The sequence below is a fragment of the Lissotriton vulgaris genome, chromosome 5 (genome assembly GCF_964263255.1).
Source record: "Lissotriton vulgaris chromosome 5, aLisVul1.2, whole genome shotgun sequence".
Lineage (NCBI taxonomy): Eukaryota > Metazoa > Chordata > Amphibia > Caudata > Salamandridae > Lissotriton > Lissotriton vulgaris.
In genome coordinates this window covers 1,159,021,010-1,159,165,188 of record NC_141693.1, presented here as the reverse complement: position 1 = coordinate 1,159,165,188, position 144,179 = coordinate 1,159,021,010, and positions in this window count along the sequence as shown.

The window sequence follows — 144,179 nt, the reverse complement described above, 5'->3', positions numbered from 1 at the left end:
CCTCTGCCACCAAACCTCGGGCAGATTTACAAGCCCCTTGCAACACTTTTGCGTCGCCGTTGCATCACTTTTGTGACACAGTGGTGGCGTAACAAATACGCTCAATTTACAACGTGACGGATCTACGGAGATGCGTTACGTTGTAAAGCCCTGCATCACATTATACCTCTGGTATAATGTGATGCAGGGTGGGCGATCCCATGCAGGAAAGCCTCGTAAAAGTGACGCAGTGAAATCTACAAGATTTCACTGCGTCACTTCTAGGACACCACTGCGTCAAAACCTTACGCTTGCTTGAAGCAGGTGTTTGGAGGGCCGCAGTATAGTGGGAATAGGCCTGAAAATGCATTACTGGAGTTGCTTCGTGATTGCGACATGAGTACAGCAATGCGTGACTTTTGCCCCAACAGATGCGTCAGAATTTCTGACGCATGTGTCAATCCTTGCACCATGGTGTGCCGTATTGGAAATGCGGTACGTTCATGGTAGAGCAATGGTTTCTCAGGGTGGCGCAGGGAAAGTGACGCATTTCTACAGATGCATCACTTTCTTGTAAATCTGCCCCCTAGTTTATTATTAGCAGCCATTAGTAAATTTAGGTAGATACATTTAAATTTGAGTTTTATTAACAGGTGCTTTCGGCCATAAAAGCCTTTTGCACTGAAATATCAGCAAACAAAATGAGAGAGAAAATCTTGCTAACATTGAAGAGAAGAAAGAGAATAGAGAGAAAACAGATCAGAGAGAGGGCGAGAAAAAGGAACAAAAAAGAAAAGTCATTCATATTTCGTTAAGGGCTGTTTTTCAATAAATTATTACATGTGATGTTCATAGTACCGGTTTTGTGCTTTCTCTTATGTTGCAGATTCTCAATATGTGTCCACCCGAGCGTCTTGTGGTGGCCTCAGAGATGTCACTAAGTACATAGAAGGAGTCAAGTTAAAAGAAAGCACTCTCGATGTGGATGAACCACCGCCGCCCACTAGCATGCACACACCGCTAACAGCACACTATACTGACACAGACACGCTGCACACCATACACACACAAAGGCATCATACCCACTACCCGTCTACAGTCACACTGTCACACCATGCTCCCTGCTGTTACAGAAGCCACTGCTAACCATACACCTGCATAGGCATACTTCTTACTGCCTATTCACACCAGGGCATGCTCACAGTACACTCATACAGGCAAACCTTTCACCCTGCAATGACAGACTTCACTCACACCCCTCACACCCTCCACTCATGCAAGCATTCTCCTCAAACCCGGCATTCTTACTGATACTCCCTCACTCTGCACTCATACATAATGAAACCATGCGTTCACACTTGAACACATCTCGATTTGCACTTGCCAAGGCAAAACGTACATTACATCCATGCAGACTCCCCCCACACTCACACAAGCACTTCCATAAGCACTCCCCTAACTTGCACTCACACGGGAACACTGATGCACTGATACAGACACTGTCCTCATGCTGCTTTCATAATACACACTGAAACTCTGCATTCCTCACCCTACATTCACACAGGCACAATATTCATCCTCACTTACACAAGCACTGCTCACTCTGCAATCACACATGCACAACTCACACTACACTAAGAGACTCACATCCCCTTGCTCTCACACAGGCAGCCCCCTCACCCTTCACTGACAATAATCACAGTGGCATAGGAAGGGAGGTGTGTGGGTGCGGGCCACCCCAGGTTTCATTACTGAGGGGGTGACAACATGGAATAATATGTGTTTTTAAAAACATATTTTTGCCATTTTTTCAAGCTGGGGGTGACAAGTGTCATTACTGAGGGGGTGACAAAATGGAAAAATATGTGTTTCAAACACATATTTTTGCCATTTTGTCAAGCCGAGGGTGACAAGAAATTTTCCGCACCCGGTACCACCTGACCTTGCTACGCCACTGAATACACAGCACTCACAGTGCACTCAGACAAATTGCTGACCCTACACTCATACAGATTACCACTCCCTGTAAATTCACTGAGACTTCTCACCCAGCACTCACTGCGGTACACCTGCACTCATACAAGTACAACTCTCTCCCTGCACTCACAATACACACCACTCACTGTGCACACATTGCTGATCTTACACTCGTGCAGCACAAAACTCCCTGTAAATTCATTCATACTTCTCGCCCAGCACTCATTAGGGTACACTACTCACCCTCAACTCACAATACACTCAGATACTCGCCTCCCCGGCACTCACACAGACCCCCCACTCAGAACATACACTGAAACCTTGCACCCTCACAGCCACTCTCCCATGGGTGTAGAGAACAAGTGGCATAGCAAGGTCAGGTGGTACCCGGTGTGGAACATTTCTTGTCACCCCCGCCGTATTATGTTGACTTGTTGAGGTTAATTATTTGTCAGATGGAGTTATTAAGCTTGTTTTAAATAATATTATTTTTCCCAAAAAAGCGTTGTGAGCACCGAAATTTTTATTTTATTTTAAAAACACATATTTTTGCAATGTTGTCAATCCCCTCAGTGATGACACACAGGGCGGCCCAGACCCACCACACCCCCCTTCCTACGCCGCTGTAGAGAACCTCCCACTATAACAGTATGAGTGAAATGACACTGGACAGATAAAAAAAAATTATGTTTCGGTGGCACTTGTCACGTCGCGCCTCTTCGCCAGTTGTTACGTCGCTGACCCTCATAGACCACGCAGGAGACGGTAGGGTTATGGCAGGCAGTTCCTTTATTACAATAACAGCATATTGGTGTAGCATGCTCTGTGCCCTGACCTCTTGCTCCGAGGTCCTGATCCCGACTGCCCTCATCCCCTCCCCTGACCGGATGTGGTGTCCGGTGTCCCTGTCCCCAAGCCCTGAGTCCCCAGGGTCCTAGTGCCATCGTGTGGGCATGACAGCACTTAGGGTACGTCGGCCATTTGGGGGTTGTAGAGTGCAGTCCGTGCCAAGGGATCAAAGCATGGCCCGGTTGCATGGCAGGCTCTATGAGTTGGGCATCCGAGACGTGAGCGCTCTGGGACGAGGAGGCCTCCCATGTGTGGCTTTAGGATCCACTAGTGAGGTCAGAGGAGAAGCCTCTTTTAAGAGATGCTCAGGAAAGTTACACATAATGAGTAGATCCTGGAAAGGACAGGGTTGTCCCGGGGACGAGTCAACCATGAGTTCACTGAAAACGAATTCTAGGCTGTAGAGGGGCTAGGTGACCCGATGAATAGCTCACTCTGTTAAACACTTGACTGAATGTAAAGTCATGTAAAATGTTTGAAATTGTGCTGTAGGTGTTTCTGGGCTACTGATTGTTTTTTAATAGTTTATTAATAAATACGGCCTGAGATGTTAAAAATCTCTAACCAAAGAAAAAAGAAAAAACCAGTGAGGTGTCAGGGTGGGTTATTTGGTGGGGGGGGGGGGGGGGGGGGGGCGCAGGTTCGGGGTGTAGGGTGCTGCACTTGGACTCACCAGTTTTGGCGGGAGGGACGCGACATGCCCACTCAATGCATTGATTCACTTTACTTTGAAATGTGGCTTCCAGGTCACAACACAGAAACAGAACTTAATAAATACAATTCAATAAAGAAGTTAAAGGACGGATCTATGTGTTGGGGAACACGGGTTGGCAAATGAGTTACATAGACAAACAGAAATTATGAAAACCCTAAAGAAAATGTAAGTGAGAGGCAAATGGAGTGAGAGCCCAAAGGAACAGAGGAAAGAATGCAAAGAAAGAAAGATGGAAGAAAAAAAGAAAGCAGGAGACTTAGAAGATGGTAAGAGCCAAAAGAAATATGGAAAAACTGAAAGAAAACTGGAAAGTTGAAATGAGACGGTAAGGACGAAAGAAAGAAGGAGAAATATGTTGTGGGAACAATTCCTGTGGACCATCCATAAAGGGTCCGGTTGGCATGCTTTGCTCGCTCACTCAGTGGCACCCAAGTAGTGCAAAGTGGGTGGGAATTTATTTCTCTGCCTACTCCCTTGCGCTCTCCTCATGCCTTGCACTCTTATAGACACTTCTCTCCCACCCTGCATTGTCACAGACATTATGCTCTCTCCCTGTGATGTACAGACATTGCCCTACTCCCTCCACTCATAGCTACTCCCCTCACAGCGTCTCTTCAGACCGTCTGAAACCATATAATCTGACACGTTGCTCATCCTCCATTCACACAAGCACACTGCTCGTAATCACTCACACAGGTGTATGCCTCACTATTCAGTAACACAGGCACACCACTCACCCAGCAGTCATGAAGGCACTTACGTCACACTCGTACAAGGTCTCCCAACATAATTCACTCACAATATACTCTGAAGCCCTGCTCTCAGGTACAATACCTGCCCTCTACCAATACAGACAATGTACTTACACCTTTCACTTGCACTGTCGAGACACTGCCCTTATACAGACAATCCACCTGACTCTGCACTCACATACACGCTGAAACCATGCACATCACTCAACCTACACTCAGGCTTCTTGTCCATATTCATAGAGACACACCAATTCCCCTGCACTCACACAGGCATAACTCACAGTGCACGTGTACAAATACACACCTCCTCCTTCACTCACATAGACACTACTTTCAGCTGGCACTCATACTTTGCCTCCCCTCACTTTGCACTCAGTCACCGCGTACTGGCCACATAATATGCACCAAAATGATGCCTTTTGGTGTATTGTGTATTGGGGGTACCTCAGCATTCACGAATACATAAAGTTCAACCTCACTCACCCACACACTGCCTCATGTCTTCATACGAACACTAGACACTCCCCTCCCCCTCCACTCACACAGGCACACTCCATATCTTGCACTCAAAAAGGGACAATTCACTGCACACAAATACAGACACACCTGTGCACCTGCACCCCGTAACATATCTACTGTGATTAGAGAACACATGGTGTGATTTTTGGTAACACCCAACGATGCGCACTATCCCCACCGCTGGCACTCACACGCTACTGTATATGGCCTTCAGCCCTGCCCTGAACCTTAAGTCACTGGGCAGAGAATTTATATGTGCCCATGGGGGTTCTGAGAATAGGCTGTGACATTTGCACAGTTGGTACAGGTATTCAGTGAGTTGGTACAGTAAATGGCCAAGGTCGCCAACAATGGTTTCTGTGTTGTGGCATATCAATAATTCCATATGGGAATTTCACTCAAAAATGGACCTTCTTTGACTCCTCATAATCAACTCCTGTGTTAACAACCCATTTTCCTTGCCTGTTCTAGGGCCTCCGGGACCCTTGGTACACCACTGTTCCCATGTCATGGGTAGCGGCGCCTGAGAGGAGAAGTTCAGCAATTTAGAACTCTCATGTTTTCCATATCTATGTCTGAATAGATTGTCTAGTCCAGGATTTTTTCTTTTCATTCTGGGATGTGAAGTTCTTATTATCCCATTAGAAAATTGGATTTATGAGTCCCAGAATAAAAAGAAAATCCTGAACTGAAAGAACTACTTATGCATGGACCTGGGGATCTTGTCAGGATTGTTTGGAACAGCAAGGCCCAAATCCAGTGCTCTCAAGTTTTCTAGGTCCATGCAAAAGTAGCTCATCCAGTCTAGGTTTTTCTTTGTGTTCTGTGATTTGTAGTCTTGATTTTATAATGGAGATGAACAAGACAACAAATTCCAAAATGCAAAGCAAAAACTTCGTCTGGAGAAGTGACTCACACATGGATGTGGGAGCTTGCTCCGAAAACAACTTCCCACACAGCGGCATAGCAATCAGTGGTACAATGGCACTGGGGTCCAGGTGCGGAGTGGCCCTTTGAACCATGATTATTGCTGTTTATTGCAACCCAGCTAGAGGTCGAGAGCATGAAACCCTCCCTATGCCGCTGGTCCAATGCTGCACAGGTGGGGACGAATGGGTCCACCAATGAATGTTGATGTGGGAGTAGCTCATCCTATCCAGGATATTGTTAGAATTACGGGAATTGTTGTCTTTTTATCACATTAATAAATTAGTACTACAAGTCCCAGAATTCAAGAAAAATCTTGAACCGGATGGTATACTCACTCTCTTGAAATTTGAGAGCTCTGCCAGTGAGGCATCAAAGTTCTTGATTTATGGGGAGTAGTGGTAGTGTGGCGTGGGTCTTCAAATGCCAAACAAGCCCCAAGACCAACATGAGGGTAAAGGATGGATGGAGCTCAAGCCAAAAATGCCTCAGCAAGCTTCCCAGTCCTCACCTTATCCAGGAGAAATGCAGGACAAGGACAAAAATCCTATGATTTGAAAGATTCACCCATCGATGAGCAATCTCAGGGGCCTACGTCTTTGCCTACTCCCCAGTCCAGAATCAGAGAGGCCCAGGTACCTATCCGTCACCAAAATAGAAAACACTCATGCTGTGGTGTGTCTCCAGCCTTCTACTCTTAGTGAAGTAGCAAGGAAGAGGCAAGAACTAATGTGTTGATCAATGTTATTGGCCCTACATAATGCTTCAGTCACACCTTCCTCCAAAAATGAGCCTCCTGATACTAACCTAGCAATGTAAAAATGTCATAATACGTGAATGTTGGGCACTTTTTATAGGAGTGCACGAACCTAATGTTGGCCCCAATCCGAGCCTGTTTATTCGACACCTGGTAAAAAATGCGCGACCAACACTGGAAAAAATACTGCCGTTTTTTTGCTTATTCCCCACTATGCAGTGAGGTGTGAGGAGTTAAGCGGCACAGCATGGGTATTTACAGGCGCTATGGCAACACTGGAGGAGCGCAGAGGCTGACATTACCTGCATTGTCCCCCGCCTGCGTGTGCTTGCTAATGACAGGCGAGAACCGCTTCCAGGGCTGCCTTTACATCTCTTGCCAGGGCCCTGAAGTACCACTCAAGGACATGAAACAGCCTCTACCTCTTTGTTTCCAGATCGCTTAAGCGGCCACATTACCACCTTTGCAGCAATAACTGTCTGGGTGTTTTTGTTGTTGAAAGTGGCATGAACGTACACTGGGCCTTTGTTTGTGCTCGCACTTTGCCAAGGATTCACAGGTAATCTGGACCGGGATTGTCGCTTGCAGCACTGCTGGAATCAGAGAGCGTTGCATCAATGCAGAGGAATTCTAGCTAAGCAAAATGTGCTTTAATGATGAGGAAGTGCATTGAATGAAAATGCCTACTGCAAGAGATGCTGAGTGCCAAACATTTTTGGGCTGTCCAGTTGTAACTTAGTTAATCAAAATTTTGATGCACCATCCTAAATCCCTACACATTCGGGATTTGCATATTTTTCTAACCATACATTTTGCTAATGACTTGGGAAACTGAAAAAAACGTTGTCACGTTTTCTGCGATTCCTAATTAGGGGTGGGTGTATGGAGGGGAAGGCAGTGAACACACACAATGGTGATTTTCAGCTATTCATAAACCTTCTGAATGTTTTTACACCAAATTTCCACACTCGTTATGGCATAATTGAATTGAAAGTGCGAACGAAGAATCCTACAAAATGTCAGATTCTCAGCAGCATTGACTCCTTAATTATAGCCTCCTGTGTGGCTTATATACTACAAGAGAAGTTCCACTGAGGCTGAGAGTTGACATCACCAGACGTGGTAGCATATCAATTGTCCATTACAGTAAAGTTTCTCACCATGCCTGATAGAGTTAGCTCTGTGAATGACTGCCCTAGGAAATAGCGGTGGACTGTCAAGGAAAGGTAAGAAATGTACTCTTGAAAAAAAGCTCAGAATGTTCGGGAGATCATCTATGGGGGAATTAGCAAAACTCCCTCCCTTTTGTAGGACCTCACTTTCAGTGACCAGTGACCACATCTGATAGTGGGCATACCACCAACAGTGATGTACACCAGCATGTTTTCCACTAGACATTTTCTTTCGGAAGATTCTGACCCCAACATGGGTTTAGTCACTTTTTTGCTGAAACCTCCTCATTTTATCATGGTGGATTCTCCACTGTCACCCTAGGGGAAGTGATAATTACCCCAGAGACTGGACAGAATAGTCCAACCCAACACTCAAGTTCTTGGTGCCAAACGTGAACATTCTTTTTCTTCCATGAGAATTTAGAGAAAGTTATTTAAAAATATTTTAGAAGCAGAGAAAAAAGAGAATTTTTTTACAGTGCCTACGCACCCTAGCAAACCTGACCACAAGCCAATATATTTTCAATGGATGAAATAATTGCAATTTACAGTCAGGTGTACACACAGATACCTAAATGTTCATAGATATATGTTCATTGGATATTTTTGTTATTCCTTAATAAAGAGAAACGTAACATAAATGAAAGTTTTATGGCAGTTACGTCTAAAGCTAACAATCAGACTCAAAGTAACTTAACAACTCGTAGGTTTATACTTAAAACTTCAATAAATTTGCGATTTTCTCATGATCCACGCACCTACAACGTCTGAAATTGTAGTTTTCTCAGCATACATCAATGCCTGATCGGCAGATGATTTCCCTGCAGAAAATAACCGGTTTACCTTTTGGGTTAAGATGCAAAAAAAGCCTTATATTATTCAGCTTTTTTTCAACCAGGATTATCCATATTCCGCTGTAATATATGGAAATGGCCCAAGCCAATTTGTAAGAGCTTTATGTGCTAAATAGTATTGTGTAGTTACAAAGCATGAGAATCCGAAAATTTTAACATTTAAAGTGGTAAAACTCAACTTTGCAATGTATCAGAACGCACATTGCAAGTTGCTAATTTCTTTGCGACTAGCAATGTATGTTTTGGAACTAATTAGGAATCATTTGGAAAAGGAGGCGTGAAATGGACATTCCATTTTCCTAGTAATGTCTAATGTGATTTATCAGTGGTTTGAGACTTAAATTGCTGTTGAAATCTAATGATGAGGATTGTCTCTTTTCACAAAGTAGAAACTAGGAGGCATATTTATGAGTGCTTTGCCTCCTGCTTGCATCATGCAATGTAGTGCATGCACGACGCAAACCTCTCAGTCGTATTTATGATGCCACGCAAAGCCACTTTGTGTAGCTTCGAATGGCTTCACAAATATGGAGTAATGCAATGCAGCACAAATCGCTGAGTTGCCTTATTCTGCTTAAGGGAGGTGCTCATGAGTGTTATGGTGGGTGTTCCCAAGCAACTCCCACTGCAGCATCTGGCACAGATCAGGGTGGGGGGGAACCGGGAGGGGGGTAAAGGATGAAAAAAACTCACCTCCTCGACACGTCTTGCTGCTCACTCCATCGTCGTCTCTGGAACAGAGCACCCAGGAAGCACCCAGGCTCCCCTGAGTCAATCATAATGCTGCAATTCATCGTTGTTATTGGTAAGCACCCAGGTTCCCCAGAGCCAATCACAGCGCTGCAATGTAGCATTGTGATTGGTCTGAGTGTCGTAGTTCGGTGCTCAGCCAGGGAATGGGGGCCTGGGCATGTTATCCATCCAGGCTGTAATGAAGCCTGGGTGGATAACATGCAAAGTGCGCATAAATGTCTGTCTGGCCCAGAAGGCAGTTTGGGGTTTGCAAACCACTCCTCCTCTCCCTTGCTCTTTCAGCAGAGCAGACCGCCCTGTCCCGCCCGCAAAGCTGCCGCAACAAGGAAAAAATAAAATGATAATAACTTAGAGTTATTATAATTTTATTTTTCCTTTAGTGGGACTGGTTAAAAGAAGTCGGGTGACGCTCCTCTGCCTTAGCGGAGGAGCTGCCACTGAACTCCCATGGTTTTTAAGGCATTCCCAGATTTACAAGGACTTGTAAACCTGGTAATGCGTAGAAATCTTATGCCTCCTCTGAGGAGAAATATCTTTATTTCTCCTAGTTTTTCCTCTTTCTATATAGGATCGTAGCTTAGCAAATATTGTTAGGGGGTGGTGATTCTAAGATTTCTGAACAAGCACTATGGCATACCCAACTCAGAAGAACAGGGAGTGCACATGTGACTAGAAGCAGTGTTGGCTCACTGGTTAGAGGCGGCAGACCCGAGAGCAGAGGACGGCCCGGGACCAGGGTTCGATTCCCGGCGCGGCAGGTTTCTGGACCAGGGTCAGCGGACTCGAGAATTCTCTCGCCTCGGTGCCCACTCTGATCAGCGATCACACTCGGCAACTCTGGGCATTAGCTTGCCTCATCTTCCCTAACGGCCCACCAGACTGCCGGGGATGCCTGGTCCCACCCTGGAGATACCCATTAAGGGACCATCTCTCAGGGAAGCCAGGAAGGGTTTCGCAGCGGTCGAAGCGCCTTGGGACCCTCCGGGTAAGTAGTGCGCTATATAAATGCCTATACATTACATTACATGACATTGGAGAAGAGTAGAGGCCGTCCTGGTTCTATTCGTCAAGGGTGTTCCTGGGCTGACAGCAAGTCTTAGAGGTGGAACTGAGAGTCCAACTGGATTCTCACAATTTCTCAAGGCAGGGCAAAAACACACTGTGTCAAGTCATACATTGCAAGAGACAAATAGATCTGAACCTTTTTTTTTTCAACATAGCACACCTGTTCGCATTTCCGGTTGCTATAAATCAGAGTTGTCATTATTATCCTGTTGATGAACTAACAAATGCACAAGATATTAGATAACAGTAAACCAGACTCAATCAATCAGGTTACTTTTAAATAGCGACTATTCACCCGTACGGGTCTCAAGGCTCTGGTGGGGGCGGGGGGGGGGGGGGGGCAGCTGGTCTGCTGAAGGCACTGTGGTTCAGTCGAAGAGCCATGTTTAAGGTCCTTCCTGAATTGAGGCAGTGACGGTGATTGCCTGAGGTGGAGAGGCAGGGTGTTCCCGGTCTTTGCTGCAAGGTAGGAGAAGGGTCTGCATCCGACCGTTGTCTTGCAGATACGTGGGATGGTAGCCAGGGCCAGTTGGGCAGAGAGGAAAGGAGGTCTCTGGTGGGTGTGTGAAATGCGAGGCGATGGTTAAGGTACACAGGTCCCACGGTGTGAAGAGCTTTGTAGGTGTGCGTGAAGAGCTTGAATTTGAGTCTTTTGTTGACTGGGAGCCAGTGGAGGCCTCTTACATGGCTGGTGATGTGGCTGCGGTGGGGGATGTTGATCATGAGTATGGCGGAGGTATTCTAAATGTTCTGCAGTTTCTTGAGGAGTTTCTGGGTGATGCCAGCGCTGAATGCATTGCCGTAGTCGATTCTTCTGATGAGTGCGTGGGACCTTAGAAGGATGGAATGTCTTTGCAATTGTGACCTGCACTGTATGTTTCTTGAGCAAATGTTCAGCTGGTCGAACCAAGGCACCAGCTTACAAACTGTAATGATGTAATACCACCCAACAGAACAAATTATAACAACCTTATAATCACAAAACATTACGTTATCTTGAATATTACATGTAGTTGTTTGAAGATAGTGTAAATCACCCAGAGCCGCTTTACAACCTTTGTAACTTGTCCCCTGTAGATTCTCTGTAACAATCACATCAATCCACTGAACTTTTATACCTACTATAAATCTGTGATCTGCATGTTGAATGCAAAACTCTGCAGTAGACACAATAACCATATTTATTCTGTGTACACATAGATCTCACTATTAAGTGCATCAAGCACTTGAGTTATCTTAACACTATTATAGGCTGAAACATCTTGCTACATATAGGAATTTGCAATAGGATCTTTAACCCACTAAGGTATCTTAAAATTTAATGTGTTATTCATTGAGCAAAGCAAAACAGTTTAACTATCACATTTGCCTTCTCTATTTGTTTCAGGGCAGAGTGTGTGCAATTAATGCACATTTCCTGAAAGGCCATCGCATGCCACTGATTCAGCTACTCGTGGTGCACCCCCTCATGACTCCACTCGCCTGACACCAACCCTCGTTCACCAGGTTTGTTAGTTTTTCCATTTCCAATACTGATAGGATGCCTCGATTTGATATTAATAAGAGCATGTGTTTGAGGGTGATAATGATAGGAAGCGTAAATGATAATGAACTGAGGCGAGAAGAAGAGTTTGAATCAAGAACCCCACACCCTGGGCAGGACAGGACAAGGGGTCCCAAGCTAGACTGAAAAACAGGAGTCTGCTGACCAGAGACACATTTCTGCCCTCCTGCTGCTGAGCCAAGCTCGAGCAGAGGAAGGCAGCACAGTAGGCATCCTGTCACAGGGAGGTGTGACTACCTCCCAGACAGGATTTAGTGTATTGGGGCTGGGTGGGTGCACTTCCAAAGTGCCTGAAAGTCTGCACTCGGGGCACATTTGGTGTCCCTGTGCATTGTCCAGCTCAAACCAGTTCTGAGAGCCTTTGGCTCCTGCTCTGGCACAAAACTGAACAAAGGGCATGGGAGTACGCTCCCCTTTGTCCTGACCCTCCCCTAGGAGGGTCCGCTGAATCTGTCCAACCCTCTCCCATGAATACATAAGTGCTTACCTGGCTGTAAGACTTTAGATATTACGTGGACAAGATTCTGCTACAAGAAACCACTGACCTTCGACCGTCTGGACACTCTGGACTTTGCTGGACTGCGACTGGGACCAACTTCGTCTCCCTCTCCGTCCAAATCTTTGTCTGTGCCCTTGCACCATACAGGCCCATGCAGGACCTGTGGAGCACTAAGGACAACTGAAGAATCTCCCTTGTGGTGAATGAGTCACTCCCCTGCATTTGCAGGCACCGTACGCAACTGACGGGTCTGCTGATCCTGTGCTCCTGCAGACTCCGAAGGCTCCAGCAACACAGGAGCTGGGTTCCAAAGTTTCTTGAGGTTGAAGGAAGTAACCGGGTTAGGACCATCCAGGTCACTCGCAACCTCCTCTAGCCTTCCAACAATGAAGAGTCGATGACACAGTAGAGAATACTAGCAACCTATTTTATTTATCTATTACACTGCAGTGGAGTCCAAACTAACCAGCCGCTTATGAGGGCTGAAGAGGGACTGAACTTTACAAGCATAAAGTTACATTATGAACGTTGCAAAGTTCACAAAGACCCGCCCATCATGGAAAAGCACTGGCAGATGTCGTAATACAATGGGAGTACAGAACATAAGTTTTGATTGTGCAGCCTGGTACTAACTATCTATACCTAGATAGGTGGGAGAAAGCCTTGATTTCAGGGAAAAGCTATGCGCTAACGAGCTAACATGAACATCAAAGAAACAAAACTTACCATGGACCATTTCTCGTAAATGCACGAAATACAGTTTCGAGTAGGCCAGCAACAGTTTTGACTGTGTCAGAACATGGCGCCCTTCTAACTAAAATGGCAGCACAGATATCAATCTAAGTAACATAACTTTATGTTACTTCTTACACTACATCAATGTATTAGTCATATAAATACTAACATATCAAAGATATATAAAACACACATTACGTCAAATTACGTCTTTATTCTATCAAGGACGAGCTACTGAGTTTGAGGCCAGTTTCTCTCGTGGAGACCTCATAACTCGAACCCCTGTGCACTGCGTAGTTTTGCAAGTGCATATGCTTGTAGGCGATTCCCGAGCTTGTGCATTGGACTCCATGTAGTCCTGACCCTGAGCAGTATTTCCACCAAAGAACTCTAGCCTCCTCGCAACAAGTGTTCCGTGGGCTGGTACTTTGTGATCTTACTTGGGGTCCCCTCGCAACTCCTGGTCATTCGGCTGACTCCCCATTTCTGGGTGAGTCCCCTGGACCTTGCTGGTCCCCACCGTAACCTGCTTGACCTTCCTGCGTGGGTTGCTGTTGCCAAGGATTGTTGGTGCTCTAGCCGGACACCGACCCTTCAGCACTCGGCATCCTTCGTGGGAGAGCTCGCATCTGACTCCTGGTCGACGTCTCCTGGCCCTTGTGGCTGCAAAGTCAAGCACCCCTTCTTCGCACCTGAAGCACCTGACATCGGTGAGCATTCGTTAACTGAGACCCTGGTCACTCTAAAGTGACCCAGACTCTGTCCCTCTGCTTTCAGGTTCCATCCATCACAAATCCAGCCTTGGATTCCAATGGACACTTTCTTCCTTCCCTGCAGCAGCTCTTCTTTGCAACCCTTCATTGAAAACAACGGTGGTTTTCAACACCACACCAGACCTATGCACCCAGCTCCCCTGGGGTAGGTAACTGGGGTACTATGGTATCCACCGGTGGGGTGGCTCTCCAATCTCCTAAGTTCCAAAGGGTTTCCTTGAAGTCCACTGAGAATGGTCCTTAAACTTTATATTGGTAACCGTGCCTTCCCCATAGAATGGGATGGAGCCCACGGTCGTGTTAACACACTGCACCCATCCTCTGTGAGGTCCCTTTCTACTTACCTTGGGTGGTTCCTTGGGGTCCCAGCGATTATACATGTTCTAGACGCTGTCTCAACTACAGTCGTGGTTTTTATACCACTATTTTAGTATATGGTCTGGTCTCCCCCTGGAGCCCACTGTGTATTGTGCTACTTACAACTGTTTCTTTGATAAGGTAATGTGTGCTTTGTGTTGTATCCTCATGTAGAGGATACTAGAGAGTGTTATGTAAATAAATACATATTTTTATAACTACTGTGTGGTTCTCCTTTCATTTACTTAATACTAAACGTGATATTCTGGTAAAAACAGGCTGCTTTACATTCTTTCAAGATTAAGCCTGAAGGCTGCTCTCCACAGCTACCACTAGGATAGCTTTCTAAAGGTTATCCTTGACCTCATACATCATAAGGGTCGTTTGGACCGGTGCAAGGTGCCCACTTTAATTAGTGGACACTATATACCAGGCCAACTTCTCACAACATGCTTACGTGTTTATACACTAATAATTGCCTTTTATATCGCACAATACAAACAGACTTTTTGGCACTTATGCCCTTAATTTGAGTTCCTCGTATTTTGTTGCCGCACACTGGGAGCTGGAATCATCAACTCTGTCCAGTATCCTGCATTAAAATGCAGGATTATGCGTTATTTTTCCCAGAATTAGGAATGATGCATAAACCCAAGAGTATCTATTCTGTGTGTGTTGTCCCCATTCCACAGAAAATAAGGAGCCCACATCGGCATCCATTTAACACCAGTTTTAAGCAGGTGATAAATAGGTGCAGGGTTTGTTTTGCCTCATGGTGGAGGCAGCAGATAGTATGGGACAGAGGGAAGATCATGAGTAGAAGTATTAGTTGGGAAGCATTATGTGCTCCCTCTTGCGGCAGTAAGAGGGCAGGGTGTTGCAGTTGCCCGCAGCCTCAATAACCCCTCTATTAGGTTGGGTCCAGTTTGTAGGGGCTTGAGATTACTGGGTCCATTATTTGCTGATAAAATTTCAGTCTGAGACATGAAAAATGATGTAATTGCCCACAGTGGTAGCTCCCTGAGATACTGCTATGGAAAACTTGTATAAAGTGCCTGAACGGTGTTTATTGCTACTCAACTGAACCAAGTCAGTAAAAACCTGCGAGGAGTTCAAACTTCTGTCTTGCATGTTACATGCAGCTGCTTGAAGAGAGTGCATAACTCACTGAGCTATTTTAACTGGACTCTAACTTGTTGCCTTCAAGCAATCAGTCAGCAACAAAAGCAGTAACCAACCAAGAATACAAATGTCTGACCGAACTTTATATGCTATACACGTGCACTGGTAACAGGCATGTTAAGCAACTGAGATATGGTAAGCATGAGAAATCTCCATTATCTACAGATCTTCAAAATGTCACTACTCCATGAGGCACTACTATCTAAATTAATTATTCATAGAATAGATTTAGGATTGTCAAATAACTTTCCCTCGATAGGGTGAAAGTGATTTATGGAATGGGGTGTGCTGAGCCCCTGTCTCACCTCACCTACAGGAAGGACAAATGAGACAACGTGCTACATAAAAGCCTGAAAACCCAGAGCAGAGGTGCTTTGTGACTCACTGACTATGTCCTGACTTGAGGTGCCACCAATGCTCACTGGCATGTAGACACAGTGGTTGTGGGAGAAACCAAAGCAGTTACAGGGGGCACCAAGTGAAATCAGATCCTATTTCACAGGTTGTTTCTGCGCAGACATGTGGGCGGAAATCAGAGCATGGCACACCGCTCATACACTGCCATTAGCACTTGTGCATCAGGTCACACTGAAGGCCTCCACAAAGAGCAAGTTGCAAGCAGTGGTATGGGGTGCAGGCACACAATTAAAAAGCAAAAACATGCCTATCCTTGACTCTGAAACCTGCATGCAGTCATACCCTGGTTATATGACAACTGCTCACCCTCCCAAAGCTTGCTTTCGGCAGTTAAGTGATGGTAAGGAAAGTAACCTGACTCTGAAAAATGATTTGTGGGGGGGGGGGGGGGGGGGTGTTCCATCCCAAACAACCCGCTGAACATGCCTGTCACATCACAAAAGGACAAAACGTTAAAATAAAAAAGAACACTTTAAAAAGGGCGATTCTCTCTTGTTTTTTAATTGTATTTTGTCAATGCAACTTATTTCCCCAGTGACCTCCTTCTCCACAATTTTCCTCACTACAACCATCCAGCATTGTCCTTCATCTCTCCATAGCCCCTTTCACAAATGAATTTGATATTTTTATAGCATTATTCATACCCGTGTAGGGTGTCTGAGCACTTACATCACACAAAAACTATGCTGAGACATTGAATCATACATGTATAAATCAGTCTGTAGGAAGTGTTACATAAGACAAGATGTAGACATCACATATCATCCATATTAGTAGGCAGTACATTTTAAGAGTGATTGGTCTTAAGAAACATACCGTTGGAGTTGACTATACTAATGAGACTGCATTTTTATCCAAACCAAACCTTTTTTAGCAATAGCAGGCTAATGAAAGCCTGGGGAAAATCATAACATTCTAACGTATACCATGCAGTTTGCATGCAGCTGTTTGATGACAGTTCATAGGTCATCGTGCTATTTTACATAGGATTATAATTTATGAACAGCAAGTAACAAAAAGATCTTAGTAACAGAAATCCTCTGAGCTATCCATACTGTTCTGTGTTCTGCATGGTACTCGTTCTTTGCAGAAGGCACATAAACCCTCTGCACTACATTCAAAGCTGCCACTGGACAAAAGTCAGATCTCTCACCAGCAGGAACATAATGTTTAATCACCAGCAATATCTGAACATTTTCATTGTTGCCTGAATCCTGCTGAAACACCCAAGAAACTCTGCTGCAGCAGGCGCTTTTATACCAAGTTATTTTCTACCGCAGTGTCCACCAAATTCAGTGCAAGGTGCTCACCACCCTAAACGAAGGCCCTGTCCGATGCCCAGCTGTTGGTCACCTAAAACAACATTAGCACGTAAACTTCAAATGCACATTCCCAGAATCATTAAGAATTGAGTTTTTATTGTCTGACTTTCTTACAGTGCTGCTGAGAGCTGACAGCTGCTTCGAAGCACTTGTTGGCAGGACAATACCTACATACATGAAACTCATACATCAGAGTTTCTGAACAAGTCGAATACATATACATGGCAGGTGCACGCATGCGGCCAGTGGTGGACAAAAATGTGAACAATACACACCTGAACAGTGTCAGTCTCCCCTACCCCCCTGGTCCACCTATCTTCTCATGAGTGTGCACATCACTCCCAATTGTAGATAAAATCACTGGCATGCAGGGACAGCTTATGTTACGATGCTGCTCAAGCACTGGCCCTTGAATGTGGTCACCACACCCTGACAAAGAAGCGAAGGAATGAGTTATAGTTAAGTCACTGAGGAGTCACACCAGCACCAGCAGTAGAGTGGAGTGAGTGACAGGCAGAGAGAGGCCCATTGCTCTGGCGCCATTGTGCCAATTTTATTGGGATGTGTGCTTTGAGCTCAGGGCCCTGCCTGTGCACTTGCTCCTCCTGAGCCTAGTAACCTTAATAAAATAAACACGATAACCAGCAGCAGAACTGATTATGCTGCCTCGTAACTGTCAGAGCAATTATTTGAGGAAGGTGTTCCACCCCATACACTCCCCCTGATGCTGCTCCCCTGTTTCTATGTGCGCTGCATTCTGCAGTGTCAGTCCCTCAGCCTCATTGGCACTGACAGAGCAGGCATCTGTGAATACTAGAGAACCATCATCTCCACACTGTGATGGGTTCAGGCATTCATCGCACTGCAAAAATATTCTTGGATACTAACTACTTTGCTACCCAAAAATGGTACATCACGCCCTTACTCCGGCATTCCTTTGGCATTTAGTGTAGGCATGCAAACTGGGTGTTTAGCTCTTGTCTCACATGTTAAGATTAGCTCGTCAGGACAAGCCACAAGCAGATCAATGATGGGGAAATACTGGCACCTTCCCAGGAACAAATGAATGAAACTCACCAGACATAGCAGGTTTGCTCAGAAACAGAGTGAAATGTATTTATTGGTACCAAAAGCATGCATCATTGCAAATTAGCAAGGAAGAAGTCAGGTCTCCTGCCTTAGGGGCCCTCAGACCGCTTCTTCCCAGAGTGGCTGGTTTCTGGGGGCTATATAGTTTAGTAATGTTACGTCAGCAGAACTAGAATAAGGCACCCAGCCAAATACGGCTAACATGGATGTGCAATGTCTGCACCATGCAAATTATACACAGCCAGATATGGACATACCAGAAAGGCTGGCTCGGCACTGTGTAGGCAACTTGCACAACTAGATTAATGTATATCATGTAGTCAGGACAGGCAAAGTGACCTCCAAGGGGGTATAGAATAGCTTGTTGAAGCTTGTCCAGTCATGGTCAGATAGGAAGCCCTTTGGAGCTCCAAGCCTCATGTTAATGTGATATATCTAAGCATGATATCTTTTGAAGTGCCTACACATGCATTTGTATGAATATTCATATATATTTTGAAACAATCCTCCCGTTTGGATAGACCTTTCCAACATTAGTGTTAAATCAAAAAAAATATATATACATATATATATATATATATATGTATACATGAAGGAAACATTAGTTACATATCTTTGGATGGCATTACACAGTGTTTGCATAAAATGCACATATTGTCACATTGATACATCCTGATGAGATCATTATTATATCAGCAGGCTGTTGTGATACCAGCAGCATTGACATAATTAGGTGTCCAACAAATATCGTTTGCTCTACGCAATGCATCAGGCTACATTGTCACTTAGTCACTCAGCTCCCGGGCACTTTCTGCAAGTGTCAGTAATTTAAAGGCACACAGTGAGCGGTCATCTGCTTCTCCTCCTAGTCCGCAGATGTCTTGTGGGGCGGTTTCACGGACCTGCCCTGCGATGTCCTCTTCAGTCTATTTTTCTGCAGGTGCAGAACCATCACATTTCTTCGAGACTGCGTCGTGTACTTCACTCAACAGCATTAGTTGATGTTGAGTCCCTCTGATACTTTATGATGGGCCCCCATGGATCGTAGAAATGGTCTGATCTGTCCCCTTCTTGACTGCTGTGTTGCTTAGGTCCTCTGGTGACAGATGGTCATCAAGTTCTTGTACCGTGCTCTCAGGCGTTGGGTTGCTGCTCTGCATCTTGTCTCCTCAATCCATTCATGGCGTTGCTTCACTGTCTGTGGTCCAGTCCATCTAGAAGTAAAAGAAGCAGCTTTTATTTTTCTCACCATGACCATGTCTCCATAATCACTTTAGAAGTCTTTGCACCATTGCAGGCAGCACTAAAGTCAGAGCATCAGGCCATTTCAGGCCTGTTCCATCAGTTGCCTTTACTAATAATCTGTTTTTTGTTTATTTTTATTTTGGAGTTCATTTACTCCTCCTGGCCTCACGCTGGAGGGTGGTATGGGGTATGCATGTTATACTTTATTTAAAAAAACAACCTCTTTACCATAAATGTAGTCACTAAGTGATCTCCTTCTATCGCTATTTATGCCCTGGTGGGTCCCTAGCCTTGGAGAGATGGCTTTCCTGAAGTACTGCGCCCCAGTTGCTGCATTATTCTTCCCTGTTGGATACACCTCCATTCATTTCGAAAACATATCCACCCACACCAGCAAATATTTAAATCCATTCACTGGAAAGCAAGGTGCATCTGCGCATTCATCCTCCCTTGTGCAATATCAGAGGGTCCCTGCTCCAGTCTTGTAAGGGAAAGGAATATGCTGCGTGGGGACACAGGCATCTCATCCTGTTAGGTCCATACTCTCTTCATTATCCAGCTCACATCCGTCATCAATCCACTCTCTATGTTCATCTGGTATTGCAGACCACTGTGCTTCCTTTACATTAGCTTGCAACAATTGTCTTTGAATGAGCTGTATTTTTTTTGGGAATGCTTTGTTCATTAGTCCTATCCGCACTGGCTGTAATATGCTTTTCTTTAATGCTGTTTCAACGATGGCATCACCTTTGGCTAACTTAGTATTAGCTCCTGTGCAGGCATCACATTTTATTACCACTATCCTGGAGTATAATAGTATTGCTTTTAACAAGATCCTTAATAAAGGACCATTTTTAATAAGGCGCCCTTCTTCCGTTATGAATCCGTAATACCTCCACAGCTGGCCATAAATAAGAACTGCAAAGCATAATGTGAGTTAGTGTAAATGTTAACAGTTTTACCCTTGACTAGTATTCATGCTTTTCTTACATCATACAGCTCATCTTATTGGGTAGATGTTCCAAGTGGCAGAGCTGCACTTCAGCTGTTGCTATAGCATACCCTGCTCTGTAATCAGTGTCTATCAGTCTGCTGGAGGAACCATCAGTGTGCCACTGATATAGTCTGCCTTTTCTAATAGTGTTTAATCTTGGCTTGATGCCGATTTCTACAATCACAACACCAACTTCCTTAGAGGTCTTATCTGTTTCTAAGAGAATGGATCTCATCAGAATAACCTATCGCAGGTAATAATTTTGCCAAATTACCAGGTGGGCCTCTTATTATGACATTACAATTAGACAACATGGTGCCATTATAACCTGTATCCCTGTTAGCAGACAAATGTTGTGTTGATCCAGACAACAACAACAACCATACCAAATGTGGCACCTAGACAATACAGGTATAGTCCAATACAATGCGAGCCATCCTCTCCACCATCACAGCTGCTGACCCCTAATCACTGCAGAAAGCGAAGTCCCAAAGTTGTGTCCCACATGCTTTTCTTTTCCAGCTGTGTCAGCACACCATTGACAGCACCACTTCATTTGCAATGTTTTTTGCTCTGAAACAGAGATGGAAAGGCAGTTTGTAGTCAGGCAGTCCCCATGATGGTGCAGTACACGATGTCTCTTTCAATTTGTTGAAACAGTTTGCAAGTTCATTAGTCATAGCATCTGCATTCATGGACCCATTGACGACAGCAGTTCATTATCCCCAGGAAGGACATCATTCCCTGAAACATCGTTATCCTGTCAGGTGATATGCGGTGTGTACCTTTGGATACCACATAACCGAGGTAAGTCTCCTCTTTTTGGCAGCACTGGAATTTTGATAATGAAGCTTTGTGTCCTCTCTCCTGGAGGTGATTCAGCAGCTCTACAGTGTCTTTTTCACAGACTTTCACAGGCCTCAAGTGATGGAGATGTCACAGGTAGGTCATCAGCCTACTGCAAGAAGATGCTACCACCTTCCAGGCATAGGTGATCCAAGTCTCTCTTTACTCTCTTCACTGTGAGTCCCAATAAACATTGGGACTCACAGTGAATGAAGTGTACTGGGTATCCCAGCACAACCGCAAAGAGGCTTTCACTCTTTAGAAGGACTTTAATGCTGAAACCCACAGAGGAGAGAAACATACTCTGCCTCTACATGTATAAATAATAATATAGTACTGGTGTCAGGCACAACAGGCTCTAAGGGAACCACAAGTTCATAAGGTAATCACTTTATGGGGACAGCATGTTTTTACCACCCTCTCATTTTTAATTTTTTTATTTATTTTAAATATCACTTTATGGTGAGGTCATTTTTCCAAACCTCTCTTTTCCCTAGATCTATAACCTTATTGTTAGTTATGTGAACATCCATCCATTTCCTTTTCATGTGTAACAAACTTCAGTCTAACAGCATCATTCATCATCTCTCAACACATCCACACGTACTCTACAGGGGGTGCATACAACAGAGAATCCTTACTGAAGCTGCAAGCAGTAAGTGTCCTGTTCTAACCTATCCTTAGATATTTGTGGGTAAGTCCATTTACTAAATAAATATATATATATATATATATATATATGTATATATATATATATATATATATATATATATATATAAATATATATATATATATATGTATATATATATATATATATATATATATATATATATATATATATATATATATATATATATATATATATATATATGTTAGACGGGGACCCGGAGGGTCGGCCGAGTAAAGGGGGAGAGGCCTCCTGGCGAGGGCCTTCTCCGGTAATCGTACAGACAAGTAACTTCCCCCCCACAGATAGACACCACACAGAGATGAGTTCTGCACACTTTTATATATACCTTTAGGCAAGGAAATGGACGGTACAGCAGGACCAGGATACGAGGATCCTGTCAATTCTAGTCTCTTTGGGGAAACGGGGTAGCGGGACAGTCTCAGTACCGGGCAGGTACGGGGTAGCGGGTGTGGAGCTCACAATCCTCGAGCTGGTGGGTTCGCAAGTAGGGGCCGCGGCAGCGCCAGCAGGCCTTCAAGATGGTTCACGAAAGGAGGAGCCGTGGCAGCGCCAGCAGGCCTTCAAGATGGTTCACGACGAGGATGAGCCGCGGCAGCGCCAGCAGGCCTTCAAGATGGTTTATGGTGAGGATGAGCCGCGGCAGCGCCAGCAGGCCTTCAAAGGTAGTTCACGAAGAGGAGCCGCGGCAGCGCCAGCAGGCCTCCAAGGATGAGTTTGTCTCGGTGTCTCTCGACTCCAGGATACAACTGCCTTCCTGCTCTGGAGCGGCCCCAGTTATAGGTCTGGCGCCCTTTGATGTCCGGACCCTCTCACTTGGAGGTCGGGAGGTTCGGGATGAGGGAGGGATCGGGCCTTCCACGAGGCCTGTCCAACAATATATATATATATATATATATATTTATATATATATATATATATATATATATATATATATATATATATATATATATATATATATATATATATATATATATATATATATATATATATATATATATATTTATATTGCGCTCGAAACTCTTCTTAGCTTTTCAAGAAAGAGGCAGCACTCGTAGACTGAGAGGTATCACGGTGAAATTTAATCGGGAAACAAAAAGCACAGACGCGTTTCGGCGTAAGCCTTCGTCAGTGTGTCTATATATATATACACACACTGCTGCAAAAAATTATATTTATTCATATTAAAATTGTGAAATGTATCCCTTTATCTCCCACGTTAGTGGAAACATTTTCCACCTTAGTGGAAACATATAATTCTCCCTGGGCATGTCTGATATCTTCATCCTGAAACACTGTGCAACAATAAAACTGATACCATACTCTTATCTACTTTCTGGTATCTACGCTGCACCCCTTGATAATGTTATGCAGTGGGATAAACCCCACCCTGCATATCTCCTACAAAGGTATTATTTCTTAAGAACACAGTGATATCCCCATCTGCTCCTAACAGCATATGCAATATTTAATGTTACCTAAAACAGATCTGTGGTGTCCAATCTTGTTTCAGGAAGGCTTATTCCAGGCCATAATTTCATTGTAACAACTATGTAAATCCTTCCAATTCTTAAATGTAGTTAGATTACTAATGATGATATCCTGAATATTATTAACATGAATTGAGAATTAATTTGATCCTAATTTTCCTAGGCACATGATAGCCTCAGACATCATCAGAGCTAAGTTTATTTTAACATTCTCATAAATGAGCAATTTTTAAATGTTATGATCTTATTTGTAAATGAGCTGTAGTATTTGATCCTACAATGTTAGACTCAGGAAATGTAATTAATACAAAGGAATTTAGTTGTTAAAGTACTCTTCAACATTACAAGCAGGTATTATATATCTATATTTTTCCTATTTAGAACAAGTAGCACTGGAGTGTGCGTTTGCTTAACCCCTTGCATGCTGATGACGGCCCCCAGCCATCATGCACTACAGTGCTCATGTGCTGATGATGGCTGGGGGGCGTCATGACCGCAACCGCGGTCGGAATGTGCCTCACAGGCGCAGAATCGCGGCAGCATGCAAGGGGTTAACACGTGTTATTTGCTTTAGACCAAAAATAGAAGCAAATCTGATGAAAAGGAATATCTTCGTTGTTCGATCAAATATAGCCCTGTTTATTTATTTATTTATATTATTACTACAAGGGCTATAGACTAAATGTTCAACTTGCATTTACACAATTTCATATGTACATGTATACATCAGGAAATACTGTGATGCTGTTATAGTCTAATGTAGGCCCCTAAAAGTGGAAATCACACGCAGTCAGTGGCTAACCTCAGATAAAATAAATGCTCAAAAACTTCCTGCGTGGACCTTTTGCTTTTGCAGGGCTAGTTAGGGCTAAACAGAACATGGCCTCTGATCCTTAAACCTGTTGCCCCTTGTCTGAGCAAAGCTATCCCCATGTGGCCTTCACATTTGAAAGTATCTCTTGAGAAGCATGACTGAGGGGCGTCTGTCCTGATATTTGAATGGTAGGATCTAACTTCTGCTGTTTTTTTATACTTACTTTTATTCGTGTGCAGTGTGCAGTGTGCTTACTTTTGTGCATTAAGGTGTGCAATGTAATTCACATGGACAGTAATATTGGCGTTGTTAGGTAAACTAGTATTTGCCCTTTTTCTTTAGTACATGACGTATTTATCCATTTTGACATTGCTAAAAGTTATATTTTTTCACAGTAGGATTATTAGACAATTAAAAGATCATAAGAATGCAAAAAACATTTTAGTGCAATGACTTTAAATAATTTTTACATTTAGTCATTTTTTGAATAATAATCACTAACCCTTTTGTTGTTTCTACATATGAAAAGCAAGCCGCATTCCTTTCATTTTGTCTTTAAAAGCAGTTATTTATAACACTTACAAAAGTTCTTTTAAAGCTAAGCACAGAAGCTTTAATGAAACATAGAAAGTTTGTTTCACCCTTTAGAGAAAATGTATTTCACCCTTTAAAAATAAGTAATTATTTACCATCAGACCCACTAATGCGCTTCTTAGGAAAGAAAGTCTTTCAAGACTATTTATCTTTAAGGCACAGGCTTGTATGTGCTATTTGATACTAATTTTAAACCTGGTTGCCACTGTCTTTACTTGGTCTATCCTGTCTTATTTACATAGCTGTGTTTTATGACCTGCCCGTAACCCCGGGTGTAGTTCGCGTAGTAGCGCTACGCGTAGCTATGCGTAGCTATGCGTAGCGCGTAGTGCACTATGCAAAATGCTGTTTGCACTGATTGCACAGTGCCGGATGCTTGTCCGCACTGTGCAATCAGTGCAAACCGCATCTTGCACAGTGCAAGCGGTCGTTTTCAGCAGCTTGAGTAGATTTCTACTTGAGCGGAAGCTTTCTCAACGCGGACTGGCAGTTTCTGATCGCGAGCGGTCGCGAGCATAAGCGACCACTCTCAATGAGAAACCTGACCTCCCCGCGTTGAGAATTTGTCCGGGAGGTTTATTTTCCACGCTCTCGATCGGCAACTTGATGTTGCTGATCGCGAATGAGGAAAAAGTCTCACTGGGTTGTCATTTTGCTCGCTCGCGGTCGCAAACTTGACGTTGGGGACTGCGAGCAAGCAAAAAATGACCGCTGCACTACGCTACGCATGTTTGCACTGTGCTACGTGCAATTCGCGTAGTGCGAAGTAGCGCAAACTTCGCAAACTATGCAAGCGCAGCGTTTTACTTCGCCCAGGGTTGCCGGCAGGTGTCAGCTTCTACACTTGTCAGGAGAGAAAGCAGCAGCTGGTGCTGGGAGTCAGCTCTGTTCATTCTATTAAAACCCAGGCATTCCAAGCCAGTCAGAATCTATCGCTTTTATTTTAGCATTTTACCCATACAGCAGCCATGAATAACTCACACAATGTGAATGCTTTTAATAGTTAATAGGGGTGGGCGTAGCTACGCGAAGTGCACTTCGCACTACGCGAACTTCACGTAGCACTACGCGAGCTGTGTAGTAGCATGTTCGCACTGTGCAAGATGCGTTTTCAATGATTGCACAGTGCGGACAAGCATCCGGCACTGTGCAATCATTGAAAACGGCATCTTGCACAGTGCAAGCTGTAGTTTTCTGCTGCTCGAGTAGAATATTACTCGAGCTGCAGCTTTCTAAACGAGAACTGGTAGTTTCTCATTGAGAGCGGTCGCGAGCATGCGCAACCACTCACAATGAGAAACCTTACAACCCCGCGTTGAGAATCTCGCCGGGATGTCATTTTGCTTGCTCGCGGTCGCGAACATGACGTTCAGGACCGCGAACAAGCAAAAAATTAGCGCTGCACTACGCTTTGCTGCACCTGCGTGTTCGCACTGTGCTACGTGCAGCTTGCGTAGTGCGAAGTTGCGCAAACTTCGCAAACTCCGTGAGCGTAGCGTAGTGCTTCGCCCAGGGTTAGTTAATATCATGTATCTAAGGAGAGTGATATAACATTTTGCACAGGAGCACTTTTGAAAATCTAGGCCTGTGTGCATATTTCACTGCTTTTTTGAAAAAAAAAATTTTCTTTCTTTGAGGCCTACTCTTTTCCTATTTAGTGCCCTTTCCTAGGAAAAGTTAGTTTTAACATTACCATGATACAATTATTATTTTTAATTTTATTTAGGTCTAGCTATACTTGAAGGTTTCAGAGCGCTTTATTTGCTATGAGATAACATTTACAAGTGGTACATAAAACATGAGCAATCCTTAATACATCAATTATGTACAGAAACAAACACAAAATTTCTTCTATGAAATATAGGACAATGTATGCAAAGTCCATTCTCTTTTTATATGGAATGCTAGGCAATTCTGCCTCGATTTTTTATACTAATTTTTACCATTGTGGTAATATAATAAATTAATGTTCACACATCTATACTTTGTTACTGCTTCACTTTCCATAGTAGCGCACAGTTACTTAACATATTTTATATAATTCATGTTCTTACCTTTATCTGCAGGGCTATCTAGTGATGATTTGTTTTGAACCTTTTTTCCTCCTGCCAGTTATTAAACAATTTTCCAGTAGGCTTACCATGATTTTCTTCTGAGATCCCCTCTCATGAGATGTGTTCTGTTTACTCATAATGTGCACTTACCCTGAAAGATAAATATAAAAGGTCTCCTACAAAGGAAAAGTTGTTAGGTAGTGGATAGAATGTGTTAAAAAAGAAGAAAATCAACAGTTATGGACCAGCCAGATACATCACATGAACCCATTTGCTTTTCTAATGTACTAATCCACACCATTTTTATATAAATCAAAGAGACATGTCAAGGAAACATAGAGGTCCAGTACTGACGATCAAGGAATCCTAACTTTACTACTACTAAATCTCTTTTGTGAATACCGAAAGTCGTAAAGTTAGGAGTTTGTCTCGGTTTAGTGTCAGTAAAGTTAAGAATCCTAACTTTACTACTACTAAAGTGCTTAAAGTGCTGTGTGGAGGTCTGTAGTAGAACGTTACTTTCATCTACATCAGTTTGTTCCACGTGTTGGAAATTCACTACATACACTAAGCAAACAGCCATGCTAAATTAGGTGAACAAATAAAAGGCTGTGCTAATGTCATGAAGGCAAACAAGGACATCAAAGGCGTTAAAAGGACAAATGTATGTGTAAGTGACAGACATGTTGGCACTGTCACAACCTACATAGGGCTGAATATATGCCAGAGAATGTGATCATAAGTTTGTAACTTTGCACATTTAGGGCCTGATTACGAGTTTGGTGGTGTTGGAGCGGGACTGCCATTTTGCCACACACTCCCGCACCGCCAAACCCATTTGCGCACTGCATGCCAATTTACAACCTTTTTGTCGCTGGCGGGCGGTTCTTTGGCACTCGGTGGTGCCTACGAAATAGGCACCCCAATTGGAACATCAAAAACAGTCCCTGCACGGCCTGGACTGATGCAGTCCATGCCATGCAGGTGCTGGGGTGTATCACAGATGCCCCCTGGATGCACACGATTGCCCTGAGGCAACAGAGGGCCCTGTAGGGCCTCCTCTTTCCGCCACAGTTTCTATGGAGTAGAAACTGCCATGAAAACCAAAACAGTGAGGAAACTCGTAATATACTTAGTGGGACTGCGGCAAACCCGCCAAGCATATTATGGCCTCAAAAACACTGCACCACCGCCAGGGATCTCTGATCCCTGGTGGTTGCAGAAGGAGCAATTGCGGTCCAACCACCCTAGTTGTATTATGGTGGTTAGACTGCTGGTGCGGCGGTGGCTGGACCGCCACTGCGTGCACCACAGTGAGTCTGGGAGTCCGTGGACCGCCAGCCTCCTAAACAGGCCCATAGTAAGTACAAATAACATAGAGATGTTAAGAACATTTCAAAATACTTATAGTAATCTACTGCCTAAGCATGACAGTCAGCATGTAGAAGTGTTTTATGTGTCAGGACATGGACAACATTTGAAATGACACATAGAACCTGAAGATACTTGTACCACCCAATGGTCAACAGTATCTAACACATATCTAGCACAATAAAGGTACAACACACAGGAGAGTAGATACTTTTATTCACCTCATCACTCACAACTGTCGTGAACCAGACAGTCTCCCTCCTGGTGGAGGACAGCGGAGCCCGGTGAACTGGACACTCAGGTGTTAAGACCCGATGATGTTGCTATCCACCTAAGCACACTAACGGAGAATCAAGATATACCACACAATGTGCTAGTGAGGGTGAGGGTCTCCCTCAAAATCTTTTATTTTGAGACTGTGGAGAAACGACTGATGTGATTCATTCTCATTGATTCAACTTCTACGCTCCCAAATCAACTTCTACGCTCCCAAACGCCACCTCCGATCAGCCAACCACGCCCTCGCCGCCGTCCCCCGCATCCGAAGAGCGACTACAGGAGGAAGGTCCTTCTCCCACCTGGCCGCCAAGACCTGGAACTCCCTCCCGACCGACCTGCGCCTGACCCAAGACCACCTCTCCTTCAGGAAGAAGCTGAAGACCTGGCTGTTCGAGCAGTAGCGGCTCCCCCCCCCCCAGCGCCTTGAGACCCCACGGGTATGTAGCGCGCTTTATAAGTGTCACTGATTGATTGGTTGATTGATTGATTGATTATAAACATCAGAAGGATTCTGTCTTGATGAACGCAGCTAAGAGGAAGGAAGGTGAGTGAGTCTAATATTGCCAGCTGCATGGCTGCTATCTGCACGTAGGTGTCAAAGGCATCGTCTAGGCGCAACCGGGATACATCAGCCTCTTATTACATTCCATCTCTTTTCCCTACACTTTGTGAAATACAATATAAGCAAGTTACATAAAATTAGCAGAACCTCCATAGTATATGATTGGTCACAATCGGACCCACTCCTGGTGAGTATGAACGAGTCATCATTGTCAAAAAGAACATAATAAGTTGTACAACAAGAAAATGAGACGAACTCTATACTAGATGTGTGGAAATGACAACTTTTAATGCCAGGAAATGTCTTCTCCAGTATGATTTCCAACATTAGCTGAGGTATTCTCTAGGCTATTACTGGCCTCTCCAACCATAGCACATGATCTGTATAAAGCAGCCACCACACTAACTGAATTGCCTGTTCATGAGTACATTGTATTATTTTGTTGAGCTTAGTTGGACAAAGCGCTTTGTCAAACTTTTCACCTGGAACATGACACTCAGACTTCTCTTGCATGGCGTCAAACACACAGCACACACTTACTGGTCCTGATCAACTCCCTTTTTGAACTGATTATTTCAGAATACACTCGCCCCAGGTGAGGTTGTGTTGACCATGTGGACATTAGACTGGCCCTGCATGAAACTAGGTGTACATCTACTTTAAGTTTGAGGATAACAATGATTCATCCCTCAGAGGTTTATGCCATTTGAGGAGGTCCACGAATGAAACTCCTGTGACATGGAGAGCAGCCATCATGCAATATTGAAGTCAGTGCCATAAGTGAGATGAGAGGCCCATGGTTGTTGATATGTGCAGGTGCTGCTAATTACCGAATGATGATGCTTCTGTTTCAGGCACCTGCTAACTAAGGAGCCTCATTAGGCGGAGGTGAGACATGAACGCTTGACTTCCTGTTTACTGCATTATGTATGCAGCGATAATGGAGTGGGGACTTGACTGATTCGAAGCCAAGCTTGACATATTTTACATACAGCCGACAAACAATTAACATGAGCTGAACCTCGCCTGACGCCGTAAGTCAAACAACAACAACACGAGCGTCGTGCTTTCCCCTGTTTATGAACCTGCGCTGCATGCCGGGATAGTACGTTGCATCTATAGCAATCCTGGAAAGACTCGTGCACTGTGACAAGCATCTGTTAGAAGCCACAATGCGGGTCTTGGTTCATGAAAGCTGGGTGCTGATCAATAACTCTTGCTTCCCAAAGGAGCACCATGCCGCCAGTGAGTCTCTTCATTGCTCTTGATAAGCTATTTCAATTTTACAGCCTGGTTTGGAAGGGGGGGGGGGGGGGGGGGTTTATTTAGAGAAAAAGATTACAGCATGTAGGTAAAGAATACAGGGGATGAGGAAGATAGGGGATGCCATTCCGGGTGATATAGAGACTCCTTGGATAGAGATTCAATGGAAGCGATGTTGATGATTGCCTATAAAATACAGCTTTTGATCATGGAGGAAATCACTTTTACCCATAGATGCAGACTTTTGCAAGCTGGCAGCAGAGGTATTCTAGATTCCTTCAAGGATAGCTCTTCACGCAGCCGGTAACAGAGAGCGACTTCGCACCAGGTTGGTATAGGTAGAGACTGAGGGTAAAGGGACCACAGAACAGTGTGTCCAAAATGTTATGTTATGTTATGTTACGTGTTCTTCTATAGCGCTCGGCTGCCCCAGCTAAGGGGCGTCCCAGCGCTTTTTCAAACAGCAAGAAGGGGGCTACCGCATAGTCCGGCACGCCTTAGCACAACAATAACTGTGGATCTAATTCAAGGAAAAGAGGTGGGTCTTAATGGCCTTCCTGAATGGCAGAAGGTTGTTTAGTCCACGCAGTTGCGACGGTAAAGAATTCCACAATTTCGCCGCCAAATAGCCAAAGGAACGGCCTCCCAGGCGTGAGCGCTTCCCCTTAGGGACCACTGCCAAGTCTTGGCCCTCCGACCGCAAAGAACGATGGAGGACATATGGAGTCAGCAAAAAACAGAGCATGGGCGGGGTTGCTAGCTTCAGGATCTTGAAAGCAAGGCACAAGACCTTGAATTGGATCCGCTTGGCCACCGGGAGCCAATGGGGCCTGGTCAGGGTATCCGTTACTGGATGAAAGCGGGGGAGACCTATCACGGCTCTTGCAGCTGCGTTTTGGACCCGCTGCAATCTTTTAACCTCCGCCTGGTTAGCCTCCAAGAGTAGGGAGCTTGCGTAATCCAGACGCGAGAGGATGGTTGCCTGCACAATAAGCTGGCGGGTGGATGAATCGAAGAATTTTAGGATGGGTTAAAGGTTGCGTAAAGTACCAAAACAGGTAGCTGCCACTTTTTTGGTGTGAGTGGTGAAGTTAAGAGAAGAGTCAATCCAGACTCCGAGATTTTTTACTTCTGATTTATGCTCGGGAACATTCCCCATCATCTCTGGCCACCATTTCTCTCCCCATTACACAGTAATGTGTTGGGATGTATTCATACAAGGACAACAGGCATCAGTCTGTTTGCAACGAAGATGAGGGCATCAATGGTGAAGTAGTATTGATGAAAAGAGGCAGGAAGACAATAAAAACCCTTCTTAACAAGCATTTGCAAAGCCAAATACTTTTAATTTTGTGTCTCAAAGCTCGTAAACTCAGGCTTTCAAATATGCTTTTTATATGCATTGCATGCACAAATGCTGTTTAATTATATTAAATCTGGTCCTATTCAATTTGCATGTGCTGGAAAACAGTAGCAAATAATATTGCTTTTTTGTTTAGACTGCCTGCAGTAGATAATAATTGAATGTGTCAATGCGATAATTGATGAGTTATTTTTTTGTTGCAAAATAGTCTCTCTTTCATGACACTGGAAGAACTTCCTGGAAGGTGGAAAGATACAAAAATAGCCAATAGCACAGCGTGCAAGAGTGATACTCTGATGAGCGGAAACAAAAACCCAACCTGTGTATATTTTATTCAAATAATTGGTAATACTACGTCTCGTAGACAGATGCTCGGTCAAGCCAGACCTACAATGCCTCAGTGGTACTCAGAAGAGGTTGTAGAAGAGCTAAGTGTAAAAGTGTCACAGGGACAGAGAACTACGTGTGAGGACATCATCCTGATGTCGGCATAAGTATGGGAGGAGGAAACACAGAAGCTGGATTTTGAGATTATGGGTGATTGGGATGCAATGCAGAAGTCAAAGACGAGCAAACTGTGGATTCAAAATTGTTCCCAGAGCTCTGAGAAGAAGACATCAATGAGGGTCTTTAGAAGAGGAGCTGGATCAGCATGGACAGGCGGTGGATGCTAGTCCATCAACACAAGAGAGTGAACAGCTAGGGCTTGACAAACCTTACGGGCAAGGGACAGAGCAGTGAGGAGTGTCCCATCCTTATTGGATGACCTGGAGGTCACCCAAGGCAGGTGGCAAGTGAAGCAGGGTACCACATAATACATCAAAATAAAACAATGAAAGTGTAAAAATATGTGGTATTGCTGAACACATTGTTCCATTAGGGCACCATTTTCTGGCTGCGAGTTTCGACAGCTCCTTAGTAGAGCGAGTTGTTATAAAGCACAAAATATTAAAGGAAGTTTGAGAGGCTACTACTAAACTGAGAAAAATCCTAATTTTAAGACTTTCGGTATTCACAGAAGGCATTTAGGAGTCCTAAAGTTAGGAGTCCTAACTTTACTACTAGTAAACTGAGAAAAATCCTAATTTTAAGACGTTCGGTATTCACAGAAGGCATTTAGGAGTCCTAAAGTTAGGAGTCTTAACTTTACTACTCATAAACTGAGAAAAATCCTAATTTTAAGACTTTCGGTATTCACAGAAGGCATTTAGGAGTCCTAAAGTTAGGACTCATAACTTCTGTGAATACCGAAATGAGTAAGTGCCTTCTGTGAATACCAAAATGAGTAAGTGCCTTCTGTGAATACCAAAATGGTAGTAAGTTTAGGATTTTGTCTTAAGTTAGTTCTGTGAATCGGGCCCGGTGAGATTTACTATTCTAACTTCAGTGTCACAAACATTGGCAAAAGTACATAAAGGATTGGAAGGTGAAGACGACCAAGGATCCCTGTCTTAACTGTTAACATTGTATTAGGATAGCTGATACTCAAATGCCTTAATGCCTCAAAATGTGGAAGCTTATTCTATATAAAGAACATTTGGTGTCTTTCTCTAAGACCAGGAGATCAGGTTCAGTCCTGAACCTATTATGATAAGCCTGAATCTAGTGATGGCAAGGAAAATCCCATCTTCTATATCATTGTGTGAAATCTCAATTCAACAAATTTCCACATTTTTCACTCTTCTGGAGAGTCGTTCAAATGCAGATGACAGTATCTCACTGCTTATGTGCTAACATTTAGAGGTCGATTCCGATTCGGGAAACGAATCCGTACGACGATTCGTATTCGTAGCCGTTTCCGTACCAATCGTACAAATCTGTCCGAATCACGTAGTACGATCTGTTGGAGGAAAATACGTCTGAATCATTGCGAACTGTATGAAAATGAAGGGTAGATTCGTACGACATCGACCCGCACAGTGAACCGTATGATTCGTAAAAATGTCGTACGACCCGCCAAGTACGATCCGTACCGGGGAATGAGTATGCGATTCGTACAGTAAACGTCGCATATGAGCAATTCGTACCGAGGGCAACACTATCACATACACACCGTACCCCTAAAAACACCGGTGTCGATACGATTCGTACTTGCTGGGTCAGAAAATGCAGCTTTGATCCGTACGGACATCACGTACTGCGCGTTCCGAATGCGATTCCTACGGATTAGTGAGTTGTACGGTCTTCGGTACGATTCGTACGGAGAACTGCTTTGGGTACACATCGTACTACATCGTACGTACCGGTACGGTTCTGCATACGATTCGTACGGGAAAAAAGCTCCGTACGGCTATTTGGAGGGCATTTTTCCGAATCGGAATCGGCCCCTTAGTCTCCTTCGAAATACAAATCAGCCTGCTATAAACCCTGCATTTACCACAACAATGTGACCAGCAGCTTCTAGGCATTTGTGAGGAGACAGCGAGGAAGAAAAACAAAGTGCTGGAGGCCCTCTTCCTGAGCCCTCCCCTGTACTGTAGGTTGCCACAATTTAAGTGGAGCGACTGTAACACCACTGTGATGAACCCTGTCTTGAACAGGGGCAGCATGTGGTGTCCTCCAAGGACCACAAGTACTCACACTGCGAAACCGCAACATTATGCACATGTGTAATCTCATACAACTGTTGATTTGCCCACATCTGCCTTTCTGTCTGTCATTAATTCATTCTTCACAAATACCTTGGCACATGGCATTTTCTCTGGGTCCTCGGACAGTTGGTGAACATTTGGTAGCATCATTGGTGGGTACTGTTATTCTACTCTAGTGTTCCATGGTCCTGGTACTATAGAACACCAATTAGATGACGAAGTTACTGACTTTGCATACGAGATCCTTCATTTGTAGCAATAACAAGCAGCCAAAGATAACTTTAGGAGGTGGCAGAGCAGTGGTTTCCAAACATTTCGACTCCTGAGGACCCCCACTGAGTCACTACTGGAAGCCGGGGACCTCCAATTTGTACTATTTCAATTTCAAACATTAAAACAGTAATTTGCAAAAAATACTCAAACAACTGCGCCCCAAACAAATACTTGATTTACTGAAGATCTTATTACTTTATATTGAAAGAATTTGCTACATTTTTTACATTTTAATGGGAAGGTTGGTGCTGCATCTCGTTAACTAACTTTTCAATTTATTTTATAGCACCTCTCATACCAGTGCAGGGTGTCAGAGCACTCTACATCACACACATATAACCCTAGGCGGAGTTCGCAGAGTTGCACTGCGCAATACTCTGCAAAGTGCAAAGAAAACTCTGCTGCACTAAGCGGAGCTCCACAAACAGCATTTTTCTATTGGACTCCATGCGGCGGAGTCCGATAGAAAAATGCTGTTTGTGGTGATTGCACAGTGCCAGATGCTTGTCCGTACTGTGCAATCATCGCAAACGGCACCATGCACAGCGCAAGCGGTCCCTGCTTTCCTTTTCTGCCGCTCGCGTATATTTTTACTTGTGCGGCAGTTTTCTCAATGCGAACGGGCTGTTTCTGAATGCGAGCGGTCGCGAGCATAAGCGACCACGCGCAATTAGAAACCTGACATCCCCGGGCTGAGAAATCTCACCGGGAGGTTGATTTTCCATGCTCGCGCTCATCAACTTGATGTTGGCGAGCGCAAACTAGGAAAAATCTCGCTGGGAGGTTGATTTTCCTCGCTCACGAGTTTTTCAGAACTCTGCGAGCTCCGCATAACGTGGAGTGTGGAAAACTCTGCAAACTCTGCGAGCGGAGCAAGGTTCGCCACCCAGGGTTACACGTACAGAGACAATGAATCATACAGCGGTGGCTCTTCCGCTATGGTAGAAGAGCATCATCCTGCCTGCTGCGAGTGCCACAGGCACACACTTTAATAAAATTATAATAAATACCAATTTATTTTGGTTACAGGCTTGTGCTGATACAGCACTAGGGCAGGAGTTGGGGCTGATTTGTGCAATTACACTATTATTGCAGCCCCTGCAAGTGCGCATGTCAGATTGGGCATCTGACATACGCACTTCAGCCTGCACAATTCCATGGCTGAGAAATCTAGGAAGCTGGCTCTGTATATACTATACCAAAATGAGGTATAGTGTGCACAGAGTCCAGTGGAACCCCATAGGTAGATAGCACCTTACTTTCTATTTGTGGTAGTGTGGGCCAGCAGAAAGGCTTTACCAGGGCAAATGATGTCACACACTCAAAGACTGAACTCAGACAAATTTTGTTTGTATAAAAGAATATTATTCAGTTCTTTTATTTCTAGAACCAAGCCCGGCCTGGTGCAGGCAAGTGAAATAAATGCTTTGCAAAATCGTATGCAATGTTTTACAATTGAGTGCAGGTTCAAATGCAGTTGATTGAAATACAGGTAAGTCAAAATGTGGAAATTACTTTTTAGTTACTTTAAAGATTACTTTGCACGTTACTTTACAGATTACTTTTCAAGTTACTTTTCTACTCAGTGTGATATGCCTAGATATCACACTGGGACATTTCCTAGAGAAAATGTAAGTACATCAGTTTTTGTACAGTTGCAGTTTTTCAGGTTTTCATATAAATCAACTCCACACTAAGAACATTTTTCAAGGAAAGCCTGTCAATGTACTCCTATGGAGCGAAATGAAGTTATCAGTAAACAGATAAGTACTTTGTTGTGGGAGTTGGTATTCTGGGGTTAGAACCAGGGTTCCCCCAGGGTCAAGGATGCACTCTTGAAACACCTTCAGCAGCACTAGGGCGGCCGGGTGCAAAGTGCTTAGGCCCAATGTTATCCAAAGGGGGATTGGGAGCGTCCAGTTGCTGGCTGCTCACGAGCAGGCCACAGGTTTGTGGGAGCAAAGCTCCAGGTGTTAGGCACAGGGCAAAGGGAGATCCGAGTTAGCACCCAAAGTACACCCGCAGCGGCTGGGTGCAGATTGCTGTTTTGGCGTTGGGTGCCCTGTTGTTTTCACTGTGGATTGACAGTTTTTTATTTTAGCTGCAGGCTCGGTCAGGAAAACTTCTGGGAGGAACCGACAGCTGGGCAGGTTGGAGGGCTCGGGGGCATAGGTGCACCTTGAATTCTCTTCTCCAGGGCGCAGGGCAGCTGGATGCAGGGGTGTCTTTTGAGGTCAGATTTCAACTTACTAGGCCGCTCGCGGTTAGTTTGGTCTCCGTGCAGAGGCTGCAGGCGATGTCGGGGTGTCCTGGAGTTGTCAACCCACAGTGGACTCAGACTAGAATGCTGGGGGACCTCCATGGGAATGGTGGGCCACTCGCACTCAGGCTGTAGGCGATGGGTGCAGTGGTGGTTCCAGGCGTTTGGTTTCATTGTCCTCAGCAGGCTCAGAGTCTGACATGGGAGTTTTCTTTTGAACAGAGCTGCTGTTCACACGAGATCCGGTCTTTGTTGAAGGCAGTCAGGGGCATATTACCAAGCAATAGCGATAATTATCGCTATCGCTTGGTTAGAGACAAAAATTTACAGCTGAGCTGCGGCGATTTTTACCGCAAATAAACCTTGGTATTACCAAGGTTTATCGCGAATGCGATAAAAATCGCCGCAATGCATGAATATCGCTGAAAAGTCAGCGATATTCATGCATTACTGAGCTAATGCTCTTAGCCATGTTATCCACCTCCCATTGGATAACATGGCTAAGAACTGCTCAGGGCAGGTGTTAGCTTTTGGAGATATTCGCGCTTAGCGCGAATATCTCCAAAAGTTGATAATAGGAGATAGCGATGTTAGCGACTGTTTTCAGTCGCTAACATCTTGGCACGCCCACTTTGCATGTCATTAGTGATAAATATCACTGACATGCAAAGTGGGGCCCAAGATGGTCGCTATCTCCTACTAGCTGTCGCTAACTGGTGTTAGCGACAGCTAGGTAATAGGGAGATAATTTTATCTCCGCTTTCTTGGCTTTTAAAGCCAAAAAAGCTGAAATAAACCCCCTTGATAATATGCCCCTATGTCCTTCCAGGAGTCTTGGAGGTCACTGGCTGCAGGAGAGTTAGACTTATGTTGCAGGATTCTCTGGAAATTGCAAACGGGCAGGTAGGGCTGGGTCCAAGTCTTCCCTGCTAGGCGCATTCTTTTGTCCTTCTTCTTCTTTGGTTGAAGGAATCTGCCTTCTTGGTTCAGGGCTGTCCCCAAAAGACTGTATTTAGGGGCATTTTAGGGGTCTTGAGGTCAGTAGCCAATGGGCTACTGACCTTAGGGTGACTACACCCTTGGTGTGCTCAATCCACTTGGGAGAGTGGGCACAATTTCTAATCCTAATTGAGTAGTGCCTGCCATCTGCAAGATGGTGGGCACTGAGGAGAGGGCCTCATCTCATCTCCACCACCTGAGGGGTGGGGTTGGTAGAGGTAGGCACACCTTCTGGGCGGGCTTATTTATCCCGCCTGTCTTCCCATCAAAAAGGGTGGGAGACAGGAAGGGGGCCACACCTGATAGCAGAAGAGGCTGGGGTTGCATTATAAAGGCGGCAAGGCCTTGAAGCTCACCTGCCACAGATAGCTCTTCCTGGCCTGGGGGAGGTGTGAACACCTCTGCCCAGGAAAGGCTTTGTTTCTGGACTCAGGGAGCGAAGGCTCCAACCCCAGGGGTCCAGAAACATGCCTTGTGATAGCAGGCTGGTGTGTACCAGTCAGGGAACCCAACAGAGGTTGGTCGTTCTTCAGGGGGCATCTCTAAGATGCCCTTTGAGTGCATTTTTTATTAAATCCCACACTGGCATCAGTGTGGGTTTAATGTGCTGAGACGTTTGATACCAAACTTCCCAGTTTTCAGTAAAGCCATTAGGGTGCTGTGGAGTTCGTAATAACAAACTCCCAGCACCATATACTCTTAATGGCATTACTGTGCTTACAATGTCTAAGAATTGGCTTATACAATGTAGGGATACAGGGCTCATGCATCTGTGCCCTCACCACTGGTATTGTGCACCCAGATAGAGGGGTGGCTGACATATGCCAGGGCAGTGAGTTGTAGGCATGGCACACAGGGATGTGTGCCATGTCGACTCTTCGCTTTGTTCTGCACCAAAACACGTAGACTGCAATGGCAGTGTGTGTATGTAAAGGTAAAGGGCCTCTAAAGGTGGCACAATAAGAGCTGCATCGCTTACAGGCCATCCCTGGCCACAGTTCCCCGGGTACCCATGGTGTGTTTTACAGGGGACTGAGATGTGACCAAAGAGGTGCCAATTGGGGGTACAAGGTACAGTTTTGGAAAGAACACAAGTCCTGGGAATCTGATTGGCAGGGACCCAGGGCACATCAAGTCAAAGTGCATCAGTAGTCTGGCAAAAGGTGGGGGGTTACTGCAACAGAAACCCAGCTTCCTACAAGAAACAGCTGAGGGGATTGCAGCTACAGGCCCCCTTCACAAGCTGGGTTAGCCTGCTCCAACAAATCTCTGCAGCTCCAGGATTGGTTGGAATCACATTGCACAAGAAAGGAAGTCCTTTCCTGCTGCCTGCTGGAGCCACTGCCAAGGAGAGAGGCACCAGATGGGGCTCCGTGCAACATATATAGTGAGTTTTTTGGGCATTGTGCCTCACCATCTTTTTAATGTTGCCAGTCGCCACTGGAATCATACGTGTGTAAATCAGTATATAGAAATTGTTACATAAGGCAAAGGGGATGACATGGTGCATGATTCACATGTCATCCATACTGGTAGCCATTTTTTAAAAGTGTTTGGTCTGGAGAAGCAAAACCTAAGGATTTAGACCATAACAAAGTGGTTAGCATTGGCTTTTAAAGAAACAATACATTTTGAGCTTTTTGTAGCGCGAACTAGACCCGAGACATCAGGTTTCAAAGCGCTTTACAGGATCACCAGTTTTGTTACAGATGGACACATTCGTTTTTTTTGGTAGATACAGGGAGATTAAGTGATTTGCCCAGAATCACAGGATGTTAAGCGTTGTTGGCAGGACTCGAACCTGGTTCCCCAGCTTCAAGGTCGACCTCTCTAGCCGGATGGCTACATCCTCTGCTCTTTAATAATAAGAATTTATTTCTACCCACACAAACCTGTTTTAGCAGCATCAGCATAGTAAAAGAATGGGCAAAAACATAATTTACTAACTTGTGCAGTTTGCATGCAGTTCTTTGATGACAGTTTATAGCTCACTGTGCTAGTCACAATTGTAATTTATGAACTGCACAGTAACAACAGAATCTCTGTGACATAAGTAGTAACCCACTGAGTTGTGCTACCTTAGATGAGTCAATGCTACCATTGGACCAACCTCCCATCTAACGCCAGCAGGTGCATTAATCTTGACACTTTTATTGTTGTCTGAAAACTTTTGATGCAAGGAACTTTGCAGTGCTATTAAAACTGTTGTTGCGGACCCCAGGGGGTCTGCAGACCACTGTTAGGGACCCACTGGGATAGTGGATTCAAGGTCTGCTTGACACAAGTAATTACATACAGTAAACGCAATGACTTATCTTTTAAATATAGTGAGTCTTTTGTAGGACAATTAAAATTGTATGTGAAAATTACGTGGTCAATTTTCCACACCCTAAACAAGCTTAACACATACGTAAGCATGCACATTTTACTTGTATTAACGTTTTTAAATCTGGCCTATTGTGATAAGGTTTTGTTAATAGAAATGTATATAGTGATTTATTTCTATTACAAGGACCTCACATCAATATCGGGGTTTGATACCACCTTGCGGATCTCGCTACACAATCATAAGTGCATGGGGCAACGCCACCAGAGATTGCACCTATTTCTGTGCACGTGTAAAGAGAAGGAGTACCTGAGACACCCCATTACACTTTTTTGCAGAGACAGTGTGAAGGATTCTGCTATTGCAAGTACAGTAAGTGAAAATGAACATACACTCAAGACATATCTTAGTAGTGATTTATTATATTTTCTTTCTGCTATTGCATTATTCCTAAAAAGGACACTGGAAATATGCTGCTGGGGTAACACTAAACCAAATTATGTGACAGGATTTTGTGGCAAAAATTAAAAAAATACTCGGTGTAATGTGGCACGTTTTGTGATGGTACAACTTCATTATTTTTATATTTTTACATGTTAACACTGTCTGGAAAAGGTTACATATTGTTGGTACCACTTTAACACCCAAGTACAGCAATAGGCTACTGAAAGGTGACCCGCCGACCTTTATGAAGGGCCTTCCAAGTTGCTGCGTTTTTAGTAACTTTCGATTTCTTTGAGCTAGAAACAACATTTTATTTTATTAAAATCTGCAAATTAAGCAACAGTTGATGATTATGTGACACATTTGGCAAATACATAATTATGCAGAATACGCTGCAGCCACATAATCACATAATTCCAGTGGCCCTAATTATGGCACTATATTAAGCAAAAAACACTGATAATGGCAACGTTTTGTCTCTTCTTAATGGAAAAGACTTGTTAAGTTTCACTAATACCACGCAGATGCAGAACGGGAAGGAGCAGTGCATGTGCCTGTTATACAAAGGAAAGCACTGGCATCATTGCTGCCACTGTCCTGGCCACTCTCGGTCCCCTGGGTGCTCGCAGAAGGAGGAGGTTGATAACAAATTAGAAGGAATTTAAAGAACAGACACCCAACTTTGGGGCACCAGTGACTGTGCATTAATGCTCGCCCAACACATTCTCTAATTTTGTCACATGAATAGACAGAAATCGATTATAGTCAGAGCACTGGAATTATGCAACTCTGCAGCTCTAGCTTTTTGTATACAATTATGGATTTCTAACATTTGAGACATAATCCATCATTCATATGCTGTATAATCTGCTGCGTAATCTGCGCATTTAAAAAAGTGCCATTTCAAACAAATCAAAAGTTGCATTAATATAAAAATTCTGAGCTGTATAAACAACACACTTATTTAAGCTTCAAATAAATGTGATTTTTCTGGTGCATTTTGAAAGGTAGAGTGCATAACTCACCGATAACACTAACAATATTAACTAAAGATGAAATCACAGCCGTGGAAGAGATGGTGTTGTTTCATCGGAAGCCCTGAAAAACCCAAAGCCACCTTCAGAACTGTGGATCCAATGGATAACCAACAAAGATTCTAGAATCATGACAAGAGTAAGAGGGGATGAGGTACAGAAATGAGAGATGGGGGTTGATAAAGAGAGTGTGAGGGTAGAAAAGATGAGTAAGAAAAAAGAAATGGAAGGATAAGATAAAAGAATGGTAAGGAAACTGGTGGATGAAACATGAGTAAAGAAGTGATTAAAAGGGAAGAGAAGAAAGGGCAAGAATTGATTAGTGAAACATAGGGGGATGAGCATCATAAAATAGAGAAGGTAAGGATGGTGTAGGAGGTGGAGGAAGAAGGATGAAAAAGCGGTCTGAGTAAGTAGAATGAGCAGGGTATTGATGAGCAGAATGAGCGATACGAGTAGGGGGAAGTTAAGCATGTACTGAGATGGGGGCCATAAAAGGTGAACAGAGGGAGGGCAATACAAAAGGGTGAAGGTGAAGGATGACGCTTGTGAAGGATGGTGAGGATAAGAAAGTAAGGTGATCACTTAGGAGGGTTATGAGCAAATAGGAGAGATTGGAGGACAGGGAGGGTGATGGGTAAAGAAGTGGTGATGGAAATCAGAGAGACTGGTGAAGGAGAATGAGAAAGAAGATGAAGCATGGCAGTCACTGTTTAGGAGAGAAAGTTCAACTTTGAGGCACTCACAAGAGCATTACACTTCCCCTTCGTTCCCCTTAGGATACAGTCTGCTTCAACGGCTGACAACAAAATAGTAGTTGAGAAACTAGCCATCACATTTCATGTCCAGTCATCAACCTTGGAAGATGTATTCATGGCACGGTGGGGCAGAGAAGGGTAGGCCCACATTTGATGTTTGCTTTTGTTTTGTTGCTCAGGTTGCCACATTTGATTGCTCTTCCAATTGTTACTGTGCTTATTTAGTTACAATATGCATAACCTCAGGTCTTTCCTGACCTCATGCGTACTCATGGAAATGCACTATATAGTGTATGTCTTAGGACTGACACTGATTATAATGTGGAGAGCTACCAGAGAAGAAAAGATGCAGAGAAGTTCCAGTCCTGATTAAGCACACCCATACACCAACACAAGCTTATGCACACCCCTCATTTGTTGGCATTTGGCATACACAAAATAATTACTCACACAGGCAGCAGCAGTGACGGCGAGGCTAACAGAAGAAAGGGGTGTGGAGTGTAAAGTGTGATGTGAAGCAAAAGAACAGTGAGGTGAAGAAGGGGAGTGAAGAAGTGCGACAGGAAGATAATAGTAGGCAGACTGAGGTACAAGGGGGATAGTGAAAAAATAAGGGGAAGGATGGTGAAGGGGAAAAGGTGAGTCAGGAAGACAAATGAGAGCAAGCAAGATTGAGATGAGGATGAGAAAGAGGTAGAGGGAGAAGGGTGAAGAAGAGAGACGAGCGAGGAAAAGAGAGAAGGGCGAGAAAAAGAGAGAAAGATGAGGAGGAGAGAAGGGTGTAGTGAAAGTGGAAAGATTAAGTGGAGTAAAACTAAGTTGATGCATAGTGAGAGGAGAGAGTAAAAGTATGAAAAGGCCGAATGAGAGGAGGGTGAGGTGAGAGAAATATAAGGGTGAAGAGGAGAAAAAGAAGGGCACATCAGGGAAACAGGTGGATAAGGTGGAAAGGAGGAGGTAGGAGGAGAAAAGAGTGTAGTGGAAGGAGTAGAGGATGAGGTTAGGGGGACAGCAAGATGAAGCAGAGAGAAAGGAGGGTGAAGTCAAGAGAGGGGAGGGACAGACATAGCAAAAGAAGGGGGAGGTAGAGAGATCTTCTAGTTTTAAACCTCTAGTAATACACAGTTAAAATGAGTAGACAAAGGTATGGTATGGAACTATCATCCATACAAGGTCATCTGGTATACCCAAACCCAGCTCTCAGATACCTGGAAGACTCTGGACATACCCACTTATCTTTATGGCCCACACATGCATCGCCATGGATCTCCCATATCCCAAGTCCTGGACCCAGCTGATTTGGAGTCCATGTTTCCTTTGATGAATAGACTCAAAATGTAAAATCAATTTGCCTCTTTTTTTGCCTACTGCAAATATATACATCATATGCCTGTCAGAAAAATCTACTAGCCTTAGTCCTTGAGTTGCAAACAGAAACATGTTTCTAAAGTGCTTTTGATTTGTTTATAGGCTGAGCCTAGGCAGTACTTGCGCTGTTTCTTTGCCACATGTTGTATATACTTTGTGGGCTTAAAGCCTGCCCACTGCTTTTCATTTGTTTATTTCAGTGTCCTTTAAAAAATCCTTGCTTCCAAGTGGTTAATCTTTCCTATGTGTCCATTCTTTTCTTTGGTTGTTCACTCCCATGGAGCAACTTCCCATTACTTGTAGCCTTCCACTTGTGTTCATTTAGGATTGTTTCTGAGCACAATTTTCTCCTTTGTTTCTGCTGGTGTTTCAGGAAGGTATGTTTTCTTTCTCTGTTGTGGTGTAGCAAGGTGTCTCCAATGGCATGCAAAGGTTCTCAGTTCGCATAGCTGCTCCACCTGCCTTTCGGTTTTGAGCATACAAATGATTGAAAACAGGCCTTTTAAATCCTGTTCTTATCTCTCTTTTATTTGTATTAGCTAGCTAGCACTCCATCTGCATGCCGTCCGTCTTCTTTCCTCACCGGCGCTTGGGATGTATGCTGCTTAGTTTAAATTCCTCGAGCAGCCCGAAAATCTGCTTTCTACATTCCTCCCCCCAATGAGTGCTGACATTGCCTAATTAGACATGTTGCAGCAGCTGCATGTTTGTTTAGTTGGGAGTGGGACGGACTTTTCTGGCATTTTTCGCTTGGAGTGGCTAAAGGTACTGCTTTCGATGAAGGCCTCACAAGTCAGACATGCTTGTGAGACAAAACCAAATGTAAGAGCTCACAGAAAATGATTTTCAGAGCTGTCATTTCAAGATTTAAACATGACAATCAGTCAGAATTTCAGAATTCCAGGTGGAATAAACCTGCGATTGAGTGAGTTGCACGTAATGAACATTTGTGCACAGTCTTGGAGTTTTTAGTTTCTTTGAAGTATTTTTGTTTTTTACTATTTTCTGTGCACTGATAAACCATAACTATAGTGTTCACTATAATAAGGAAGCCCAATGGGAGACAGCGGAGAAAATGGCTCTCATCACATAAGTGTAAATTAAATGCAGGAAAAAAGCCCAACCTACATCCGCTGCTGTGAGTTTGCTGTATGTGAAGAAAATGACAGATGAATATCCTGTACTGCACAAGGCTACACAGTATCTTCAGAGAAACAAGGACACAGGATCACAATGTTGAGCCTCAAATGAAATGTCTTAACTGTTTCAGTGCCTGCACCCCAACCTGGATTTTTTTTTTTGCTAGGTGGGGGATACCAGTTTGGGTGGTGGTAGGAAGGACTCAGACTGCTCATTCATAAGGGCGCTTTTGCTTTGAATCATCAAGTGTAACAACACATCTGCTGCTTTCCAATACAAACTAAATCTCATTTTTACCTACGAGAGGCGCACAAAACAGAAAAAGCTATTGATCAATATTTTAAACAAAAAAGCAACCTTTTAAAAAAAATCAGTGAATGTAAAGATGAAAAAGTATTTTGTGCCATTAAAAATATCAGATATTTACCCTGATCTGTTTATCAGTAGCTGTTTTGAATCAATCGATTTTAAGTGTACATGTATATGTTACTTTATATTTCCTGTAATTATGTAATTTTTTCTGTATGCAAAAGGCATTCTTGTGCTCACAGCAATAAAAACTCATTCATCGTTCTTTTTGCAGCCCATTGTTGCGCTGCCCGTTATGGCGCTTATCAGCAATTCATAGGGTGGTCTGTGTGGCCGATATAGTTATTCATAAGCTTCCCTCAGATGCTTACAGTTTGGGGGGAGAGAATGCCTCCTTTACATCCTGATTCAGAAAAGGGGGTGGTGATGAACAGAGTGTCTGAATTAAGCAGACCACTCTTACCCAGTCCAAAGATCAGGGCTTGATCCATCACCGTTTTTTAGCTCACTGCACCATCCCAGCTCAGAACCTGGCTATATGCAAATGAGTCTGTCCATGGCCCAGTGCATCATGGGAACAGGGCAGACCTGACTACCAAGCAAATTCTTATACTGGGAAGGAAACAAGCTTCCGGGGACCGGTTTCTGGCATTTCAGCCGTCGTCGGCCCGGCTTGCTTGAATCCTGATGGTGCAATGAGCAAGGGACTCACATCTGAGTATACCCTTCCACGCTTATGGTGGACAAAATGATTCAGAAAAGGGGGTGGTGATGAACAGAGTGTCTGAATTAAGCAGACCACTCTTACCCAGTCCAAAGATCAGGGCTTGATCCATCACCGTTTTTTTGCTCACTGCACCATCCCAGCTCAGAACCTGGCTATATGTAAATTAGTCTGTCCCTGGCCTAGTGCATCATGGGAACAGGGCAGACCAGACTACCAAGCCAATTCTTATACTGGGAAGGAAACAAGCTTCCGGGGACCGGTTTCTGGCATTTCAGCCGTCGTCGGCCCGGCTTGCTTGAATCTTGATGGGGCAATGAGCAAGGGACTCACATCTGAGTATACCCTTCCACGCTTATGGTGGACAAAATGATTCAGAAAAGGGGGTGGTGATGAACAGAGTGTCTGAATTAAGCAGACCACTCTTACCCAGTCCAAAGATCAGGGCTTGATCCATCACCACCCCCTTTTCTGAATCGTTTTTGGCCACTATAGGTGTGGCAGGGTATACTCAGACATGAGTCCCTTTCTCACTGCACCATCAGGATTCAAGCAAGCCGGGCCGACGACGGCTGAAATGCCAGAAACCGGTCCCCGGTAGCTTGTCTCCTTTCTGGTGAAGAATTGGCTTGGTAGTTTAGTCTGCCCTGTTCCCATGATGCACTGGGCCAGGGACAGACTGATTTGTATATAGCCAGGTTCTGAACTGGGATGGTGCAGTGAGATAAATAACGGTGATGGATCAAGCCCTGATCTTTGGACTGGGTAAGAGTGGTCTGCTTAATTCAGACACTCTGTTCATCACCACCCCCTTTTCTGATTCGTTTTTGGCCACTATAGGTGTGGCAGGGTATACTCAGACATGAGTCCCTTTCTCACTGCACCATCAGGATTCAAGCAAGCCGGGCCGACAACGGCTGAAATGCCAGAAACCGGTCCCCGGTAGCTTGTCTCCTTTCTGGTGAAGAATTGGCATGGTAGTTTAGTCTGCCCTGTTCCCATGATAAACTGGGCCAGGGACAGACTGATTTGCATATAGCCAGGTTCTGAACTGGGATGGTGCAGTGAGATAAATAACGGTGATGGATCAAGCCCTGATCTTTGGACTGGGTAAGAGTGGTCTACTTAATTCAGACACTCTGTTCATCACCACCCCCTTTTCTGAATCGTTTTTGGCCACTATAGGTGTGGCAGGGTATACTCAGACATGAGTCCCTTTCTCACTGCACCATCAGGATTCAAGCAAGCCGGGCCGACGACGGCTGAAATGCCAGAAACCGGTCCCCGGTAGCTTGTCTCCTTTCTGGTGAAGAATTGGCTTGGTAGTTTAGTCTGCCCTGTTCCCATGATGCACTGGGCCAGGGACAGAGTGATTTGCATATAGCCAGGTTCTGAACTGGGATGGTGCAGTGAGATAAATAACGGTGATGGATCAAGCCCTGATCTTTGGACTGGGTAAGAGTGGTCTGCTTAATTCAGACACTCTGTTCATCACCACCCCCTTTTCTGAATCGTTTTTGGCCACTATAGGTGTGGCAGGGTATACTCAGACATGAGTCCCTTTCTCACTGCACCATCAGGATTCAAGCAAGCCGGGCCGACGACGGCTGAAATGCCAGAAACCGGTCCCCGGTAGCTTGTCTCCTTTCTGGTGAAGAATTGGCTTGGTAGTATAGTCTGCCCTGTCCCATGATGCACTGGGCCAGGGACAGACTGATTTGCATATAGCCAGGTTCTGAACTGGGATGGTGCAGTGAGATAAATAATGGTGATGGATCAAGCCCTGATCTTTGGACTGGGTAACAGTGGTCTGCTTAATTCAGACCCTCTGTTCATCACCACCCCCTTTTCTGAATCGTTTTTGGCCACTATAGGTGTGGCAGGGTATACTCAGACATGAGTCCCTTTCTCACTGCACCATCAGGATTCAAGCAAGCCGGGCCGACGACGGCTGAAATGCCAGAAACCGGTCCCCGGTAGCTTGTCTCCTTTCTGGTGAAGAATTGGCTTAGTAGTTTAGTCTGCCCTGTTCCCATGATGCACTGGGCCAGGGACAGACTGATTTGCATATAGCCAGGTTCTGAACTGGGATGGTGCAGTGAGATAAATAACGGTGATGGATCAAGCCCTGATCTTTGGACTGGGTAAGAGTGGTCTGCTTAATTCAGACACTCTGTTCATCACCACCCCCTTTTCTGAATCGTTTTTGGCCACTATAGGTGTGGCAGGGTATACTCAGACATGAGTCCCTTTCTCACTGCACCATCAGGATTCAAGCAAGCCAGGCTGACGACGGCTGAAATGCCAGAAACCGGTCCCCGGTAGCTTGTCTCCTTTCTGGTGAAGAATTGGCTTGGTAGTTTAGTCTGCCCTGTTCCCATGATGCACTGGGCCAGGGACAGACTGATTTGCATATAGCCAGGTTCTGAACTGGGATGGTGCAGTGAGATAAATAACGATGATGGATCAAGCCCTAATCTTTGGACTGGGTAAGAGTGGTCTGCTTAATTCAGACACTCTGTTCATCACCACCCCCTTTCCTGAATCGTTTTTGGCCACTATAGGTGTGGCAGGGTATACTCAGACATGAGTCCCTTTCTCACTGCACCATCAGGATTCAAGCAAGCCGGGCCGACGATGGCTGAAAGGCCAGAAACCGGTCCCCGGTAGCTTGTCTCCTTTCTGGTGAAGAATTGGCTTGGTAGTTTAGTCTGCCCTGTTCCCATGATGCACTGGGCCAGGGACAGACTGATTTGCATATAGCCAGGTTCTGAACTGGGATGGTGCAGTGAGATAAATAACGGTGATGGATCAAGCCCTGATCTTTGGACTGGGTAAGAGTGGTCTGCTTAATTCAGACACTCTGTTCATCACCACCCCCTTTTCTGAATCGTTTTTGGCCACTATAGGTGTGGCAGGGTACACTCAGACATGAGTCCCTTTATCACTGCACCATCAGGATTCAAGCAAGCCGGGCCGACGACGGCTGAAATGCCAGAAACCGGTCCCCGGTAGCTTGTCTCCTTTCTGGTGAAGAATTGGCTTGGTAGTTTAGTCTGCCCTGTTCCCATGATGCACTGGGCCAGGGACAGACTGATTTGCATATAGCCAGGTTCTGAACTGGGATGGTGCAGTGAGATAAATAACGGTGATGGATCAAGCCCTGATCTTTGGACTGGGTAAGAGTGGTCTGCCTAATTCAGACACTCTGTTCATCACCACCCCCTTTTCTGAATCGTTTTTGGCCACAGGTGTGGCAGGGTATACTCAGACATGAGTCCCTTTCTCACTGCACCATCAGGATTCAAGCAAGCCGGGCCGACGACGGCTGAAATGCCAGAAAATGGTCCCCGGTAGCTTGTCTCCTTTCTGGTGAAGAATTGGCTTGGTAGTTTAGTCTGCCCTGTTCCCATGATGCACTGGGCCAGGGACAGACTGATTTGCATATAGCCAGGTTCTGAACTGGGATGGTGCAGTGAGATAAATAATGGTGATGGATCAAGCACTGATCTTTGGACTGGGTAACAGTGGTCTGCTTAATTCAGACCCTCTGTTCATCAACACCCCCTTTTCTGAATCGTTTTTGGCCACTATAGGTGTGGCAGGGTATACTCAGACATGAGTCCCTTTCTCACTGCACCATCAGGATTCAAGCAAGCCGGGCCGACGACGGCTGAAATGCCAGAAACCGGTCCCCGGTAGCTTGTCTCCTTTCTGGTGAAGAATTGGCTTAGTAGTTTTGTCTGCCCTGTTCCCATGATGCACTGGGCCAGGGACAGACTGATTTGCATATAGCCAGGCTCTGAACTGGGATGGTGCAGTGAGATAAATAACGGTGATGGATCAAGCCCTGATCTTTGGACTGGGTAAGAGTGGTCTGCTTAATTCAGACACTCTGTTCATCACCACCCCCTTTTTTGAATCGTTTTTGGCCACTATAGGTGTGGCAGGGTATACTCAGACATGAGTCCCTTTCTTACTGCACCATCAGGATTCAAGCAAGCCGGGCCGACGACGGCTGAAATGCCAGAAACCGGTCCCCGGTAGCTTGTCTCCTTTCTGGTGAAGAATTGGCTTGGTAGTTTAATCTGCCCTGTTCCCATGATGCACTGGGCCAGGGACAGACTGATTTGCATATAGCCAGGTTCTGAACTGGGATGGTGCAGTGAGATAAATAACGGTGATGGATCAAGCCCTGATCTTTGGACTGGGTAAGAGTGGTCTGCTTAATTAAGACACTCTGTTCATCACCACCCCCTTTTCTGAATCGTTTTTGGCCACTATAGGTGTGGCAGGGTATACTCAGACATGAGTCCCTTTCTCACTGCACCATCAGGATTCAAGCAAGCTGGGCCGACGACGGCTGAAATGCCAGAAACCGGTCCCCGGTAGCTTGTCTCCTTTCTGGTGAAGAATTGGCTTGATAGTTTAGTCTGCCCTGTTCCCATGATGCACTGGGCCAGGGACAGGCTGATTTGCATATAGCCAGGTTCTGAACTGGGATGGTGCAGTGAGATAAATAACGGTGATGGATCAAGCCCTGATCTGTGGACTAGGTAAGAGTGGTCTGCTTAATTCAGACACTCTGTTCATCACCACCCCCTTTTTCTGAATACTTTACATCCTGCCACCACCCACCTTATGCAGAGGTTTCTATTTGAGAAACAAGGAGTGCTCTCTGATCCAAAATATCCTGGGGGCTGCAAGCAATCAGGTGCATGTCTTTTTGTTTTACAAATTAAAGGAGTGCAGTTTTTTAATTCTGTCTTTTTGTGAAATCTCTTCCTCAGAATACTTATCTAACATACTGGGTGTATCTGTGCTTTTTAGGTCTCGCCTAGGCAGTGCATGCACTGTCTTTTCGAGACATGCTGTATCTACTCTGTGGACTTTCGAGCACGCCCATCATTTTTCATTTGGTTTTTTGTGTACCGTTTTTGAAATCCTGTATTTTTAGTAGTGCACTGGCTGTAATTGTCCCTGCTTTGGTGTTCATTTCCCTTCCATGTCAAATGGCCCTAATACATGTGCTCGCTCTTTCCTGTCTATTTAGGTTAATTTTGGCGCATTTTTTTTTCTTTTCGGCTCGTGTTTTCGGAATGTGGTGTTTTGTGCTTTTTGAGCAAAACACGCTCAGCTAATGGCATTTGCATTTTCCATCTTGAAGGTAGTGTGTAAACCAACTTTGCTGGAGGCTGCTTGCCTTTTAACTACATATCCTCTTTCATGTTTCACCATCGCAAGTTTAATTATTTTAATTTGGAGGCTGCGCACCTTTTAGCTACATGCCCACTTTCATATTTCACCATTGCGGACACATGGCTGTCATGGGTAAGTGAAGTGAGAATGAATAGAGTGGACCCTGTTGCGTTTACTGCTTGTTTCAGATTTGCTGTGACACTGGGCTGCCACTGCGCGAAGCAGCTCCTCTAGTTGAAGTCTTGCCATTGCAGATGCAGTCGTACGGACTTGGAATACTGGCTCAGACAATCCCGTGTTCATTACTGGGATTTCCTGTTAGTCATTGTACCTTCTATTTCATTTGCCACGCGCTGTGTGTTTCCAAATGTGGATCATCCATATGTCCCTGAACTGGGCCTGGAGTGTCACCACTGTGTTTTTAGGTTGCACAAAGATAGCACCCCAAAACTAGCTAACATCACTTTCATTTAGCCACCAACACACGTATTTACATTTCTGGGATCAGCATGTTTTAGTGGGGTTTTTATTGTTTGCATGGGGAAAGCACATCTTAGGTATGTTTCTATGACTCCTCTTGCAGACTTTTTAATGGATCTCTTAGATCCCTAATTCTAGCATATCCCTGCCTCATCACAACTGATCCCACAGCAGAACATATATCTTAGAGTTGACTGTGAGTGGGAGGGGCTGGTAATGTGTAAGATTACTAAGTGTGGGCGTTGTGGGCGTAGCGGTGTTATGCGGAGTGCCACGGAGACTAGAGCAATCTCCGCACACTCCGAATAGCTCCACGGGGAGCCCGCTCATGCGCATTCTGTGTGAGAAATGCTCATGCGAGGGCACCCGCGCATGCGCAGTTTTCATGAGGAAGTCGCGATGGAGGAAGAGGGACGCCGCAGATGAGGTAAGGAGTTTTTATAGTCTTAACTTCACTTTTTTTAAACATAAACCACATTATTAATAGCGCGGTTGAGAGGCCAACTCTGCTCTGCCACGAGTGTGCCGGGATTTGCCTGCTCTGCCTTCTTCACGGAACGTGGAACAGGCAAAATTCAGCACATTCCGTGGGCGGAACGGAGTTGTCCGCACATCGCTAAAGATTACCTAGGATCGAAGCACCGGTGGAGTCTCCACCAATGCTAGTGCGCCAGATAGAATTTCCAAGTTCTGATTGGCTGTAAATCCTGCATGTGCCTTTTTCCAAGCCATCCTGCAACAGTTGGTTGGCACCTCCCAGTTTGGAGTGGACTCTGCCTTAACTGAAGGTGCACCTGAAGTGAGTCGGTTACGGACGGGTGTTGTGTAATATTTAGTATCCCTGCCCTAACTTACATTCCCTATTCTATGACTATATTTGGTCTTCTGCCGTGCTGAATCGCTCGGTCACTTGACACTTGCACCCTAACCCTGCCCGCTCAGGAAAAGGTGAAACTCAGCCATTACTGAGTAGCTGTACGGTGGTCCTGCCCACTTAGGGATCGGGGTACCTCAGCCCTTCCTCGCCATAGGCAGACAAAAGTAGTGGCGCTTCGAGCTGATATACTCCATAGATGAGCCTATCGCTATCCTGATCCAGCTCTCAATCAACAGTAGTTTTTGTAAATCACAATGGATTCAGTTTGTTTACCCCTAGTTTTGTCTATGTTCACTTGTCTGTAACACAATTCAGTGGACAATAAATGAGAAAACTAAAGGGCACTCATTGGTGCCTCTAGTGGGATGTTATGGTGCCGGCTTAACATTCTGTGATTCTGGGCAAATCCCTTAGGCATGGGGAGAGCTGGTGCCGAGATTTGCATGGGAAAAGCCAATGCCAAGACTCAGAACCGGTACCCCAGTTCCTATGTCGGCAGCTCTGGATGATACAGTAACGACACAAGGAGAGTTCCTCATGCACATTTCTCCAGTTGCATTGCTCTCTGTTACCTGCTCCTTAATGGGTGCGTGGAAAGAATGAATTGATGTTTATGGAGGATCTTTGGCATATCCTCAACCAGACAGCATAACCTAGTGTGTAGCAATTGTATAGCTCTTCCATCCTTGGTGGCACAGCACCCAGGATAATTTGATGCATGGCTAAACACTTATAAGGTCCCAAAGGCGAGACCTATTGGCTATTATAATGCGTGTTACTATACAGAACCGGTCTGGTGAAATCAAGTGTTTTCCTCCTCTTTAAATTGCAAATTTCTCCCCCTCAACGGAGTACAATCCAGATCAGCCAAAGGATAGCTTAAGTCGGAAGGTGTGTTGCACCTTCACCCATGGTCTCCGAGGTCAAAGTGTGTACCAACAATCAGGAATCAAATTCCCTACTCTTTTCACAGTTCCACTACTTTTTCTTTGACCTCTGACTGGCTTATGGCCCATAACATCCAGATTTTACACACAGATACACAAACACTCTCTTTGTCTTTCTATTTGCCGTTGCCCTTGGCTTTGTCTCTCTCTTTATGTTCATAGTTTACTCTTTATCTCTCTCTTGGATAATACAGCCCCCTTCAACCCCCTACCACCAACCCCCCAATCCTCCATCCCTCCCCCAATTTCGATCTGATTCCTGGTGAGTGAGTACGCAGTGCAATGGTACAGAGAGCTCCTTAAAGTTATCTCCCTGTGTGCAGGTATTCTCACAGTGGCATATACTGCTGGAGACACTGGGATAGACAGACCTTACAGAGTCTTACGAGCAGGCAAAGGTAGCAGAGACGCAGTATGTACAGAGAAGGGATTTCAAGAAGTATGACCCCTTGAGTAGCTGAACATCTGCCTTGCCCTCCCCCCGCCCCAGTAGTTTTCATTTTTAGGTCCGACCTCAGACAGCCCATTTGCTATCGATTGTAAAACATTTTGTTGACTATCAGGGGGCTTAGAGAGCCCTTGCACTACCTACCATTGGTTGGCTTCATCGGTATGCTCATTTCCTTGTTCTCTTTGGTCAGTGTGTGCCAGCTTCACTTCATCTGTGTTTGCCTCCTCCTCCAGAGCATGGCCCAAGTACTGCTTTCTTGTCCAGTGCAATGTCCTTCCACAGCTTGCGCTTTTTTCGAAGGTACTTATTTTTTCTTTTTTACTTGCTGCACTCCATAAGAGTGCTTGTTTGCAGACCATCCCCACCCTCTCTTGTTCAACTCTGTATTGTTGCTTGCTTTGTCACTGTTTCTTGCCCTGTCCTTCTCTTGCGTTCTTGCTTGGCCCATCGTTGCTCTCCTGTTCCCATACCCCACCCCCTCCAACCCGGGGTTGGTTCTCCTCAGCCCGACCCACCTCCCATCAGAAAAAAGGGCTATGATGCTAGCTGTGTCATTTCACTTTTTTCATTTTTACAAATATTTAGCCAAGCTTCACAGCAGTGTAATCCCATTGACAAAGCCCATAGCTCTTATATAGGTGAGACCTATTGGATTTGTCAATGCTTGTTCTATCAGTGCTCAATTTCAGACAGCGTAATCCCTATGTGGTGGGAAGTTATTGTAATAAACGGAGGAAATCTCCTCTCTGTGTCCACTGAAAGCGAGACAGGCACTGCAGAGAATTAAACGTCCTATTCTCACATTACGGACTCACTCTCAGGAGATGCGGCTCGCCTCCATCCAGGGAGGAGATTTAAACATTAGTTGAAACAGAAGGCAGCAGATGTTTGAAATAATCTACAAAACACAACTTTATTTTAAGCCGCTGATTGATTCATTTGAACAATAACATGTTTTGAGAAAGATTTCTAGTTTTTTTCAAGAGATGAAAGGATCAATACACCTAATTCCTGCTTTTGTATTCAAATACACTGCCGCGCATCAGCGACATTTTTGCGTTTCAAAATCAGCAATAAATTCTCTCTGAAGAAAAATCAAAATGCCATGAAAGAAAATTGCCGTTTGAAAGGGAAATAAGCCTCCCTGAAAGGATGTTTTAAAGGTTGCGATATTCGCAACTCGATAAAGCTGCACCTTTTAATAAAATTCTAATTAGCAATGAATGCACTTTGCTATTAGTCCTATCAGATTGGTGCACATGTTCAGAGACGTCGTTCTTTGGAAGCGCTTTTCTTCCAGTTTCAAACACTGTTCCTGCGAAGACCAAAACTGCGCCAATGGTGATTTGGTTAATCTGCAGGTACTGACCCGGAAGTGGTTCTCACAGGGGTATTGTCAACATTCTGCAGCTTCTGAGAGGAAGATGCTACCCAGTATGTGGAGCGCCGACATTTGGAGTAGGCTCAGCAGCCCAAGGGGGTCAAACACTGGTGGCCCTAGACATTTTGAACAGGTGTTGCACCTAGGCTGGGGTCCCAAAGTGCGTAGGACGTGCGCATTCCAAACCTTTTCAATGAGGTTGGAACCTGTGTGCCCGTCTAGAGCATAGTTACTGTTTTAAATAGCAGTGGCCTAGTAGGTCACAGCTACGTCTCATTACGTAGAACACAAATAAAGGAACACTATCAATAGGTCTCCAAGTGACAGCAGCAGGACTTTGAGAAGGCTCACGTGGAAAATCAAGAGTGAGAATGGTGTCAGAACTTGCATATTCCCTCTTTCATCCACCAATACATTTCTCTCATTGAGTGAAGCACCTGCTCCAAAGAGGTCTGTATCCTACATCATGGAGGGCTGCTCTGACACTTCTTCTGTGGAACCATATTGCTGCTGGGGTGAATCCCAACATCTGCTCCTGCCTGACATCGATGGGGGACACTTCCACTTTCAGCCTGTGCTATAAGGGTGAGCTGCTGCCGACCACAGCCATTGGGGACTACATGCCCCACAACCAGTGGCTACTCCTGGTGGGAGTGCTACCGGGCGGTGGCGTGGGGCGGGGAGGGTGGGGGGTAGTAAACACCAGAATACGGATGAATGCAGGTAAATTGACAATTAAATCAATAAAACAAATTTTGTTGCATGCGATGCATCTCATTTGGAGATGCAGCACCCGCAATAGAATTCGTTTTATTGATTTAATCGTCGACTTACCTGCATTCATCGGTATTCTGGGTTTTACTACCCTCCGCCCCACGTCACTGCTCGGTAGCACTCCCACCAGGAGTCGCTACTGCCCACAACCCCCTCTGGGACCTCAATCTGTTCCCAATCAACGCTACTTAAGTGCCTCCCAGCACCGGTGCACAGGAGCTGCACTGACGTTTCTTTTGTGGTACCATATTGCTGCTGGGGCCACTCCCCACATCTGTACCTGCCTGACATCGCTGATGGACGCTTCCTCTGTCAGCCTTGGAACTGCTTATGCCATAGGGGTGATCCGCTGCGGACCACAGCCAATGGGGACTACATGTCCCACACCCCCTCGGGACTTCCATCTGTTCCCAATCAATGCTACTTAAGTGCTTTGCAGCCAGGGCTCAACAGGCCGTAGCAGGCACCGGGCATTTCCCCGGTAGGTCAGAAGGGTGGGGGCCGGTTTTGGGCGAGTGGGGGGCGTTTTTGTTACTGGGGGTTGGTTTTGCAGCAGTGCTGCAAAATGGTCCCTTGTAACAAAAGTGCAGCAGCATTGTTCCTGTCAGCCCCCTCCCCTGGCCAGTCGGACGTAGTTGCCAGGGCTGGTTTGCGATCCCAGTCCGGTCCTGCTTGCAGCTCACCTGGGCCAGGGCAGGTCTGTCTGTCCATGCTCGTCAGAGCCCGGAGGAGGCTGGGCTCACTCTCTTGGCTGGCTCCTCTGGGCTTGGACTTTTGAGGTATCTGTATATTTATAATGTACTATAAACTCTATAGCATTCTGTATTAGAAATTAGAGTCACATTAATGTTGGACTGGGACGTAAAAGGCTTATATGACTTTTATTTGTTGTTTTTTCTGTTGTATTGAAGGTACCTGAGGCTGTAGTTGCCCTTTGTCTATTTTACTACTACCCTTCCGATCACTAATCAGACACCGTGACCCATGTTATGGTTCCAGGACAATTGGCGGTTGAGTGCTCCCTTATAGGGTTTCAGCTCCTATAGTGCTTAAACATGGGCAAACTGAAGTCATCTGACTTGGTACAGGACACAGCTAAACATCCGAAGAACTCCTGTAAGCCTGATAATTGTACACCCAAATAGATCGACCTCCTAATAGAAGAGGCCGAGTCTCTTATTATCACTGATATACCTACCCAAGTAGAACAGAGGTTAAAGACAAACAACAAAGAGTCCACCAAGACTCTAGATAACCAGGGAGCTATACTCAAGAGGAAATGTAGTCAGAGATCACAAGCAACAGCTAGAATGTCACCCTAGGGTAAGAAAGATCCCCCCAAAATGTCGAGCTTTTTCAAAGGGCAGCCCAAAAAAACACATTTGTGAATTATGTTTTGCTCCATATCATCCCAATACAGATTTGAGGAAATGGAAAATTGTAATAGTTCCTTCTGTGAGAGAGGAATCTTGCTTGCTATTGTCATGCTGTCCCCCTGTTCTTGCAGAAAGTAAAGCTTGCACTGCTGCTGCTCAATTTGTACTTGTCCTGTGATAGGACACCAGAGACCCCGACACTGCCAGAACCAGCCTCCACGAAGGGATGAAAGACGTCGCCGAGTGGATGAAGAACAGCCGCCTGAAACTGAACTCAGACAAGACAGAAGTCCTCATCCTGGGACCATCACCCTCCGCCTGGGACGACTCCTGGTGGCCCCCAGCCCTGGGCACCGCCCCCAAGCCTACAGACCACGCACGCAACCTGGGCTTCATCCTGGACTCCTCCCTCTCGATGACCAGACAAGTCAACGCTGTCTCCTCTTCTTGCTTTCACACCCTCCGTATGCTCCGCAAGATCTTCAGATGGATCCCGACAGAAACCAGGAAGACGATCACCCAGGCCCTCGTCACCAGCCGACTGGACTACGGAAACACCCTCTACGCCGGAACCACAGCCAAACTACAGAAAAGACTCAAACGCATCCAGAACGCCTCCGCCCGACTCGTCCTGGACATACCCCGACGCAACCACATCTCCGGCCACCTGAGGGACCTGCACTGGCTCCCCGTCAACAAGAGGATCACGTTCAGGCTCCTCACCCATGCACACAAGTCTCTCCACGACCTGGGCCCCAAGTACCTCAACGACCGCCTGACCTTCCACACACCCACCCGCCAGCTATGGTCTGCCAGCCTCGCCCTCGCCGCCGTACCACGCATCCGAAGAGCCACCGCCAGAGGCAGATCCTTCTCCTACCTGGCGGCCAAGACATGGAACTCCCTCCCCATCCACCTTCGGCTGACCCAGGACCACCTCGCCTTCAGGAGACAACTCAAAACATGGCTGTTCGAGCAGTAGCGGCCCCCTTCCCCAAGCGCCTTGAGACCCTTCCGGGTGAGTAGCGCGCTATACAAATGTCTTGATTGATTGATTGATTGATTGATAGGACAAGCTTGTGCACTTCTGTCCATGTTGTACCTTTATTGTGTTGTGATGCTTGGTATAAAACTTTCTTTTACACATAAGAAAAATGTATCCACATTGCCAATGCTTCTTTTAATGCATGTGTGCGTGTGAGAGAGTGAATACAACCAATGTAAGCAAAGTTTACGGGAAACGGCCACTGCAACGCAGCCGTTTCCACACAAACCTTAACCACGCATGCATTACAACGCATGCGTGGTTACCACAAAAGCCTTTACCACGCATACCTTTACTACGAGATACGTAGTAAAGGCATGTGTGGTAAAGGCTAAAATTAGAAAAAACGGGCTTGGGGGGTCTCCCCCCCCCCCAAAAAAGCGTGGGGAAAAAAAGGGGCTTGTGGGGGTGGCTCTCCCCCCCAAAAAACGCACCTGATTTCACGTCGCAAAGTGGAGGCAATCGGCGTCGTTTGGGGGAAACGGAAAGAAACTTCCGCTTCCTCTTTACGACGTACAACGCCACCAAGGATGTTGAAGGAGAGGAGACGACATGAAGAGGTAAGGGGAATTTTAGTTTTAATAAAATATATATACATAACGATTGAGGGTTCAGAAAAGGGGTAATTATAAGAAGGATTGGGGGCTGGGGGGTCACGTAAAAGTACAGGGGAAGGGTATAACCTTTACCAAGAGTATGCCCTTACCCTGCATATATTTACAACAAATATCGTTGTAAAGGTATGCGTGGTAAAGGAATATCCGTGGTAATGTTTATGTGTGCAAATTGCATTCCGTTGTAACTCATGCGTGTTGTGTCTAGTGGTTATATCTAGGGGCTGGCCCGTGCTCCCAGTGACGAGAGCAGCGATTTAGGCTGCTCCTAGCTCACAGAGTACGAGCCTCATCCGTGCTTGGGGTCATTTCGTATCGCGTTTGTGTGATTTTAAGACACTTATGTGAAATTTTAATTCTGTTAATGTTTCTTACCTGCTGCCACTTTTGCTCTTGACCCCTTTCCGCCGCGGCTGTGTGCCGATCGAGCGGAGGGTCTGGTTCAGAGCAACACCCCCAACACCACTTCCTGTCTGCCACACTCTCAGGCAGGTTAGCGTGCTAGCTGTTTCCTCCCCTCTGGGTATTTCGATGGGGCCATGGCGGAAGCGCAGGGGACGAGCGCAGCGGGCGCGCCGACTTTGCGCCGAAGTTGTGCCAAAGTTAAGCCCGTCTGCGCCCGTCCGCGGCCGGTCGCGCCCAGCGGCCACGCATTATGCTCATTTGACCACCTACTCCCGCACGGCCCTTCTTGCCCTTCAACACTCAGGCCCCCTGGACTCTCGTGCAGCTGGTGCCGCTCTTAATTGTGGTATCTTTATTCCCTCTGGCCCCTTACCAGTTACCTTTAACTCAAGTATCCCGGCACGTCATGATGTCTCCCCAACCACTTTACCTGTTGCTGGGCCCCCCCAGGCCACAATCTCTGGCGGTAGTATATCTGAACACCCGCTCGCTGGTGAAACACCAGCTTGAGATATTCCAATTGTTGGATGGCAATAAAATTGATATCCTTCTTCTTTCCGAAACCGGGCTGACGGAAGACTCCGCCCCGGATATCCTTGCGGCCATCCCTCCTGGTCACTACATTTTACAATCTAATAGGGCCAGCGGGAGAGCCGGTGGGGGGGTCGCAGCCATCATTCGTTCCCAGCATAAGTTCACAACCTTAGAAACCTCCACCCTTGCCAAAACCGACTGCCTCACCTTTAAATTTTCCTCTCCTAGGTTTTCTTTTGTCTGCATCCTGGTTTACCAATCCCCTGACTGTATGCCCCTTTTCTCTCAACAGTTTGGTGACTTGGTTTCGGGGCTAGTCGTTAACTCTGCCAAAATCCTTATTGTGCGCGACTTTAATTTCTGGCCCTCTGATCCCCGGGAGAGTAGTTCCTCTGAAGATTTCACCGACCTTTTATTGGGCCTGAATTGCAGTCAGCACATTACTGTAGCCACTCATTGCAAAGGTCACATTTTAGATCAAGTATGGACGACTAATCTTGACATTTCCCCTCCCTTAGTGTACCTTTGCTCATGGTCTGATCACCTTTTCATTTCATTCTCTATTAACCTCACCTTGTCTGTCCGCCCCATCCCCATTACTAATTTTACTGCCCGTAACTGGAAGCACGCCAACCTCGTGGAGTTCCACGCTATCTTGGCCTCCACAGCCCCTAGGGAGCAGGCTTCGTTGACTGACCAGGCCAGTCTTCTGGAACAATGGTTGATATCTGCTAGTGACAAAGTAGCCCCACAAAAAATCATTAAAACCAAACGTCCCCACGACGCTCAGCGTTGGTTCACTGATCAATTGAAATCTGATAAGTTTTCCCTTCGCCAAGCTGAGCGCCGTTGGCAGCGTAATTACGATCCTAGAGCCAAATCCGAGTATGTGGACTTACTGAAACACTACAAAAAATCTATTTTACTGGCCAAGATCTCCTATTTTTCCCAGAAAATTATGGATTCCGCATCCAAGACTAAGGAAACCTTTTCCATAGTCGAGGAGCTTACCCTGCCGGATCGTGTTACTGTCCAACCTCTACCTTCCCAAGCTCTATGCGACTCCCTGAACTCGTACTTTTCGGACAAAATTGTTACCATTAAAAATAATATCCCTCTTCCCTTATCTCCCACTGCCCCCCCCCTTTGCCTCCTATGAATCCCTGCCATTTAGATGCTTTCCCTCCTATCTCCCTGACCGAGTTTATCTCGTTGTTACATTCTGTGAGCTCTGGATCTCCTAATGATTGTTGTCCTCCTCAAATTCTTAAAGATATTTTTTTGGCCTGTCCAGACCCCCCCTTGTCACTGCTCAATAAATCGCTTGCTACTGGTAAGGTCCCAGAATCCTTTACACAGGCGGTTGTTGTCCCCATTTAAAAAAACAAACGGGTGCTGATCCTTCTGTCATGAGTAACATACGACCCATATCCCTCCTTCCCTATTTGGGGAAAATCTTGGAGGCTCATGTCGCCCGCTGCCTCAGTGCATTCATCGAGAGCCCCTCCTTTCTGGAGAAGCATCAAGCTGGCTTTCGGCCAGCTCACTCTACCGAAGCGGTCATCGTAGACGTGATGGATGTGCTGAGGCAAGGCGCCAACAAGAACATCGCTCAGGCTCTTGTTTTACTGGACCTGTCGGCCGCCTTTGACACGGTCGATCATGCTATCTTGATCGACCGTGTTTTTAAGCGTTTTCGGCTCAAATTTCAGCCTATATATGCTTGTGTAATAATATACCTCTGGTGCAATCCACCACTCGACTATATGAGGATGCACCACTTCCTTATACAAATGCACAGGCGAAAATATGACGCCTTCACCTAGATGCATGCTATAGCGATGCAGCATGGCAGCACCATGCAGAGCGGCTCACCTAGGCGCACTGCACATATATGTTTATAAATTCTCTAAAACAATTCTCACTCACAGCACTACCTGACCCTACCACTGCCTAATAGAACGTTAACCACTGGGCACGTATCCGCCGACACCCTGGACATAGGCACAATAATGATTTACCTTTGATATCATTGTTTGCTTGCTTGTTTTTCTTCATTTTTCCAGGAGTTCTGTTATAAGGAAACATCCGCGAGCGACACCATACAGGTCGTATACCAGTGTCCTCCCAAATCCCGGGGGATGCTAGCAATTATATGAGCACAAGGTCCTGATGAATCGCCCTTAGGGCGAGAAACATGTTGACCATTTCCACAACAAGGGTTGAATAAAGGTTTGGTCTCATTGTTCACCACTCCTTAATACCCCTTCACTTTTTTAATAAAGCAGTGAGCCTGACCAATAAAATTCTCTCTATTTTAGGACTCTACTGACTTTTTTTAAAACACACCACCACGCTCACTATTGCACTTTTTTACAGGCCCCTCACACCCACACACCCGTTGGCACAGAATAGAAGATCTCCGCCAAAGTGCAGCTTTTCTAGCTGCCCGACGGGCATTGCACCGCCAGCCTGCCGTAGGAGCAGGATACCGATGATGACGCTGGACGGTCATCGGCTGGGGCAACAGTTGTGGTCCTGCCGATAGCCTGTGTGAGGTATCCTTACATTCTGACAAGGGTCTACACCATGCACTTAACCCCCACTTTTTTAGTGAGTGAGAGAGAAGAAAGGCTGAGCTAAAATTCTTTAGCTCCCCTTGGGGAACTCTGTACAACTCTATTGATAGCTGTCTACATGCTCCCTCAGACTCCTACAAGCCTCCTGTCCTGTTCGGGAGCACTCACACATACAGCTCCTCCCCCCTCCTCCTTCTACTCTCCTCCCCTGCCTGCCTGCCGTGTCGCACCTCTCCCCTCTCCGCCCCCTCCCCTGCCCGCCCCCTCCCCTGCCCGCCGTGTTACGGTGAAAGGCTTGTTTTTTGTTTGTATAATTTAACCCGCTCCGCCCCCTCCCCTTACCTCCGTGTCGCATTTCTCCTCCCCCCTCCCCTCTCTTCCGTCCGTCCGTCTTGTTGCTACTGCCATCTGAGGCCACTCGGGCTTTAATAACATGATAACTTATATAACTGCCTAATGCCCTCTGGATAGGGAGCTGTCTGTTCAGATATGTGGATGCTGATGGCGTGCTAACAAACTGAGGAGGGAGGGTAGATGGGGCAGAGCAGCTGCTTCCTTTGTGAACAGTGTTATTTTGGTCCTCCGGCACATTCCTGCACATGCTGCGATTGAGTATTTACGCACCCCCCCTCCACATTTCATCCCACTTAAGCCATCTTCACTAGCCTGACCCCCCGCCCCGATTGCTACATCCAAGCACTCTTTAAATTCAGCTCGTGCCAGCCTGCCCATATGTGCAGTGACTTTTTTTCTAATAGAGTATCTGCTGCATGTTGGCATTTTGGTCCTTCCCGGTGTTTCAGTAAGTAAACAAATAGGACCTTTACGTGCAACGTTGGACCAGGGCCTACAGGTCAGTACTTCGGCCATCGTTGTTAAGAGCTAATGGTTTTGATCTGTAACTGCTCATTCATCCTTGGTTCTAGTGAAGTAAACTTCCCCCGAAGCCTTGAAGCATCCTCGTATTTGTAGCAAATGGGCATCTTGGGCAGGTGGTGATGAAGTGTGTGTTTTTGTTGTTGGTTTTTTTAAGACTTAGTTGGCAGGCATGGTTAAATTAAATCCATTTAGCCAGATTCGGCTGAGCGTGTACGTATGAGCCTTTGCTCAGGGGACGTGATCAGAGGTGCTAGGCACTAATCACCTTGCTTCCTCAAATGTAACTGTGTACAGTTCCTGGTCAGCCTTTATTTACACTTTTCGCCACTCTAAAATTTGCTTAGAAGTGTGACAGCCTGTGTGCCCACCTGTCTGTGCTGAATCTTATCTGGTGCCAGCTGTGCATCCTTGCCCTGGCAGCTGGGGCATACCCTTCCCTCATACCCTTCACCTCCAACCGGCACATCTGCCAATTAGACTATAAACAGTACTGGATTGGCACCCCATGGCTTGATTTAACGCCCCCCCCCCTTTAGGTTGCTGTGCATCTAGCAGTCGCCGGATACCTGTTGCTAGGTTAGATTCTGTTCTTTGCTGCATACAATTTTATGGGCCTGGTGTTTATATCCTTTATGTTCTCCAGTTCGAGGAACAGAAAACATAGCTTGAAGGGCTAATCTCCTGCAAACCATAGTGACAGTACAGATGCCCTCCTTCGAGTACAGTCGTTCCCATGAGCCTCTTTTGACAAGCACAGTTTAGTCAGGGTGTGGCTGCTGATACATGTTGCATGGTAACGGCCATTACAGGCTGCAAATTGATGCTGGCCCATAGGGAAGATGTCTTTACTGAATTTCTTTTTTTGCCCCTGTCCTGTCTCTACTCCTCTCCCTCTCTATACCCTCCCCCTCCCCCCCCACCACTCCCATCAAGTCCCTCTGGCCCTTCCCTCCTCCCCGGACCCCTCCTCCCCTGCCCCCTCCACCCTTTCTTGTTACCACTTGTAAAGAGAAAGCGGACTGAGCCAATATCTCAGACCAGACGGGGCAGGCCAGTTCCGGGTCTGAAGCTGCATGAACAGCATTCGAGGTGATGCGCAAACTGCACTGGGACGGCCCTGGGGTTCAGGGCCAGACCCCCCGCCCACGCCTTGGTTAATAAATAGCTCCCCTCTACCCTCCCCGGATCGTCTAAAGGACAAACAGTAGAATAACCTTTTTTTTTACTGAAAGTAGTCACACAAGCACAGTACACAAAGCTCCCCGGCCTGTAGTTCAAGCCCCACCCCACGCAGCACCTGCAGGGGGCTGCCTGATAGAATCAGACTGCCCACACCCCTCCATAGGCGGTATTCCGGTGCTATTGTGCCCACTCTGGTAATCATGACGCCCCCTGCTGCGTGCATTTACAATGTGATGCGTTCCTTCCGCTGGAGGGCAGATTCGACCACACACTGTTCACAATCACAAGCAGGCTCTGTTCTGCAAGGTGCCGGGGGACCTTCCTGTAGCCCACGCGTTTCTAAAATGCCAGTTCCGTAGGTGTTTCCGACAGCCCTCCCCGCGGCTCACAGCACGTAACTTTCCTTAAGGGATGTTGTTTATCTCGTGTTTTGTTTTCTTTTTATAGGGATATGTTTTTATGCATTTATGACAAGGTCTCGTGGCGGTGTCACCTCGCATCCCAAAATACCTACCCCCTCACCCTCAACCCCTCACCCTCACTCACCCTCACCCTCACTCACCCTCAACCCCTCACCCACCCTCAACCCCTCACCCTCAATCCCTCACCCTCACTCACCCTCACTCACCCTCAACCCCTCGCCCTCACTCACCCTCACCCACACTCACCCTCACCCACACTCACCCTCACCCACACTCACCCTCACCCTCACTCACCCTCAACCCCTCACTCACCCTCACTCACCCTCAACCCCTCACCTACCCTCACCCTCACTCACCCTCAACCCCTCATCCTCACCCTCACTCACCCTCACCCTCACTCACCCTCAACACCTCACCCTCACTCACCCTCAACCCCTCACCCTCACTCACCCTCAACCCCTCACCCTCAACCCCTCACTCACCCTCACTCTCACTCATCCTCACTCACCCTCAACCCCTCACCCTCACTCACCCTCACTCACCCTCAACCCCTCACCCTCACTCACCCTCACCCTCACCTTCACTCACCCTCAACCCCTCACCCTCACTCACCCTCAACGCCTCACCCTCAATCACCCTCAACCCCTCACCCTCACCCACCTTCACTCACCCTCACCCTCACTCACCCTCACTCACCCTCACTCCCACTCACCCTCACCCACCCTCAACCCCTCATCCTCACTCACCCTCAACCCCTCACCCTCACTCACCCTCAACCCCTCACCCTCACTCACCCCCACTCACCCTCAACCCCTCACCCTCACTCACCCTCACCCTCACTCACCCTCAACCCCTCACCCACCCTCAACCCCTCACCCTCAACCCCTCACCCTCAATCCCTCACCCACACTCACCCACACTCACCCACACTCACCCACACTCACCCACACTCACCCACACTCACCCTCACTCACCTTCACCCTCACTCACCTTCAACCCCTCACCCTCACTCACCCCCACTCACCCTCAACCCCTCAACCCCTCACCCTCCCTCACCCTCATTCACCCTCAACCCCTCACCCTCACTCACCCTCAACCCCTCACCCTCACTCACCCTCAACCCCTCACCCTCAATCCCTCACCCTCACCCACACTCACCCACACTCACCCACACTCACCCACACTCACCCCCACTCACCCTCACTCACACTCACACTCACCCACCCTCACTCACCCTCACCCTCACTCACCCTCACTCACCCTCACTCACCCTCACCCTCATGCTAAAGATTTACAAAAAAAACCATTAACAATTCTAAAAGCACTAACTCTAATGCTGCGAGACCTATTGCATTTCTAATGCTTGTTTTGTGAGCAAACAAGGCTTAAATACCCTAGTGGGTGAGATGGGCAGAGTAGACCTTTCAGCTGCTACTGGGAGCACCTCATTGCTAATGAGTCAACTTTAGCATTCATGGCAAACTGGCAAAATACATTGTTTACCCCACCAATGGGAACAGCAGCAGCCGTGTCTGGAGACATGGAGAAAGGAAAACATCCGGTTACCCCTCTTCCCAGCTCATCCTGAGCCAAGACGGTGGTGCATTCTGTGCTGAACAAGTGCAGCATGTGCTGCAGGTGCTGTCCCATGAGGACTGTCAATGGGGACAACAACAAATATGGTTTATCATGGGGTAAGGGGAAGAGCCGGCCAGATTCCATCCATGTGCTGAAAAAACCCCACCAAAGTTCATGCACATTTGCCACAATTCTCAGCGAGGGGCCAGAGGCTGCAGTAGATGGCAGTCGACCTTTAAAATGTTTGCAGCAAAGATCAATAGGCCTGTTTTTCATTGATTTCCACGGACACCATTTGCCCGCTGGACATTCCCATTTTTTTTTTACTGGGATTGGTTTCTTTTGCTATTGTTTTCTTTCTTTTAATGTTATATTTGGGGATAAGTGGAGTAGGAGTGTAGCAAATTTCAGTTACTGGTATCTCTGATCCCGTGGTTTGTACTGCTGTGGTACCTATAGCTCCTTGTGCGCAGCCATAAACTGCAGGTACACTTATGGGTAATGGGAATGACTCAGAGCATGTGGCCCAGTTGCCCGCCAAAACCACAGCTATTCCCGGGGCAGCACTGCAACACTTTGGTCTTCTCCAGTTGCCATGCTGGAGGTCAGTCAGCCTGCTTGGTTACCAGTTTAGCACATGTATTGCCCTGGTTGTCCAAGGTGGGTGGGTTATCTGCGGTTGCCAACAGTAATTTGATTAACCAAGGTTCCAACGAGGATAGCCTGGCAACTGCAAAAATATTAATTACCTTGTTAGGAGTAGAAGTGGCATTATCCAAGGCTAGTAATTGGTTTTTTAATGCCATGTTATATCACATCACATTACAAATATTTAGTGGGCATGAATGTCACCCAGGGGATTTCCTGGTACGTAAGAATTGGGGGGAGGTGCCCTCAATGGAAACCATTTGGAAGACCCGGGGTTTCAGTTTCTTGCAAAATTTAAAGCTGGAATTAGCGGATCTGATGTGTAAGGCTGTAAGGATGCGGTGTTACGGCCAGAGCTGCCACATTTGGGACTGGGGAACCAGTTTGAGTTTCGGCATCTGCTCAACATCCTGAGATTCTACGCAAAGCACTTTCGACCAGATGTACGACTCACCAATTTGTGAGTCGCAAAGTGCATTGCAATTCCGACTCGCAATTTGCAACTCATAAATTGGGATGCACAACAGTGTCCGAGACACTGTTTGCGATTCCCAATGGGGTCGCAAATTGCATGCCTCATGCATATTAATGAGGCTGCTGCAGTTTGCGACCCCATTGGGAATGGCTGGCGCTCCCAGGGATGGTGCCCTGCTGGGTCAGCAAACTACCATGTCTGGGACTGCTTTTAAATAAAGCAGTTTTTTTAATGCATCCTGTTTAAAGGAAATCATAAAAAATAAAAATGTTAATTTTCAGTTTCATTTCTTGAAGGCAGGCAGTGGTCCCTGGGACCCCTGTCTGCCCTTAAAAAATATTTTCAGAGCCACTCATGAAGAGGAAGGGGCCCCCTGGGGACCTCCTCATGTTTGCGAGCGGTTTACCACCTTTCTGTGAAGGGTGGTAAACTGTGACAGTTTTTTTACCACAATTTTGTTTGAAAAACAGTCATACATGGCTTCAGGAGTCGCTTGTAGGAAGGGATGCCCTTGGAACGCCCCTTCCTAATAGAGAGTCGCTGATCCTATATTGAGAGTCGCAAATTGATGTGTAACTCGCAAAATAGGATTAGTACATGGGCCATGCGTTTTTTGCGCCCCCCTAAAACCCATTTGCGCCCGTAAAAATGTTAGTACATCTGGCCCTTTATCTTTATGTTATGTTATGTTAAAATGGTGTTTGTATAGCGCACGGCTACTCCGAGGAGTGTCCCGGCGCTGATGGATCCTCCCAAGACGAGGAGGGGAGCAGATGGAAAAAAAACAGACCATATAAGTCATGGGAAACAGAGCAGGGAAAGAAAAAGACTTATTGCTGAAACAACCAGGTTTTCAAGTCCTTCCTGAAAGTCAGGAGATTGGAACAGGACCTGAGCACGAGAGGAAGATCGTTCCACAGTTGGGGCGCCAGATGTTTGAAGGCGCGGCCGTCGATGCGAGCTCGATGTATCCTAGGGGTGACTGCCCTAGCTAGTGATGATGAGCGAAGGGATCTGGATGGAAGGTAAAAAGTGATCCACTTTCGAAGGTAGCGGGCGCCAAGACCATGCAGGGCTTTAAAGGCGATGGTCAGGGCCTTGAAAGCGATCCGCTTCTTAATAGGCAGCCAATGGAGGGTTCTGAGGAGCTCCGACGCCCTGGCCCTTCTGTTAAGGCCGAAAATGGCTCGGGCTGCCGAATTCTGTACTATCTGTAAGCGTGATGTAAGATAGTCTGGAAGGCCAAGGTACAGAATGTTGGCGTAGTCCAGGCGAGAGCCAATCAGGGCCTGCACTGTGGTCCTTCTGTGATCGATGGATAGGAGGGGCAGGAACTTTCTCAGCATTTTTAAAATCGCGAAGCATTTACCGACCAGGCCCGACACTTGTCCCCTAAGAGAGAGGCAGTTGTCGACCTGGATTCCCAGATTTTTCGCCGATCCAGAGTCACTGTCAGGTGGGAACATGGCGGCCGGCCACCACTCCTTCCACCTGCGATCGGCCGGGCAGCCAAAAAAGAGGACCTCCGACTTTTCGGAATTGCACTTGAGGCAGTGTCGGTTGAACCAGTCAAACACCGCCCGAGGCAGTCCCGTATAGATGGTCCGTCAAAGTCGTGGTCCTTGGCACAGGTGAACAGGAGCTGTGTATCCTCAGCGTACGATATAATCTGGGCCCCGAAACCCTCTGCGAGTGCCGCCAGAGGGGTCATGTAAATGTTGAAGAGTGAAGGGCTCAAGATAGAGCCCTGCAGAACTCCGACCTCCAGAGGTGGCATCGCTGCGGAAAAAGGTGGGGCCCAGATAGTTTGTTGACGGTTAGAGAGGAAGGAACGGAACCAGTGAACACCGTCCCCCTCAAACCTACCTCCCAGAGTCTTGCAAGGAGGAGGTTGTGGGGGACGGTGTCAAAGGCCGCCGAGAGATCGAGCATCACCAACATGACTTTTCCTCCCTTGTCCAAGGTGGACTTAATCACTTTGGTGACCTCAAGAAGAGCGGTTTCAGTGCTCAGGTTCGAGCGAAAGCCTGACTGGGATGTGTGAAGAATATCATTAGCCTCAAGAAAGTGGGACAGGGAGGTGTGGACATGTTTTTCAACCACTTTCGCGAGGGCGGGCAAAAGGGAGATGGGTCGATAATTAGCGTGCAAGTCCGGATTCAGATTGGATTTCTTTAGTAGTGGTAAGATCAGTGCATGTTTCCAAGACTGCGGGACTTCCCCTGTGCTCAGTGAGAGGTTGAGGATTGGGTTGATGAGATGGTTAAGGGTGGGGGCTAGTTGGGCAAGGGATTTGGCGGGGCAAGGGTCCCAGGGAGAACCAGATTTCAGCTTATTTAGAAGGTCCAGAGAAGTCTGCAAAGACATATCCGGGAAGTTACAGAGGGAAGGTTCTGATGTTTCCATGTCTCAAAAAAGTGTCCTTGTGTAATTTAACTAGTGCTCATGTAAAGCACGCCAATACCTTCTAACCGAGTTTGTCTATATAAAACCATAAACAAACCAAAAAATTAAATAGGGATACGTAATCCAGGCTTTGGGAGCCAGGTAAGGAAAGGTAGACCTCTGTCTCCATGAATGTGGAAGACATAGGAGAGCAGGAGATTGGCAGAACGAAGGTGTCTTGTCGGAGTGTGAGATTTGATGTTGAAGTATATGAGACCTTCCTTGTGTAATCCTCTCAAGTGATGAGTTTGAAATGGGCACGTGTGTTTATGGGAAGCCAGTGGAGGTCATTTTAGGTGTTTGATATGTGTGTGTAAGTTTGAGAGTGAGTCTGACTGCTGTTTTGGGGATGACCTGGAGTCTCTTGGTGAGTTATGAGGTGATTCCAACATAGAGGGTGTTTCCATATTCCAGTAGGCTGGTGATCAGTGCTTGAGTGACGGATCTCCAGGTGCTTAGTGGGAGACATTCAAAGACTTTCTTGAGGACTTTCCAGGTGTGGAAACAGAAGGAGGTGATGGTGTTGGACTGCTTTGATATTGAGATGTGATTGTCGATCCCAATCCCCAGGTTCCTTTCATAGTTTTATGGGGTGGATGTAGGTTTTAGTTCTGAGGACCACCAGGTTGCTGATCAGAGGGGCATTTTTTTTTCGAAGAGGACCACACCCATCTTTTCAGAGTTGATCGTAGGCAGTTGGTCCATATCTAGTTTGCTACTTTATACATACAGCTGTTGAATTTCATCTGGGTGTTGGAGGTGTCATCAAGAGAGAGAGGATGAGCTGGTTGTTCCAGGCGTAGGGTATGATTTAGAGTTACTGGAATTGGGCAATGCTGGCAAGTGGGACCATGTAGACTTTACAGAGTATTGGCCCAAGTGAGGAGCCTTGACGGATGCTGCAGATCCGGTTCGAGATAGAGGACCAAGTCTGGAGCTAGGCTTACAGAAAGGGTGTGATCCATGAGGAAGGAGCAAATCCAGCAGAGGGCGAGTCCTCATATTCTAGTGTCATGGAGACATTTGATGAGGATGAGGAGAAGATAGTCTTGAAGGCAACAGAGAGTTAAAGTGAGATGAGTGAGGATGTGTCCCTCTTCTACACAATAAGATGAATGTAAGCCGTGGAGGCGATGAGGGCACACTCCATGCTGTAGTTAGGTCTGAATCCTGTTTGCATCCAGGGTCCAGTTTTGCACATAGGTATACTACCAACCCCTCTACATTTTCTGGAGTGTGCCAATCTGTCTTAATCACCTGCTATTTCTTCTGACGTGTGTCAATTCTGATCTCATGGCACTAAATAAAAATATATATACCTATACCATATATATATATATATATATATATATATATATATATATATATATATATATATATATATATATATATATATATATATATATATATATATATATATAACACCATGCTCTCTTCCTCTGAAAAGAACGAGCCACACACGGGTGCTTAAGGAAAGTCCCTTTAATGTGGATCCAAGCGTCGGCATGACGCGTTTCGTCAATGGGACTTTTTCAAATGCCGCTTGCCGCTTTGCAATTAGGGTATTCACAAGTGTCCACTTTAAGTACCTGGATGCCGTGTTACGATTGGCCACGGCGTCACAAGCAGGTAGAGGGAGGTGTGTCCAGAGACCCGCTCCTTCGAGTCAAGCAGATAGTTAGCGCTTGTGCTCCCCCAGGGGGCTGTGTCTGCTTCTTCTCCACTTCACCTTACACCTAATGTGGGCAAAAGCGACTCTCCTGCACTCTCACCCCGCCGCAACAAACCCAGCTTCAACTCGTAGGCATCACTTAGGTAAGTGACGCTTCCTCGTGCAGTCACGCTTCCAAACATTGGACAAATTGCAGTTGGGAGGTGCGGCGGTTCGGCGGTTCCCAAGTCCGTTAGGAATACAAACAAGTTACCACTTTTCCCGCCGAACGTCTTCTGGGGTGGGGGCTCAAAGTGCGCTGTGGCCGCACACCAATATACAAAACACCATGCTCTCTTCCTCTGAAAAGAACGAGCCACACACGGGGGCTTAAGGAAAGTCCCTTTAATGTGGATCCAAGCGTCGGCATGACGCGTTTTGTCAATGTGACTTTTTCAAATGCCGCTTGCCGCTTTGCAATTAGGGTATTCACAAGTGTCCACTTTAAGTACCTGGATGCCGTGTTACGATTGGCCACGGCGTCACAAGCAGGTAGAGGGAGGTGTGTCCAGAGACCCGCTCCTTCGAGTCAAGCAGATAGTTAGCGCTTGTGCTCCCCCAGGGGGCTGTGTCTGCTTCTTCTCCACTTCACCTTACACCTAATGTGGGCAAAAGCGACTCTCCTGCACTCTCACCCCGCCGCAACAAACCCAGCTTCAACTCGTAGGCATCACTTAGGTAAGTGACGCTTCCTCGTGCAGTCACGCTTCCAAACATTGGACAAATTGCAGTTGGGAGGTGCGGCGGTTCGGCGGTTCCCAAGTCCGTTAGGAATACAAACAAGTTACCACTTTTCCCGCCGAACGTCTTCTGGGGTGGGGGCTCAAAGTGCGCTGTGGCCGCACACCAATATACAAAACACCATGCTCTCTTCCTCTGAAAAGAACGAGCCACACACGGGTGCTTAAGGAAAGTCCCTTTAATGTGGATCCAAGCGTCGGCATGACGCGTTTCGTCAATGTGACTTTTTCAAATGCCGCTTGCCGCTTTGCAATTAGGGTATTCACAAGTGTCCACTTTAAGTACCTGGATGCCGTGTTACGATTGGCCACGGCGTCACAAGCAGGTAGAGGGAGGTGTGTCCAGAGACCCGCTCCTTCGAGTCAAGCAGATAGTTAGCGCTTGTGCTCCCCCAGTGGGCTGTGTCTGCTTCTTCTCCACTTCACCTTACACCTAATGTGGGCAAAAGCGACTCTCCTGCACTCTCACCCCGCCGCAACAAACCCAGCTTCAACTCGTAGGCATCACTTAGGTAAGTTACGCTTCCTCGTGCAGTCACGCTTCCAAACATTGGACAAATTGCAGTTGGGAGGTGCGGCGGTTCGGCGGTTCCCAAGTCCGTTAGGGATACCAACAAGTTACCACTTTTCCCGCCGAACGTCTTCTGGGGTGGGGGCTCAAAGTGCGCTGTGGCCGCACACCAATATACAAAACACCATGCTCTCTTCCTCTGAAAAGAACGAGCCACACACGGGTGCTTAAGGAAAGTCCCTTTAATGTGGATCCAAGCGTCGGCATGATATATATATATATATATACATATATACATGCATATATATAGAACAAACTTCCATCCAAATAAGCAAAACTTCATGATATGCCAGACACAATTATTCAATAAAGATTGAAGCAGCTTGTTTGTTCCTCCTGACCCGTTTCAGCTCTGAGCCTTGATCACAGGTGATGTTATAAATTATGCCATTGAACATGTCATGAGTTGTGTAATATGTGAGGTCATAAGCAGTGCATGATGGGTGTGTAGTTAACTGGTGAATTTCTGTGTGTTTTTAGTTTAAAATGTTAATGTTGTCACTGACTTATTCATCTAACTATAACGTTACTTTAACCTTTGTTTTTTCCAGTCAATTTCTACGTTTTTTTCATTAACAAAAAACAAGTCTTTTTATCTAACTTTAACGTTACTTTAACCTTTGTTTGCTTCAGTGAATTTCTATGTTTTTTGAAATGTAAAGTAATATTTTATTACCATATGTGCATGAAAGCTGGCTTAGACACAGGGCCTAGTCTGCAGCCGGGCCCTGCATCCAACCCCACATCCCTATACAGCCTTTGGCAGTATGCAGCATGAAGTTTGCTGCAGGGCCTAGCCTCTGGTGGTGTCCTGTGTCCAACACCCTTTGTGGCCAACATGCAGCAGCATGTATGTGTATATATATAACCTACTGGCGGTCTCCAGTAGGTAGTTATAGTTAGGACTAGGGCTGAGCGTAGTTCGCGAAATAGCGCTACGCGAAGCTACGCGAAGTGCACTTCGCACTACGCAAACTTCACGTAGCACTACGCGAGCTGCGTAGTAGCATGTTCGCACTATGAAAGATGCATCTTCAATTATTGCACAGTGGGAACAAGCATCCGGCACTGTGCAATCATTTAAAACGGCATCTTGCACAGTGCGAGCTGTAGTTTTCTGCCGCTCGAGTAGATTTTTGCTCAAGCAGCAACTTTCTCAACGCGAACTGGTAGGTTCTCATTGCGAGCGGTCACGAGCATGCACGACCACTCACAATGAGAAACCTGACCTCCCCGTGTTGAGAGTCTCGCCGGGATGTCATTTTGCTTGCTCGCGGTCGCGAACAGGACGTTGAGGACCGGGAACAAGCAAAGAATGACTGCTGCACGTGTTCGCACTGTGCTACGTGCAGCTCGCGTAGTGCGAAGTTGCGCAAACTTCGCAAACTACGCGAGCGTAGCGTAGTGCTTCGCCCAGGGTTAGTTAGGACCTAGTTTCCATAGGAAAAGCGTTTTTTGTTTTCCCAATAACTTTAGCGCTGGTTGACGAATCTTCGTGAAATTTTTTCAAAACGAGTGGCCCACTCCGGTTAGTTTCTGTCTTGGAAGTTTCGGGGTGATTCTCCAAGCGGGGGCCGAAAAAAAGGGGATCCCAAAACGTGGTTTTCCCATGTTAATTTCCATAGGAATCTTTAAACAAAACTACAGCCCGAACTGCTGAACGGAATTACACCAAATTTGGCAAAAAGGTAGCCCTTGGTTCGGAAAGAGTCCTTTTTGTTAAATGGTGTAAATTCGTTCAGTAGTTCCTGAGAAATTAGAAAAAGACAATGTTTCGCTATCTAGGGCAGCGGTGGGCTTGCAAACCCTCCAGAGCACGAGCTTCACTGTGATTGGCTGCCAACACTCCAAACCAGGAAGTGTTGGCAGCCATCTTGTGAATTATCGAGGTAGTACCATGCACTCCAGCAATCCCTCCGTCACTACCCATGGACTCTTCCAATCACCCAGCCAGCACCATGTATTTATCCAATCACTCTGCCAATACCCAAGCAGTTATAAAATCACCATTCTCTGTCCTTGCAGCACTCTAATCACCCAGACACTTCCCATGTACTCATGCAATGACCCAGGCACTACCCCATGCACTGCTATAATCCCCTGAGCCTTACTCATGCAGTCCAGCCATCTCCATGTCACTGCCTATGCACTCCTCCAATCACCCAGCCAACACCATGTACTTATGCAATGGCCCAGGCACTAACACATGCATTGCTACAATCCCCTGGGCACTTCCGATGCAGATCCCTAACCACCTACATAGTATTGATTCACTCCTGAAATTATCCAGGTAGTACCCATGCACTCCAGCAATCCCCCTGTCACTATCCACGCATTTCTCCAATCATCCATCCAGCATCATGTACTCATTCAATCACTCTGCCAAAACCCAAGCACTTATAAAATCACCATGCACTCTCCTCATAGCACTCTAATCATCCAGTCATTCCTCATGTACTCGTGCAATGACCCAAGCACTAACTCATGCACTGCTATAATCCCCTGTGTACTACCCATGCAGTCCAGCCATCGCCCTGTCAGTACCCATGCACTTCTTCAATCACTCAGCCAGCACCATGTACTTATCCAATCACTCTACTAAAATCCAAGCACTTATAAATTCACTATGCTCTCTCCTTCCACTACTCTAATCTCCCAGTCAATACCCATGTACTAATGGAATGACCCAGGCACTAACACATGCACTGCTACAACCCCATGAGCACTATCCATGCAGTCCAGTCATCTCCTTGTCACTGCCTATGCACTCCTCCAATCACCCAGTCAGCACCAGGTACTTATCCAATCACTCTACCAAAATCCAAACACTTAACAAATCACCATACACTCTCCTTGCATCACTCTAATCATCCTGTCACTACTCATGTACATATGCAATGACCCAGGCACTAACTCATGCACTGCTACAATCCCCTGAGCACTACCCATGCAGTCCAGTCATCACCCTGTAACTACCCATGCACTCCTCCAATCACCCAGCCAGCACCATGTACTTAACCAATTACTCTGCTAAAATCCAAGCACTTATAAATTCACTATTCATTCTCTTTGCAGTACTTCAATCATCCAATCAGTACCCTTTTACTCATGCAATGACCCAGGCACTAACACATGCACTTCTACAATCCCCTGAGCACTACCCACGCAGTGCAGCCATCACCCTGCCACTACTCATGCACTCCTCCAATCACCCAGTCAGCACAATGTACTTATCTAATCACTCCAACAAAACCCAAGCACTTATAAATTCACCATGCACTCTCTTTGCAGTACTCTAATCATCCAGTCAGAACCCATGTAATTATGCAAGGGCCCAGGCACTATCACATGCACTGCTACAATCCTCTGAGCACTTCCCATGCAGACCTGTAACCACCTACACACTACTGATTCACTCCTTCAATTACCCATGTAGTACCCATGCACTCCAGCAATCCCTCTGTCACTATCCATGGACCCTTTCAATCACCCAGCCAGCACCATGTACTTATCAAAGCAATCTGCCAATACCCAAGCAGTTATAAAATCACCATTCTCTGTCCTTGCAGCACTCTAATCATCCAGTCACTACCCATGTACTCATGCAATGACCCAGGCACTAACACATGCACTGCTATAATCCCCTGAGTACTACACATGCAGTCCAACCATCTCCCTGTCACTGCCTATGCACTCCTCCAATCACCCAGTCAGCACTGTGTACTTATTCAATCACTCTGCCAAAACCCAAGCACTTATAAATTCACCATAAACTCTCTTTGCAGCACTCCCATCATCCTGTCACTACCCATGCACTCATGCAATGACCCATGGACTAACTCATGCACTACTACAATCCATTGAGCACTATCCATGCTGTCCAGCTATCGCCCTGTCACTACCTATGCACTCCTCCAATCACCCAGCCAGCACCATGTACTTATGCAATGGCCCAGGCACTAACACATGCACTGCTACAATCCCCTGAGCACTTCCGATGCAGACCTCTAACCACCTACACACTACTGTTTCACTCCTCCAATTACCCGGGTAGTACCCATGCACTCCAGAAATCCCTCTGTCACTACCCATGCACTCCTCCAATCACCCACCCAGCATCATGTACTTATCCAATCACTCCCCAAAACCTAAGCAGTTATAAAATCACCATGCACTGTCCTTGCAGCACTCTAATCATCCAGTTACTACCCATGTACTCATGCAATGGCCCCGCCACTAACACATGCACTGCTACAATCCCCTGAGCACTACTGATGCAGTCAAGCCATCTCCTTGTCACTACCCATGTACTCCTCCAGTCACCCAGCCAGCACCATGTACTTATCCAATCACCCCACCAAAACCCAAATACTTATAAATTCACTTTTTTATACAATAAAGGCGATAGCAGTGGTAATTAGAGCAACAGTCAGCACCTCTGTTTAGTTTAGCATGTATTTGAAATAGATTGTCTTATTGCGTGCTCGATGTTAACACACTGTGCCATCCACAGTGTCCCCCTGCACAGAAGCAAAGCCTCTAAGCACATACAATCTATTACAATAAGCAACAGAACACAGCGTCAAAAATAAATTCCTTTCTGATCAGTTCAGGTCAGACTTACGTGTTAATGTCCCATAAACAACCCAACAAAAATCGTAATAGCAAGAGTATAAGCAGCATATATTTGTAAGAAGAAGTTGACACGACGTTGTTGAAACTCCACAGCCAACACGTGTTTCGTCGCAAGAATCAACTTTTTCAAGGCTTGATAGCATGGGACCGTATGCGGGATGTATTCTTAAAAATCATGGAACGTTCTTAGTCTTTCTTACAGAAGCATCACTGAAACTTTAAAAGTATTATGTAGTCAGGATCTCCAAGTCTGCTCTCCATAATTTTTTTCTCTTTATTAGTTCATTCATGGGAAACATAGCTAAAGCAAATTTTTTTGTCTTACTGAAAGTGGTCCAAACGATATCCTAAGTCCTATGTCTTTCATCAAAAATTGTTATGCAAGGTTCCCGAATATGGAACATTCAATCCATTGCCTCATGCCCGATTGAATATCACGCTGATCCCCATGTACTCCTCCAATCACCCAGCCAGCACCATCTACTTATCCAATGACTCCACCAAAACCCAAGCACTTATAAGTTCACCATGCACTAGCAGTACTCTAATCATCCAGTCAGTACTCATTAACTCATGCAATGACCCTGGCACTAACTCGTGGCAAATACAGAGGAGGTCATGCTAATCACAGGGGTACCCCAACACATAGTGTTCCCTAATGTATGTAGGTGTTTTCACTGTATTTTAAGTGTCTTTTAGCATAGCACTGGCTCTAGGCCTGGTTAGTCAGTCAGTTACCACCAGTACCAATGCGGCACAGGAGGACTTTCTGCTCCTCTGTTGGTTCTTTCTGCACATCTCTTGCTTCTTCCTGCACTTTTCTTCATCTTTCTGGACTTCTGTTGCCTCTTTCTGCATTTGCTGGCTTCTTTCTGTGCTTTTCTTCCTCTTTCTTCACATGTCTTACCTCTGTAGGCATAGTTAGCATTTAAAAAACCTTTGAAATTCACTGAAAAAACATTGGTTTCAGGGATGTTATAGTTAGAAATTAGCATTTAAAAATCCTTTGAAATTCACTGAAAAAAACATAGGTTTCAGGGACGTTATAGTTAGAAATTAGCATTTAAAAAACCTTAGAAATTCACAGAAAAAATCACAGGTTTCAGAGACGTTATAGTTAGTTGGACATTTCACTCATACAAAACCAGAGAAATGTGTCTGTTATAGTTAGTTCAGCTAGCTATAACTTGCACCCTCACAATGCACTGCTGATGACGTCACATATAAAATCATTCATGACATGGTCAGTGACATCACTGATGACATCACTGATGTCATCTCAAATGACATCACTGATGACATCATCCACATGATAATCCGATGCAACTCCTCATACCCTAATATAACCTTTGATACACCCACTCTAAAATACAGACTACCATTTTCTAAACCATAGACACACCAATACCAGTTAGTACATACCCACTCACCATTTCCTAGGTCTATACACACATCCACTCATTCACCCATACAGTCACTCATACATGCTGTCAACCATCAATACGGTCACACACCACCACTTATCCATAGAGTTACTCACAAAATTAGTCAGTCATGCAAAGAATTATTCACACTCCCATTTACTCACCTATACAGTTATACAAACTTCACCTCACTTATTCAAACATATACTAACACATACTTACACTCTTATACAATAACTAATACGAGCACACACTGATCCAAACGGCCACTCTCACAATCACTCACTCTCACATATAGTCATTTATACACTCCAACACTCACATATTCTGCCTTTCACATATGCAGTTACTTATACATTTACCACTGAGACATCCATTCACTCACCAACACACCCATACACACTCACTCACCAATACAGTCCTTGACAGATGCACTCTTGAACTCATATACCCAGTGAATCATCTACTCACACATCTATTCAGAGTAACACCCCCACATACCCACACAGACACTCAGGCACCCATACATATACTCAGACAACTAATCAATAACCCATATAGATCCTCATTTAGCTACTCACCAACCCATGCAACCGCTTACACACCAACTGACAAACTAAACTGTGTGAATGTCTGTATCAGTCACTAACCCATGCATTCAGTAAGACACATTTATTCACTCACTTATACAGTCAGTCATGCACCTACTAAATCAACCATCCAGACACTTATACACCCAGTCATCTTCAATACACCTTGACATATATATAAAACATATTTAAACTTTATAGAAACACACAGTCACTGGATGATGTAATCAGTGATGTCATTTGAGATGTTATCAGTGATGTCACTGACCATGTCATGAATGATATAATATGTGATGTCATCAGCAGTGCATTGTGGGGGCCCGAGTTATAGTTAGCTGAACTAACTATAACAGCCTAATTTCTCTGGCTTTGTATGAGTAAAATGTCCAACTAATTATAACGTCCCTGAAACCTGTGGTTTTTTCCAGTGAATTTATAAGGTTTTTTAAATGCTAATTTCTTACTATAACGTCCCTGAAACCTTTGTTGTTTTTAGGGAATATATATATATATATGATAGGGAATGTTACAGGAGAACCAATGTCCAGGAAGTACAAGCAGCCAAAAACGACTTCTACTCCAAATTGATGGCCTGGAGGAGTAAGGGCTTGCTCACACTGGATGAATTTAAATTCTTAAAAAATGATCATCCCGTAACCCCTGTGATAAACTTTATCCCCAAAATTCATAAAAATCATCAGCAACCACTGGGAAGACCGATTATTTCGGCCAGGAACAGTCTCCTGGAAAACGTCAGTAAATACATTGACTTTTTCTTACAAGGCTTTGTCAAGAATCTACCATCATTCATACTTGACACAGGGGACTTATTGAACAAACCTTCCAACTTTGAATGCCAACCTAATTTTCTCCTAGTGTCTCTGGATGTCACATCCCTGTACACAAGTATCCATCACAGGGATGGGATAAAGGCGATACAACATTATCTTAGCAAAAGAACCATTGACTGTGTAGAACATTCCAGAATGGTGGTAGATATGATTTCAGCTTGCTTGGAAAATAATGAATTTCTATTTTCAAACCAACTCGTCTTGCAAACTAGAGGTGTGGCTATGGGGGCCTGCTTCTCTCCCAGTTATGCCTGTCTCCACATGGGCTTCTGGGAGGAGCAGGTCCTCATGACCCAACACGCAGCCACCATGAACACAAAGGTCAAGTGTTGGTGGAGGTACATTGATGACCTCTTTGTTATATGGGATGGTTCTACTGATGATGTTACCTCATTCATTGACCAACTAAATGTGAACAACCTTAATCTAAACTTTACCAGCACTATCAGTACTATGTCCATTGTTTTTCTTTATGTAGATATATATATAGATCAAGGCAAGCTACAAACTAAGCTTCATAGAAAACCGACGGCCGGCAACACTGTGTTGCATGCCCATAGTCACCACCCAACACACCTGATAAAGAGCATCCCCTACGGGGAGATGCTCCGTATCAGGCGAATTTGTAGCAATGACACAGACTGCCTTAGCGCCCAAGATGAGTGCAGATCTAGATTTTTGGCTAGAGGTTATGACTTGCACACCATTGACAGTGCGATGAGGAGAGCGAATATGCAAGACAGACAACAATTGTTATGCCCCTCTAATGCAATTGTCAAAACTCCTCAAGCCGATACAAACAATGAAACCAGACTAATTATGACTTTCAGCAACCAACACCAATCAATTCGGAAAATTGTGAAAAACAATTGGTTTTTAATCAGAAGTGACCCAGTTGTAGGCAACCTAGTGACTACCTCGGCCAACATTACTTACAGAAACGCTAGATCCATGCAAACTAGTTTGGTCTCTAGCAGCCCTGAACTAGTCATGGGCTCGTGGCTGGAAGGAAGCAAAGGGTTTTTGAAATGCGCCACATGCAAGGCTTGCAAAAACGGTATCAGTAAATCAGAATATACGATACCATTCTCTCCCACTCCCATCAAAATAAGAGAGAAACTCAACTGCAAATCAGAGTTTGCGGTCTATGCCTTAGAATGCCCATGCGGGCTTAGGTATGTGGGGAGCACCAGGCCCCAAGTACATAAGAGAATACTGCAACATCTGAGGGCTATCATCAACGCAGACCCTACATACCCTGTGGCTAGACATTTCGAAGCAACACATGAAAAAAATCCTAAAGGTCTAACTTATTTTGTAATAGACAGTGTCCCCCCTCAACGAAGAGGTGGTGACAGAGAAGGGCTACTGCGTAAACTTGAGACCAGATACATCATTATGCTGGACAGCAAGATGCCTAATGGTCTCAATAACAGTGAGGATTGCCACACTTACCTATAAAACTTTCACTCTGTAGAGAAGAAAAACCTGCACAGACTCTGTCCCTGTAGTTAATAACGCCACTAATAACAACATCCTATGAATTTCCTTTATCCTCCACACTCTAATTCTTTGAATCATCAGATATTTTATCTATTCTCGTTTTATTCATAACTAGTAGCACAAGAGGGGTACAAAGTTCCCCGATGAGAATGTGAAAAGACAAGTGTGCGTGCAGCGTAGAGGAAGGTAAAAGGTAAAAGGGCATTTCCCTTTTTGGAACTAAAACCCTCACACACCTAGCAAGCTAGATGTCATGCTTCATCATATGGGTTCTGCTCCTCGTCAGACTGGCGCTGCAATGTCTGACGGGCACCCGTAGAGGGGCTCTTTATCGGAGATCTTTTGTTCCAGCCATATGGTGCATGCGGTTGAGAGGGCGAGTGAAAGTGTAGTCGTGAAGTGGTGGTGAATTAAAAAAGGTGGGTCAGTCCACAGAGAACTTTATTAGCGTGGCTGACAAAAATCAGCAATCACCAATAATCACTGGATTAATCCTAACCTTGGGTTCTGCATGAATGTCTCATTATGGGAAGTGGATGCTATATACATGCAATTATAATTACAAGAAAAGAGATGCTGCACCCTTGATGGCTATAAAGGTGGCAGGGCTTGTCTCTGAGTAAACCAATGATGGACCAAGGCCCAAACCCTGATGTCCATCTCCCTTCGCATGGCCACATTCTTTAGGGAAATGTGTGACTGGCACTCCCTCGCCCAGTGGTCTCTCCTTTCTTCTCTCTCTGCAGCTCTGGGCTCCTAAGCAAGACAGTATGGAGGCCTGCCTGCCTAATGAAAGGGAACCACAAGGCTTGTCTCTTCCTGTCCCCCCAAGCAGAGTCTGAGAACACATCATCACAGGAATAGTGCCTGTCACTCATCTAGAGACGGATGCAAAAGTCTCACCTGCACCCGCCACAAACAGCAGCAACACCCCTTGCTCAGTTTAACGTATTCGTCCTCAGGGAAGACATCACAGCTATCTCCTTTCTGTCACAGAGAGAACAGCTATCCATCACTTGCCACAGATAGCTGAGCTATCCCTCACGTTTGATAGAGGACTCACTTGTCACAGAGCATAGCTATCCTCACTTTCCACCAGCAGCTAAACTATCCCTTATAGTTGGAGATCAACCACATGCTCAGCTGACTTATGATATCACACTCATTGCAGACAGAAATGGTGTCCATCACACAGACAGCAGAGCCATCGCTCACCTGTTGTGAATAGCGGAGTGATCCCATATTGATTACAAGGAGCAGAGCAACACTTTGCACCTTAACCCCTTCGATGTTGATGATGGCCCCCAGCCGTCATGCACTATGGTGGGCGTGTGCTGATGATGGCTGGGGGCCGTCATAAACCCGCCCACTCGCGATTCTGCCACACAGGCGCAGAATCGCAGCCGCGCCCAAGGGGTTAAGCCTCTTCCTGGAAGGTTGTAAAGGGGTTTGTTTACCTTTTGTTTCTCGAAGTCTTTCCTTCATGTTTAGCATTCCATGTTTGGCATTCTTTAGGATTCCATGTTCTATGTTTTTGTAACGTTGTTGAGGGTGTATCTTCTAACATGATTATGTTTGAAGATTCATCTATCGTGGTGCGGTTGTCCAGTTAAGCTCACAGCTGTTGGCCTGGCATTCAGCAGTTGGATTTACTGGAGAACAGCAGCACTCCTGTGTTATGCTGAATAAAGATAAAACCTTTAACTTTGATTGACTTCTGTTTCTGCCTACCTATTTATCTGGATTACAAATCTAATTCTCCTACTTTACATTTGGCAACAGAATTTATTGGTTTTTTCAGCATTTCACCAACCTCTTCAAAATATGATTTAAAGGATACAACGTATCAGAGGATTTACATTATTACTGTTGTCCGGCTTTATTCTTCAACGACCAGCCCACCCCGGCTTTGCCCGGGGCAGAAGGGGGCTGGGGGCAGCATTTTAAGCCTTTGTGTCCCCCCTCCCTGACATTGCCCAGTCCGCATCCCTCCTGCCTCCCGCCCCGACATTGGCCATACCGCCTCCCGCCTCCCGCCTTGAGCCTTGTGCCTTGTGCCTTGAGCCTCCCGCCCGCCGCCCGCCCCGACATTGGGCATACCGCCTACCGCCTCCCGCCTCGCGCCTTGCGCCTTGAGCCTCCCGCCCACCTCCCGCCTCCTGCCTCCCGCCCCGACCTTGCCCGGGGCTGAAAGGAGCTGGGGGCTGCATCGCAGCAGGAGAGGTGCAGCTTCCCACGCTTTGTAACCCCCCCCGAGGTCCCGACTTACCTCATCCGCCGCTCCTCCCCACGCTGGAGTGTTTACCGCTCCACTGCTTGACCGCTTGTCAGCTACCTCATCCGCTACTCCTCCCCGCGCTGCCACTGCTCCTCCGCTTCTCGCCACTCCGCAGCTCCTCCCGGCGCTCATGTTCTCCCCTCTTCTCCCCTCTTCCTGTTGCTGGTGGTGAACTCCGCTCCTCCCCTCACGCAGACGGTCCTCCCGGCGCTCATGTCCTCGTTCTTCCTGTTGCTCGTGAACGCCGCTACTCCCCTCACGCATACGTCGCGGCTGGCGCTACTTGCAAGGGACTACTTTATTTTTATTTCTAAATATTTTAAACAACGTTTTATTTTTATTCTTATGTAGCCTATGTCCTTCTGCTTGCCCTGAGGTTTTCTAAGATGTCTTGGGTGTTCAGATTGGTGGTGTAGTTTTCGAGTTTACCTGGCTCAAAGGTGCAAGTTCTTTCTTTATAATAGTAATATAGATGCACATCTTTGTTTTATCACTGGTAGCACTTTATGATTTTACTGTTGCGTGATGTTGCACATTTAACCAACATGCACTGAACTCTTTGCCTATTTGCACAAGAATTTACACTGCCCACATGAGCAGGACGTTTATTGTGATTCATAACCATTGTGAACGGAATTTTAGATAAATTTCTTAAATTTGCGTGTCTTGAATTGATTTTACTGTTTTTTTTAAGAACATACGGTTGACAACTTGACATGTTCACAACTAGAGTATCAACAAAATCTTGTTGCAATGTGAGTCCGGCACGGAAGCAGGAATATTGATATAATTTTAATGCATTGTTACTATTTATGTGTTTTAATATATTTTATTCCGAATAGCCGATTCACAACTCATGTTCAATCTTGTGCTTTAATATGTGATGCAATCACAATGTCAGTGCAATTGAGTTAGGTATTCGTATTTATACAGTTACAATTAACTCAACCCGTATTTTACATGTATTATTATCAGTTAAATGTATTCTGAAAATCTAATGCATTCAGGCATTTAGTATGTTTTTAATGTTCATTACACATCAGGCACCTAGCACTTTAAAACGGGTGGCCAGCCCCCATGACTGCGTCATGTGATCAAGGCTTTTGGTAGCCGAAACGCGTCATGGCAGACTGGTGTTGGGCAAAATAAAATTCTGAACACCAAGAAACGGGTCTCGTCTCTCCTTACTGTTTCGCTGCTTGCTAACTCACAGGACGACTCATACCGCATATATATATAAATGACGACACGACCATTGGAGGTCTTGACCACTGGGGGTCAATAAATGCAACTGTGGCAATCACCTGTGGTTTGGCAGCAGAAATGGTGTAAGGGGTAACCTTTGATAAAGTCCAATGGTGGACGAAACGCGTCAGGAAAACGCCCCGCAAAGTGAATAAATTACCTGTTTGGCAATCCGCTGGTGTGCGACTCCATTTCCTGCGTTGGTGGGAGTTTGGCAATGTTTGGCGGCGTGGTTCTGCCGCGGGAGGACGCACAGTCAGCAAGCGCGCCAGAGGCTTTCCCGACTTGAACCACCTCTTCTTGGTCGTGACGCACGTAAGGGAAAGCGGTTGCCACCGATGACCGGCATTGGTATGACTCTGGAAGCGGACTGAAAAGTGGTTCGCCTACAGCAACGCGGAACCAACAGACACTTTTTAATTAACACCGCCTAATGGAGGGCAGAGAAACTACTACTGCCAAAAACTACAGGATCCAGCATGCCTTGCAAAATGACGACACGACCATTGGAGGTCTTGACCACTGGGGGTCAATAAATGCAACTGTGGCAATCACCTGTGGTTTGGCAGCAGAAATGGTGTAAGGGGTAACCTTTGATAAAGTCCAATGGTGGACGAAACGCGTCAGGAAAACGCCCCGCAAAGTGAATAAATTACCTGTTTGGCAATCCGCTGGTGTGCGACTCCATTTCCTGCGTTGGTGGGAGTTTGGCAATGTTTGGCGGCGTGGTTCTGCCGCGGGAGGACGCACAGTCAGCAAGCGCGCCAGAGGCTTTCCCGACTTGAACCACCTCTTCTTGGTCGTGACGCACGTAAGGGAAAGCGGTTGCCACCGATGACCGGCATCGGTATGACTCTGGAAGCGGACTGAAAAGTGGTTCGCCTACAGCAACGCGGAACCAACAGACACTTTTTAATTAACACCGCCTAATGGAGGGCAGAGAAACTACTACTGCCAAAAACTACAGGATCCAGCATGCCTTGCAAAATGACGACACGACCATTGGAGGTCTTGACCACTGGGGGTCAATAAATGCAACTGTGGCAATCACCTGTGGTTTGGCAGCAGAAATGGTGTAAGGGGTAACCTTTGATAAAGTCCAATGGTGGACGAAACGCGTCAGGAAAACGCCCCGCAAAGTGAATAAATTACCTGTTTGGCAATCCGCTGGTGTGCGACTCCATTTCCTGCGTTGGTGGGAGTTTGGCAATGTTTGGCGGCGTGGTTCTGCCGCGGGAGGACGCACAGTCAGCAAGCGCGCCAGAGGCTTTCCCGACTTGAACCACCTCTTCTTGGTCGTGACGCACGTAAGGGAAAGCGGTTGCCACCGATGACCGGCATCGGTATGACTCTGGAAGCGGACTGAAAAGTGGTTCGCCTACAGCAACGCGGAACCAACAGACACTTTTTAATTAACACCGCCTAATGGAGGGCAGAGAAACTACTACTGCCAAAAACTACAGGATCCAGCATGCCTTGCAAAATGACGACACGACCATTGGAGGTCTTGACCACTGGGGGTCAATAAATGCAACTGTGGCAATCACCTGTGGTTTGGCAGCAGAAATGGTGTAAGGGGTAACCTTTGATAAAGTCCAATGGTGGACGAAACGCGTCAGGAAAACGCCCCGCAAAGTGAATAAATTACCTGTTTGGCAATCCGCTGGTGTGCGACTCCATTTCCTGCGTTGGTGGGAGTTTGGCAATATATATATATATATATATATATATATATATATATATATATATATATATATATATATATATATATATATATATATATATATATATATATATATATATATATATATATATATATATATATATATATATACACACACACGCAGCACAAATTGATCCTACCGGTGCCCTGCGTAGGGGTTGGATCATGACCCAAAGCAACAATTTTCCACCAAAGACGCGGCACTCCAGGCTTGGATTTATCAACTTGATTTATTTCAATTCAATGCTCGGATCAACGCGTTTCAGCCACACCTTGGCTTTTTTAACGGTAAGTGAGCCATCATTTGTGTTTGTTCTAAATACCATTTCTGCCTTAAAGTGTCATTCTGGGATATGTAGTCCACAATAATTTTATACATAATTACAATTCTTGTTTTGTGCCGGGTCATCAAAGTCAGCTTTTTATACCATTTGATCAGTAATTAAATTAATTTCCTTGATAAGGTATAGTACCTGGGCAGAAAATTACGCCAGCATTTTTGGTCAACTTGTTATCATAAGTAAGACATTGAAAGAGAATGCAAATCTAATAATAAAGCTCGCTGACAAGGGGGGAAACATAGTCCTCATGGATACCCAGGACTATATAAAGGAAGCGATGCGTCAACTGAAGGACTGTAAAAATGATTGCAAATTGGATAACAACCCAATTACCAAAATGACAATGCAACTAAATGAACTCCTACAAGATTGGAAAAATAAGGGATTGATAAATGACGATGAATTCAAGTTTCTTGTGAAGGATTTTCCAGGAACACCAACCATTTACTTCCTTCCTAAAATACACAAGACACTCATTAATACACCGGGGAGACCAATTGTCTCATCCTGGAACAACCTTTATGAAAGCGTGTCTCAATATGTCGACATATTCCTAGCACCTATTACCAAAAACATGAGGTCATAAATAAAAGATACCAGTGATTTTTTGAGAATTTTAAATGGAATCACATGGAACGAACAATATCTACTAGTGACCATTGATGTGGTATGTCTATACACATCGATCCGATAAGAAGTTGGACTCAATACATGCAGCTATTTTTAAAACAACGAAATATCAATGAATTGCAGCACACCGCATGCTTCTTGAAATGAATAAACTGTGCCTCACTAACAATCTCTTTATTTTCAATCATCAGCTCTACAAACAAGAATGTGGCACCGCAATGGGCATATCTTTTTCGCCAAACTACGCAAATGTGATAATGGGATGGTGGGAGAAAACCATTGCATGGGACCCTGCAAACCAAACAGACCTGGATAAAATTATCCAATGTGTCCGTTTTTATAGACGATTTGTTTTTGATTTGGAATGGCACACAACACAACTTCAATTTTTATTATTCGAAACACTGCCAAAATGAAGTGGGTCTGGAATTTACATGTGCAACTAGCGAAAAAGAAATAGATTTCTTAGATCTTAAAGTGTATATTGACAACAAACAAATACACTCAACTCTGTTCCAAAAGAAAACTTCAACAAACAGTATATTGCACGGAACTAGCTTCCATCCAAGACAATTACTGTCAAGTATACCATATTGCGAGTTCATTCGCATGAAGCGAAACTGCTCAAAAGTCTCTGATGCAGAAGAGAAAATACAGGAGACAATGACTAGAATAAGAACAAGAGGATACAATATGAGAGTACTTGAAAAAAGTAAAGAACGTGCCACAACCAAAACAAGAGAAGAAACGCCAACACTAAAAACAATGAAGCAAAAGAAAAAACAAGGGCCACCGCGCTTTATAACAACCTACAGTAAAGAGAGTGGCATCATTGCCAACAAAATGAGGAAATACTGGCACTTAATATCAGGGGATCCAGATATTGGCAACATGCTGGGCGAAAGACCAATGGGTCGGATATAGAAAAACAGAGTCACTAAAAGATCAACTTGTGAAGAGCCATTTTAAAGAACCACAGAAGAAAAACTGGCTCACGAATCAACAGAAAGGCTTCAAGAAATGTAGTGTCTGTAAGTCGTGCAAAATTGGACAAAATAAGAGCACTTTTAATGAACCAAATGGCAAACCAATCCAAATTGAGGAGAAAATAACATATACATCAACACACCTTGTATACATCATTGAATGTAAATGCGATTGCAATACATTGGGAACACGACATGTACATTGAAAAAAAGAATCCTGGAACATATCAGGGCTGTGAAGAATAAGAACATGTCATATGCCACGGCCAAGCACATGGCAGTCTGTCAGAACAGTGATTGGAGGGCAAAGTCATATTATGGAATCTACATCGTGAAACATGAAGAACAGGGCGGAAACAGACAAAAGAAACCAAGGCAAACCGAATGAAGAACTTTATGTACATTTAGAATAACAGAAAAGAGCTAAAATGAAAATGGAAGATCCCCATGCTTGATAGCTTTGAACTTTACTACTCTGCTGCTATGTGTGTTTTTTAGATACTATACCTTTAAAACAAACCTAAGTATCGTATAGGCTCTGATAATAAATATGTCAACCCTGATCAGACAATAGAATATTGATAGTATATCCTTCCAATTAGATAACTCAGACCAAATATAAAAAAGAGTAACTGCTGCCAATATGCGAGGAGAGCCTAGATTGAATGCTCTATGATAACAAGTTGACCCAAAATGCTGGCGTAATTTTCTGCCCAGGTACTATACCTTATCAAGGAAATGAAGTTAATTACTGATCAAATGGTATCAAAAGCTGACTTTGATGACCTGGTGCTAAAAATGAATTGTAAATAAGTATATAATTATTTTGGACCACATATCCCAGAATGCCACTTTAAGGCAGAAATGGGATTTAAGGCAAACACAAATGATAGCTCACTTACCGTGAAAAAAGCCAAGGTGTGGCTGAAACATGTTAGTCCGAGCATTGAAATGAAATAAATCAAGTTGATTAATCCAAGCCTGAAGTGCTGCGTCTTTGGTAAAAAAAAAAATGATATATATATATATATATATATATATATATATATATATATATATATATATATATATATATATATATATATTCACTGAAAAAAACCATAGGTTTCACACTAGTTATAGTTAGGAATTAGCATTTAAATAACCTATTAAATTCACTGAAAAAAACATAGGTTTCACACCAGTTATAGTTAGCTGGAAATTATACCGACATAAAACTATTGAAATCCCCACGTTATAGTTACTTGGACTCACTATAACTTGCGCGCCTGCAATGCACTGCTGATGACGTCACATATTACATCACTCATGACATGGTCAGTGACATCACTCATGACATCACTGATGACACCATCCAGGGAATGTGTGTCTTTCTGAAAAATCAATATGTTTTATATTTTAGTTTCTATTTTTGAATATGTGTTTCAAGGGTTACATTACACTGAAAGGAGTTCTGTCACTCGGTCACAAGGATGGTGTCACTGTTTCTTTTATTCTTTTTTGTTGTTTTATATTTTTAGTATCAGTATGAGTGTCTGTATGGTTTGGTGGGGGTATTACTTAGCACATAGATGCATCAATGACTGACTCACTGTTTGTATGCGTTTTGAAGACAGCATATGTGCAGGACTGTATGGGTGGATGAGTGTGTATATGTGTGTGTTAGTGAGTGACTGACTGTCTCACTAGTGTCTTAATGAGTAACTACATATGTTTTAATCTAGTAAATCTGAGTATTGATGTATATAAGTGAATATATGTGAGAGTGAGAGATTGTAAGAGTTCCTGTTTAAATAAGTATGTGTTTCTATAAGTGATTGTTTAAGAGAGTAAGTATGTGTAAGTTTCCTTAGAAGTAAGGTGGTAGTGTGTGTATAGCTGTATATGCAAATAAATGGATGATCAATAGTTTATTTGCATGTGTGATTATGTGTGTGAGTAACTTTTGGATGACTGTCGGTGTGTAACAGGATGTATAGGTGTTTCACTAGATATGATGAGTGAATATATGTATGAGTGACTATATAGAACTGTTGGTGAATGAGTGGATGTGTATATAGATGGTGGTATTACTGAATTGGTTGTTGAAACTGGTATGGGTATCTCTATTTTTTTGAAAATTTTAGTTTCTATTTTTGCATATGTGTTTCAAGGGTTGCATTACACTGAAAGGAGGTCTGTCACTCTGTCACAAGGATGGTGTCATCAGTGATGTCATGAGTGATGTATTATGTGACGTCATCAGCATTGCATTGCAGGCACGCAAGTTATAGTGAGTCCAACTAACTATAACGTGGGAATTTCAATGGTTTTATGTCGGTAAAATTTCCAGCTAATTATAACTGGTGTGAAACCTATGGTTTTTTCAGTGAATTTAATAGGTTTTTTAAATGCTCATTCCTAACTATAACTAGTGTGAAACCTATGGTTTTTTCAGTGAATTTCAAAGGTTTTTTAAATGCTAATTCCTAACTATAACGTGTGTGAAACCTATGGTTTTTTCAGTGAATTTCATAGGTTTTTTAATAGCAAATTTTTGGGCTACATCTGGCTGATATTTGGGCTACATTTGGTTTTTTTGTCTCTGGTGGCCATCTTTGGGCTACATTGGGCTACATTTGGGCTCTAACATATATATAGCCCAATGTAGCCCACTATATATTTTTTCAAAGTTAATTTTCGTAAAAACCACTGGAGCATATATCTTGATACATAGCAAAGGCACATCAGGGTACCAGTCCCTACAATTTTGCCAAGTTTGGTGGAAATCCATTCAGCCATTCGGACTAAAAGTGAGTTTGACCGCCCTATGGAAATTAACATGGGGAAAACACATTTTGGGACCCCACTTTTATCTCGGCCCCCGCTTGACGAATCCCCCCCCCAGATTTTCAGGGAAGGAGCGGAGCGGGCCACGAACTTTGAGAAATTCGCGAAGATTCGTCCACTGGCGCCAAAGTTATTCCCAATAGAATTTTGCGGATTTCCTATGGAAAGTAGATCTTAACTATAACTACCTACTGGTGACCGCCAGTAGGTAATATATATATATATATATATATATATATATATATATATATATATATATATATATATATATATATATATTATATATATATATATATATATATATATATATATATATTCACTAACAAAAACATAGGTTTCGCATTTGTTCTAGTTAGGAATTAGCATTTAAAAAACCTTTGAAATTAATTTAAAAAATCCACTGCTGATCAGTCATCAGTGATGTCACTGACCATGTCATGAATGATATAATATGTGACATCATCAGCAGTGGATTGCGGGTGCGCAAGTTATAGTGAGTCCAACTAACTAAAACGTGGGAATTTCAATGGTTTTGTATGAGTAAAATGTTCAGCTAACTATAACTGTTGTGAAACCTATGTTTTTTTTAATGAATTTCAAAGGTTTTTTACATGCTAATTCCTAACTATAACAAATGTGAAACCTATGTTTTTTTTAGTGAATTTCAATGGTTTTTTAAATGCTAATTCCAAACTATAACGATTGTAAAACCTCTGTTTTTTTCAAAGAATTTCAAAGGTTTTTCAAAAGCTAATTCCTTTCTATATCAAGTTTGTAACCTACGATTTTTTATTTTTTTATTTGCTGTTTTGAGTAAGTATTAATTATTATTAATTTATTTTTGAAAAATATTTTTCCAATGTTTTGGTTTTTTTTTAATCATTTTTTCCTGGGGCGCTCAGGGTGCGCGCACCGGTAAGCTCTCCGGAGAGCGCACCGAGAGCGCTATTTCTGCGTTCGTTAAAAAAAATATGTATGAAAAGTAAATAATAACGCAAGACATTTAGTACCATACTTATAAAAGCAGTATTTTTGATTTACGAAATGAAAATGAAGTTACATTTCCGTAAAGCTATCAAAACGTCGCTCAGGCTCGCCGCGTAAGCGCCCCCAGAAGCGCCTACGTTTGCGCCGCGTAAGCGCCCCCGGAAGCGCTCCGTTGCGCGCAGCGTAAGCGCGTCAAGTCATGTGACCTTAAAATAACTCTTTTCATTGGTTGCTAACAGTTTTTTTTACAAAGAATGAAATCCCCACCCATTTCCTTCACTTCTTCTTTCACTTTTGTGACTGCAAGACCTGACTTTTTGCTCTTGGATCTTTGTTGGATTACCATGGCTGCCAGAACATCCAGCAGTGAAGATGACACAGAGAAAGTTATTGATGAAGAGGTTCCTCCACCCCGGGTAAAAGAACACTTCATATGGAAGTTTTTTTCCATTCCAGATGATAAAAAAAGTAAATGCTCCAAAGGTGGAGTGCCGGATTTGTCATACAGTCCTCTCACGGGGTGACCCCACCAAAAAATATTCATTTGGGAACTCCACCATGATTCGCCACGTCGAGAGGAGGCACCCCCAGAACTTTGCCCGGGAGAGTGTCAGAGCTCTGGCACAAGAGGCTCCCAGGGATGGTGCCTCTACTTCAACCGGAGGACCAATTACATCGGTGAGGGGGAGACCAGAAGAGCTGATCCTTAACATTCAGCCTGCATTTAATGAAGCCGTAATAAAATGCAAAAAATGTGATCAGCTACTTGTTATGGGGAACAAAGTGTTATGCTCATGGTTTGCTTCTGTTGAGCAGTTTCCCATTCCCTGTGTTTGTTTCTGTTGAAAAAAAGTAAAAAAGAAGAAAAAAAATGTTCTTTTCAGAACTACCTCCAATTCTTATCAAAGAGCTGTATTCTTAAAAAGAGTAACTGAAGTGGAGTGCAGTGAGAGAAGAGAGGAAAATGAGTGAGAAAGCAAAGAAAGGGACGAGAGGGAAAGGGAAGTGAAGTAGGGGGACTGAAAGAAGGTGAGTGTGGGGAACGAGAGTGAGGAGAAGGAGAGTGAACATGGGGAATGTGGATAAGTGAAGAAAATGTAGTAAAAGAACGGTGGTGTGGAAGGGTAAGAAAAGAGCAGTGATTTTTATGAAAGAGTGGAGATACAGACTGCATCAACACAATTGAGTGTGAGACAAAGTGAGTAAGGCAGTGAAGAAACAGAGAAAGTGAAAGAAAAAGTTAGAGTAAAAGACTGAAGGCCACATTTATGAGGCCATGCGTCACTTTTACACCGACGGTGCATCACTTTTTGTGACGTACCAGTGGTGTAAAATATGCACCTTGTTGAGTCATATTTACAAAGTGACGCATCTAGATAGATGTGTCACTTTGTAAACCCCCACGCCACATTATACCTGCGCCAGGAGTAATGTATGCAAAGGGGGCGTATTGACGCAAGAAAGGGTCGTAGAAGTGACGCAGTGAAATCTATGAGATTTCACTGCGTCACTTTTACGACACCGTTGCGTCAAAATCTTGCGCCTGCCTCACAGCAGGCGTAAGACTGACGCAAGCCCTTTCACATGAGGCTGGCCCCATGGGAAAGAATGCATTGCTGGAGTTGCGTCACTTTTGTGACACACTCCAGCAATGCATCACTTTGCGCTTACAGATACGTCAGAAATACTGACATATCTGTAACTCCTTGCGACATAATGCGTCATACATTAAATATGACGCATGAGTAGAAGACTGAAGGCCTCATTTATGAGGCCATCCGTCACTTTTACGCCACCAGTGCGTCACTTTTTGTGATGCACCAGTGGTGTAAAAAATGCACCTTGTTGAGTCATATTTACAAAGTGACGCATCTATGTAAATGCGTCACTTTGTAAACCCCTGCGCCACATTATACCTGCGCCAGGTGTAATGTATGCAAAGGGGGCGTATTGACGCAAGAAAGGGTCCTAGAAGTGACGCAGTGAAATCTATGATATTTCACTGCGTCACTTTTCTTGCGCCTGCCTCACAGCAGGCGTAAGACTGACGCAGGCCCTTTCACATGGGACTAGCCCCATTTGAAAGGATACATTACTGGAGTTGCATCATTTTTGTGACACACTCCAGCAATGTATCACTTTCCTCTAAACACTCTACTTTATTTTTTTACTCTATTTTTTTACACAGTTTTCCCCCGTGGTGCGCTCAGGGTGCGGGAACCGGAGAGCGTACCCGGGAAAGCACCCAGCACTTACCCCGCAAAAATTTTAAAAAAACAAAAACTTTTTTTTGCCCTTCAGGGTCCTTCTAGGCCCCACTCTGAAAACCTAGGGGGTCAGGGGGTGTCTACTCTGCCCCCTTTTAATTATTTCCCCCTTTCTTTTTCACCTCTTGTGTCTCGATTCTACCGAAACACAAGATGGCGGACTCTCCGGACTGTTTAGAATGTTGACAGACACCCGACAGCCAATCAGCTTTCCGCTCGCGCACTCCCGTAGCGCGCCAGTTGCGCTCCCCGGTACGCGCACCGGTGAGCGCTCGGAGCGCGCCTATAGATATATATGTGTTTTTTCAGTTAATTTTCCAAAAAAAAACACCGGAGCAATTTCAACCAAATATAGCAAAGGCACATCTGCGTACCAGTCCCTACAAGTTTGCCAAGTTTGGCGTAATTCCATTCAGCGGTTCGGGCTGTAGACTTGTCAGACCGTCCTATGGAAATTAACATGGGGAAAACACGTTTTGGGACCCCCCTTTTTTCTCAGCCCCACTTTACAAATCCCCCCGAAACTTCAAGGGAAGGAGCGGAGTGGACCTGGCCAAAATTTTAGAAAATTACACGCAAATTCCTCAACCGGCGCCAGAGTTATTCCCAATAGAATGTTGTGGATTTCCTATGGTAGCCAATCCTAACTATAACTACCTACTGGCGACCGCCAGTAGGTAATATATATATATATATATATATATATATATATATATATACACACACACACACACACACACACACAGAGATTTTATATATTTCTGAATCACAGGATCATCCTCCTTTAAGATGGACTATACTTTTGGTCACAGTATAGAGCTTGAATTTAACACTTTTCTTAGCAACAAAAAACAGACTTACTAAATCATGTAGCGTAGAGTGGTAAATGTGAGTGCGAAATATTTGCAGCAGGAATCTCACAAGTTTTTGCAGCTCATTTACAGGTAGGTGCAAAACAATGGTAATCATGCATGCAAATTGCTCTTTTTCTAAGTGTAGTTCTTGCTCTTACCCTAGGTGTTGAACGCGCTTTGTAAAAGAAAGCATCAAATGTGTGTGAGCAACATTTTGCCTCAGCTCTTGTTAGCTATAAAACGTGTACACATACTGCTTGCATCAGTTGTAAAACTTCTTTCGAGTTCTAATAAGGCGTACAATGCAAGTGGTGCTGTGCTCCAATAGTAAGGCTGAGAGGAAAGGTGGTACTGGAGAAGCAAAGAAGGCTGAGGCCTCTATTTTAAGATCAATATTATAAGTTCAGTTGAACCAAGATTTGGGTGACCTTAGATGAGGGATCTTCCTCAGCAGTGACAACATAGGTACCTTTTTGGGTCATTCATGTATGAGAGGAAGGAGAGTCCTTCCATCCTGAGAAGCTTTGGGATGCGCAACTTGAACACGAAAGGCCCAACTCGCCAAAGCATTAGTGAGCACGGGAACTAGTAGCCCATGATACTCTTGTACACACTCTTACCTGGCCTTTGTGAATCTGCCCCCGACATCCAAATCCCTATACCAAAAAATCCCAAAATAGCTCGGTTCTTTCTATTTGCACTAATTGCATACCACTATGACACGAGTTTTCCCATTTTATTGCCACTTTTGATGTTTTGTGGACGTTTCACAAAGGCGTGTAAGAATATAGAACATAGTAATTACATTATTACCCTTTTACGTTCTCCTGCATCACTCTGTGACTCGGCCCAGAAAAGTAATCCACAAGAAAGTCTCAAGACGGCAGTCACCGAAGGCATGGCTGCACTCAGATGGGCCATAAGCAGTTATCCTAAGTGCTCTTACGAGGCTGAGAAATAAAAAGAATCACAGTAAAAACACCAAATGCTTGCACCAATAAACATGAACGTTCATGTGCACTTCATAAATGAAAATGATGGCATTTCATCAAGTAGCCCCATTGCTCTCCACTGGTCAATAGACCACCACTGGTTGTTTCTGAGGAGGAGGGGGGAGCAGCCAACCTCTCCAACTCCTGAGGTCTGCGTGCCCTGGCCAGTCCCTGTACACTGTGTCCCAAATAAGTACAGCCTTGCGCTTTGGACACTTAATCTGTCTCCCAAATCGATAGATAGGTAGATAGATAGATAGATAGATAGATAGATAGATAGATAGATAGATAGATAGATAGATAGATAGATAGATAGATAGATAGATAGATAGATAGGTAGGTAGGTAGGTAGGTAGGTAGGTAGGTAGGTAGGTAGGTAGGTAGTTAGGTAGGTAGGTCGTACATTCTGCATGTGAAAATAAGTTGCAGTCACAGCATAGCACCAGAGCTGTGCAAGGCATTCAGGTCACGTCTGCCTCTGTCACAAGCGCGGTCCTCTGAAGACAAACAGCATTAGAGGCCTTCACGCACATGTCCACACCTAGCTCTGATCACTGCGCTCGCGCTCCCTGGGAGGGCGAGCCTCGGCCAGCGCGAGATTACCAGCCAAGCTTAAGCTTGTTGTGTGATCCAACAAGAACAGGTACAATATTCTCAGAGATAAGGAAATCCCCGCGGTGCCTACCACGTCGAGGCCTTAAGTGTAATAGCACAGATAGCGCGTCCTGCTCAGATGCAGCGCTCTCCATGACACCCGCTGATGTCAGTTTCATCAACTGTTGCAGAGAGACCAGCAGAGGCGCAGAACATTCTATAGACTGAGGTACTGTGCTCTCCACGCCGCTCTGCCAACATCTCCTGGATTAACCAGCAATTAATACAATTAAGCACGTGCTTGTTATTTTATTATATAAATTTGATAAATACATAGGGGGAGATTTACAATTACTGGCACATCCCTGCAAATTAGCAGGGATGCGCCAGTAATTGTGCGCCGCAGCTCCGCCACCCATGATGCACCGCATTTACAATGCGGCGCATCATGGGGCCAAAACGGCACAGATGCGTCACGCATCTGTGCCGTAAAAGCGGCACATTGCTGGAGTTGAGTCGCAAGCGCGACGCAGCTCCAGCAATGCTCTGGGGTGGCCTTTTCTTTCAATGCTGCCTCAAGCCTTACGCCTGCTTCAAGAAGGCGCAGGATTTTGACGCAGCATTGGCCTAAAAGTGACTGAGTGAAATCTTGTAGATTTCACTCAGCCACTTTTTGACGCAGGGCTTCTTTACAACGTGACGCATCTCCAAGATGCGTCACGTTGTAAATACCCCGTGTGAGAAGTTGGCCTGATATATAATGTTCACTATTCTAGTGAGCACTTTGTATCAGTCCAAACAACCCTTATGGTGATTGGTTGTAAGTCAACCTTATAGGCCAGCTATCCTAGTAGCATGGATACGAGCAGTCTTCGGGCTAAACTCTAGAGGGCGTGTTAAGCCAGCTGTTATACCATCACATATACCCCTTGAACACCAAGTGAAAGGACACCACACAAGTGTTATGCAAATAAACAGTGTATTTATTAGAATCACAACAGCCCTGTACTCTTTATGAGGACAGGGTACTAAGCACACAACAAAACTCTTACGAAAATACTTTAAGTTGCCCAATTTACACAAATTCCCGAGGGGCACGGAAAACCATATACTATGGAAGTGGAATGCGAAATTACTAGCAGGTAAGTACTGTACTTATAGGCTTTGGAATCGCTAGGACTACGTTACTGAACCTTCAGATTACTAGTAGGAGGCCTAGGGGACTCGTGTGCAGAGTGTGCACTCTCACGCGGGATGCGGGACAAAGTCTATGGTAGCTAGCAAAGACAAAGTTAGTGTTCTCGGGCGAACCCGACCTGGTAGGAAGAAAACGAAAGTGGATCTGGACCCTTGGATAGTGAGGCTATGCTGGGGCACCGAAATGCCGAAGTTACCTAGCCCAGGGGCTGCAGCTGCATAGATCTGAAAAGACGTCGTGAATCCTCGTTGACGGACCAGGAGCCTGAAGAAAGAAGTTGCTAGCAGGCGACCAGTGAAGAGAGTTCGAGTAATCCAAGCCTGGATCGAAGATGGATGACACCTGAAAGCAGAGGGGACCAAGTTCGTGACTACTAGCCAGTAGTCAGGTGGCACCAGGAGGGCACCGGATGGTAGTCACCTCGACTAGGTGAGTGGGCGACGCTGTGCTCTGCAGATCTCACGGACCAGGAGGCGTTGTCGGTGACCAGGATGGAGGAGCAAGCTGTCCCACGATGGATGAAGCTGTCGACGTCGCTGGACCCAGGATTGGGGCAACAAGTCTTGGCAAATTCAAGCCCACGCGGTGGACTCAAAATGGCGTCTGGAGTGGACCAGGAGGGTCCGGGGTGCTCCTCTTTTGGAAGGGAGCAAGGGCCAGTCTGGAGCAACCAGACCAGCAGCAGTGATGTCGTCGGGCGTCGTTAAGAAGGCCACAAGCCAGCGGGCTAGTAGCCAAACAACGCGGTGAGCAGCAAAAAGCAGAAGGGCCCCACGCAGATCGTGGAGATGCTGGGAGGCTGGACTTCGGTGCTGGAGCTGCTCAGGGTCGGGGCTTCTCGGACCCCGAAGCACTCACCAGAGGATCCCTCGGCGGTTGTGCTGGATAAGAGCTGTGCAGTTCAGATGATGGCCGGTCCCTCGAGGTCTCGTCGCACCTACGGTTCTCAGCTTAGCTGTAGAGGTAGGTAGAGGTCAGAGGTGCCAGGAAAGCCGGGTCTCGTCGTGCTGGTCGGTCGGATTCTTGAAGAAGGACGTGCAGCAAACCGCGGAGTTCTTAGATGGTGCCTGCGGATGCAGGGTGACTACTCCTTAGCCACAAGGGAGAAATCTTGAGAAGAGTCTTGAAGTCCTTTCTGTAGAAAGTCGTTTCTTGATTCAAAGATGATCTAATTTGGAAGGGTCCCCGCTCCTGCCTTTATCCTAAAGAACGGGGTGGGTATGCGACTAGGTCCTGCCCTAGGGGTGGGACCAGGAAGGGGGGTGGTTACACCCCTCTCCCATGCTGGACTTCCCCAGGCCAGGGGCTGGTGTGCCCCTGGAACTGGTTCTAGCCGGCAGATGCGTAGTGAGCACCAGGGTGCCACTCAGCAGTCACCTTCCTGTAAAGCCCTGCCTACCCAGGATACACAAAACCCTGTCTGGGATGGTGCTAGCACCGCCCCTGACAGGAAACCCTTTGTCCAGGCTCCCCTCGCTGGAAGGACTCCCAGCTGCAGGGGGTCAGACTTGTGTCTGTAGTGGCAGCATCCATTTTGTGGAGCTGAGGCTTCAGTTAACTTTAACCGGGGTTCACAGTTACATACATGTCGTGTCCCTCTAGAAGGGTGGAATGCTAACCCCGTCGCCAGAATTGGCGAGGGGTTAGTATTCCAATTCGTATGACACCTTACTGGACATGTTTTGATAAAGCAATACCAAAGATAGCATTTAACCGCGAGGATTATAATTAGGCTTTCCTGTTTTCAGTTTCTATTTTTGGTAAATTCTGGTGGGGTTTTTTCAGTGTTTTCAATATCTTAAAAAACAGTTGTTATCAGTGGTTACACATTTTCACGCCACTAAAAACAACAGAAAAAGTGTTTTTCCGGTGTTTTTGGAACGTTTTGCTTTTATTATTGCTTGCTTTCTGCACTGAAAGAACATGGTATATAGACAGTGTACTTAAAGTGTATATGAGGTCCAAACAGATTTTTGCAAATTAATCTAATTGTAGTACGCTCCCTCTTTCCTCTCCATGTAAACTTCTGTGAAAAGGCCCTCTCAGCATTCTTAGCCCATTGGGCTGAGAACCATCAGCTAAGGGACACAGTTGGGATGACTCTTTGATGCCCCATAAAGCACGAAATGATAAATAGTTGCGTTTTAGTTCCTGTGCATTAGAAACCAGTGCACCAGAATGGACTAAAAAGTCAATAGCATCCCTCATTAACTCTTAAGATTGTAAAGATGCTTTCAGCATACCATCTAACAAGTGGCAAGGATCTACTACAGGGAATCACTTCAGCTCGGGTATCAATTTTGACAGGTCAGCACACAACTTTTTTATATACGTAGCTGAATCACTGCAAATACAAACAATATCACTCCAATCTTTGTTAAACTTGAAAATAACCTTTTTTGCAGAGCATTACAAGTGACACTGCGTTCCATGTTTTCCAAAAGTCTGGTGTCATGTTTTCACCACTATCCCAGATGCTTGGTGATATATATATACTTGTCTCTATACCTTGAATTGAATGTTTAAAGCCTGAGGTGTTGGCAATTCACCTGCTATCAATTCTGACCCACTAGAAACTATGGTCTGATGTATTAAGGGTTTTTACCCATTCTCTGTGGGTAAATTTGATGACACATATTAGGAAAGATTTTTATGAAACCAGCCATTTTACCTATCGGTGAAAGAATCAAATGCAGCAAAAATATCAAATATGAGTTTGATATTTCCTGATTCTCTATAGTTTATAAAATAATTAAACTAGACCTAAAACATGAAACTAAACCATGCATCTTTGGACCAAAGGCCACAAAACTGAAAAAGTAAAAGGAAGAAGAAACAATATTTTAGTGGCATCCCTAAAGAACAAAACTCAAGCAGAATAATGTTAGCCAGTCTTTCTTACTACTACGTGTATACCAAAGTTACATTGTATTGACCCCTTCAGGAAGAAAAAAAAGACTTTCACTCTCTTTTTCCTTTCTTTGAATGGCATTTAGTTTGTGATTGTCCAGGTGTTTTTTCAGTGTTTATATGTTTTCACCAGTGAGGGCTATTTTTCTTTCAGTGGGGTTTTATCAGTTATTATAGGTTTAAACCTAAAACCCCACAGCCTAATTATAATGCACTTAAGAGTATATGGTATGCGTTATCATGGAACAGCTATTAGGACTTGGTTCCGCAAGCTGCAAACGGGCTCAGCTCATGCCAGAGCACCATCTCACACGATTCCAAGCACTCTGTCTTCAGGATTGTCAAGGCCTGCCATAGGAGTGACTGATAGGGATCTGTGTGTCCATTCTTAGGGTTAGATATAGGTATACTATATCTAAAGCAAAGGGTGATTACACCACCTTGCCCCAGCTGTCATGCAGCCAGTTGTGTCAGATTTAGATGGCCATCCAGGGGTGGCATAATACATGCTTCAGCCCCTGGTAGGCCCTGGGTACACCTATGCCCTGAGTTACAGGGTCTGATAAGGTGGCCCAGTACCAATTGGAAATGTACCTAAGGTACATGGAATCCATTTTAGAGAGAGAGCAGTAGGCCTGGGGTCCTGATTGGCAGGGCCCAAGGTCAACTAAGTCAGAAAACCAGCAAAACACCAGGCAAAAAGTTGGGGGTAACCATAGTCAGGTATCTACCTTCCTACACCCCGCACCATGGCGCATCTTTTGCGTTGCCGCTGTGTCACAAAAGTGACGCAACGGCGGCATAAAAGAGGCGCAAGGGGCTTGTAAATATGCCCCATAGAGTGGCCCTTGGCGCATCCTGGTGCTAAATCAAAACATAGCCCGATCTGAATGCAGGAATAAACAGAGATTTCATAATAGGATCTACCTGGCCTTAAACTTGGGAAATGCCCATCCCGTTGCTCTGGTTCTGCGACACGAAGGCACATTTGGTAAAACGTCCACGGAGAACCACAACAGGGCCAACACCTAAAGAACACAAGGTGTACTGTCCCTGGAAATTGCAAGCTAATCACCTGACCTGGTCTTGTTTTCTTCGATTTAGCACTAATCTTGCTGCTGCATTTTATTTTATCTATGAAGGGTTCAGGAAAACCTATGTAAAAAGAGTTGCATAGTCCAGGTGAGAGGGAATACATGACTCCAACATAGCTTTTTGACAATATACTGGTACCAGTGGAGTAAGAGATTCTTAAGGATTTACACCTTTGTGCATTATTAACCATGAGCAAAATGCAATTTCACACTTGATTTTGCATGGTCAGACTAATGTAGTGCAATTGCTTTTGTAAGTTTTCTATGATGTATAGAAGTGCATTTTTCTGCCTGACTCAATAATGTAGGTATGGTACCAGAATATCGTACAAACAAAATTGGAGTCAAGAGGGAAAGAAAGAACTAGGACGCCCTCCACTCAATAAATCATCCAACAACACAGGTCCTAGTTCTCGCGGCAGTATTTATCTATTGATCCGTAAACATCACTGGTTAAGAATAAATCACCCCAGGGAGTTCCTTAATCTAGGGATACTCAAAGGGTCTCAGTCTATTGCCTCTATAAAAAGCAACCTAGCTCTGATCTATACATTTAGAACAGCACAAGACTAACAATCACTTTGAAAGACAAAAAATGTGTGAAGAGCGAGATGGCACCTCACGGGCGCACCACCAATGGGACCCCTGGCTGGTACTCACCAGGATGGCCCTGTTCTCATCATTGGTGCCATCAAGCTTTAACGTAAATGTGTCTCAGACCCAAAGTAAAAAGACAGTGAATGGTGCAGTGAACCCAACTTATATGTGACAAAAACTTACAACATTAAACATTTAACATACAAGCTACTGTGCAACCAGGACAATAAACTTTACTAATGTTACTTTCTTTGTTGCAAACAGTAAACACATAAACATAAAAAAGGAGAGTGTGAATACTACCTATCGCTTCACACCCTACTTACAGCCGACATGTTTCATTGCCTTGGTTTTAATCAGGCAATTTCCTCAGGGCAACTCAATTTTAATACCACTGCAAGAGACACTGTGCTTTGAGTGCCATCAAGTAGCCTTGCCTCTCATACCAGCCGAGAGGAACTTAAAAACAGGAAAACTGCCCCCAAAGGTGAGCGTGGTCCTATCTCCCTTCAGTTCAATTACAGTGGAGATCACGCGTTCGGCGTCTTCTCAGCACTCGAGTGCACTCATTGTCTTGAGAAACAGGGCTTTGAGACATAGGAACAACCTCTTGGAAACTGGAATTGCCAATATTACTTTCATTGACAGGAACAGGAACATTTGAATCTTGACTCTCCTGCATGAAAGTGTCAACCATGGCAGAATAAGGTACATGATCCTCAATAATGGGGTTCTTAGGTGGAAGAGGAGATAAAAGATTCGGATTTTTACACAGAGAAACTCTCCTGAAATTCCATACTTTACCCCCTTCAACACGAACAGCTTTGGAGAAAATTTCAATAACTTTGCAAGGATCAGACCATTTGTTCCACTTGTTCCCAACAGACCTTCCAAACTTAACACGTACAAAATCACCAACACTGATTTTCCTACTGCGATTGCTTAGAGACAAGGAACTGTTTTTCATTTTTTCTTGGTATTTCAACACTCTATCCCTAACTTCATCACAGTCAAAGGAAGATTCAACTGGGAATTTAATTTTCATCCACCAAGGGAGAAGCTTTGAACCAGGTTTCCTACCTCTAAGCATCTCAAAAGGAGACAGACCTGTAACGGAGTTAGGGGAGGTACGATAGGATAATAGTGTAGCACATAGGGTTTTCCTCCAATCAAGGTTGCTCTTAACTGCTAATTGGATGGACTCCTTGATGACCCTGTTAAAGCGTTCCGTTTGACCATTGGCCTGGGGATTATAAATGGACACTCTTTTGTGGGCAATGCCACATCTTTCAAGAAAAGACCCAAACTCTTTACTGACAAACTGCGGACCGTTATCAGATACAATTTCAGCTGGAATTCCTTCTCTACAAAAGACTTCGTCCAGGAACTGAACAACCTGTGTAGAACCAATCTTGTCCACAATCTTGAGCTCAGGCCATTTGGAAAAGTAATCGATTAAGACTAACGCAAAAACCTCTTTGTTCGGAGACAAAAATAGAGGTCCAACAATATCAATACCTAGTTTCTTCCAGGGACAGTTGACAAACTCGATGGGAGAAATGTCCGTGGACAAGGGTTTCACAGTTTTGTCACTATTGGCACACGGAGGACAAGAACTTACCCACCTATCAACCATTCTGTCAATGCCCGGCCACCAGTAAAATTCGCGGATACGTCTTTTGGTACTGGACATACCCATATGGCCTTCATGTGCCATAGAAACAATCTTTTCTCTCAAGGTAAAAGGAGGGACAATCTTGTCACTTCGAGTCACAAAACCTTGGTTAAACATAAGTTCATCCTTGACTTTAAAGAAAGAGAGAACATCACCAGACAAATACCTTTCTTGGGGCCAACCATGTTGTAAATAATCCACAACACCAGATAAACAAGTATCATTACACATTGCTTCTCTCCAAGAAATCTCAGATATGCCGGTAGACAGACCTGTACTGTTACATTCATTGACATCATCAATGTTAAAAACTACATCAGAGTCAGATAGATGGGGACAAATAGAATTAATTAGTGGTAACCTGGACATGCAGTCGGCATGTACATTCAAACGACCAGGAATATATTCCACAATACACTGGAACTCTTGTAGTTTCGCAGCTAGGCGGGCCAAACGCGCAGTTAAAGTTCTGCCACCACCAGCTGCTAACATGTGTATCAAAGGCTTGTGGTCGGTTCTTAAATGAAAACTGGTACCCCAAATGAACTGCCTAAAATGCTCACAAGCCCAAGTACATGCTAGGAGCTCCTTCTCTATGGTGGAATAGTTATATTCAGCACCACGCAATGTCCTGGAAGCGTAGGAAACTACATGTTCTACACCTTCACCTTTCTGGATTAAAACAGCACCCAAACCAGTATTGCTTGCATCCACACATACTATGCATTCTTTACCCAGGTCAAAAGGTCTGAGAAAAGGAGCATTTGCTACTTCTTGTTTCATAGCATCAAAAGCAGATTGCTGGTCTTTACACCAAATTAATTTTACATCTTTCTTTAACAAAGATCTTAAAGAGTGTACTTTGGAGGCGTAGTTCTGAACAAACTTGCTATAGAATTCGGTCAAACCTAAGAAGGAGACTAACTGTTCCTTGGTTGACGGTGCCGGTGCTTTCAAAATACTCTGTATATGGTTAAACTTAGGTTTAATGCCCTCTGAAGAAATCTCATGTCCCAGATATTCTACTTTCCTCTGTCTGAACTTACATTTAGACAATTTCAACGTTAAACCTTTTTCCTGGACAGACTTTAGAACTTTCTCTAGATTAGCATCGTGCTCCTCATAATTCTTACCATAAATGAGGATATCATCCTGAAATGCAATGGCACCCAAACAACCCTCTAAGACAGTTTTCATAAGCCTTTGGAACACAGAGGCTGCACTGGCTAAGCCGAAAGGCATGCGGCAATATTGAAACATGCCTTCCGGAGTGATGAAAGTTGTTAAGAACTTTGACTCTTCATGCAACAAAACCTGATGGTATGCACTAGTCAAATCTAGAGTGGAAAATACCGATGCATCAGACAGGGTAGAGATGAGTTCATGGATATGGGGTAAAGGGTGTCTATCAATCCAGATTTCCTTGTTTAAACTACGAAGGTCAACACACAGACGGAGTTCGCCATTGCTTTTAAGTGACAAAACCACTGGCGAAACCCATGGAGAAGACTCAACTGGCTCAATGATTTTCTTATCAACCAAATCCGATAGAATATCCTTTAATTTTTTACGATATGCCAAGGGAACATTTCTTACTCTATGTCGAATGGGTATGGCTGAGTCTTTGAGAATGATACGATGTTTAAAGTTCACAAAGGTTCCCAAATTGTCTGAAAAAATTGATGAAAATTTGTCTTTTAATTGGGTAATGAAATCATTTTCAGGAGGGACTACGTATACAGGAGGAGAAGCATTGGGGTCAAGCTTAATGCCTAGATCGTATTGATGAGGCCAACACAAAATGGATGCCCCTTTGGAAGATACATAAACCTTCCCTTTAGTGGTTCTATCTTTGAATTTGATATCTGCCCACATGTAACCCTCAATATCAATTTTCTTACCCGTGTATCCACCAGGATGTACATCTGGTGGTAATAGTTTGGTCGAGTGCCAGTATCGGTTGAAAACATTTTTGCCGATTATAGTGTACCAGGCGCAAGAATCAATCAACATTGAGATCTCCTTACCATTGATAGTGATGATATCAGTAGGAAAACCTTTACATTCTGAATCACCTACGCATAACAAGGTGTTGATCTCAGAAGGTTGTTCAGTATCATCATATTCTTCGTAAGACAAAAAATTTACTCTTTGAGCAGATTTACACATTTTGCTAAAGTGACCAGATTTTTTACACTTTATGCAAATCTTGCTCCAAGCAGGACAACCTCTGTAGTTACCTACGTGATCATTAGCACCACACCTATAACAAATAATCTGAGATTTGTTAACAGGAAATTTACTTTCTCTCCCAGCAAAATCTTTTCTTGGAGGAAAAGAGCTCTTCTTAAAATTATTGAAATTTTTACTAACGAGACTTCAGGAATAACTACCTTAGATTTAGTATCTTGACTTCTAATCTCATTCACAAATAGTTCGGACTGTTCAATGCCTTTGGCGATATTCAGCACAGCACTAAGAGAAGAATCGGTACCCATCCAGAGGCGTTCTTGGATTTTTTTGCTTTTTGTGCGCATCATAATTTGGTCCCTCAAGACCTGTTCAAAATTAATGGTTTCAAAAGCACAGGACCCAGCCAAGGTGCGCAAGGAGGCTACATAATTTTCAATAGACTCATCGTCTTTTTGTGCTCTGGAGTAAAATTTAAAACCTTTCCATTACAATGTTAATTTTTCTTCCAAACCTAGCACTTAGTTGTTTTATGACAATATCAAAAACATTTAAATCCCCAGCACCTGTACTTTCTATAGGAGGTAAACTTTGTAATTCTTTGAGTCCGGCACCACCTAGACAATTCTTTAACAACGCCAACTTCCTTTTAGGAGAACAACCATCCTCTTCAACAACGTCTACATAAGCTAAAAATGTAGGGTACCAAAGATCCCATTCTACTTTTGGATCACCTGCTGTGGGTAAGAAGTGTGCAGGGGAAGGAATATTATTTGACATTGTAAATTAGTTACACTTATAATTTCACATAAATGAGAAAAAGTTGAAGAGAGAAAAACGAGGACTAATTACACAAAATAATAAAAGTAGTCACCGTTGTCAATGAGGCAGAAGTCCCAAAAGAATTCCAAGTCTTCTTACTTCAAGCTCTTTTTTTTTTTTTTTTAAATGAGAAAAAAAAACGATGTGGTAAAAATAGTATATTCATCAAAGGTAACTTGGTACAATGAGAAATGCAGAAAAATAGTTTTAAAACGAAGTGTTTATGAGAGGCAAATTACTGAGAAACGATCGTGATTGTTAATGGAAAACGATCGTGGTTGTTTCCATGGAAACGTAGAGGAAACAAAATGGCCGCTGGAACGCATACGCAAGAACGTGATGCGTGCGTGATGACAGTAGGCAAGTGACGTGATGATGAGTCACAGGCTGCAGCGCTCGTTCGATGAAACTCGAATGATGGAAGTAAAGCAGAAACGCTCGTTCGGTAAGTTTTTAAATGATGCAGATGAAGTTTAACAGTCAATGAAAACTGGGAAAAGACACATAAATATAACGCGTTGGCAGACAGCGATCGCGTTAAAATAGAACAGATAATAAATAAGCGCTAGTCTGTTTTGAAAGGAAAACGGGAACAGATCACCGATTTCAAGCGAGGGAGAATAAAAAAATGAACAGAAACTCCCGCTGGTGCAATCAAAGCACGGAAAGGGGACAAACAGCCGCTGGTGCAATCTTTGTACACATAAGAAAGGGAAATACCTTAATTTTCTTTAAGCTGTAAAGGTGAACGCTGTCAGTATCCCTTGACTTCACCAGATAGGATCCTTGAAAAGGCGGGTTCTTTTCTTGAAAAAAAAATAATTGCAGATTCTTGATGGTTAGTTGAAGATCCCGGTCGTCGCCAAATGTATGTAGTAATGAGATTCAAGGAGATCAGGTAGAAGTTTGTAGGTTTATTGCAGTAGACAGCTTGAACAACCACCTTCAGCAGAAGCTCAGTAGAGAATGAATAGTCATCACATAGAATGTTACAGTAGAAATGTATGATAACAATTCTAACAGAGAATGCTACACTACCACTCTAACATAGGATACACTAACATGGAATACTACACTAGGGAGCCTTTATAGGGCACCAGCGCACGGAACAGCAGCAGTAGCAGGCCATTTTTTATAAATATGGGTCTATGTGGCTTTCTCCCCATTCACACTGCAGCACCATGGGTTGCCATGCTGCACTAAACAGCAAGAAATTTGCCCCAAATATAATTCAAAATATATTACCTGTGTTTTCTCACCAATACAAAATTATGTGTGGTGAGATTAATTAAGGTCTATGAGGATCCCACCAGAGAACATAGGTCAAATTATAAAGGACAACTGCTTATTATTTTGAAATATAGTTGAATCCTGGCTCATCAGCTTGAGGTTCCGTGACGATTGTAAGTGGTGTTTTCGACTCGCACGAATATGGTCGAGTCTAGTATCTATGAACCGCAAATGACGAGTTTTGTAAGTGTGCGCAGTTTCGCTGTGCTAACTTAAACCGTTCGTTTGTTATGTGGGTTTGTCATCTGTACCCACGGGTTCCATCTTAGATACGGCATCCATTTTGTCTCTTGCCCTCAAGTAGCCAGCGAACGGACGCTGTCCGCTTCGCGACCCTGGGACTCCCAAGATATGGCGGAAGACGCATGTTCTTTGTAAGTGTCTTTATGACGAGGGGGATGCTACTGTAAGGCAGATGGCGCCGCTCGAGGCTCATCTTGCCGCACGGGCTTATTGTCTCAGTCGTGCATCTCATTAGGCACGTCCCTTTGATGCCTGTATCTCGTGCTTCTCGACACTCCCCTTTTACACCCTTTCCGATCTCCCTACTGTCTCCGTCTTCCTCTGCACCTGTCTTCGTTCCTATTTCGATCTACTTTACTGCTGATTGGAATTTGCTAATGGTGGGAAGATGGGTTTTTACAGTTGGGAATCGCCAAATGTTTCCGCACTTATGTTCCGGATCTTGTGTGTTTCAAAGTGATCTAAGCGACCCCTCTGAGAGCGACTTGTGGGAACCAGGTTGTAAACTATTGTGTATCATGTTATCCTATGGGTAAAAACTGTATAAAAGGAGCGATCCACAAATACAATTTGAAGCAGTCTCCCCGAACTACACTCGATGTACTTCCTGTGACTTCTGTGTTCCCTGCAGTAAATAAACCTTGACTCTTTGACGCCGAAGGAAGTGTCCCGTGTCTCTGTGACTTGTACGCCGGAGCAGGTTACCCACGAAGGTTTCAGGTGTTGTGCCCTGGCACCGCTGGGTCCAAAGAACCCAGTCCTTCAGTTGGCGCCCAACGTGGGGCTGCATCAGTGGTACCGGTCCAAGCCCGACGATCGTGAGGAACTTCGTGTGAAATCTCCGAGGGAAGGTGCACCCCGCTTCATCGATCCTGTTGTCGAAATAAGTGGCCCGAAGACTTTTCCCGCGAAGATTCCCGCCTCCTAACGGCTGCGACGGACTGCTGCCCTGACTGTAGACCTGTTTTGGCGCCTGGCGTAGACCTTGGTATAGCGAGACGATTGACGGGCCTTCCTGAGGACGCCATTGATCTTTGAGTTAAGTATTTGTGGGTCGCTCCCAGAGTTCTTGGTTGTAGACACTTTAGCGAGTGTCTTTGTTGTAAACACTTTAGCGAGTGTCTTTGTTGTAGACACTTTAGCGGGTGTCTTTGTTGTACACGCTGTGTGAGTGTTTTTGTCGGTGACACTTTGCTAGCGTACTTTGTTGTTGTTGTATTTGTTTGACGACTGCAGCCGCCAAAGACCGAGGGTTTAGTTCTTTGCTGGGACTTGGTAAATCCCGAAATCCCGTAACCCTTGAAGTTTGTGAAACTCGGCTAGTGTGCAAGATGCCTGGTCGCAGTACTTTGTTCAGTTGCTTTAGACCTTGTGGTGCGGATTCCCTGCTGGAGGACTCGTGCCCGATACCTCCGGTTGGAACTCCTACATATGACTTATATAGCAAACATGGGCTAGGCCCGATTGCTTTTAACGATTATTGGATCAAATATACAAAGAAAGACGGCGATCTTCGTTGGCCACCTCACGGTAGCTTCGAAGCGTCGATCTTAGATAATTTGGAAATAAAGTTGTTCGAACGTAAATCAAGGCCGGCCATGTTTGATGCCTTTCGGTTCTGGCGCAAAGAAGCCCGACAGAAAGAGATCAGACAAAATAAACGTAGTCAGCGAGATACTGTTGCTACTATAGTGAAGAAAGCTGAGCAGTTTCAGCGTGATAAGGAGGATAAGGATAAGGAAGTGTTTGAGAGATTACAGCGTATGTCCATAGACAAATGCTATCCTGTTTTGCCTACGGAGTCGGATAAGAAGGAAGAGGCAGTTGAGGATTCTTTAATGTCCTATCTTATGAAGTCGCCACCTCCGTACGTACAGGGTACCGCAGCTCCTGTGGTCCCTGCCGTACCTGTTCTTCCACCTGTAATTCCTCCACCAGTTCCTCAACCTGCACCTGCTCTTCCGACTGTTCCTGCTCCTTTGCCTATTTCTATTCCTACTGCTCCTCCGCTTCCACATACTCCTGTTCCCGCTACTGCTCACGCTACTGCTCCTGTGTTGTTAACCCCTGTTGCTGCTAACGTCTCTACTCCTTCTCTTGTTAGTCCTGTGTCTTACTCTTCTCCCTCTACTCGTAATCGTGATTCTCCCCTTGCGACAAACTTCTTTCAGTCGCTCGGACCTGTTTTTGGGTCTGCAGGTTCTGATGGTCCACAGAGACGTAGCCAGCTTCCTGGTAATAGAGAACGTGTTGCGCTATACAATATGGCGATGGGTTGGATGATAAACCCTGTTAGAAATCCACCTCGTGTTGTCCTCGAAACGTTTGATCAATTCAACATACCTACTCAGAGATATGTGTTTGATGAAATGTGCAAGTTCTTACATGATCAGATAGCGGCCAATGCGCCTGACGAGGTGCTGACCGCCCTGTCTGAACTCCGGCTTCAGTTCGCAACTGGACTGATAGTCGACACTAATGTCCGACGTGCTATTGAGCGGTTGCTATCTCTTCGTCCCGCTCCTATTCCTCATGCATTGTTCGTTGAGGACATTGAACAACGAGATGGGTCTGGCCAATATCCTATGCGTGAAGTTCCGCCAGTTTGGGTACCCGCTGATAATACTAATGCTAATGCTCCAATACCAGCACATTTCCAGAGAGTGTGGATACACCTCCCTTGGAAACGATCGGAAGTGCTTCAGGTGAAACAAACTTTGCCTGATCCTCGCAAAAATCCTGCGGGGTATTACAAAGAATTATCGCAGCTCGTAGACGCTACGATAATGAATCTGGCCGATATCGACATGTTGTTTGGCAATGTCGTACCGCAACCGGTATGGGCCAAGATTCGTCACCAAGATCACGCGAATGAATTAGGTGGTGATTGGGCTGCCATTACAGCGGCAGACGCTGGACAAGTGGCTGCTACTAAACCCGATCAGTTGATTGAACTTCTTCCCCAGCGAATCATTACATTAATGAAAACGCTTATGCCAGCTATGAGGGTAAATTGGGACAAGTTGTCAGCCTGTAAGCAGAAGAAAGATGAGAGTGTTTCAGACTTCTTTACGAGGTTCGAGGAAACATTCGTCGATCATAGTGGGCAGGATATGGGTACTGAGGGTGGACAGAGGTTGTTTGTGGATAAATTCGTATCGAACTTATTGCCCGACTTGAGCCATAAATTGAAAAATTCAGAAAGTTCATGGGCCGTTTCTACCTCAGCTCAGATATTGGCTACGGCACAATATTACGAAAATAGAGAAAAAGAGGAAAATGACCGTGCCGATAAAAAGACGAAAGAGCTGAAAACTAAAGTGTTGTTACAACAAGCATATCCGCCGCGTTCTAATCAGAATGCGCCTCAGCAGAATAGATCGCAGTCGCAATCGAATCAATCGCAGCCGCGTAATGATTCATCTTTTCAGAGATCTTCATTAGGGTACAATCAATGTGCTTATTGTAGACAGGAGGGACACATTAAATTCAATTGTCCTGCTTTAAATGACCGTAGTGGTGGTAATTCGTCTAGAGGAGGTCGTGGTGGTGCACAGCACGCATCACGTGGTAGAGGTCGTGGTGCTCAGAATGATCGCTCTGACCATTCATCAAATTCTAATAACTGTTTCGATCAACGTGGATCATCGCAAGGACGATCTGCGCAGTACAATGTAGACGATTATTACGTCGATCAGGGACCTGACGATAGTAATTACTAGGACAGCCAAAGACAAGGAGAGGGAGTGGTATCAGTTCCGGTTGATCAGAGAGGGCCTTACGTCGCAGTTGCTACATCGGGCGTCGTTGAGCCTTTTCTGTTGGACACTGGTGCAGCGAAAAGTTCTATCATGCATTCGAAACTCCCTGGCGCACCTTTGTCTGGCTTAACAAATGTTTCCGTTGGATTCTCTGGCGCCCCCGTTAGCAATCCAGTTTCGCGCCCTTTGCCCCTTAAAATTGGGCCACGTGAGCTCGAAGCTCCATTGATTTTGTCTACTGGTTGTGGCGAAAATCTTTTGGGTCTGGATTTGCTTAAACGCTTGTATGCGACTTTGTATTGTTCTCCTGCGGGTGTAAAGCTTACGTTAGGAGAGAGGGTAGTCTCTCCCATGTACTTGTCCCTCGATAAGCTTCCACCGGAATTGAGTTCTCTTCCTGCATCTTTGTGGGCGACGGGTCCAAATGACGTGGGCCTACTTGATATCTCCCCTTATGTTGTTCAGTTGAAATCGAATGTGCGATTGCCACGTATTCCCCAATATCGTATCTCCCTTGATGGTGAACGAGCTTTGTTAGCGATCATCTATGATTTGATCGAGAAAGATGTCATTGAAGAAACTCGGGGAAACGTGTGCAATAGTCCTGTACTGCCCATTCTTAAACGTACTGATCCTACCAAACCGCCTGTTTATCGTTTTGTTATCGATTTACGGGAGGTGAATAAAATTGTGGTTCCTCAATTCCCTGTTGTGCCTGACATTACGGCGCTACTGACTCTGATTCCAGCTACAGCTTCATGGTTTTCGGTGATTGATTTGAAAAATGCGTTTTTCAGCATCCCGATTGCCGAAGAGAGCAGGGACCTTTTCGGTTTCTCTCTTGGTGGACGTAGCTTCCGGTTCAAACGCGCTCCTCAGGGCTACTGTGAAAGTCCATCGATTTACAGTCAAGCTTTGAAGGGTCAACTAGATGCGTTTAGGTTGCCGGTTGGTGCGGCTTTAATCCAATACGTCGACGACTTATTGGTGGCTGCTGATACTCAGGACATTTGCAAAATTGCTACAGTGTCGTTGCTGCAACATCTCTGTGAGTTAAATCACAAGGTGTCACCTTCTAAACTCCAATATTGTTGTCAAGAAGTAACCTACCTAGGTCACTTATTGTCAAAGGAGGGAAGGAGATTGACCCCAGAGAGAATTGCAGTGATTGCGCGCATGGCTGTGCCACAAACCCAAAGAGATGTGCGTGCCTTTCTAGGTATCACATCGTACTGCAGGCAGTGGATTCCTAATTTTTCATTGCTGGCGAAACCATTGGTGGCTCTTACGTGCAAGGATGTTTCGACTCCTTTACCATGGACGGAAGAATGTCAGAAAAGTTTTTCTGAATTACGTGATTCATAGTGTTCGGCCGTCCTGCGAATGTGTGGGGGGTTCCTAGGCCAGGAATATTCTCTGATCTTGAGTTTCCGATGTTGATTGATTACTTACATGACTTGACTGCTAAACTGAGGTTAATTCATCAACAGGTTTACGACGCCTTGCCGACGCAGACGGAGGGTCCAGGCCACCAGCTCCAGCCCGGAGATTGGGTGGTTACCCGAAATTTTTCACGAAAAAACAATCTGGACCCTCGCTTCACCGGACCTTACCAGGTGCTCCTGGCCACGAGGACTGCCGTTCGTCTTGAGGGGCGGAAAAATTGGGTACATGCTACCCATTGTAAGCGAGTCCCTATTCCTTTGTCGGCAGACCCGTGGGTAAGGAAAGGCATTGCGTCAACAGAAACAGAAACATTGCCGGCGTTTGTACCTTTTAGCGACGCACAGCTTGTTGGAGAACCCTCAGCGCAGCAGAAAGCCACTGTTGAACATTTGTCAGCAAGAGACTCAAGACCAGACCAACGAACTGATCAGCAGGACGCTGTCTCTTCGACAGATCCTTTGTTCGACGTGCAGACACGTCCCGGGAAACATCGATATTCTTTGCGATCTCACACTAAGGACAAATAAAAATTTGCTTGCTTTGCTGAAATTGATAACTGCAATATCTTCGTTTCCCATGATCAACTTTGAACATTCGTATCATTGAAAATTGTTTTGTATATATATATATATCAAGCTTCTTCCTTGTATCTTTTTCTTCCACAGCTGAGAAATATTGTGCTAATATATACATATTGTGTATTGAGGGCCGTAGGGCCGCGCGCGTACTTCCTTCTGGACAGTAGGTCTTGACACTAGGTTAAAGACCGTCGGTTCCTAGGAACTCCTGGGGATTGACTATTGCTGCACAGAACGAAGTGCGTCAAGAAACGTTGCGGACGGTCGTAGGGAAATGGCATTTTCGAAGCTGAATGATTTGGAAGGAGCTCAGGCATATAGAGTCAAGCTGCAGAAACTTAGTCGTACGAAATGTTTTGTATCCCAGTTGTTTGTTTTGTTTTTAACTGCTTCTGCATTTTTGGCGGGTGGGGTGTATTACACTATGTCTTACTTCTTACTTCCTACCCCTACTCCTACTCCTTACCCTAACATTACTTCTACTGCTTCTCCTCATTCCTTTCATATGTTACCGGAACACGAACAGGCTAGACGTGTAGAATTCCGCAACAATTCCTTTATCCAGCTCCTCCATCAGCATCAGTTAGTGGTTAACACTACTAATTGTTGGGTGTGTGGGTTGATGCCACATACTACGGGTAAGGGAATTCCATATCTGGTGTTACCGTATAGTTCCCAAGGGTCAGCTCGAGCATTCCAAACAATGCTTCGAAGCGCACTAGGTTTCCACCCCTCTCCAGAACGTTCCCCCAAACCGGGTCCTACCTCGTGGCAGTGGGTGGTATCGATGATAATACAGGATTTGGAAGATGAGATCTATGATGCTTTTCTCATCCCTAAGGCAGAGGTACAAGCCTATAGGGCACCGGATAGAGGGGAATATAGTACGTTCACTAATGAAAAGCAGCTTAAAAGCTCGCCTCCGATATGGGTCGTACCCCACACTGGTAATTTTTGTATCGTGGGTCGTGGTTCGCAAGCCTCACTTGGAGTAAGTGCTTGCACTGAAAGTTACGTTCTGTCAATGTCCCCGATCCCTGTGCTTCTGGCTGCCAAGGGTACGTACTTCATCTGTCATGATCGTGCATACACATGGTTGCCCGCAGACTTCATGGGCTCATGTTTTGTTGCAAATCTGTTGCCTCCGACGTTTACTGTAGATGCCGATTATCATAAGACTAGAGTTGTACGAGGCGTAATTAGCGAAGAGGATACTGCCGGTCAAGAGGCAGGAGACTTTTTCAAGGGTTTCCTCCCGTTTTGGGGACCTATGGTTAATAGTAGGAACCTGAGACATTTGACTCGAGTGGTAGAATCGACAGCTAACATTACTGCCAGTGCCCTTGGTAATATCACCACAGAACTTCAGGCGGAGAGACTTATGACATTACAAAACCGTATGGTTTTAGATGTCGTCTTGGCGGATCGTGGTGGGGTATGTAAAGTGATCCATTCGAGCTGTTGCATTTTCATTCCAGATAATGCTCCTACTGTCTATCAAGCCATCTCGAAGTTGCACAAGATCTCCGAATCCATACACGTGGATGTAGGGGATTGGACGCTACTTGGTTGGTTTTGGGGCCTGGTGTCGACTTGGGGTTGGAAGATTCTGACGATCATCGGGGTTGTGGTAGTGTTCCTGTTCACGTGTTGCCTTTGTGTGCAGTGTGGTCCTGCCTTATGTGGCCTCTGTGCTACAACGTGTATGAGACAACCACCTGTTACCAAGGGGACTCGGTTGGACAGAGCTATGCTACAACGACATCTTGATGGTCTGATGAATATCGAATATGATTCCGACTAGTGCTTGCCTACATGAGGGCAAAAGGAGCGTCTGAGGTTCCGTGACGATTGTAAGTGGTGTTTTCGACTCGCACGAATATGGTCGAGTCTAGTATCTATGAACCGCAAATGACGAGTTTTGTAAGTGTGCGCAGTTTCGCTGTGCTAACTTAAACCGTTCGTTTGTTATGTGGGTTTGTCATCTGTACCCACGGGTTCCATCTTAGATACGGCATCCATTTTGTCTCTTGCCCTCAAGTAGCCAGCGAACGGACGCTGTCCGCTTCGCGACCCTGGGACTCCCAAGATATGGCGGAAGACGCATGTTCTTTGTAAGTGTCTTTATGACGAGGGGGATGCTACTGTAAGGCAGATGGCGCCGCTCGAGGCTCATCTTGCCGCACGGGCTTATTGTCTCAGTCGTGCATCTCATTAGGCACGTCCCTTTGATGCCTGTATCTCGTGCTTCTCGACACTCCCCTTTTACACCCTTTCCGATCTCCCTACTGTCTCCGTCTTCCTCTGCACCTGTCTTCGTTCCTATTTCGATCTACTTTACTGCTGATTGGAATTTGCTAATGGTGGGAAGATGGGTTTTTACAGTTGGGAATCGCCAAATGTTTCCGCACTTATGTTCCGGATCTTGTGTGTTTCAAAGTGATCTAAGCGACCCCTCTGAGAGCGACTTGTGGGAACCAGGTTGTAAACTATTGTGTATCATGTTATCCTATGGGTAAAAACTGTATAAAAGGAGCGATCCACAAATACAATTTGAAGCAGTCTCCCCGAACTACACTCGATGTACTTCCTGTGACTTCTGTGTTCCCTGCAGTAAATAAACCTTGACTCTTTGACGCCGAAGGAAGTGTCCCGTGTCTCTGTGACTTGTACGCCGGAGCAGGTTACCCACGAAGGTTTCAGGTGTTGTGCCCTGGCACCGCTGGGTCCAAAGAACCCAGTCCTTCAAGCTATATAGTCCAGGTGGGTAATATGGATTATGGGATAAGCAGGTATTGATCTAAACGGCTTTGGGAGAGCTGTGGCTTGAAAACTCTTTGTTTTAGGTTACAGGGCATTACGCAGGTCTGAGGTTGCTTCTTGGTTCTACCTTTAAAACATTGTAGATTAACCTGATTGTAGATGTGGGGTCTGTTATGATTAACCAGCTCTCAACCAGCATAAACTGAAGCCTTCAGTCTTACTGTAAAATAAAAAAAAGTCTAGCTGTTGCTACAAAGAGTTTTCAGTTCTGTTAATGATACGGGGACTAAGTTTTTCCATTCAGCCTGTGTTCTAACTGTTCTTCCATATTGTGCGATGTTGATCTTGATGCATAACGTTAAAGATTTTAGACCGCTTATTTTTTTTGCATTTTATTCTCTCTGGATATTATGTAACATGCATCCCTTTCCCGCGTCAGATTTAATTGGCAAACGACATCTCACAAGGTCTTTAGAGCTGCATTTGTTGTCAGGGAACAGAAAGAAGATCAAAGAGAAGGCATGTGAAGTTACTTTGTGAGACTGATGGTGTACAGAGGAAAAGGTTGTTCATGTGGAAATGATGATGTTGCTGCAAAGAAAGAGGCAGCCAAGATGGCGTTTTCTATAGGCAAACTTGTATTGCTCTCTTATGGATGGTTATTACATGGGACGTTGTTGTTTTTGTCCATTACTTATAGGGTTTGTGGTGTGTTTAATGTCTTTACTTGGCTACTGTGGAGTTATGTAAAGAAAGAGAAAAGCACAATATTCACCTCGCTCTCCTTAAAAGAAATGAAATGAGAATCACGGGTTGCATGAATAGAGCATAAAAGCTTTTTGGCATAAGGCAATAACTAAACTATGTGTATCAAATTTACGAGAGTATGAAAACTCTATGGGGAATATGTACAATGAAGTGGCAGAGCATGTCTTTAGCCTCCTGGGCTTAACGACACACTCCGCCACTTCGGAAATGCAAGACTGCACCATATTTACATGAATGTGGTCCAGCCTTGCTCTCCCCCCTGCGATGGCGCTAACTTTAACAATTTAGCGCCAACGCAGGCACCCTTGCACCAGAGTTTAAGGGTGTCTGCGTGCAGGGGAGGATTGGTTATGTGCATGAAGGCGTCCTTTCCTGCACATAAACAATCCTTAAATGCCATTTTGTAACTTTCATGTGTGCTGCGTCATGCAGCACACATGAAAGTTACAAAATGATATTTTTTTAAAAGGTTTGTTTATGTACAGGAAGGGGCACCTTCCTGTACATAAACAAACCATGGCATTTTGCTTTTTCCATGTGTGCTGCACAAGGCAGCACACATGGAAAAAGCAAAAACAAGGATAAATAATGCAATTCTCCTTGTTTTACCAACTTAAGACAAGGATTTTCCTTGCCTTCATTTTGGCGCTGCCTCCTATGTACGCCACCCTTGTCAAATACAATGGGTGTTGCGGTGGAGCGCCCACTGCAACACCCACTGCATGCCCCTTTCACGCTGAACATTGTGCGAAAGTGTGCCTTATGTACAAGGCAGCGTTAAGCCACGTTAAATGGCTTAACGCTGCCTTGTACATAAGGCAAGGCCCCATCACCATGAGAATGTCACAAAGAGTGACATTCCCGTGGCGAAAGGGGCTTCTACATATGCCACTATGAATATTTATGTCCATAATTACACACCAAATGTGCTTCATTGTTTATTGTCTCTTTGCTTTCATGACGTCCACTCATTTCTCTTGTACCACATTGTTTTTATTCCCCTTTCCATTCCCCTTCCCATGTCTCGCTCGCTTGTTTTTTAGCGTGTTTGCCTATTTTTATCTGCCCTGTCTTTTTCTCCTACTTCCGACACAAAAAGAGAGAAAACATGGCTATTCTGCTTAGTAATGTAGTAGATTTTAAAGTTTTGATTGTTTAGTAACCTTGATGATTTAACGTATAGTTTTGCGAGTGGGGTTTCTTGTCTATAAATACGTTTTTAAAAATCCACTCTAGCCTTTATCTCCCAGTATTTTCAAGGCTGTTCCAAACCAATCTTATTATAAAACAAAGTTCTCAATTGATGGACCCCAGTTGTTAGGCTGAACTTGTAAGTCACTGTCGAGGTATTGGTCCTTTTTTGGTAGAATAATGGTTTGTGTTTTAATTTTCAGCACGTAAGAAGTAGTTAGAAATATTACCTCGAAAGACTACATCAAGGAAAACCTTGCATTGTATGATTTTAAGCGAAAACAATAACTATGTAATTACTTTTAAAACGGGGAGCATGATTCTCAAACATGACCAGAGAAATGTGCAACTTATTCAGTGTGTATTGTACCCCATGTCTATGCTTGTGAGAAAGTAACAGCTTTTGGGCTATTCAATAACATTTCCTTCAACAAATCAGCTGCACATGCAAAACGTATGCATGTTGAAAAATATATACACATTAATTAGATTCTATATGAACAGCAGACATGCCTATTTCTGTAGTTATGCTCAAGCTTTGTGAATCGGACATTTTGGCATTATTCACAAAGTTATGTTACACTTTTGAATGAGTTTACACTTTGTAGTAAGTTAATTCTATCAATAGTCACTCTCTGAGTGTAAAGTTAGTACGAAGTGTAAGATACATGTCTCTACCCCCAGAGTAAAGTAGTTAGCACTCTGGTGTGGGTGGGTAGCATTCCTCCCTTATTCCCTCCTAAACCCCTCATACTTCTCCCTAATCCCACCCCCTTTTCCCACCCATTCCTCGTTATCTTTTTCACATTTGCTACTAAAATCTATACTTACATGTGTGGTGACTCTGCAGTCAGATGAGAGAATGCCACATACATATGGATAGGCAAAACTTACATTTTGTAGTACATTTTGTAGTAGTACAACATGTACTACAAAGTGCAGTCTGAGATTCAGGCCATATATGTTTATTTGTATAACTTCTTCCTTTACCCTTTCCAAAACTATTACCCCGAGCAGACACCCTGCTCACGTTAGGGATGTTTGGGAGCATTTTACAAATGTGTATGTATCTAGCAAGTTAAGTGATGCATTGCAAAACGTTAGGTTATACATAACATGCATTTTTCATGGCATTGGAAAAATCTTCATTGCTGGTTCTTGACTGCCTCACACATTTCCCTGTTTTCATGGATACGCCTCTCAGAACTTCACATCCTGCACGTGGGGGAGTTACACGATACTTGTACAAATGATGCATGGATAACTTGCACATGGTTCGGTTTCCTGGTAAGTCCGGCTAATGTCTGGAAAAAGTTTTGTAAACCAGTCTACACAGTATGTTAGGGGTGGAGGGAGAGTGTTTGGGCTGCACAGAGTGAGAGAGTGCTTCCAAATTTACAGTTGTACAATCTCAGGAGATTTTTGGTACCTAGTGCATAGCACACGAATACTGCATGGTACTATAGGCATTGATTAGTCAAGCTCTATAGTAACTGGAGGTCCCTCGCAGAGGGGCTTTGGTGACAGTACTATTGAGTTTTCCTCGCAATCTCTCCAAATTAAAAATATAATGCCTTTGATTGATTCACTTTATTTGGACAGCACTCCCTGTACCCTACCACCACTATTGCTCCTAGACATATATATCTACGGGCAGAGTCGGCCCTTGCTCCAATAGCACCCTGGGTAGAAAGAAATGTTCCGCCCTTGCTACTGCTAGTGAATAAACTGAGACAGCAGCCCCATTTCAAAGGCCAACCCCCAACTGGCTACATCAAAGCAGCGACTTGCCTCTGAACACATCTCTCACCACCTTCCCATCTGTCTGAGTCACCTTAGCTCTGTTAGGTTGGTTCCAAGTTGTTTGGAGGGAAAGGGGTGTTGGATGTGTGTCAGCAGGAGGTTGGAGATAGATGGGAGGGCAAGGTAGGAGCTGGTAGGGTGCTCAAAACAGTGATTGCAGCACATTAAAAAACAAAAGGAAGCACTAAACGAAATCACTGGAGTCCAGGAAGTTAGGTGTTGCTCTTGGCAGGACCTTTATGCAGACTGTTCTATTCGCCCCTCTCAAGACTGGTGCCCTGGCCCAGCTTACCAATGGGATAATGGAAAATTCTGCTCCGCTATCACATTTACCTGCCTTCAGATCCTCAAGTCCATCCTGATTCTGAAATCCCTGCACGCAAGGGATCTTCTGTAGTACTTAAAGGCGAGAGCACAGGGCCATAAAAAATATGGCGGCTCCTGACAGTGGCTTACTGACCGATCCTATAGCCAGCAAGAAGTAACGCTAGGTGCGTTAAGTGCTCGCTGCTGACACATATGGGGCCTGGTGAAGAAAGGGTGTGGTAGTAGCACAATTCTTTCAATTGTGCTAGGCGAGACTGACACTTTGCGGAGCAAGAAATTCTCATATCTCTCACAGTGCAAAAGGGTTGTCCACAATGTGGTACAAAGCACTAACTCATTAATATTAATGGCGTGGGAATTGGCTTGTTACTCTTTGCAGTTGCAAATTCTCGGAGGAAGGTCTACAACAGGAGACAGCAGCCCTCCATCTCAGCAGTCACACTGCCGCAGCACTGTGAACCCTCATCACCTAAGTGCCTGTCAGTGCACTTTCATGCATTTCAGCAGAAAAACGAAAAACTGAAAAATTAAGTTTCGAAGAGGAAAAATAAAATCACTGTTAATCAAAAATCCTCTGGAGAATTTGAATTTGGGCAAAGAATATTATTCCGCATGGTGTCATTCAGTAAACAGATTCTAAAAAATAGTTCACCACAGGTCTTGCAAAGGAAGGCTGAAAATGAAGTTCTTTGCCTCCCGAAATAACATTGTGCTATACCATGAAGGTCATGGGTGATGCAGTGACTCTTTATATGATCTAATAGGTATAAAAGGTCATGTAATTTCACTTCCTGTGAAGTCATATGGGGCTGTCAAAAAAAGCCATACCACCAATGCTGCCCCAGGCTTTATGATGAACAGAGATTATGCAAGGCCCATGAGAAAAATGATTCAGGATGCCACTTCTAAACTTGGGGTTCAGCTTTTCATCTTAGTCTCTTCAGTGACAAGAGACTTTCCAAACTGCCATTTAATTGGTCACAATGCCCTTGAGGACTGTGAAAGAAAATCAATATCCTCACTCCTACATGAAGTCTAAAACATGTTTATTCAAGGCAAAAATAAAAAAATAAGCACTCAGTGAAACAATGCTTAGGCTCCTGAGACAATGAGAAGTGCAGTTCTGACCCCACACAAAAACTACTCACCTTATCCCATAGGCTGGAATGAACGAGATGTAAGTGACAAAAACTGGAGCCCAGACAGTAAGCATCTTGGTAGGTGTTAGGCTTTCTCAGGAGACAGATCGAGAGGACATTGAAAATATACTAAAAATATATATTTCTCAGACACTGAGCTAGTCATTAGTGAATTCTTGGTTAACAACTGCCAGTACGAAGAAAAAGGCTGGAGCATAAGTGTGCTGTAGGCCTAAGCATAGCATGTATAAACAAAATGGCTTCCATTAAACAACAGGCTTTTTATTAAGTGCAATATAAATGAACAAAATCTTTAAAATTGTAAAATGAGTTCATAGAGCCCATCCAGCGAAAACATTTTTTGGCAGGATTAGATGCCAATTTTGGTTGCAGGTACTGGTGAATCTTATGCAGGTGCAACTGTTAACACAGGGAGCTGCAATGAAATACCCAATTGGAAAACCATGACTACAACCTCAACACTGGTATGTGCTTAAGGGCGAGTTTTCCTTTAATCCCCCTTGCACTGCCCTTGCTACTTTGCAACAGCATCGAGAAGAGCAACAAGTAACGAGGGCTCCAACGACACTTTTTGTATGTCTGCGGTTTATACTTAATGTACCTCCCCTTGATCATCAGCATCAAACAGAAGGCTGTTGAGGGGTGAAGTGAGCGGCAAGAGTTCAACCCTGTGATGTCATTGGGGAGTTAAGGTGTGCTAACTCCACTGCCAGTGGCAATGCGCTGAATTGACATTTATATGACACCCACAGAACTTCCTTGGAGCCCAAAAGACACAGGAGAGCGTGCGTGCAGTCGCCCAGGCTGCCGGTTCAGCATTACAGCACTGCCTGGATACACACCAGCCTTCATTTTGTGCGCGCCAGATGAAAATCCCGATGTCAGTGGTGTGTGCGCGTGGGGGCTATGGAATCGAGACATGTCACAGTCTCGCAGGCGGGCCTTGAAGGCCTCCCTTGAAGACGATGATGGCTTCCGCCGCTTCCCAGTGTGGAATCAGAGTGAGTTGAAAGGAACGGTATCAATAACCGTCACAGCTGGTCTTTCTTCTGTTTTTTTTGTGTCCATGGCCTTGCTGCCTCTGCTCCCTCCTCGGCTAGGCCCCTACGTCTGAGAGAACATGTGGGTGTTGTAGGTCTAGTTGTTCTCAATCAGCTCGCTAGCCATTGGCCGCATAGCTCGCGCAGCTGCTAGCTGTCAGTGTGTATAAAAGTGACGTCAGAGCGGCATCCCGACACTGACAGCTTCACCCTTCTTTCCTGTCGGTCACCTGTTCCTCCCCGCAAGTTCCTGTAGTAAATAAATTCTTAATTGTATTAACAAACGTTCATTGGTGATTATTTCCACTGTCACTACAATTGGCGACGAGGCGTGAGACGAATGAAGCTGGAACTTGCGGAGGAGAAGTTGCGGAGGACGTTCTTTAATTTGAGGCAAGTCTTTGATGCTCTTCAGTTCACGAGAGTTATCGGGATTATAATTCAGTCTTTATTATTTTCGAGATAATTACAAGTCCAGTGAGGACCGGAGACAGCCGAGCGGAAAGTACGGGATCCGAAGAGAAGCAACCGGGGCGGAGCACATCAGAGCAGCTGACCGGAGCAAGTTTTCAGGCAAGTTCGGATGTTTGTGTGAAACGGTGGAAGCGGACTGAATGTAACACAGTTTTCCTGCATTTCAGCGGAAAATATAAGAATTAAGTGTACACCTGTGAGGAAACTGTCGACAGGACCAACTGTCATCTGTCAACCGTCTTCGGCTAGCTGACGTCAGCGCGTCACTCGCAGCTGTTCTGATCGGGGCTGGCTGATAGCGATGAAGCAACGTGTGCACGTCATCACGCACAATTGAGAGCGTGCCGCCATTTTGTGCAATTTGTTTACTTCACGTAAACGCTCGGCATTTCCTCATCACGGAGCATTACTCCGAAGGGAAACAGTGAAGTAGAGATTGTCAGGTATTTATACAAGCGCGTGTTGCAGCAAGAGTGAAATAATTCTAAAAAAGGTGTCAGTTGATTTTCCAAAATAGCGTGGTTCATTAAAAAAGAGACCCTCGAAGAGGAAAAGGTTCAAATGGCTAGTGAAAGCAATTTTTGCGCTCCAGCACATTTTCTTGAAACACCAGGCAAGCCTGTCATGTCATGGAAAAATTGGTACAGGGCATTTGACAATTATTTAGTGGCTATAAATGGTAAAAAATTCGATCCAGAACGCAAAAAAGCCATTCTCTATGGGTTATTAGGTGTTGCTGGTCAAGAAATGTTTTATAGTTTGCCCGAATATGAACCTCCACCAGGACAATTTATTCCTCTCGATGAATTCCAAGAAGCCATCAAGAGACTGGAAAGACAATTCGATGAGGAGGAAAATATAATGGTTGGCAGACATAGATTTGCTTCGAGAAAGCAAAATGAGTCTGAGAATGTAGAGGAATATGTAGGCAGTTTAAGAGTTTTAGCTGCTAAATGTGGTTTTGGTGACAGAGTAGATGAATATTTACGCGATCAGTTCGTATTCCATTGTCATGAGATAAAAATTCAGGAAAGGTTATTAGCGTGCAAAAATCCCTCTTTGTCAGAAGTCATTGACATTGCCAAGGGAATTGAACGTTCATTGGAGGGCAGAAGAGAATTGGCCAGGTCAAATGTTTCAACCAATGCCAGTGTTTCATATGTTAATGATAGAAGAAGAAAAGAGTATGTTGGTAAAAGTCATGTCAAGTCGAATTCTGTGGTTAATCCTGCTAATTTTGTATGTTATAGATGTGGTTCACACAACCACAAAGCAGATTCCGTGAGCTGTCCAGCTACAGGAAAAAGATGTACGAGATGCCAAAAGGTAGGGCACTTCGCCAGTGTGTGTGGCAATTTTGGCAATAAAAGAGTAGAAAGAGCAAAAGTAAATGTAATAGAAGAATTTGAAGAAGACATGTGCTCGAACATTGTATTGGCGTTAGGTGACAATGACTATGATATAAAAGGTCCTATAGGTACAGCACATGTAGGTGAGGTGGAACTCAGTATCATGGCAGATTCTGGGTCACCTATTACAATCGTATCAGATAAGAAATATCTGAAGTATTGGCCCAATATAGACTTGTTGGCACCAGATGTCAATCCCAAGGCATTTGGTGAGCATGACATAAACATGTTCGGGTACTTTGTGGATGTATTGAACATTAAGGGCAGATGCATTGAAACAAAAATTTATGTAGCGGAAAGGGGCAGAGATATAGTGGGATGGAGAGATCTCGCTAGGTTAAAAATAATCCTCAAACCAGGAGCAGAGGATCCCATTGTGTTAGACGAAGGCTTTGTATCTCTCATTACTGTACCTGCAGGGTCCGAGAAATTAGATTGCTCAGAGTCAGAAAGAGATTTATCCGCTGTACTAAGTAAGTATAAAAAGTTATTTGAAGAACGCATTGGCTGTGTGAAAGGATTCATGCACAGTATAGTACTCAAAAAAGATGCTTCCCCTGTAAAACACAAGGTAAGACCGTTGCCCTTATCAGTTAAGGAAGAGTTGCGGTCGCTGTTAGATAAACTTGTAAAAGAAAAAGTGATTGAACCTGCTGATTCTGCTGAGTGGGTTTCAGGGATAGTTTTAATTAAGAAGAAAAATGGAGAGTACCGTCTGTGTGCCGATTTGAGATCATTAAATAAAAACATATTGGTTGATTGTTTTCCGTTACCCAGAATTCAAGAGATTTTGGCCAGCACATCTGGATCCAAGTATTTTTCTTTGATAGATCTCAGATCGGCATACCACCAAGTAAGGCTGGATGAAAAGTCAAAAATGTTAACCACTTTCATCACTCCTCTGGGAGCGTTTAGATATGTTCGTCTGCCTTTCGGGCTGGCATCTTCTGCAAGTGTTTTTCAGAAATTGATGGAGAACATGTTTGGCGGAATGGAAGGGGTGCAGAAGTTCCAGGACGACATTCTAGTGCACGCAGATTCAGAAAGCAAGCACAGCGAGATTTTGAATACGGTATTACACAGATTACAGGAAAGAGGTATGACGGTTTCGAAGGATAAATGTAAATTTTTGAAAACTGAGATTGAGTATTTAGGTCACGTACTCAGTGCTGAAGGTATTAAACCCAAACTTAATCTAGTACAGGCAATAACAGATGCTCCCAACCCCGATAACAAGGATGCTCTCAGGTCATTCTTGGGCCTTAGTGAGTACTACTCCAGATTCATTGAAGGTTATGCAAGGATGATAGAACCATTAAGAGCATTGTTGCGCAAAGGACAGAATTTTAAGTGGGAAAATCAACATGATTTGGCTTTCAAGGAGGTTAAAGAAGCGATTGTCAATGCTCCCACATTAAAACCTTTTGATTCACAGGGACGCAATGTCATAACAGTTGACGCTAGTTCTGTAGGAATTGGCGCAGTATTTACCCAGAAAATAGGTAAGCATAGCCATACAGTGGCTTTCATTTCGCGAAGACTAAACGATACGGAAAAAAATTACAGTACCATAGAGAGGGAAGCTCTAGCCTGTGTTTGGGCAGTGGAGAAACTAAAAATGTACATATGGGGCAAAGAATTTGAGTTAATAACCGACCACAAACCCCTAATATTTTTATGTGACGGATATGGTAGGGGTAACGGGAGAGCTTCATCCAGATTGGTGAGATTATTGGCAAGGCTTCAAGAGTATAACTTCAATATTAGTCATATTTCAGGTAAAAATAACATTAGAGCGGATTTTCTTTCCAGGTTGCCTACAGAATGTCAGGATAAACAAATTGTTGAAGAAACTGAATGTGTAGTGTCTAATGTAGATGTAATACAACAGAGCAATATGACCATTTCTAATGAAGAATGGGTAGAAGCTATGGGTAAGGATGTAACTTTGTCCAAGGTTAAGAAATTTATGTCCACTGCATGGCCCCCCATTCGTAATTTGTCTTCCGACCTCAGAACATTTGTGCAAGTGGCGGATGAATTGAGCATGGTGAAAGGGTGTATCAGAAGAGGGGATTTGCTCGTTCCCCCCACCAGTGTCAGAAACAGAATAATAGACATTGCACACAAGACTCATTTGGGAGCTACCATGACCAAGAGACGCATCAAAGAACATTACTGGTGGCCCGGCATGGACATTGATGTGAATCTATTTGTAGAGAAATGCGAGGCCTGCACTAAGGCTGACAAACATTGGAAATTGAGAACTCATGAGATGCAACTTGTGTCCATCCCCAATTCAGCATGGTTTAAGATTGCCATCGACATGGCGGGACCTTTCCAACTTCTGGGACAGGACGAGAGATTCATAATTGCAGCCAGCGATTACTATTCTAAGTGGATATACCACAAATTTGTCAGCAACATAGACTCTGACACAGTAATTGAATTTCTACGCACATGCTTTGACATGGAGGGCAGCCCACGTATTATTGTTTCAGACAATGGTAAACAACTTACGTCGACCAAAATTACAGATTTTTTCAAAGCACATGGAATCACCCAAGAGAAAACTCCTTTGTATTCGCCTAAATCTAATGGACAAATTGAACGTGTCAACAGGTTCATCAAGGAGGGTATCCAACTTGCACTATCGTCTAACTTACCAGTCAAAGAGTTTATTAGAGAAAGGGTGTTTACTTACAACACAACACAAAACTCGGTCACAGGTTTCTCTCCGTTCTTTCTGTTGAGAGGAAGGAGATGTGACCATGATGTAACTCCCAAGTTTCCGCCAGCAGGGAAAGAATTGCCTCCCTCTATTGTCATTGACGATGATATGTTGCATGTTAAGAAAAGAATAACGGATTGTCAAATGAAAAGTAAGTTATATCATGACAAGGTGCATAGGGCTGTATGCAAAGAATTCTGTATAGGAGATTGGGCTTTAGCCACCAAGCCAGGTCATCAGGTCAAGGGAGAGTCCAAATATTTTGCCCCTGAAGAAGTAGAGGAAGTTTCAGAGAGTGCTGTTCGCCTTAAATATTCCGGGTGGCGCAATAGAAGTGATGTTGTCAGAATTAACAAGCAGCAAGCAGATGTTTGGCTTAATGATCAGGTTGTAGGAAGAGGCTACAATGAAGAATACTCATGGTTAAACACGTTGAACGGCAACCAGGAATGTATACATGATACTAATGCAGTCAGATCTAGTTGGGAAAATGAGGGTCACAATGTGTGTGAAAGTAGTATGGATAAAAATTATTGTGATACCAGTGATGTTGTTAATGAACCAGTGTATGACGAAGAAGGCGTCGACCAAGATAATGCACATGACAATGAGTACAGTAATGTTCCTCGCTCAGACGATGCAGGTACTTCTAGTGAAGACTGTATACATGGAGGGTGGCAAGGGACATGTACCAAATCAGGCAGGATCGCAAAGTTACCCACAATGTACAAAGACTTTGTTATGAGTTAATGCTCCTTTTAGAAAGGGAGATGTTGTAGGTCTAGTTGTTCTCAATCAGCTCGCTAGCCATTGGCCGCATAGCTCGCGCAGCTGCTAGCTGTCAGTGTGTATAAAAGTGACGTCAGAGCGGCATCCCGACACTGACAGCTTCACCCTTCTTTCCTGTCGGTCACCTGTTCCTCCCCGCAAGTTCCTGTAGTAAATAAATTCTTAATTGTATTAACAAACGTTCATTGGTGATTATTTCCACTGTCACTACAGTGGGCTACTTGCTCGCACAGAACGAGCACAGGCCTCCGTCCCGAGGCCCGCCATTTGCACTCTAACATGTCTGACATTTTTAGATAGCCCCCTGATGCGAGTACAAGCCAAGGCCTCAGCCCCTTCAACCCCACTCCTCGGTGGCCCCCCAGACGAGTTCTGGCCAGCTGATCGCTGACACACCCCTAACCTGGAACACATGGAGCGGGAGAACACCCCTGCCCAGCAAGACTCACCCCGCTTCCTCTTCAAATACATGGCCCACTTTGTCAAGTCATGTGCGAAGCGTAATTTCTGCTAATAATTACCAGGCGCGGATGTTGGGAATCATTACGCTCAACACTTTTTTCCGTCGCTTTTCTTTTTCCCCCTTCTAAGAACGGCATTTTGAATGCACTGCGCGCGGTCTTGCCCCAGGCCAGGATAGTTCCTTAGAAAATTGAGGTGGAATAAGGAAAAAAAACAACATGAAAAAATAGGTCATATGGAAACACTTTAAAAGTGATAAATGGTTTGGAATTTGCAGCGTCTACTGATGAAACCTCTCAGGGAAAAAATTAGAGCGAACAGGTGTTGGGGGGAGCAAAGGGGGCGCTGGTGCATGTTAATAGAATTGTCAAAACGTTGGGACCAGATGTTGACATGAATGTGAAGGGGCGGCGGCCGCGGTGCAGCCTGGTACTGGCTTACGCATGATTACTTGTTTTGGTTTTCAAGGGGAGGGGAGGAAATCTTTCCTCTCTTGGCCAGCCGCTCTCTATGCCTCACTCCTCCTCTGGCATGCTGCCTACTCGCCCAATAAAAGCGATGGGGGTCAGTCACATTTCATACCCATTTAATGTGTATCCGGCCCGACCTGGGCAGCAGAAACGGCTCCAGAAATAAGCTGCCAAACGTATACTATATACCAATGCCGATCCTTCTCTGGTAACGTTTCCGGGATGTGGATCGCCCTCCCTTTTGACCTCGGATACAACCCCTCCTTCTCTTGCTTCAAAAGGGACCTGCAACTCCTGCTCCTTAACCAATAAACCAACACTTTACTGACCAATTGAACCAACCCAGGCATCAATAACCTCTGACCTTCAATGATGGTGGTTATCCAACTGTTTCAACCACCTGCGTTTGCTCCCCTTCACTGTATTCATAAGTATGATGTATTTGCTTATATCTTTATGCATCCTCATGTCATGCAATGTAGTGCAATGTTTACTTTTCCTTTGTGGATGTAAAGCGCTCTGATACCCACGGGTCTAGCTAGCGCTATATAAAACTTTATAAATGAATAAAATTTACCAGGCGCATCCAGTGGACACTCGCGTGATGCTGGACGGCTATTACCATAGCCCCTGAAAAGCTTTTTCAAATAACCCCTTCTCCATTCCTTCAGAGGTAGGAATACCATGTGCATCTGTGTTACCAGAGGCACACCCATTCCAGTGCTGGATCGCCTTTTTCACACCTTTGTAATCTGTTACATATAGTCTTACTACTTGAAATGAAGCAAAACTACAGCACCCAGAATGCATTATGTGGATGAGCGCAAGCGGAAGCCCAAGAATTGAAGTTTAGTTAACACAGAATAATAGGTTATCCACTTCAAGCAAGGGGAAATCTTTAGGTACTTTACCCAATATAGTACAAATAAGCATCCTAAGCCATGGACACTGCGCGTGGGCGTTGTAGGCATTATGCACAGTACCAGGCGGGACATGACTCCAATGGCATAGTGGAGCTTCTCTCTCTTCCACACAGGCATCGCAGCCAGGCCTCTAAGAACTTCAATTTAGGACCATGGAATGAGAAAGATCAAGAAGCCAATAATGGGGCAAGATCACCAAATGCCCAGTTTTCCCGGGCGCTGCCACAGTGGCCCTGATTTTACCAGCATGAAAAATAGCTGGTAAAATCGCTTTATAGGCATAACCTGCATGAGAAGCCAAGCGTTGCAAGAGAAGCCAAGCGCTGACCTGGGCTTTGCCAACATTTGTCTCTTTCAAGGGGCGAGCATACAATACTCACCTTGCCATGATTCTACTTTACTTTCCCTCTCTTAACCCTCGACCCTACACACACCACCTGCCTCAAATCAGCCCCCTTCTAGTAATAAGGAATAATCTGCGAAATTTTGCATGGCAATTCTGCACCTACACAAATATGCCCCATTCTGAGTGTCCTAACCCATAATAGGTGGAATTCCACGCAGAGAGACTGGCCAGCAATCTCCGGATAGAATTCTGAACTACTTCTAACAAGGTCCCTAGTGGATTAGATGCAAAGATGAAAGCAAAACATTTAGAACAAATAGGCAACTATCTATTACATGCGTGGGTTACAAGTCTCAGAAAACAGTATGGCGTAAGTCATATGCTCACCAGTCCAGAATGGCCAGAGAACACAAGTACCCACATTCACTTCTCTCCAAACTCTTAATATCCTGTGTCCTTGTTCAACTAGGTTCTGCAATCAGTTTCCAATTGCCCACATTTGTCTGTATACATCACCCGTTACCATCAAACCCACCTTAAAACCACATACCTCAGATCCTCACCCCTTAGCCACCCATGATGACCAGTTCTTTTGAGTCAGTAGTTGCAGATGGGGCCCACGGGAACTTATTTTTGGCCACCAGCACTTACTTTTGCTCTCCAGACATTGACCCAGAACAAGACAGAAAAAACACAACATGGTGAAAGGAGGAAGAGACTGATCAAAAAAACTGTAACAAAGGGAGAAAGCAGGGAAGAAAACTAACGAGTAGGAATGAGTTTAAAGAGACAGGAAATAACTGGTAATGGATTAAAGATGGATGAGGGCGAATCAACACTACACAGTCTTGGCAGGGGCATAGCTAAGTCATTGAGATTCGGGGGTCTGAATCTCAAATTTCCCCACTAAAAACTAAAAAGCAGTGGGCTGCAGGAAGAATGGATGAGAAAACCGAGGTTCAGGATGGACTGTTCCCATGAGGAGTAGGGTCAGAACTTATTTGCTTTAGGTGGTCCTCTGGGGTTTATTTATTTATTTATTTATAAAGTTGATTTAGAGTTTGGCGGATGGTACTCCAGTGCAATGGCAGCGAGTGCCTGTCAGTCAAACTCGAGGTCTGAAAGCCCTATTTTGAATCAGGTTGACCTTGAGTTTTACACCACTGGTGTAAAACTTAGTTCAATGGCCCCACAGGGTAAGTGACGTAGGAGGTAAGCCATTCAACCGTACTCCTTAATTTGAGTGGACAGTCGGATAGATTTTCCATTTTATTTTTACTTCCGTCAGTGGTGAGGGACAGTCAAAAATTAAAATTACCACCACTCCAACGATTTGGTGTGTGTGCTCGGTGGTATGTTACTGTTACATCGCAACTTTTACATCGGAATGCTGTTACAATGCAGCTTTTACAACGCTGGTTCCATTACATCGGATGCCATTACAACGCAGGACATTACATAGCAGATGCTATTACAACGCATACCATTACATCGTAAGTATTGGTAAGTATATCATTTTTTTTATTTTAATTAATATTATATAATTAATTTAATTAATATTAATTATAAATAAATATATATATATTTAAAATGATAAATTAAATATATTAATTTAAGTAATTTTTTTAATAAGTTTGAGTATAGGAGTATATGTTTTGGGGTACTGAGGTATATGTTTTGGGGTGTTTGGGTATTTTTAGGTTTTAGGGCTGGGTTTAGGTTTTGGGGTACAGGGGTATTTTTAGGTTTTAGGGCTGGGTTTGGGTTTTGGGGTACAGGGGTATTTTTAGGTTTTAGGGCTGGGTTTGGGTTTTGGGGTACAGGGGTATTTTTAGGTTTTAGGGTTGGGTTTGGGTTTTGGGGTACAGGGGTATTTTTAGGTTTTAGGGCAGGGTTTGGGTTTTGGGGTACAGGGGTATTTTTAGGTTTTAGGGCTGGGTTTGGGTTTTGGGGTACAGGGGTATTTTTAGGTTTTATGGCTGGGTTTGGGTTTTGGGGAACAGGGGTATTTTTAGGTTTTAGGGTTGGGTTTGGGTTTTGGGGTACAGTGGTATTTTTAGGTTTTAGGGCTGGGTTTGGGTTTTGGGGTACAGGGGTATTTTTAGGTTTTAGGGCTGTGTTTGGGTTTTGGGGTACAGGGGTATTTTTAGGTTTTAGGGCTGGGTTTGGGTTTTGGGGTACAGGGGTATTTTTAGGTTTTAGGGCAGGGTTTGGGTTTTGGGGTACAGGGGTATTTTTAGGTTTTAGGGCTGGGTTTGGGTTTTGGGGTACAGGGGTATTTTTAGGTTTTAGGGCAGGGTTTGGGTTTTGGGGTACAGGGGTATTTTTAGGTTTTAGGGCTGGGTTTGGGTTTTGGGGTACAGGGGTATTTTTAGGTTTTAGGGCTGGGTTTGGGTTTTGGGGTACAGGGGTATTTTTAGGTTTTAGGGCAGGGTTTCGGTTTTGGGGTACAGGGGTATTTTTAGGTTTTAGGGCTGGGTTTGGGTTTTGGGGTACAGGGATATTTTTAGGTTTTAGGGCTGGGTTTGGGTTTTGGGGTACAGGGGTGTTTTTAGGGTTTATTATTTTTAAAGTACGACTTTAATTAAATTAAATTAATTAAATTAATTGAATTTAATTTAATTTATTAAATTATATTAATTACAATTTTAAGTTTTATTCAATTATATTAATTAAATCAAATAAATTAAATTAAAATAATTACAATTATAAAATTAATTAAATTAAATTAATTAAATTATTTTGAAATAATTAAATTACATTAATTCCATTTTTAAATTTAATTAGACTAAATTAAATTAATTACAATTTTTAAATTAATTTCATTATATTAGTTAAATTAAATTAATTAAATTAACTTAATTACATTTTTTTAAAATAGATATACTTACCTATACTTACGATGTAATGGTATGCGTTGTAATAGCATCTGCTATGTAATGTCCTGCGTTGTAATGGCATCCGATGTAATGGAACCTGCGTTGTAAAAGTTGCGATGTTACAGCATGCGTTGTAAAATAACGCGTTGTAACATCATAGATCCGTGCTCGGTTACCAGGTTTAGCCACCCCAGCTCCCCTGTTCTGAAAGACAGAATACTCCTAAGCCATTAAAGTTACAGGGGATTTTCATTTATTCACAACCCCCTTTTCCGTCAGGAATATCAATGAGGAAAACAGGCATAGGGTATAGGTAAGTATCACTGCCATGGTGTACGTTCAAGTCTCTTTTGGACACAGCAAACAAAAAAAAAGTGTGTGGAAAGCGTCTTTACTCTTTGGCTCTCTCTGAGATTATCATCATCACAGGATTGTTCCTCACAAGAAAACATATATACATTGGTCAGGCTAGGGTCGTTCACACAAGGGCTTGGTAGTTCTCCCTTCACCACACCTGTGCCCTTCCTAAGTGAAGTGTCTAAGTGGGGGATGCTGTGCTTTATTTTGGTGCGGCCCATTTACCCGTCCACCAGCTATTAAAGGAAAAAGTTTGCTCTGCCCCTTAAATCCTGGGACTCCAGCGGCGGTCTTCCAGCATCCTAGAGATCAGCTAGAGCAGGATATTCACATCCTGAGTGGAGAGATGTGGCAGCAACATTGGTGGTGTCGGGACCTATGCCGAGGTCTCAGTTGGAGAGATCACAGGGGGTCAATCGTTTTTTTAAACAAAAAACTTTAATTGTGAGCCATTTATTTATTTATTGGCATACAGAGTGCCCGGATCACGCCCGAAGGGGTATCTCCGCGCTATAGTAGTGCATAGAGGTCAGCCATCATGTTTGACAGATCTGTCCATCAAACTGTTCCTACATTGATAATAATTACAATGACGACAGTTCTTTTCAATGTATACAGATGTCCCTGCGGCTGGCAGACATCTCTAAATCTGGCTGACATAATAAAGGCACAGTGACATACATAAAATCCTAAACCGCCATGTTTTACTTAACACTGTCTGCCAAACCATAAAATTGTCCTTCTATCTAGAGTGGCACAGTGGGTGAAAAGGGATGATTCAAAATGCTACCTTGAGGGATTGCCAGTGGTTAGACCATTTGAAGCATTTGTCTCATCGCCGTTAGGGTGTTTGATTGCCAGTAGTATGCCTGGGACCCTGAGACTGGTGCCGCTTTCAAAGCCTACTGCTGCCAATGTTTGTGAGTTCTAAAAAGTAGCACATTTTCATCCATTCTAGGAGTAATACTATGTGTGCAGATAAGCTACTTTCTTTGGTCAACTGGCCACTATATTTAAATCCTAATCCTGTAAAATGAACAACATAAAACCTATTTATGAAAACAGGAGGATGTGAAAAACTGACAAAGCAGACCTGACTCAAGGCCCCTAAATTCAACTATCAAGCCAAAAATAAATTTATTTGGGGGTCACACCCCAATCACCCCTTCTTAAGGTATCTGTTGAGATGGATTCCCTCAAATAACGAGCAGGAGAAATCAAATAAAGGAGAAGAGTTTACCCTCAGCACAACCTGGCATCTGACTGCCTCCACAACCCAGCTGCAACTGTCAGCTATGGAGTGTCATCAACCTCACATTCTAGGCACGAGCATAGAGAACGAGGAGACTACAGAAGCTCCGAACAAGGTAAGATAATATAACTAAGTATGCATCACAACACATCTTCTTCCTTTAATAATAATTAAAAAAAAAAAAAAAAATGGAGAACAAAAGGGAAATAAAAGAGAAATCAACAAACGGAAAAAGAAAACCAGAAGAGAACAACATCTCAATAGACTACAAAAACACCATCATGAGATGTAACATAATCTTGAAGATAACATGGTGGTCTGCGATTCCTAACTCCCAACTCAAGAGAAGGAGAATTAGTCAACTCAATTTGATCCTGACTCCTGGATCCATCGGAAGGAAACCCCACCTCATCAGACTGCGAAATATCTCTTGCAAGTTTATAACCTGAATCATTCTTGACCACACTATCAGGCATAAACATCACACCAGAACAACTTTCACTATCATTGAAAGACTGATCAAAGGAGTTTCTAAAATTTTGGTCAATTGAACCACCTTTCTGATATAATGCTACTCTACGCAAATTCCAACGTTCTCCTCCTTCAATAACAACAAAATACCTACCTACACTGATAACTTTACAAGGTCCTTTAAACTTTGTAAGACCCCCTATAATCCTACCTAATTTCAATTTAACCCAATCACCAACATAAATTTTGGAAGGAATAAACTCCATGGTACGTTCACCTCCAGAAAACACCAAACTCTTAAACCACGAAGGGACAAGACGAGAGCCAGGAAGACACCCTCTCATAATCAAAAATGGGGACTTTGAAGTGACACTGTGAGGAGTTGCACAATAAGCCCACAACATATTTCGAACAAGGCAACTAGGAGACAAATCATTGGCTAAGGCAAGTTGCAAAGTACCTTTCATAAGTCGATTCGCCCTTTCCACAATTCCATTGCCATCGGATTGTAGAGAGAAGTACATGACTGTTTTACCCCACACTTTTCCAAAAAACAGCGCATTTCACCAGTGGTAAGCTGAGTCCCATTATCTGTAAGGAGAACTTGAGGAATACCTTCCCGTACAAATAAAGACTCCAACACAGAGATGATGAATTTAGTTGAGACATCCTTCAAAAACTCAAGATGCAACCAACGTGAGTGTACATCTACAACTACAGCAGCAAAACGCATGTCCAAGGACAATTCTGAAAGAGGACCAATAAAATCAAGACATATAGTATGCCATAGTTTGCCAGGATCTTCGATGTGGACCAACTTTTAATCTCTTCTCACTCTCTTTACAAAGAGCGCAATGAACCACCCATTCTCTGATTTGATCATCCATAGCAGGCCACCAAAATTCTTGTTTGATGCATCTAATGGTCATGCCTTGCCCTACCTAAGTGACCCTTGTGTGCAAGCTTGAAAATGTGTAATCAAACAGCACTTGGAGGAACAAGTTTCTTGCCTCTCATGATAACATAATTTCCACAGAGAGAAAGTTCATCTAACAACTTCCAATAAGGCCTAAGTGATGCTGAAACCATACTCTCCCGAGGAGACCCTTTCTTCATGAGAACTATAACTTCCAGCAAAACAGAATCTTCAACCATTGCTTGAGACCACTGTGCCTTCGAAAAAGATCCTAAATTGCATTCACAAACATCAAAAACAAAAGCAACTACTTCTTCACTTTCAAGCTTTTCAACAATCTCTTTGTCTACTGTTTCCCAATCCAGAGAAATACGTGATAATCAGTCAGCTTGTAAGTTTCTCCAACCCTGGATGAACTCAACATCATATAAATACTCCTGTAGTCTAGTTGCAAACCTAGCCAGACGTGCTGATCCCTTTCCAGCACCTCCTGCAGACAAACTTTTCATTAAGGGTTTGTGATCGGTTCTTAACAGGAACCGTGATCCCCACAAATATACCCTGAAGCATTCTACCCCCAAGCTGCAGCAAGAGCTTCACGCTCTATCACCGAATAATTTCTTCTGCTAGAGTGAGTGCTCTTGAGGTGAATGCAATAGGCCTCTCACTACCTCTTTGAAACTGGGAGAGAACCACATCAATGCCAGTGAGACTGGCATCAACAGCCAGAAACGATTTACATGAGGTATTGAAAGGTGAAAGAATTCCTGCATTACAAATCTGAACCTTAATCTTGGCAAACGCATCAGACTGCTCACTAGCCCAAACAAACTTGCACCCCTTATGTAGAAGTTTCCTGAGAGGTTCAGCAATATCTGCAAAACTACGAACACATTTGGAATAGTACTCGACTAGACCCAGAAAAGACCTGAGTTGGCCCTTGTCCTGTGGGGCAGGAGTATTATTCATGGCATCCAAAAGATTTTTCTTCGGAGAAATACCACCACTGGAGATTGAATACCCTAAATAGTCAGCCTGCTCAGTGAGAAAGGTGCATTTACTTTTGTTGACTGTAAGTGCCTGTTGTTCTAGCTTCCTCAAAACTTGCCTCAAAGTAGCATTATGTTCCTGAATACTCCTTCCTGAAATCAATATGTCATCCTGAAAGTACACTACTCCAGACACATCTTTGAGCATATCAGACATCCTTCTTTGAAAACCGCTATGGAGTATTGTCAACCTCACATTCTAGGCACCAGCATAGAAGAACGTGGAGACTACAGAAGCTCCAAGCAAGGTAAGATAATATAAATAAGTATGCATCACAACAGTATCCCCCTAAGTCTTAGTATTCAGCACAATCACCTTCTGCAGCACAAGCAGGTCCTGAGCAAAAGTTTGGGCCCCACAATTATTATTGTACAAATTGAGAATAGATGACGACTCATTCAGAGCTTATTGCACCACCTAACACCATCCTGCAAAGAGCGGCTACTGTAGTGGTTGCTCAGTTGTCACACTTGCTATGAGCACAGAGTACAAGGGTTAAACCTTGATTTAACACTCAAAGTGCACACAAGCTTAAGACACTTGCAGAGTCCTTTATAAAGTACTCACAAAATCCAAAATGGACTTTGTAGAATGCAAAATCCTCACCTTGTACAGAAGCTCTTGGAAACTCAGTAACTCATACATTTTTTTCAAAATGATGAAAACATCATCGGCTACTGTCACAATGCCCAACTATTTCCATCTAGCACACAAAATAAGCAGCCCACGCTGCTGCTTCCTGGAAGACACCCAAGACCTAATTTAACAATATATCTGGCCTGTGAACTCTCCGAAGTGTCACATAACTTGGGGTGGATAAAATATTACGTTCCGCCCGTGGAATTGACAGAATTTTGGCTACTCCACATTACTCTTTAACTCAGAGTTCCGGCCAAATTTTACCTCTTGCAGCATGGAGGAATTTTTCTCTTGTGAGGCTCCAAAATATTCGAGTTGGCGAGTAAAAACAAGATATGCAGTCAGAGGGCTGCCATTTGGGTAGATTTGCTACATACAGCTCACGTAGATTTTCTACTCGCACAGCAGCACAATCAACAGGAATGGTTGCGGGCTCTTGTGCACCACATGGTACGTTCGCTCTGATCGCTTAAGTGCAGCACACGTTGCATATTTGCTGTGGAATCTCGCAGGCTTTATCTGTACCTTCGTGGAATTCTGCAGAGTGAAACTGTGCGAGTCGCCCACTCCTAGACATAACCAAGTGTCGACATGGACCCCTTACTTTGCCTACACATATCACAGCTCATGACTGTGTCCATATACAAGAAGGGTGCTTCAATGATTTCCTGTTCTCAAATATAAAATCCACTTCTCTCTATTCTCTTTCAATTGCCTCGAAATGACAAGACCACACCCCATACCCGTCAGAACAAACAACAAAGTTGTCCAACCAAACTAAATGCTCTCCAAAGGCATGCTCTTTTATGGCCAAAATATACATTTCTGGCTTTTACACTGAAAAGGTATACAGCTGCTAGGACTACTGAAAACTCACTTCATAAACCTATTTGAAGTTTGTCAGAATATCAAGGATCAAAATATCCACGTGCCAAATTATTGCAGCCAAAATATTGTCTCTCACTATATAATGTCAGCAAGTATGTACAGGGAAGTATACATTAAATATTTTCAACTTTCATATCTACAGCATAAAAATGTATCTCACTACATTATGACGGTAAGTATATATATCTAAGTATAGATTTAAATCTCCATGCACTTTTTAAACCATGTTATATTATCTCACTTATACCATGTCAAATAATAGTATCTGCAAGAACAGCTATGATATGGCAAACAAATCTTTTGTGAGAAAGCAGTGTTTGGTAGAGTGGCGGGTTTTGGTTAATGTAGTGTAGCTACAGAGTTGAATACATTGTGTATGGAGGTGCGCAAGTTATAATAATTTGAAGGTTTTGCGAAATTATAAATGAAAGGTTATGAGTAAGTTTAGAAATGTACATTTTTGTGCCGTTTATGTATGGCTGGTAGATAAAGAGTAAATAAAGTGATGTTAATTTCAAAGTGGTGCATAAATTATAAATGTAAGTTTGGTTTGTATACAAAGAATACATAAAATGTTCCTAACTATAAAAAATGTTTAACCTTTGTTTTTTTCATTGAATAACAATGTTTGTTTTATTTATTGTGAAGTGTCGGAGTGGAGCAGCGTAGAATGGAGTGGCATAACGTGGATTAGCCTGCAATGGAGTGGCATAGAGGGGAGTTGGTTTGAATGGAGTGGCATGCAATGAAATAGCACACAGTAGTACAGTGGAGTGGCAAACAGTGAAGCGCCAGACAGTAGAATCGAGTAGATTGGAATAGTGTATAGTGGAGTGGCATACAGTGAAGCTGCATGTAGTGGTGTGGGGTATAACGGATTAGCATTAGCGTAGAGTGGATTTGTGTTGGGGGAGTGGCATTGAGCAGTTAGGTGTACATTGGAGTGGAGTGGGGTATAATGTAGTTGTGTACTGTGGAACAGTATATCGTGGCTTTCGGAATAAGTGGCATACAGTGAAATAGCACATAGTAAAGTAGTATACACTGAAATAATGTACAGTGGAATACAGTAGAAAGGAGTTCAGTGGAATGGCATAGAGTGGAATAGATTTGAATAGTGTACAGTTGAGTGGAGTGGCATAGAGTGGAGTGGAGTGGGGTATAATGGATTAGCATAGAGTGGAATAGCGTACAGTGGATTGGCATAGAGTGGCATACAGTAGAATGGCATAGAGTAGAATAGTGTACAGTGAAGTGGTGTACAGTGGTATTGACTGAATTGGCATACAGTGAAGTGGCATAGAGTAGAATAGCGTACTGTGGAGTGTTGTTCAGTGGAGCAGCGAAGAGTGAAGTGGCATAGAGTGTAGTGTGGTAGAGTGCAGTAGAGTACAGTGGATAAACTTAGAGTGTAGTGGCATGCAGTGTAGTGGCGTACACTGGAGTGAGGTACAGTGGAGTGGCCTACACTACAATAGATTACAGTGGAGCGGCATAGTGTGTAATAGAGTGGCATACAGTGGAGTGTTGTAGAGTGTATTGGCATAGATTCGATTGGTATATAATAAAGTGGCATGGAGCAGTGGAGAGGCTTAATGTGGAGTGGCGGAGTGTGGATTAGAGTGGGGTGACCTACAGTGGAATAGCGCAGAGTGGAGATGCATAGCATGGGGTAGACCAGAGTGGCATAGAGTGGATTGATGTACAGTGTAGTGAGGTACAGTGTAGTGGCATACAGTAAAATAGAGTACAATGGGGCAGCATAGAATATAATAGTGTATAGTAGAGTGGCGTAGAATAGAGTTGCATAGAGTGTAGTGGTGTCGATTGGAACAGCGCATAGTGTAGTGGCTTGGAGCGGTGGAGAGTGAATTAGAGTGGAGTGGCGAGAGTGGAGTTTTGTACAGAGGACTAGTAAAGAGTGGAGTGGCATACAGTAGAGTGGCATACAGTGGAGATGAGTGGCATACAGTGGAATAGCAGACAGTGGAATAGTGTACTGGTGTACAGTGGAGTGGCATATACTGCATTGTTGTGCAGTTGAGCGGCATACAGTGGAATAGCACACAGTGGGGTTGTGTACAGTGCAATGGAGTGGAGTCCAGTGAAGTGTGTTACAGTGCAGCAGCATATTGAGGAATAGTGTAGAGTAGACTGGAGTACAGCGGAGTGGCATAGAGTGGAGTGGCGTGCACTGGAGTGCTGTAGAGTGGACTAGTGTAGAGTAGAGTGAGGTACAGGGTAGTGGCATACAGTGGAATAACAAAGAGTGGAGTGATAAAGAGTGGATTGGCATACACTGAGTGGCATACAGTAAAATTGTGTACACTGGAGTGAAGTAGAGCGGCGAGGCATTGAGAGGAGTGGTATAGAGTATTAGCATAGACTGAAGTGGCGTAGAGTGGAGTGAGGTACAGTGTAGTGGCATACAGTGTAACAGTGTAGAGTGGAGTAGCGTTGAGAGCAGTGTAGTAGAGTTGAATGCCAAAGAGTGGACTGTTGTAGAGTGGAGTAGGATAGAGTGCAGTGTGGTAGACCTTAGTGGTATATGGTGTAAAAATGTAATGTGGAGTGTGGAGTGGTGCAGAATGGAGTGTTGTAGAGTGTAGTGACAGGAAGTGGAATAGCATAGAGTGGAATGGCATACAGTGGAGTAGTGTACAGTAGAGTGGTGCAGACTCGAATGATGCTGAGTGTTACTAGCATAGGGTGGAGTAGCATTTAGTGGAATAGAGTAGAGTATTGTTGAATAGAGTGGAGTGTCATACCTTAGAATAGTTTAGTAGGAATAGAGATGATCAGATTGGCATAGAGTGGAGTGGCATAAAGTGGAGTGTCATACACTGGAGTTTCTGACAGTGGAATAGTGTAGAGTGGATTGCTGTATAATGTAGTCTTCTAGAGTGGAGCGCCATAGACTGGAGTGTCATACAGTTGAGCAGCATACAATAGAATAGCTCACAGTGGAGTAGTGTACAGTACAGTAGGGGCCAGTGAAGTTTGTTAGAGTGGAGTGGCATAAAGTGGAATAGAATAGAGTGGAGTTACATACAGAGGAGTGCTGTAGAGTGGAATATTTTAGAGCTGTAATAAACAATAGACAGAAGCAGATGAAAGTGATTAGAAGCACCAGGACAGTGATCAGAATGTAAATTGATACTTGTATAGCGCACTACTTA